The 144179-nt window shown below is 43.1% G+C and overlaps 5 protein-coding genes across 6 annotated transcripts; 2 read left to right on the top strand and 3 right to left on the bottom strand.

The window, feature by feature from the left end:
• Window positions 1–2724: 2724 nt before the first annotated feature.
• On the bottom strand, window positions 2725–6749 carry foxj1b (forkhead box J1b). The gene is made up of 3 exons (XM_029764899.1): window positions 6469–6749; window positions 5627–6288; window positions 2725–4813 (listed from the first exon to the last, which is right to left on the bottom strand). The coding sequence occupies exons 2-3, from the start codon at window positions 6215–6217 to the stop codon at window positions 3962–3964; spliced, it is 1443 nt and encodes a 480-aa protein (XP_029620759.1). The 5' UTR covers window positions 6218–6288; window positions 6469–6749; the 3' UTR covers window positions 2725–3961.
• A 20039-nt stretch (window positions 6750–26788) lies between these two features.
• ubald1a (UBA-like domain containing 1a) lies at window positions 26789–58730 on the top strand. The gene is made up of 3 exons (XM_029764898.1): window positions 26789–27061; window positions 27705–27764; window positions 56727–58730. The coding sequence occupies exons 1-3, from the start codon at window positions 26954–26956 to the stop codon at window positions 57051–57053; spliced, it is 495 nt and encodes a 164-aa protein (XP_029620758.1). The 5' UTR covers window positions 26789–26953; the 3' UTR covers window positions 57054–58730.
• Window positions 58731–73618: 14888 nt separating this feature from the next.
• LOC115200813 (cell death-inducing p53-target protein 1 homolog) lies at window positions 73619–79969 on the top strand. Its single transcript, XM_029763941.1, has 5 exons — window positions 73619–73977; window positions 78535–78684; window positions 78922–79032; window positions 79193–79334; window positions 79861–79969. The coding sequence occupies exons 1-5, from the start codon at window positions 73686–73688 to the stop codon at window positions 79967–79969; spliced, it is 804 nt and encodes a 267-aa protein (XP_029619801.1). The 5' UTR covers window positions 73619–73685.
• A 5083-nt stretch (window positions 79970–85052) lies between these two features.
• On the bottom strand, window positions 85053–132224 carry mrtfba (myocardin related transcription factor Ba). Of its 2 annotated transcripts, none has more exons than XM_029764896.1 (14): window positions 131987–132224; window positions 115852–116072; window positions 109237–109470; window positions 100501–100566; window positions 100345–100400; window positions 100008–100245; window positions 99594–99778; window positions 98429–98569; window positions 95131–95381; window positions 91296–92409; window positions 90957–91115; window positions 90661–90783; window positions 85875–85935; window positions 85053–85676 (listed from the first exon to the last, which is right to left on the bottom strand). In XM_029764896.1, exons 3-14 carry the CDS (start codon window positions 109388–109390, stop codon window positions 85177–85179), a joined length of 3048 nt encoding a protein of 1015 aa, XP_029620756.1. In that variant the 5' UTR covers window positions 109391–109470; window positions 115852–116072; window positions 131987–132224; the 3' UTR covers window positions 85053–85176. The 2 variants fall into 2 exon arrangements, with proteins under 2 accessions (XP_029620756.1, XP_029620755.1); XM_029764895.1 differs by having other exon boundaries at window positions 115987–116072.
• A 3237-nt stretch (window positions 132225–135461) lies between these two features.
• ercc4 (excision repair cross-complementation group 4) lies at window positions 135462–142081 on the bottom strand. The gene is made up of 11 exons (XM_029764894.1): window positions 141596–142081; window positions 141133–141313; window positions 140683–140878; window positions 140339–140546; window positions 138373–138553; window positions 138069–138194; window positions 137761–137865; window positions 137038–137614; window positions 136837–136929; window positions 136623–136735; window positions 135462–136494 (listed from the first exon to the last, which is right to left on the bottom strand). Exons 1-11 carry the CDS (start codon window positions 141770–141772, stop codon window positions 135761–135763), a joined length of 2691 nt encoding a protein of 896 aa, XP_029620754.1. The 5' UTR covers window positions 141773–142081; the 3' UTR covers window positions 135462–135760.
• Window positions 142082–144179: the final 2098 nt, after the last annotated feature.

The raw sequence follows: 144179 nt of genomic DNA, 5'->3' as shown, positions 1-144179 counted from the left end.
AGTTTTGTAATGCAGAGTTCATTCCATGAATAGATTGAGAATCTGAATTCCAGAGGGACAGAGAGAGAGAAAACCTCCCAGGAGATGTATGTCTGAGGAGTGGAGAACGAAGAAACTATACAGCAGACACAATGCTGGATTTGGACAGTCTGGGCACAGACTTGTTCTCTGCTCTGCTGCTTGGCATGGGGCAGTGTGTGTGTTTGGCATGGGGCAGTGTGTGTGGCAGAGGTCCAGGAGGACTGAGTCCCTCTGGTCCCTCTTGTCCCCCACGTCTGTGCCCAGTTTACCCACCCCAGACATGCTGGCCTCTGGCTGGCCTCCTCTCTAAAGCCAGCAGCCTGTAGTCTCATAGGCCCCCCTCCCTTCTCTCCCCTGAGCAGCCAGTTTAGTCCCATAGTACCCAAAGATCATAGTGACCACAGGGAACAGAGAGGAATGCCTTTCACTGACATGGGCAGTAGCAACACACACCAATACCCTCTGGAAAACAGTCCGGGGGACTCCCTGGAAAATACTGGCAATTTTTCCTGAGTGAACACCAGTTCACACACACAAACAACACAAACCATCAATACACACATCACTATGGCACATACCAACTCCATCATACACCACAGTCCATTGCACTGCCTCATCAGACTAGAGGCCAGTTATGAGACCTGACTGGACTGATACTTTACACAAAAAGAGGATCTTCTACAATGAGCGAGCACTATAAGCTATTTATGAGATTCATGAAAATAAATGTAATGTCTCTGTTTCCCATTTCAAGCTCTCGGTTCTGCAGCATATAGATAACCCCATAACTACTACTATACAGTGGTTCAATGGTGGTACCCAATTCCAAATCGATCCCCAGTCTCTAACTGCTAGGCACTTGAGTAGACCTGAAAGTATTTCATAGGTATATTCATAATATGTTAATAGTTTCACCTTGACCCCTATTATACTAATTGGTGTTTTTTTCACCATTTTGCTTCCATCATCTATATCCTATAGTTCAGCTGCCTAGAACAGCTCAGGGTCGATTTAGAATGGGTGGTTGTCATCTTTGATCGAAGAAGAAGTTATAAGACACAGCCCTTGTTAATCATAGTCACATAGACAGAATGGTTAATTGCCTCAGGAAAGCTTTTGGGTTTAGCTTAACAATAACATCCCTAAACCCCATTCAACACATGCTGCTGAGAGCTTTTACATGTAATGTGTTCTGGACAGACACACATGGACACATGTAGACATGTAGGCACACACACACACACACACACACACACAAACACAAACATACACTGACTACAATTTTGGACACAACGACGTTGTAAGTGCACAGTCTTTCATAATGTAAATCATTGCATCACAGGAACACAGCAAAGCACATGGATGAAAAGAGCAAATATTGTCAAATGGAACAAATGGAACCTAATTTACATCATACATAAACATCAACCTATTAGAAAGATCATTGAGGTGTATTTCCTATCTTAGCCACTCCCCTCCACTTCTCAAAGTCCCTCCTCCTGTCCTGTATGTGTTAGGGGGGTCTGTATGCAGCCCGCTAATCAGGGTTTGTCCATGGGGTGCCAGGGGGGGCTATAAAACACACACACACACATTGCCAGAGAAGCTATAAAGTAGCGTAGCATTAGCCCACTGTGACAGGCGAGTCTTGTTCCTGGTCTTGCAGTCATAGTGTCCGCGTGCTGGGCAGCGCTGGTCTCAGAGCCAGGGTGAATAGAGCTGCAAAATCCTGCCTCCATAGAGATAAGGTTATCTATTCAAACATGGGGGCCAATATTTAAACTTCACACACACATTTACAACCCCCCCCCCCACAACCATCATCATTATCATTAGAATAAGCAGGACTCCTGGGAGACTGGAACATATTAACTGGTACAGGCTGGTATGGAACTGATATAGCATAGTTATCAGCTCTCAGGAAATGGTGAAATCACGTAACCTCACGATTCTGTCTCCTTGCACAGTCCCTGCTGTTTCTAGGAATCTGAGTTATTTGGCTGATCCCAAAAGATCTTTACTCCTGACCTCCAACTACAGGGAGGGAGAACCAATGGGATTGGATAATCCACATTTTTCTCCCCTTTTTTGGCTTTTTCAATTAAAAAGAGATTTGAAGGGAGAAACCATGTGTGTATGGCACAGACACAATATCCTTGAAAACTGTTGCTCTTAGTTCAAACCAACCTGGTTTGAGAGAATGTTTTCTGGATATTGATCGGATATTGATCGACATAACTGCTGAGAGACATTAATCTTTCAAATGAAAGAATACAGCAAAATTAGACAACTGGAAATAGAAAATAACCTATATGCCGTTCTTCATGCTCCAACTGCAAGAGATTTCTTTGTTTAGCATCTGAACTGAGAGGGCAAGGTTTCCTTTCACATTATATTCTATAAACTTTCCACCTGTACATAATGCTCCTGTACAACCTCTATTCACCAGCTCATCACCTAACCTAGCACTGATCCTGGCCAGATCACATCGACCAACGATACTGGCAGACACCCAACAGAGTAATAGGTATTTGTTCAATGTGATGTTGCAATTCTGAGAGACCAGGCTAGTCTGGGCCTGACCAAGAATGAGGTATTCTGTATCTTCTCATCTGTGAACAAGCTGTTCTTCACCCTTACTGACCAATGGATTGCATCTTTGACTTTCACATGCAATATGGCAAACGAATGAGATAAAACATCTAAATTGTCAACATTTATTGCATTGAGGCATGATTGCATTTTTAACAACTTCTAAGAGTAGAAATAAAAACAACAGAATGACATTGAAGACATTGTATAAAGGTTGATCTGATCTTCACAATTGACTCAAGAAATTCAAACCTTTCACGAGCACAAGCCTTTTCATTGGTTCATCCGTTCTCCCAAACAACATACCATTTTAAATGAATCGTCCTTTCAAAAACAGTCCATTGTCGTTCATTTGTATATTTATCGTAGTTTGACGTAATCAATCAAAAATCAGTAATAATTTTTCACAAAATGGAAGCCAATCACCCAGTGAGAGAATTCAGATTTCCTCAGTATATCCTGAACAGACTCATTAACAGAGTTCAATCAAATGCAAGATTGGCAGAATAATGGAAAACTTGACCAAAACCGTCAGTGCCTACTAAGGCTGTGGTGTTGCTGTCAAATGATGGTGTGTGCACGCTGAATCTGTGTCATTGCATGTTTTATGGAACAAGGGCAAATAGCATTCTGATGCACAGCAGAAATATTTTCTATCCTCAAACATACATGTTGTCACTCAAAGTGCATATGCTTGGGTATTCTGATTGAGGCATTTCAGTTCATTTCTGCTTTGCCATAGCCCATGACTCAAGACACACGGCCATCTAGGCTCTTATCATAGACTCTAATCGATATATATATATATATATATTAAATTGATTACTTGAAAAACACATTGAAATTGGATCAATAGGTTTGACTATGACACAACACTAAGTACTGCATTTGACTTCATTGACTTCTCTAGTCAGCGATCAAACCAGAAACATAGATATTCATAAAGTCATAAACATACAGCATAGATCTCTCAAAAACATAATGCAAAAACAAACAAGAAAAAAATACATTTTATGTATATAAGATTTCATTATGCTAATGTAGAAAAATAGTGGTCTGTATGTAGGTCTGCCCCACAAGCCAATAGAGTGCATATTTGTTTGGAGTGTGGAGCACATAGCAGAGGGTAAGACCAATAGTGTTTCATTGTCAAGTGAAACAAATACAACATGCTCCTTCAAACCACAACAACACAGTCTTTAACCATAGTCTGAAGGAACTGCATGGACAGGACACGAATGACCAGCAGTCTCCTGAATCCCCTGTCCCAGCATTTACTGTAAGGAAGTCGTGGCTAGGGCCTTGGTTAAGGGCTGGCGTAAGCAGTGGTTCAACAGTGGTTGGTCTGTCACAGGTAGGCCTCAGCCCTGTCCCAGGGTTGTATCTCTGAGAAGAATCCTTCACACAGCCCAAAGCCCTGATCCAGAGTCTGAGGGATGGCCTGCACTTCCTCCTTCATCTCCTCCCAGGGGTGCACCTCCTGCTGCTCTGGGAACAGAGTCACCTCCTCAAACTGGTGCAGGTGGGTCTGTAACAACTGATCCTGGTTCAGCTGCTGCTGTTGAATGTAAAGGTTCCCTATGTTACTACTATTACATCCCACTGAGCCACTCAGCTCCATGTAACCGTAAGAGTCATGGGTCTGGTTCTGGGTTTGGTTGTCCCCCTCTCCACACCACCTCCCCAGCCCGACAGAGTGCCTCTCCTGCAGGGTCAGATCCAGCTCGCAACCCAGGGAGCTCAGAGCAGTGTTGATGTCCAGATCTTCGAATGTACTGCAGTTTCCACTGAGGACATCGTCAAACACAGATGCAAGGTCAAAGTCTCCCCTCAGAACTACATCTGCGCTGTGTGCCTCCATGGCTAACAGTGGGGATTTGGGTGTCCGCTCCATCTTGCTGTTTTGCCTTGGAGAAGGTTGTTTACGCTTGTTGCCGGCTCCAGCTCCTTGGTAGTGGTAGCCATCTTGGTCCCGCTGAGTGGCTCTGTGGTAGCCAGTTTCCTGGTTGTGTAGGAGTTTGCTCTGCCTGTGGGTGTTGTAGTGGCTGGAGGACATTCTCCTTCTCTTGAAGACTCCGTTGACGAACATGTCAGCGTACTGAGGGTCGATCTGCCAGAAGCCTCCTTTCCCTGGTTCATCCTTCTGCCGCGGAACTTTCATGAAGCACTTGTTGAGCGAGAGGTTATGGCGGATAGAGTTCTGAGAGGGTGAGGGGAGAAGAAACAAATGTGTTAAATCCATGTTAAATGTGTATCTAATTTAATATAACGTATGAATGGTGTGCGTGTCAAACAGAGAGAGGGAGAAAGAGATAGAGAAAGGCATTTAAGGGAGAGGCGGAGGAGGTATTGTTGTTGTTTGTGTAGGAAAGCAAATGCACCTAATGAGGCTTTCTAGTGTAGAGTTCTGTGCATTTCAAACATGATCGGCCGTGCTTGGCTGCTAAGGGAGCTCTCACAGGGATCCACACACACACACACACACACACACACACACACACACACACACACACACACACACACACACACACACACACACACACACACACACACACACACACACACACACACACACACACACACACACACACACACACACACACACACACACACACACACACACACACACACACACACCTCCCTGGAGCAGTATAGCACTTGTGCCTGGCCCCCTGAGAAAGAAGCCTGACAGAGATTTCTTGGAGGGTAGAAATTGCAGAGATGTTCTGTGATTTGAAATGTAAATCAAAATGAACATGACTAGGCTAGTCAAGCTGTCATACATAATAGAATACAGTATAACTTACTGTTAGACTGGATGATTATGAGAAATAATAGTATAAATGTGTTTTAAATGTATGTTGTATAAGTGCATTCATATTCTTACAACAAAACAACAGGTTTAATATGCATGTTGCAAACCATTCTGCTCCCCCTTCTCCCTCTCTCTTCTCTCCCTGTCACCATTTAGCTAATCAATAATAGAGAGACAGAGGAGAGCCGGGTCATTTACCTGCCAGCTGGGCTCAGCATGTCTGTAGTAGCAGAAGTTGTCTGTGATCCAGTTATAGATGGTGGAAAGAGTCACCTTGGGCTTCTTGCTGGCCTGCATGGCCATACAGATGAGAGAGGCATAGGAATAAGGCGGTTTGACTTTGGGGTTCGTTTTAAAGTCAATCTCCTCTGGTGGGATGATCTGCGTGATGTGGTGGTTGAGGTGAGGGTAGGTTGTGGTTTGGTGGTGTGGATAATTCACCAAACGCGCGTCGTTGGAGTTACTGCCAGAGGTAACAGGGCTCCCGAGGCAGAGAGGCATCCCGGTAGCGGCCGTGTCCCCGGCTGGAGGGCTAGACGGGGAGTCGGTGCCAGGGGGGTACAGGCGCTGGTGGTAGGAGACCAGGTGCTGTGAGGGGCAACCGGAGCCGGTGCCGGTGGATCTTTCCGAGTTAGTGCCGAGGATGGAGAAGTTCTGAAGCCAGTGGAGGCTGGTCAGGCTGTCGTCCAGGTGCACTGACCCGGCTGCGGTGTCCTGGTTCTCCGGCTGTAATTCCAGCCATTTCTCCTTAAACTTGGAGGCGATCTCCGGACTCATCAGGACAGGCATTCTGAGCGTGACGCACGAGACGGTCACCCGCAAAAATGTGACAATTTTGTAGGACTGTTCAATGAGATGTCCTGCACAAAACAAATATTGAAAAACATATACAAATTCGAATTTGATCCACTACCCCCATTACAGTATTAAAAACACACCATAAAAAATGGACTATTTGGCTCAACATGCCAACGTGTCAAAATGTGATTCGAAAATGTAATAAAAACGATCATAGTACAGCAGATAGCCTGTATCCTTACCTCAGTGACAGGTCAGCGATGATGCTCGGGAACAGTTTGCACCTGTTGCAACCGTCTGTCGATCTGTCCCTGTGCTCTATTCTCAAAGGACTCCAGCGAAGCACTATCCTCTGCGCAACAAGAGTAGAGGGGGAAGGCTCACCAAAGTAGCATCCAGCCGTTCATTTAAAAATCCATCAGATTATTTCATCCATTTCAGTCGTTTTTGCCTAATCCTAATTATTTAATTCCCGGCCAGTTGCTTTACGGAATGACACATGAAAAAGACTGGGTGCTGGAAGGTTTTTGGACGCTCATAATAAAGGTGGAGAGACTGCCCACAAGCCCTTTAAACGTCTTGGAAGTCTCTGATTGGTTGGTTCCTTTCTCTCCAGGTTTCACTTGGCTTGTCAGACACGGCTGTTCATGGGGATATGAGGAGCGCGCTGAACTGCATATTCAACCTCGGAATTAATGTAGCATACGCATAATTATATCCACAGTAGGCTAGCCTATGTTAAAGGGGGGAATCTGAAGTTGCTATATCAATTTCTGGACTTATAAATGATATATAGGCCTACCCATGGATTCTTAAAGTATATAATTTATACATGCCTCGTGAGTTCAGTTCAACTGTAGTAGCCCCTCAGAACCAAAAATATAAGCTTGTTTTACTCCAATGTTGGTAAACAAAGTAAATGTTAACAAACACTATATAGCCTCAAAACGTGGTTAAAAGAGAGTGGTTTCATTTCTCAGCCCAAGCTTTTTACCGAAACAGAGGCGGGGATAACGCTTTCTTGTAGTTTAAATTGATTATTGCCCCTTTAAGGTTAAATATCGGAATACAAAAATATCCACAAAATCAACAACACTTGGCCATCTCGTTCGTCTTTCCTAAAGGCTGTTGTTGTTCCGACCCCAAACGTAATCCATAACCTGTTGAGAGCGATTTGGCGCGACAGTCCTCCCATGGAGCGCTGAAACATCGCGCCAAAAGTCCCGCGCTTGTGCTACACTTTACCCTCAGCATTCCATACATTTTGTCCACATTTAACTAACCCATTATTTACTGTAAGCTATCAAATAGCTCCATTCAACTGCAGAGGGAAATATGAGAAGAAATTCCTAGTGCATCAAACTATAATAACGTATAGGAATCTGAATTGTTTTTGTTTAGTTTAATTTACATGCCATATATATTAGTCTTCAAACAACATATTGGTTTTGAAATAAAATCTGAAATGACTCAAGTTGTACAAATCACATTTTATTTGTCACATGCTTTGTAAACAACAAGTAAACTAAAGGGAAATGCTTAGCCTACTTATGGCCCTTCCCAACAATGCAGAGAGAAAGAAAAATAAATAATAGAAAAACAAGGCAACAGTAAACATGTAATCCCCAACGAATGATGTAGCGCCCCCCTTGGGCGAATTGAGATAACTGAAATGTGTTAGTGTGTGACTACAGATTATCCTTGACATTGACCAGATACTCAAGTGGCCTCTCTAACAATGAAAATAAATGCCTTCAAAAATGGAAGGCAGTTACCCTGGGTACCAGTCTCTTTAGTTAATCCACCCCCTGTACTCCATGTCAGTCATGAGACTGGCCTTTTTGCCATCTTCAAATATGAACATGTTCATGAATGAGCTCGATGAGAACAGAGGATTTGATTAAGCAATAAAGCTTGAGGGGTTGTTATATATGGCCAGTATACCACGGCTAAGGGCTGTTCTTATGCACAGCGCAACGCGGAGTGCCTGAATACAGCCCTTAGATGTGATATATTGGCTATATACCACAAACCATAAGGTGCCTTATTGTAGACTGGTTACCAACATAATTAGAGCAGTAAAAATAAATGTTTTTTCACACCCATGGCCTGATATACCACGGCTGTCAGCCAATCAGCATTCAGGGTTCGAACTACCCAGTTTATAATCAATTGACTGAAATCTGTGGTATATCAGACCGTATATGGGTATACATCAAGGACCATTTCCATTTGAATTGGTCTTGTAAAGGTTTGGGGTTGAAGGTAGATATACACACAATATCTGTCTTGGAACAATTGGCTTTGTAATCAGATAGTTTACCAAACTCTTCAAGCAATGACAGGAGGACTGGATTTAGTATGAGGGGTCTTGGAGATATAGCAAGACATCATTAGCATTCTTTTCCAATTGTAATTCCTTTAATTTGGTCATGTGCTCTAAACATGGCGTCAAGGGGTTCTATGACCATAGCAAAAAGACCTGCACTGGCCAGACAGCCTTGCCTTGTCCCTCGAGACAACAGGAAGGGGGTTGAATATTGGGTGTTGTTTTTAACTACAGTACTGCCATTGGTGAATTATAAAGATTTTGAATCCATGAGATAAATATTGGATCAAAATGAAACCTTGACAATACAGACATAAGGTAATTCCATTCCACTCTCAAATGCTTTTTCAGCATCAAGGGACACTACAACATTTGGGGTCTTAAGATCATTAGCATGAAAAAGAAAGACTTAACTTAAAATAGACTGAAATTATCCGAGGAGAGATGACCCTGCAGAAAACCAGTTTGGTCTGTGTGGATGTGACGGTAGGCGCAGAGTTCATATTTTAGCAATCAATTTATAATCAACATAAAAGTGACTGGTCTATGGGAGGAGCACAATGTATGATCTTAATCTTTATTTTTTCAGTAAAGTTATAGCTGCAAAATGTAAAGTATGAGGAAGCTGTTTTTTTACCCCAGACAGACCTTGATCATAGGGAGAAAAAGAGGCATCAACCACTCAGATAATTGCCTATAGAATTCTATAGGTAATCAATCTAATCCCAATGCTTTTCCATTTTGGAGGGAACCCATAGCATCTGATTGCTCCTCAGTAGTAATGTCATGATCTAAATTTAGCCTTGCTTCTTTAGGGCTAGGCCCCTTTTTTCTCCACTTCCTGTCTGAATGACATGCCCAAAGTAAACTGCCTGTAGCTCAGGCCCTGAAGCCAGGATATGCATATAATTGGTACCATTGGAAAGAAAACACTTTGAAGTTTGTAGAAATGTTAAAATAATGTAGGAGAATATAACACAATAGATATGGTAGGAGAAAATCCAAAGAAAAACCAACCTGAATTCTTTTTTTTGAGACCAACCTCTTATAAATTCAAAAGAAAGGGCATATTGAAAATTATTCCTATTGCTTCCACGGGGTGTCAGCAGTCTATGTTCAAGTTTTTAGGCTTGTAACTTCAAAAACAAATAAGAAATATCAGTTTTAGCAGAAGGACACAGTCTTGGAAATTCGTGTTTGCGCGCGCCATGAAGACAGGACGCACCTGCTAAAATCAGTTTCCTATTGAACATACTTCTTTCCATAAGAAATATTCTAGTTTGATTACATTTTAGGGTATCTGAGGAGCAACTGGAAATGTATTTTGACTTGTTGAAACAAAGTTTAGGGGTAGATGTTCGGATTCCTTTCTCTGCAAGTTGAACGAGTGGATTACTCAAATTGATGGCGCCAACTAAACTGACTTTTTGGGATATAAAGGATTTTATATAACAAAACGACACAACATGTTATAGCTGGGACCCTGTGGATGAACAATCTGAGGAAGATTTTCAAAAAGTAAGTGAATATTTAATTGTTATTTGTGAATGTATGAAACCTGTGCTAGTGGAAAAATATTTTGATTTGGGGCGCCGTCCTCAAACAATCACATGGCATGTTTTCGCTGTAATAGCTACTGTAAATCGGTCAGTGCAGTTAGATTAACAAGAATGTAAGCTTTCAACCAATATAAGACACATATGTACATAAATGTTTAAAATCCATATTATTTATGATTATTTGTATGAATTTGTAAAGGCCCACAGGAGGAGGCAGGTAGCTGGGTCCGGGGGCAGGCAGAAGGTCATACAGTCATGGCGAAAAGTTTTGAGAATAACACAAATATTAATTTCCACAAAGTTTGCTGCTTCAGTGTCTTTAGATATTTGTATCAGATGTTACTATGGAATACTGAAGTATAATTACAAGCATTTCATAAGTGTCAAAGGCTTTTATTGACAATTACATGAAGTTGATGCAAAGAGTCAATATTTGCAGTGTTGACCCTTCTTTTTCAAGACCTCTGCAATCTGCCCTGGCATGCTGTCAATTAACTTCTGGGCCACATCCTGACTGATGGCAGCCCATTCTTGCATAATCAATGCTTGGAGTTTGTCAGAATTTGTGGGTTTTTGTTTGTCCACCCGCCTCTTGAGGATTGACCACAAGTTCTCAATGGGATTAAGGTCTGGGGAGTTTCCTGGCCATGGACCCAAAATATCGATGTTTTGTTCCCCGAGCCACTTAGTTATCACTTTTTGCCTTATGGCAAGGTGCTCCATCATGCTGGAAAAGGCATTGTCTGTCACCAAACTGTTCCTGGATGGTTGGGAGAAGTTGCTCTCAGAGGATGTGTTGGTACCATTCTTTATTCATGGCTGTGTTCTTAGGCAAAATTGTGAGTGAGCCCATTCCTTTGGCTGAGAAGCAACCCCACACATGAATGGTCTCAGGATGCTTTACTGTTGGCATGAGACAGGACTGATGGTAGAGCTCACCTTGTCTTCTCCGGACAAGCTTTTTTCCGGATGCCCCAAACAATCGGAAAGGGGATTCATCAGAGAAAATGACTTTACCCCAGTCCTCAGCAGTCCAATCCCTGTACCTTTTGCAGAATATCAGTCTGTCCCTGATGTTTTTCCTGGAGAGAAGTGGGTTCTTTGCTGCCCTTCTTGACACCAGGCCATCCTCCAAAAGTCTTCGCCTCACTGTGCGTGCAGATGCACTCACACCTGCCTGCTGCCATTCTTGAGCAAGCTCTGTACTGGTGGTGACCCAATCCTGCAGCTGAATCAATTTTAGGAGATGGTCCTGGCGCTTGCTGGACTTTATTGGGCGCCCTGAAGCCTTCTTCACAACAATTGAACCGCTCTCCTTGAAGTTCTTGATGATCCGATAAATTATTGATTTAGGTGCAATCTCACTGGCAGCAATATCCTTGCCTGTGAAGCCCTTTTTGTGCAAAGCAATGATGACGGCACGTGTTCCCTTGCAGGTAACCATGGTTAACAGAGGAAGAACAATGATTCCAAGCACCACCCTCGTTTTGAAGCTTCCAGTCTGTTATTCAAAGTCAATCAGCATGACAGAGTGATCTCCAGCCTTGTCCTCGTCAGCACTCACACCTGTGTTAACGAGAGAATCACTGACATGATGTCAGCTGGTCCTTTTGTGGCAGGGCTGAAATGCAGTGGAAATGTTTTTTGGGGATTCAGTTCATTTGCATGGCAAAGAGGGACTTTGAAATTAATTGCAATTCATCTGATCACTCTTCACAACATTCTGGAGTATATGCAAATTGCCATCATACAAACTGAGGCAGCAGACTTTGTGAAAATTAATATTTGTGTCATTCTCAAAACTTTTGGCCACAACTGTACACAGGGGGTGCAAAAAGGCAAGAGTACAGGCAGGGAAAAGGCTAGTAACGTCATCCGGGAGATCAAATCAAATCAAATCAAATCTATTTATATAGCCCTTCGTACATCAGCTGAAATCTCAAAGTGCTGTACAGAAACCCAGCCTAAAACCCCAAACAGCAAGCAATGCATGTGAAAGAAGCACGGTGGCTGGGAAAAACTCCCTAGGAAAAACTCCTGAGAAAGGCCAAAAACCTAGGAAGAAACCTAGAGAGGAACCAGGCTATGAGGGGTGGCCAGTCCTCTTCTGGCTGTGCCGGGTGGATATTATAACAGAACATGGTCAAGATGTTAAAATGTTCGTAAATGACCAGCATGGTCAAATAATAATAATCATAGTAATTGTCGAGGGTGCAACAAGCACGTCCGGTGAACAGGTCAGGGTTCCGTAGCCGCAGGCAGAACAGTTGAAACTGGAGCAGCAGCATGGCCAGGTGGACTGGGGACAGCAAGGAGTCATCATGCCAGGTAGTCCTGAGGCATGGTCCTAGGGCTCAGGTCCTCCGAGAGAAAGAAAGAAAGAGAGAAAGAGAGAATTAGAGAGAGCATATTTACATTCACACAGGACACCGGATAAGACAAGAGAATACTCCAGATGTAACAGACTGACCCTAGCCCCCCGACACATAAACTACTGCAGCATAAATACTGGAGGCTGAGACAGGAGGGATCAGAAGACACTGTGGCCCCATCCGATGATACCCCCGGACAGGGCCAAACAGGCAGGATATAACCCCACCCACTTTGCCAAAGCACAGCCCCCACACCACTAGAGGGATATCTACAACCACCAACTTACCGTCCGAAGACAAGGCCGAGTATAGCCCACAAAGATGTCCGCCACGGCACAACCCAAGGGGGGGGCGCCAACCCAGACAGGAAGACCACGTCAGTGGCTCAACCTACTCAAGTGACGCACCCCTCCCATGGACGGCATGGAAGAACACCAGTAAGTCAGTGACTCAGCCCCTGTAAAAGGGTTAGAGGCTGAGAATCCCAGTGGGAAGAGGGGAACCGACAAGGCAGAGACAGCAAGGGCGGTTCGTTGCTCCAGCCTTTCCGTTCACCTTCACACTCCTGGGCCAGACTATACTTAATCATAGGACCTACTGAAGAGATAAGTCTTCAGTAAAGACTTAAAGGTTGAGACTGAGTCTGCGTCTCTCACATGGGTAGGCAGACCATTCCATAAAAATGGAGCTCTATAGGAGAAAGCCCTACCTCCAGCCGTTTGCTTAGAAATTCTAGGGACAATTAGGAGGCCTGCGTCTTGTGACCGTAGCGTACGTGTAGGTATGTACGGCAGGACCAAATCGGAAAGATAGGTAGGAGCAAGCCCATGTAATGCTTTGTAGGTTAGCAGTAAAACCTTGAAATCAGCCCTTGCCTTAACAGGAAGCCAGTGTAGGGAGGCTAGCACTGGAGTAATATGATCAAATTTTTTGGTTCTAGTCAGGATTCTAGCAGCCGTATTTAGCACTAACTGAAGCTTGTTTAGTGCTTTATCCGGGTAGCCGGAAAGTAGAGCATTGCAGTAGTCGAGCCTAGAAGTAACAAAAGCATGGATTAATTTTTCTGCGTCATTTTTGGACAGAAAGTTTCTGATTTTTGCAATGTTACGTAGATGGAAAAAAGCTGTCCTTGAAGCAGTCTTGATATAGATCAGGCAATAGGTTGATAACAGGAAATCCGATAGGCTAAAGTACAGGCAGGGAATAGGCAAAAGGCGTCGTTAGTGAGGCAGGCCAAAACTATCATTCACGGGAGGATTAAATTACAGTTAAAAAAAAAACTGAGCTCTGAATAGAAGTGTGTCACAAAACAAACAATACCTCACAATGATGGGATGCAAAGAACTGAACTAAATAGTGTGTGATAATGACATACAGGGGATCTACGTGATTGAGAGTGTGAGTTGGAAGCAGACGTTACAGCCATCCTTTCTTCTGTTTCTCTCTTTCTTTATTTGCCAAGCCAGTAACTTGCCAGCCATTTCACCTTGTTCTACATATCTTTGTTTTGTTTTTAAAATAGATAGTTCTGTAGAGTGAGTATTTCAAGGTGTTGTATCTCATATTTTAATTCTCTAGTTGGCGAAGTGTGATAGATTCTTTAGTAACTGAATGCAGATTCTCCAAGTGTTTTATCTCCTTTTCAATATATTTCAATTCATCTTTTGTTTTCCTTTTTAGAGAAGAAGCAAATGCTATGTTGTTCACTTTAAAGTACGCTTTCATGGTATCCCAGACCTTTCAAGGCATACTGCTGTGTTCCTGTGCACTTCAAATGAACATAATCAATAAATTCATGATTTACTAGTAGTGATATTTTGAATCTCCAAGACTTTGGTGTCACAGGAGGTCCGTCAAATTCAATTGTAAAAAACAGGACAGAGTGGTCAGATAGAATTCTAGGATAATAAACAAAATTTGAAATCTCGGAGAAAATGTTTTATGGAACAAAGAACAAATGCATTGTTGAATAGGATTTGTGTACATTAGAATAAAAAATACCCTTTCATTAGGATGTTGTGCTCCATACTTCTTGAAGTCCCAAATCTTGAGTGTTATGGACAAGTACAATAGACATATTGGACAATGATTGGATATTAGTCGATGATTTATCAAATTTGGCATCCAAAATACAAATAAAATCCCCCCCCACACACTTGGGGTCATCATGATTAGGGAAGTAGCAGTTTAGTAAGATGACCTCAGACTTAATTTATTCTGAGGAAAAAATACATATTTTGTCTAATCAGGATGGCAACTCCTCTAGTGTCGGATGTAAAAGAGGAATAGAAAACTTTGTCACTTTGTCAACCCATCCAGATCAAAGTTGCTCATGAGCAGGTGGTAAGAGATGAGTCTCTTGTAGAAAAGCTATGTCTACTCTTTTTTTATTCAAATAACACCATATGTTTGTATTTTTCAAAGTGCTATCCAAACCATTGACATTATGGCTCACAAAGCTGTATTTGAGCATTTCATTTTCAAATTCATAATCATCTTAGGAGTGACTTTATAAAAACAGGAAAGACAAACCAAATAACAACACAAGACAACATAACACAATAAGCACATATAACAAGCAAGACATGAGGGGAAAAAGTGTCCCCCCCCACTCACAATTGCAGGTGCTTAGCATCCGTCTCCTAATGTAAAACATGAATTAGTAAAGAAATTAGCAGACTAAATAAAAACATTTTTATTTTATTTAAGTGCTATATTATTAGCGAATACAAAAACATTATGCACAAATGCTGATCTTAGGCTGCCTGCTTGAGATGTTCATTCATGTCAGTGTTCTTACGAAGCGTCCCAATGAGAAGCGCCTTAATTAAATATTTTTTTAAACTCGCCAAGGGAAAATTGTCAATTTACTTTCCCAGTTCACTCCCTCCCCATTTGTATAACGGCCAATTAGCAAAAGTGAAACGCTACTAGATATTGTATAGGCCTAGATTATTTCAATTGTTATAACCATATACTTAACAGGGCTCCAAACAAAACAAAATGATTTCACTCTTGGCAGATCATCCGTTCAAACACAACAAGTCTCAATTATTAGACCAAATCTCAGTCAATTAGAACAAGTCGGAGTGGTCTGCTCTGCTTGATTCCACAGAGCGGCACAATGTCCATAACCAATGTCCATAACCAGAGAATTGATTGTCCATTATGGCCCCCAAAAATGATAATAATAGCAACCAAAAATAGAAATAGCTTGTTGATCATTTGGCCCTGGCAAGAGACAGTCGGCTCAGATTGAATCTACAGAATAATTAGATCTATCGTCTGATAGGTCATTAGCCTAATTAGCTAATACAACAAAAGAAAAAGCATCTGTGAAGCATTTCGGCCGAACAGCCAGTGGCGATTTTAGCACGTAAATCTTGGTTGGGCAAACAATTTTTTTTTAGCTGTATGACAGCAAAGCCACTACACAACACAACACAACACAACACTAAACAATACATGAATTGCACTATAATGTGATAAATGGTGCCCACAAACTGTTAGGGCCTACATAAAGCTGTCCCAACAGCAGAGCTTTCTTTTTAACACCTTGGAGTGAATCCTTACCACCGCTACACCTGCCTAACAGCGCAGCTAAGACTAACATAGTCAACATAACTATTTGTTCAGCACTTTTGAAATGTACGGCGACAGAATTCAGAACATGGACTGTTCTTACAGTATTCTCCCTGTACACCAAGTCAGAACTGTAGGACATATAAAGGAGGCATATAAGCAGACAATGAAAGCTCTTACAATATTCGATGATTGCAATTTCTCTAAACAGGCTATATGCTACATGTGCACCACCAAGTTAGAACAGTAGGCTAAGTTATGAGGGGGAAAGGGACCAAATTATTAGGGTGAGGCACATGGGCTACTAACAGCATACTACACAACATATAGTTAGTATTACTTTCTTAGCTACAGTATACATATCTTCCTGGCATATTACATAATTTATGCAGCAGCATACAAGACATTTTTGGACTCACCATTGTGCTGTACTCACTAGTACAGGAAGGTGGTGCAGCATTCCTTCTTGTGGCCAAATTTTGTCATGAAACTTGATCATCTAAGTCTGGCATTCTCTGGATTTATGGGGCTTTCAAGAGAACTGGGAACTCTGTAAAAAACAAGGTCGAATCACGACATCAGTGATCTTCAGGTCGGAGCTCTAGAAAGACGCCCGAGTTCCCGACTAGGAAATCCGAGTTGGATGATCGTTCAAAATGTATATTCCCAGTCGGAGCACATTTCTTCCCAAGTTCCCAGCTGTCTTGGACTCCCTGAAGTCTGAGATTTCCCTGTTCTGAGTTTCCAGTTGTTGTGAACACCCAAGAAGGCATGCTGGATTGACAGCATGGCCAATGTTTTCAACCTTTTCTGGCCCATGGGGTTGCGTGTGAATGTTTATCCTTTTAAACGTGGAAAATAGACCAATTAAACACAGACTTGGACCACACACCCTCTCCACTGAATAGCAGGGGAAGCAAAACAGTGATTGCTTTGCAATGCTTGCAGTTAGCCACAGATTCCTTCCAAACCACTCATTGTTGAATTTGCGATTTCGTACTTGTTGTGTTATGTTTATGTCCAAATGGCCGATGAGCACCGATACGTTAGTTTTATCTGTGGCCAATGACCTTGGGCCTTCTTGGGTGGACACTTCTAAATGTAAATCTATGGCAGCACCCAAGGGGGCTTAAACTTTATAGCTCTCCCTGTAGATTTTGTGGTGAGGCAATGTCCCCATGAGTGACAGAACACTGAGCCAATCACGGTGCAACTAGAGATGGTCTGTATTTTGGTCTGTATTTTCCGCTGACTGCCCCTCCACCACAGAAAGCACAGAGCTAGGCTGTTTGTATGCAGCTTTATTAACTCAATCTTTTTTTTTACATTATTTGCAAACTGATATGTGGCACGTATTAATTCCAAAATAACATGCAATAACAGGCTCAGCCCATTCTGCCCTGAATGACGGGTCGCCACTGGCTGTAGCCTAGGCCTACTTGAATCTTAAGAGGCTGCATAACCCACAAATGAGAGCACCCAAAAATAAAATACATATTTCCATTAGACTGGAAGTGGAGCTAGGCTACTGTCCAAATTATCAGATGGGAGATGGACGGAGCTGTTGCTAATTGGGCCAAGAATTGGTTTGAATACCATAGTGATTCTTGGTGTCTCTGGAGTCTCTGAAAGATAGTGTGATGTCCCGGAAAGTCACAATCAGCCTGCAGGGAAATAGCAGCCCATAATCTCACTTTTGTATCCCGCAGGTGGGTACGCACTTTGTTGAACGATGCCCGGTTTTTCATCAGTTCAGCAGAGACATCCGCATAGATGTGCACTCTCTGGCCCTGGTACTTCAGATTGCCAGCAGCCTCACCAGCCAGCCGCACAATGGTCCGCATTGTCTGACGATTTCCTCTGAGAATTTAGCATGTTTAGAGTAAATAGAATGTCATCACGTGATCAAAAAGTGGTCCACACACACCAACACAGTCGTGAAGAAGGCACAACAACGCCTCTTCCCCCTCCCCCTCAGGAGGCAAAAAAGATTTGGCATTGGCCCTCAGATCCTCAAAAAGCTCTACAGCTGCACCAGTGACAGCATCTTGACTGGCTGCATCACCGCTAGGTATGGCAACTGCTTGGCATTCGAGCACAAGGTGCTACAGAGGGTAGTGCGTACGGCCCAGTACATCACTGGGGTCGAGCTCCGTGCCATCCAGGACCTCTATACCAGGCGGTGTCAATGGAAGACCCTAAAAATTGTCAGAGACTCCAGCCACCCAACTCATAGAATGTTCTCTCTGCTACCGCACGGCAATTGCTATCATGCACCAAGTCTGGAACCAACAGGACCTTGAACAGTTTCTACCCCTAATCCATAAGACTGCTAAGTAGTTAACCAAATAGCTACCCTGATTATCTGCATTGACCCTTTTTTAACTAACTCTATTGACTCACCACATACGCTGCTGCTACTGTTTAATATCTATTATGTTGCCTAGTCACACATACAAGTGAAGTCGGAAGTTAACATACACTTAGGTTGGAGTCATTAAAACTTGTTTTTCAACCACTCCACAAATTTCTTGTTAAAAACTATAGTTTTGGCAAGTCGGTTAGGATATCTACTTTGTGCATGACGCAAGTCATTTTTCCAACAACTGTATCACAATTCCAGTGGGTCAGAAGTTTACATACACTAAATTGACTGTGCCTTTAAATAGCTTGGATAATTCCAGAAAATGATGTCATGGCTTTAGAAGCTTCTGATAGGCTAATTGACATAATTTGAGTCAATTGGATGTGCACCTGTGGATGTATTTCAAGGCCTACCTTCAAACTCAGTGCTTCTTTGCTTGACATCATGGGGAAAACAAAAGAAATCAGCCAACACCTCAGAAAAAAATTGTAGACCTCCACAAATCTGGTTCATCATTGGGAGAAATTTCCAAACACCTGAAGGTACCACGTTCATCTATACAAACAATAGTACGCAAGTATAAACACCATGGGAACACGCAGCCGTCATACCGCTCAGGAAGGACACGTGTTCTGTCTCCTAGAGATTAATGTACTTTGGTGCAAAGAGTGCAAATCAATCCCAGAACAACAGCAAAGGACCTTGTGAAGATGCTGGAGGAAACTGGTACAAAAGTATATATATCCACAGTAAAACGAGTCCTATATCGACATAACCTGAAAGGCCACTCAACAAGGAAGATGCCACTGCTCCAAAACCGCCATAAAAAAAGCCAGACTACGGTTTGCAACTACACATGGGGACAAAGATCGTACTTTTTGGAGAAATGTCCTCTGGTCTGATGAAACAAAAATAGAACTGTTTAGCCATAATGACCATTGTTATGTTTGGAGGAAAAAGGGGGATGCTTGCAAGCCGAAGAACACCATCCCAACCGTGAAGCACGAGGGTGGCAGCATCATGTTGTGGGGGTGCTTTGCTGCAGGGGGGACTGGTGCACTTCACAATATAGATGGCATCATGAGGAGGAAGGAACATTATCTGGATATATTGAAGCAACATCTCAAGACATCAGTCAGGAAGTTAAAGCTTGATCGCAAATGGGTCTTCCAAATGGACATTGACCCCAAGAAAACTTCCAAAGTTGTGGCAAAATGGCTTAAGGACAACAAAGTCAAGGTATTGGAGTGGCCATCACAAAGCCCTGACCTCTATCCTATAGAACATTTGTGGGCAGAACTGAAAAAGCGAGTGTGCGCTAGGAGGCCTACAAACCTGACTCAGTTACACCAGCTCTGTCAGGAAGAATGGGCCAAAATTCACCCTACTTATTGTGGGAAGCTTGTGGAAGGCTACCCGAAACGTTTGACCCAAGTTAAACAATTTAAAGGCAATGCTGCCAAATACTAATTGAGTGTATGTAAACTTCTGACCCACTGGGAATGTGATGAAAGAAATAAAAGCTGAAATAACTCATTCTCTCTACTATTATTCTGACACTTCACATTCTTAAAATAAAGTGACGATACTAACTGACCTAAGACAAGGAATTTTTACTAGGATTAAATGTCAGGAATTGTAAAAAACTGAGTTTAAATGTATTTGGCTAAGGTGTATGTAAACTTCTGACTTCAACTGTATCTACCTCAATTACCTAGCACCCTTGCACATGGACTCGGTACTGGTACCTAATGTATATAGTTACTCATTGTGTATTTATTCCTCTTGTTATTATTGTTCCCCATGATGAAATCGGTGAGGGAACTGTGGATCAGTCTCTGTCTGTCAGTTCGTACATTAGTCACACACGATTTCTCAGACAGCACTGGCCCAATTTTGAACAAACTTGGGGAAATGATGCGTCTTGCCATAGAGATCCGGCATTTACAAAGTTACACTGATTGGCCCAAGGTGAGAGCTATAGTAAATCATTTATTTGTCACACCAGACACGAAGCAAGAGGGATAACTGGGCCCAACATCTGTCTTCTGCAGCATGTGGCGTTTTTTCATTTTTTTTTCGCTCACCAAGCGAGAGTACCGAATATGGTAAACAAAAATTTGTGGCTTATTTGATGGAATAGAAGTTTTGTAGTGCTTAGGTTGTTATGAATGTAGTGATACTGATAAGTTTACAATTTACAAAAAACTGAGGAAAAAACCCTGTTTCCATCTGTTGCCTATTGAAAACTACCTCAGCTCCTCTCATAGAGATGCACTGCTACTCTGTGGAAATAAAGTGTACTGCAGCTGAGACTCACTTCCAGTTGGCCTACCTACAGATTATTTTAATTTGAGCCAGTTAGCAGGAAAATAATCCTGCAGAGACAGGAAATGTGAATTATTATGAGGATTATAATTAATGTACATTTTTGTAGGGCTTGATACATTTTTCGTAAGGGAAGATTAAGTCTAAAATTTCAAAGTGGAAATTACAAACTTCAGAAACCTTTTTAAACCTCAAATAAACTTAAAGTATTATATTTCCTGCATTGCAAGACAGTTCTCCTGCAACAGGGGGATCAAATTAGGATCCTGCACCTCTACCCAGAGAGCTGAATCTATCTGTATTGATATGAAAGAACTGGACAGGTGAAAGAAAATTCCTGGCTTGTACAGTGCATTCGGAAAGTATTCAGACCCCTTGACTTTTTCCAAATTTTGTTATGTTCAGTGGTGGAAAAAGTACCCACATGTAATTCTTGAGTAAAAGTTAAGATACCTTAATAGAAAATTACTAAAGCAAAAGTGAAAGTCACCCAGTAAAATACTACTTGAGTAAAAGTCTAAAAGTATTTGGTTTTAAATATACTGCTCAAAAAAATAAAGGGAACACTTAAACAACACAATGTAACTCCAAGTCAATCACACTTCTGTGAAATCAAACTGTCCACTTAGGAAGCAACACTGATTGACAATAAATGTCACATGCTGTTATGCAAATGGTATAGACAACAGGTGGAAATTATAGGCAATAAGCAAGACACCCCCAATAAAGGAGTGGTTCAGCAGGTGGTGACCACAGACCACTTCTCAATTCCTATGCTTCCTGGATGATGTTTTGGTCACTTTTGAATGCTGGCGGTGCTTTCACTCTAGTGATAGCATGAGACGGAGTCTACAACCCACACAAGTGGCTCAGGTAGTGCAGCTCATCCAGGATGGCACATCAATGCGAGCTGTGGCAAGAAGGTTTGCTGTGTCTGTCAGCGTAGTGTCCAGAGCATGGAGGCGTTACCAGGAGACAGGCCAGTACATCGGGAGACGTGGAGGAGGCCGTAGGAGGGCAACAACCCAGCAGCAGGACCGCTACCTCCGCCTTTGTGCAAGGAGGAGCAGGAGGAGCACTGCCAGAGCCCTGCAAAATGACCTCCAGCAGGCCACAAATGTGCATGTGTCTGCTCAAACGGTCAGAAACAGACTCCATGAGGGTGGTATGAGGGCCCGACGTCCACAGGTGGGGGTTGTGCTTACAGCCCAACACCGTGCAGGACGTTTGGCATTTGCCAGAGAACACCAAGATTGGCAAATTCGCCACTGGCGCCCTGTGCTCTTCACAGATGAAAGCAGGTTCACACTGAGCACGTGACAGACGTGACAGAGTCTGGAGACGCCGTGGAGAACGTTCTGCTGCCTGCAACATCCTCCAGCATGACCGGTTTGGCGGTGGGTCAGTCATGGTGTGGGGTGGCATTTCTTTGGGGGGCCGCACAGCCCTCCATGTGCTCGCCAGAGGTAGCCTGACTGCCATTAGGTACCGAGATGAGATCCTCAGACCCCTTGTGAGACCATATGCTGGTGCGGTTGGCCCTGGGTTCCTCCTAATGCAAGACAATGCTAGACCTCATGTGGCTGGAGTGTGTCAGCAGTTCCTGCAAGAGGAAGGCATTGATGCTATGGACTGGCCCGCCCGTTCCCCAGACCTGAATCCAATTGAGCACATCTGGGACATCATGTCTCGCTCCATCCACCAACGCCACGTTGCACCACAGACTGTCCAGGAGTTGGAGGATGCTTTAGTCCAGGTCTGGGAGGAGATCCCTCAGGAGACCATCCGCCACCTCATCAGGAGCATGCCCAGGCGTTGTAGGGAGGTCATACAGGCACGTGGAGGCCTCACACACTAATGAGCCTCATTTTGACTTGTTTTAAGGACATTACATCAAAGTTGGATGAGCCTGTAGTGTGGTTTTCCACTTTAATTTTGAGTGTGACTCCAAATCCAGACCTCCATGGGTTGATAAAGTGGATTTCCATTGATTATTTTTGTGTGAATTTGTTGTCAGCACATTCAACTATGTAAAGAAAAAAGTATTTAATAAGATTATTTCTTTCATTCAGATCTAGGATGTGTTGTTTAAGTGTTCCCTCTATTTTTTTGAGCAGTGTATATTTAAGTATCAAAAGTAAATGTAATTGCTAAAATATACTTAGGTATAAATAATTTCAAATTCCTTATATTAAGCAAACCAGACGGCACCATTTTGTTGTTGTTTTTTAATTTACGGATAGCCAGGTGCATACTACATTCAAAATGTAACTAGTACTTTTGGGTGTCAGGGAAAATGAATGGAGTAAAAAGTACATTATTTTCTTTAGGAATGTAGTGAAGTAAAAGTAAAAGCAGTCAAAAATATAAATAGCAAAGTAAAGTACAGATACCCCCAAAAACTACTTATGTAGTATTTATACTGAAATACTTTACACCACTGGTTACGTTACAGCCTTATTTTAAAATTGATTAAATTGTTTTTCCCCCTCATCAAGCTACACACAATACCCCAAACTGGTTTTTAGAACATTTTTCAAATGTATAAAAAAAATATATATCTGAAATATCACATTTACATAAGTATTCAGACCCTTTACTCAGTACTTTGTTGAAGCACCTTTGGCAGCGATTACAGCCTCAAGTCTAATTGGGTATGACGCTACAAGCTTGGCACACCTGTATTTGGGGAGTTTCCCCCATTCTTCTCTGCAAATCCTCTAAAGCTCTGCAAATCCTCTAAAGCTCTGTCATCAGGTTGGATGGGGAGTGTCACTGCACAGCTATTTTCAGGTCTCTCCAGAGATGTTCGATTGGGTTCAAGTCTGGGGTCTGGCTGGGCCACTCAGGGACATTCAGAGACTTGTCTCAAAGCCACTCCTACATTGTCTTGGCTGTGTGCTTAGGGTCGTTGTCCTGTTGGAAGGTAAACCTTCACCCCAGTCTGGGGTCCTGAGCTCTCTGGAGCAGGTTTTCATCAAGGATCTCCCTGCACTTTGCTCCGTTCATCTTTCCCTCGATCCTGACTAGTCTCCCAGTCCCTGGTGCTGAATAACATCCCCACAGCATGATGCTGGCACCACCATGATTCAATGTAGGGATGGTACCAGGTTTCCTCATGACATGACGCTTGGCATTCAGGCCAAAGAGTTCCATCTTTTGGCAAATTCCAAGCAGGTTGTCATGTGCCTTTTACTGAGGAGTGGCTTCTGTCTGTCCACTCTAACATAAAGACCTGATTGGTGGAGTGCTGCAGAGATGGTTGTCCTTCTGGAAGGTTCTCCCATTTCCACATAGGAACTCTGGAACTCTGTCAGAGTGACCATCAGGTTCTTGGTGACCTCCCTCACCAAGGCCCTTCTCCCCCAATTGCTCAGGTTGGCAGGGCGGCCAGCTCTAGTAAGACTCTTCGTGTTTCTAAAGGTATGTCTGTTTTTATTTTTATTAAATTGGCAAACATTTAAAAAAAATCTGTTTTTGCTTTGTCATTATGGGGTATTGTGTGTAGATTGATGAGGAAAAAAATGTATTTAATCCATTTTAGAATAAGGCTGTAACGTAACAAAATGTGGAAAAAGGAAATAGGTTTGAATACTTTCCAAATGCACTGTACGTGCATGTAGATCAATGCAAATGAAGTATAGGGCATGAGCAGAGGAAACCACGTTAGACTATTGAGATGCTCCCTATGGTGGTTTCAGCACCTTCAAACAGATGGCCCTAGACCTGAGCCAGCGATAGATCAGGCATTTTCTAGAGGTTCACACAGATTACGGATCATAACCTGACCTGACCCAACTCTCCCTCATGCACTTGACGGCTTTACAGTGACCTGTCCTGTAACCCTGTGACCCTGCTGCTCAACCCTGGACCATGTGTACACTCTATGGCAGTTTCCTTTTCTTAATCCCTGGACTGGTTACACAACATACACAATCTTTGCACTTTCACAGACCTAATTTAGCCTCTGATGTAGTTTCTCTGAATCTCTGTATGTTGGCCTTAGAATCCTATACTAATGCCTCTCCCAAGACACAGAACAGGGGGTTGGTGGTTGGAACCCCGCGCTGGCTGTTCCCCCTCATTTGTTACATTGGTGGCAGTGGTGGGATAATACTACAGTCTCTTAATCATTACACTATTAATAGTGGACATTCATGTACTAAGGAGCCTTTGGTCCATGCACCATCCAGGACTGTATAAGACTGGATAGCAGAGGGGGTTCACAATCAGTAGGCCTAGCTGCCTGTACAAATCTGGCGCAAAGTAGAGCTCTGAATGCTGGGTCAAAGGAGAAGTGGGTCGCATCACTGCATGTAAAAACTGAGATAAGCCAATCCAGCTGTCACATGCTGCTGTCTGTCACGGAAGGAAGGAGGCATCACATGGTTTCAAAATGCTTCCAGGTTCGTTTCAGTTTATTCACAAAGGGCCCTGGTGAAATAGGGTAAATGTTTGACCAGCTGTTCTTACTGTTGTGAAAGGCAGCAGCAGTGTTTCTCAAGAGAGGCCTATGGCATTCAGCACATGTACAGTGTACAGACAGGGGTCTATTGTAATAGGGGATGTCTTATAATCTATCATTATGCACCTAGTCCTGCATGACGTCTAGCCCACTTTCTTTCAAGAAACTGAAATCATGCCAGGGTGTTTGGTCTAATTATGATGTCATCAAAGGGTCTTCATAAAGGTAAGCAGATCAAACAAAAAGGGAATTACAGTACTAAAAGAGGCAACATTTTCCATATTCATAGAGAGTCCAAAACTATAATTTTGGGGTTTAGCTGTGCTCTAAGGATGGCTATACAGTAATAGGAATCTATTTTATTTTGAGCTCTGACCTAATGCACTGCTCAAAAGGACCATTTCACCAGCAGGTGTCTCCATTTCCAAAGCCTAACGTGTGGGCGCGAGCACACACACACACACACACACACACACACACACACACACACACACACACACACACACACACACACACACACACACATATACACTTCTGTTTTAAAGTCCCCACAGAGAGACTGCCCATAAGCACAAGGCCAATAACAGGATGTTTACAGTGTCCGGTTTCCCACAATCCTTGGCAGTTTATTGATGGTATTGAGGATTCTATTTACACACAGTCTACTCCCTGTGGCTGCAGTGCTATTTTCCTTTCACCCTGCATCCCCATCAATGCAATTTTAAGTACAGGCAACAGGGCCTGTTGTTATTGGGTATTCTTATGAGAGCTAAAGGGGTCAGCCAACTAGAGGCTCAATGCATAGAGTTGCATGGTGGATGGACAGAGAGAAAAAAAAACAGTAGGCCAGTGGAAACATATACACATATTATAAACACAAATTATTCATAGCACAAAACACTGAGAGATTAATTTCAAATGACAGCAGGATATTAAACACATTGTTTATAAACATGCCATAAATTATTTGGTGAATGTATATTGGTAATACAGCTTGTGCTGTGTGGTTTTGACTGCAATATTGACCTCACTGCGCAGACATGACGCGTCTGAATGTACTTTAAATACACCCGCCGGAGACTGTCGTTAATGTAACTCCATGCAATGTAATTGGTGGTGGAAGATTTGTTTACCATATTTGGCAAGATAGCGACACAGAGCGTATGGGAATTGGACAGGAGTGGCCGTCATTCACAAAATTCAGTCCCCCAGGACCACTGTATGTGCTAGAAATTTACAAACAAAGCGTTGGCTCACGGGACTTGTAGTCCAAAACAAACAAAAATTAGACATCCTTATTTTGGGGGGACATGGTAATCCTCTCATATTTGATATTACTTAACCTAATTAGTCTAGATTATATTGCCATTAACATGTGAACTGTCTAAATTCCAAGCTTTTCCATATTGTTTTTGCACTGTACTGACCATCTTGTCTTGTGATTTGAGAGAATGGAATAATTTCATCAGCGGTGCTCGTATGGTGGCAGGACTTTTGTGGCATACATATCCCATTTGCACTGCTCTGTCTTCATTGGCTACCGGCTGGTGTCACTCAAGGCGGCGCTACTTACACTCTGATCAGCGCTCTTACAGTAAATATTTGTGTTTGCTCAACCGGCTGTAATGGTGGATGACTGAGACAGAGAAGAGAGGAATAAAGCCACGAATATCGAAGTCCAGACACAACACTACGAGCCGTGAGTAGGAATAAAGCTTCGTCGCAAAATGGAGGAACTCAAACACCAAGTAATGATAAACCAGTTTGTCTTGACAGCAGGTTGTGCGGCAGATCAGGCGAAGCAGCTTTTGCAAGCGGCACATTGGCAATTTGAGGTAAGGGGTTTACGATCAGTAGCGAGATGGCTAGCTAATGTTTATGTCTGACTGCCATTGTGGCAGACAGTACTTTTAGTTTTGACTGGCCTGCGATGTTCGTTTTTATCATGGCTGATATTTGACGTTGCATAAGAACATTAAGAAAAGAGATCAGTATCAACACTTTTAAACTCAACTTCTAGCGTCTATTTATTGTTGTTATATATAATTGTTGTGTTGTATTTATGTATGTTATAAATATCCATAGTATCCACGAAGTGAGGCTGGACTGGGAAAAGTTTACCGTTAGATTTTACTCTAGAGATTAAATATACTAGCTATTGCTAATCCTGTTCCCATGCAGCGGCTAGGTGAGGCTAGAAAATGCTATTATGCAATGAAGATAAATGTTCGTTTGTATTGACTGCACGTGATTGTTTAGTCTGAACATAACACCGGAATATATTTTTCACCTCAAATTTGATTCAGCTCCATTGTTTATGTGCTGAATGTTTTGTAAACACAAACTGTTGTATTACATATATTACATCATTCTCTACACAATTTGTATTTATATATATTTATTTTTGAAATACATGTTGTATGTAGTAACGGCTAAATATAATTGATCAAATTATATTTGATTTTGTGTTTGTTTTAGACTGCCCTCAGTGCCTTTTTTCAAGAAACGAATATTCCGTACGGTCACCATCATCAAATGGTGAGTATGGGCTCCCTATTAGAATGCACCCTAATTAATCCTTTTTAATATGATGGTGTTATTACAATATTATTACTAACTGTGTCAATAGTACCGATACGACTTCTCTTAGTTCATTAATTACTTAGAAAACGATGCGTAAAGACCCATAATTATGATGATGTAGTAACAATAACAAAGCACACGTCGGCCATGTTGTGGAGTCGGGGTTTCCATAAATAAACACATGAGGCATGCGTTTAGCAGCAGCGGCCACGTTGGTTCGGTCAGCACAGCCTGCGTTCGGTTAGAAGGTTGATGATTTTTGGAATGGAAAGAGGGATGTTGAAGATGGATTGGAAGAAGATGTCAGTGATATGTGTACTGCATAGTGGTGGATACACGTGAACGGATTCCACATTCTGTGTGCCCCAAACACCATGTCCTTATGTTTCTGGGGGAAATGTATATTTCCCGTTAAACGAAGGCTGATGTTGTATTCCATTTGTCTGCCTATTTTATTACATCATTAGGAGTTGTTCTAACGGTATTACATACATAATGTAGTGCAGCTGTGATGTTTTAGGAATAGTGTAAACAAAATATCAAGCATAAAATTGTCAGTCAGTCAGTCTGTCAACAGTGCCTGAATATTATAGAACACTTGTTATGGTTTTGCACGCCCTGCACTGCCTACGCAGTGGCACATAAGCCTTTGTGTTGAGCTGCATGGCATGGCAGCATCTAGCAACAGCTGCATTCTGGAACACATATATAGGCTAAATAAAGGATTTGGGGGAATGTTGATCAGTTTGGAGTTGAGTGGAAACCCATTCATGTGTCTGTCCAGATTCTCTGGTGTCAGGTGGCCTCACCATACTAGTGGACATTTTAATGTTCATGCTGGTCTGTGAATGCAATGATTGGTTTCAGATATGTTTTATGTGGGTGCGTGTCGCTCACAGTACAGTGTATTCATACAACAATGTTCAAGCTGGAGAATATAGTGTTTTACCTGCAGCTTTTGTGGTTGAAAATAAAACACTGTAGGAGCGATAAAACCAAGACCTGATAACATCTATTAGCTGTGCAGAAACAATATGTCTACCCTCCAACCTTTATTTAGCCTATATGTGTGTCACCTGAAATGACTTTCATTTAGGAAGTCAACATAGGCTCAGATATGGGTGAACCTGGCTTGTACACGTCTTTGTGTACAGTAGCCTGTATCATATCAGTGGAGGGTATTTCATATCGCTGTATCCATAGAGACAGAATAATGAACTTTTCAATTTCAATAGAAAACAGCTTGCTCTCTGTCTCTGTGTTTCCATATGTAGGCCTGTGTAAGACTGCTAAACAAGACTGCTATATAGCCAATGAAATGGCTACCCGGACTACCTGCATTGACCCTTTTTTGCATTAACTCTCTTGCACTGACTCTATGCACACACACTGGACTCTACCCACACACTCACACATACTTACACTGACACCCCAACACACACACACACACACACACACACACACACACACACACACACACACTACACACACTAGTGCTGACTGATTAGTGCTTTTTGAGGTTGGTTTGGTTTTGGTTTGATTATTTTTTTAAATAAGAATGTTTTTCAATTTTGGTTTCAAATCTTTTTTGGGAACATTAAATGCATTATGAAATAATGACTTTAAAGGATTTTAGAGATGTTTTATTAGGGATGCACGATATATCGGTAAGCATATCAGAATCGGACGATATTAGCTAAAAATGCCAACATCGGCATTGGCCCGATGTCTAGTTTAACGCTGATGTGCAAAACCGATGTCAAAGCTGACGTGCATACCTGTATAACGTAGGTAGATGATGCAATGACGCCACAAAAAATACAGCGCTACAAGTGCAACACAGCATTCCTAACCTAGCCCACAATGTCTGCTGTGTGGATCTATTTTGAAGTTTCAAAGGAAGATAACAAAAAGGCCATATGCAACATTTGTGCTGCTATTATTTACTGAGGGGAGAAAGTGAAATCTTTCAATACCACAAACCTAATTACTCATTTGAAAGTGCATCACCCCCAGACGTTCAGCCACTAAAATTAAGCTCACACTTCCAACAACTAAACAAGTTCAAGTCGAGCAGTCATTTGAAAGAGTAAGAACATTTCAGCAAGACAACTCAAAGGCGAAATCCATTAACGCCAAGATAATGGAATTCATTGCCCTTGACAATCAACCGTTCTCTATCGTGGATGATGTTGGCTTTCGCCGACTGGTCGAGCACCTCGAGCCCTGGTACACACTACCAAGTAGGCGCTATTTTTCGGAGTTACACAGTATTGTTGAAACCACATCCATGAGCTACTTGCTATGGGCTTCACTGCTATTAGCTTCACGACTGACATTTGGACCAGCGATGTCAGCCCCATGAGCATTCTGAGTCTGACAGCATAGTGGTTCAACGAGGATTTCGTACTGAGGAAAGCCGTATTGCATGCTTAAAAATGTGCTGGTTCACATACAGCTGCTGCTATTTCAATGGCATTTGAGAACGTGTTTGAAACTTGGAAACATGAACACGCTCCATTCGATCAACTGACTCCAGAAATAAGCTCATCAACTGCGTCTGCAGAAGACGTGATACCCTCTGTCATGTCATTGAAACGCCTGCTCAACAAAACTGCCCACAGACTGTGGGGTTAACTTGCAAAAGTACTCTACTAGAGGCTGTGAACAAGCGATTCAGTGGCATTTCCTCTGAGCCTCTTTACTGTGTCGCCACCATGCTCGATGCTAGGTACAAGGACCGCTACTTCGATGCAGACAAGAAACAGGGTTACGTGAAATCTTACAGACACAGCTGGACAATATGGAAACAGACACAGTGACCGTGCGCACCGAGGAGGACACGACAGAAGAAGTCACGGACAGACAGAGCTGAAACTTCACTGTTTGACATGTATCATGAAATCCTGGTTGAGAATGAAACAACTGAGCAAAAACCACTAAGCAAACAAAACAGCACAGCAAGTAAGTGAAATAAATGTTTTGATTATGTTTTACTGGTAATGGGGACATACGTACTGTAAATGTCAACAAAATAATTTTTGGGTCAGTGTGTGTGTATGTGTGTGTCTGTGTGTGTTTCAACTATGTAACTGTACTAGAATGCTTGAAAGGACTCAAGAATTTTAAATATCGGTTATTGGTATCAGGTTTTTTGGCAAGGAAAATATTGGATATCGGTATCGGCCAAAAATATCGACATCCCTATTTTTTATGAAAATTCCAAAGCCAAAAATAGTGAACATTCAATTGTCAAAACATTGAATATATTCCATTGTCTCTGTCATTTGTTAGATGTCAATAGGAAATAACTATATTGTATTTGATGACTTTAATATTTTTCATTCCTTAAAGTCCTCATCTCTGCTCAGGCAGTAGCAGCCAGCCAGACAGCATTATCTCTGTGCTCCCCATACAGTCTTAGGCTAACCTAGTTCTTCAAAGTAGACAAGGCATACTTTCACAAACTGTCTCTATTCCCTCTCTCCTTGTTGTGTTGTGTACATTCCCCTCTCATGCGGTCTATGCGATCTGTGTTTATCTAACCTAATGTAGCTGGCATAAAAGTGTATCCTATTTTGTTAGAGCCGGAAAGAACAGGCGCAATGGATTATGGTCATTGTGGTACCATGTTTCTGCGCTAAACTAGGTTGAATATTTGCTCAGTAAAAATGACAACTCCCTTCAGCCCAGCGTCCCACATAGTTTTTGACTTTCTCTCGTGAATTATTTGATTTCTCTCTAGAGAAACGGTACATTGAGCTCACAAAAAAATAACATTTTGGTTCATCGCACAGCACTAACCCACACACACATAACATGCACACACATGCATACTGATGCCACACACTCACACACACTCACACACACTCACAATCACAGGCTGCTGCTTCTTTCGATTATCTATCGTGTTGCCTACTTTACTGCTACCTATATGTACATAGCTACCTGTTCCATCATTCCCCAGCACATCAACTTGGTACTGGTACTCCATGTATATAGCCATGTTATTTTTACTCGTTGTTGTTGTTCGTTATTCACTGTGTATTACATCCTCGTGTCACTATTTCTGTACACATATTTTATTTTTAACTCTGCATCGTTGGAAAAGGACCATTATGTAAGCATTTCACTGTTAATCTACACCTGCTGTTTACGAAGCATGGATCAAAAAGGGGCTTAGGTGTTGGGCATGGCAAGGTGAGCGGTCGGCCCACCTGCGCAGCTGAATGTTAGAGATCATTTTAGAGGCCCCCATCTTGGCAGTGTAGAGACATTTTTCAATTTTTAAGCCAATTTCCTGCAATTATACATATTTCTCCATGGAGCTGAGAGAAATTTTTGCAGTTTTAATGCAAATTTCCTGCAATTCCACACATTATGGAATTGCATGCAGTTGAGAGAAAATGTTGTCGTTTTAAAGCTAATTTTCTTAAATTCTATGCATTTTCCATGGCTAATTGCTGTGTTCTAGATATACTGCTAAATTCATTACTTTTGGAATTTACAATTGTACATTCTCAAAGATTATATTCTAAAAAATAAATAGGTCCATTATCTTTTCTACATACTTTTTATCTGGTTTTAGTAATTTAAGTTTACACTGAAAGCTTTTTTCCATCCCAAAAATGAATTTCACTGTTTGGACTTAGGTGACTTGGAAAAAAACGCCCACACAAGGATTTCAATGGCAGAAAAATCCCTGTGTGTGTGTTAGTCGACTTCATGGCAGGCTGCAGCCATTGCCAATGCCAACTCCCTGGAGCTTATCAGCGTAGCTTGGCTATAGAGACTTAATCCACTTTGCTCCAGTATTTCCTCCGACTGGCACATTTTATTGTGATTGACAGACCTGATGGATGCAGGAAAAGCTCAGCGCCATATATTTCTTTAGTCTATGCTCATGAATTCCCATAAAATGTTCATCCTCAGTATGATGAGATGATAACTGTTCCAGACTATACTATAAAATATTCTCCTTATTAAGTCTAAATTGTATTATGATTTACCCTAGAATCAACACATTCTACCCATGAGTTTTTTTCAGCCAGAGATGACCAATTAAATATCAACCGGCTCCACTAGCAGAATGCAGCTCCCCCCTCTTTCTCCTTGCATTATGTTGTGAAACATGGTAGATTTAGCCTAGCAAAGAATAAAGAAAGCCAGAGGAGTGCCCTGCCTCCCCTGCCACAACATAAACAAACGTTCATCTTTGCACAGACACGTATTTGAGGTGTGTGTGAGAGAGAGGGAAAGGGATGGTATGTGGGAGTATGTGCGCTTGTGTTTGTACACAATATTTTTTTTCGAGAACATGACAGGCTTCAAATGAGTCGTGTGGCTATGGGTAGAATACTAATGAAGCATCCTCTAATTGACAACACAAAGACTAAAGGCCGTGAAGCAGACCCTTTAATGTGGACTTTCTCTTCTCTGAGCCTGTTCATATTGATATAAAGGGCCTAGGGACAAGCATTGTGTCTGTCATTAAAGTGAGAGTTAGCCTAGCCATGGTGAAGTTAGGAGACAACTACTCAGTGAGGAGCTTGCATGAGTAATGGGTCTAAGTAGGATCAGCTTTCCCTCCCTAAATCCTAACCTTAACCATTAGGAGAACTACAGGCCTTCCAGATCAGTGGCGAGGGGAAACTTACTCCTAAACTTGCCATACTCTTGTCTGGGTAGTCCCCCTGCCCTCCATGCTGCCCTTCCTACCCTCCTTCCTGCTCCCCCCTGCCTCACCTTGGCTGTCTCTTCCCCCTGGCCCAGTGTTCATTTCATCAACAATAACTATGACCATGCAGAATATTTCATGCAGTCTCCTCATTGGCAGGGTTTTACATCTCAGTTGCGCGGTCTAATTGAGCTGATCTGCCGCACCCCCCCCCCCCCCCCCCCCGCACAGCTCCCATTCAATCTTTTGAACTGATGCGAAGCCTGGGCACTTGTAACTAACCTCAACTAGAAACAATGTTTACTCCCTTTTACTTTCATGTAGGCTATTTTTGCTTTGATCACATTAGAAGCTCTATATAACTTAAATTTAAGAAGGATGAAATGACAAAAATGAGATTAAAACTAAAAAGTTATTTTAAGATTAAAACAAAATCTAAAATAGCTGCCAAAATGAACACTACCCCCGCCCCTCCTTGCCCCTCCTGACGCCGGTCCTAAGCAGCCGGCCTGTGCTCGGCCATGTTTAGATTTGCCTCTTTGTTGTGTCTCGTCAGCTCTCCCCTCAGTGGTTTCCCTCTCCACACACTCTCTGCCCATACAAACAGTGCCACCGCAACACATTCCAACAGGAAGCCAGGCTCCGGCTTCCCCAAAATGGACGCTTTCAGAGCAGCAGGGGCCAGTTAGTTAGGCTGTGGACACAGAGCTAACTATCTGGCTGTGTTTTGGTAGAGCCTCGACAGAGGCCATAGTGTCGGTCTCTGGGGGTATGAGCTGGGAGACTTTCTGAATGGGAGATGGTGAAACCACTGACTCAGTGAAGTGTGTGTACGTATGTGCGCGTGCGCATTAATGTGTCTGCTATTCAGAGCAAACGCTATTTGTATTCGCACGAGAAACAAAATCACATGCATATAGTTACCAGAAACTACTCCTCATTCATCCATCCCTCTCTCCCTCCCCCATCCCTCCATCTCCTCCCTCACAACCTCAGAGTATGCATAGTGCCAGGAAATAATCTTTCAACTACTCTTAACATGCTCTGCTGTCCAATCCTTTCTTGACTACGTCACTGTATCCAGACGATAGTTAGCCAACGACTGTGAATGCCAGCATTGTAGAGAGTGGTTCATTTGACCTCAAAATGACATATGGAGCCTATTGGTTTGTTCATTGATCATCTAGACCTGCCTTAGACCTACAATATCACACCAGACATGAATGAACAATGACATCCATGTCTGTACACTGTATATTTGTGTTTGAGTGAGTAATTTCCCCTGGTAGTCAAATCCACAGGCTTATGTTATGTTGTATTAGTATTAGCCTTTATAAACTGTATTTCCTGGTTGTTAGTGTAGCTGGTTATCTAGGTTAGTTATCGGTCACATGTGCTGTAGTGGAAGTCAATCCACTTCCTCTTCCCAGGTCACATGATGCTTCATTCACATTACTACAGTTGTAAGGCCCAGATAGAGGTATAGATCAGAGATGTTGCTTTCAGTACCCCTCTCCAGCAAAGCAGACAGTCAATAACTAACACACACACACGCACTTGTTTTTCTATCTTTGTGGGGACAATTGATTTCCATTCAAAATCCTATTTTCCTTAACCTCTAAACCTAACACTAACCCTTACCCTAACCTTAACCCGTAACCCTAACCCCAAACAAAGATAAATGATATAAAGAATGATAGTTAAAAACTCTGGAGCACCTTAAATTAAATTCTAGGCAAAATAAGATGAACAAAACTGATAAAAGAACACCTTACGGCACAACAGGGACTGTGAAGAGACAGGCATTTTTACATATTTTGCATTGTATTTTTCATTTATGTAGTGTTATGTATATTATATTTTATTTGTTGTGTTTTGTTTCCTGTTTGGACCCCAGGTAGAGTAGTAGCTGCCTTGGCAGCAGCTAATTGGGGACCCTAATAAAATACAAAAATACCCGAACTGTAATTTTAACCCTAAATTCAAATGTAGCCCTAAACCTAAACCCTAATCTTAAAATAGCCTTTGTCCTCGTGGGGACGTGGGAAATGTCCCCACGAGGTAGAATTTTCTTGTTTTACTATCCTTATGGAGCAGGGTTTCCGTTAGCCGGTAATAGCAGCGTTTTGCCGATATTTTATTTTTGAGAAGCCGATAAATAAAACTGGCGCCAGCCAATTGTCCGGAGAAGAAGAAAAAATCCCATTGCAAAATAATACTTTAATTAATGTAAATAATAGTCAATGTAAATACATTTGACTGGTCATGCTTATCGGACAATAGGTTCATTCATTCACATTTAGTGGAATTAAAAGAAAATATATACTTAATTATTTGAAACCTGAACGTGTGTACAGTATATTTGTTATGTATCTTATTTATCACACACGTACAGCATACAGATACAGAGCCTTCGAGTGGAAAATCTGTCAGACAGCGTGAGAGCTGCTGCTACAGCATCTCAAACAGCAAACGCACAGGCAACGGAAGACAGCCTTCATCAGCGCATCACACACCACTTTGCAATGAGCTGGAGGCAGTTTGCATTTTGAAAAGATATACTTAATTATTTGAAACCAGAACGTTTTACAACATATTATGAGGCGTGTCTTACCTTGCTTCAAAGTAGCCCAGCCTATCCGTGGAGGCAATTATTTTATATAAACTTTCATTGTCCAGTAGCCAAAGGCACAATCCTAGTCATATAAGCAGCCCATGCTAGCGCTTTCTACATTTCTAACCGCTCGCATGTGCTTTTGACAACAGTGTTTTCCCGCTAATTGCAATATGGAATGAACAGTCGCGAGTTGCCTACTGCCTTGTGTGTATTGCTGCGATTTATAATGTGAAGAAATAATAGTTTATCAACATTTTAAGCTGAACTTTCTGATCTGTTACATCAGACTCATTGCTTTTAACTTTTTTTTAATGTAATCTAGGCCTACTGGTTGTATGATATTGGGACCTATCGTCCCCCAACTGTCCCAGAGTCTGTTTGGAATAGGCTATTTCTTTCTTGACAAGCTGACCAATAGAATAGGTAAACATTTCTACTATGTTGAATAGTAGATTGACATAGGCTTGTGATTTTGCTGTTAGTTACTCGTCTTGTTGGCTGAAGAAAAGTAAATGTGGACAGTTATTTTTACATCAAAGTGTGCATCAGAATTAGGTAAGAAGGACCGCACATTGCATGTTCTGTTAATATGAATTTACTATAATCTAAATGTGATTTCTGTCATTCTGATCACCGTGGGTGGACGCCCTAATCAGGTTACGCACCCAATGCATATGGGTCCGGTAAATTTCTAAAAAGTCCGGTAAATTAAAATGCTGCTGGTCAAATGTCCTGCGCCACATTTTCCTAACAGAAACCCTGTAGTGGGGACTTTGGGGGATTTTAGGTCCCCACGAGGATAGAAGAACAGGAGCACACACACGTAACTGTATTTTGAAGTCTCCATTACGCTATAACTGGTTGTGTGTCAGATGGTAAGAGATGCGCAATCACAGTCATAAATCATCACAACATCAACGACTGTACTGTTGCAATGGCTGCAGGGAGAGAAATTGTCCTATCCCTTTCTGTCTGCCTGGCCCTGGACCATGGTCAGTTTATCACCAGGGAAGAAGGGAGAGAAAAGCAAGTCAAGAGATGGAATGGAGGAAAGAAGTGAGGTAGCAACAGTGGGAAGAAATAAGGAAAGGAGAAAAGGGGGAAGAGAAAGGGGGAGCACTTAGTTTTCCAGCAGGGTAGGGTAGGGTAATAACAGGGTAATGATGATGAATTATTTGGAGAAGAGAGATCATTCTTTTCAGTTGGTAACACAGATCAGTTTTGTGTCTATGGCAGTCTGTTTGGCTGGTGAAACAAGTTATACTTTTTCATTGGAATGAACTGAAATCCAATTTATTTTTCCCGTATTGAGAATGTGCAGTGTGCCCCAGGTTTGTGTGAGTGTATGACTGTGTGTATCTGTGTGTGTGTTCTTGCTCATAGTTCCAAAGCCTAGGCCTACATCTGTTTAAATGAAATAAAATGTTGTTGGTCGTGTACACATATTTTTCAGATGTTATTGCGGGTGTTCCTAACTCCAACAGTACAGTAATACCTTACTATACATGCAAACCCCCCCCATGCTTATCAGTTTCCCGTGCGTATCAAGAATGGTCCACCACCCAATGGGCATCCAACCAACTTGACACAACCACTGGGAAGTATTGGAGTCAACATGGGCCAGCATCCCTGTGGAATGCTTTTCAGACACCTTGTAGAGTCCATGCCCTGATGAATTGAGGCTGTTCTGAGGGGGAAAAAGGGGTTGTGCAACTCAATATTAGGAAGGTGTTGCTAATGTACACTCAGTGTAAATGTATATTATGGTGTGTGTATAGACATTATGGACAGTATATGAATAGAAAAGGTGTACAGCATTAGTTATATAGGATGAGCCTTAACTAGAATACAGTATATACATATAAAGTGGGTAAAACAGTATGTAAACATTATTAAAGTGACCAGTGTTCAATGACTATGTACATAGGGCAGCAGTCTCTAAGGTGCAGGGTAGAGTACCGGCTGGTAGCCGGCTAGTAACAGTGACTAAAGCTCAGGGCAGGGTACTGGGCGGAGGCCGGCCAGTGGTGACTATTTCACAGTCTGATGGCCTGGGAATATAAGCTGTTTTCTAGGTCCAAGTTTTGATGCACCTCTAATGTCTCCACCTTCTAGATGGAGAACAGCCCATGGCTCGGGTGGCTGAGGTCTTTGATCTTTTTGGCCTTCCTGTGATACTGAGGGCTGTAGACCCCTGCGGTTGCGCACGGTGCACATGCCGTACCAGGCAGTGATTCAGCCCGACAGGATGCTCTCAATGGTGCATCTGTTGAAGTTTTTTAAGGTCTTAGGGGCCAAGACACATTTCTTCAACCTCCTGAGGTTAAAGAGGCGCTGTTGCTCCTTCTTCAATGCACTGTTTGTGTGGATGGACCATTTCAGGTTGTCAGTGATGTGCACGCCGAGGAACTTGGAAGCTTTTCACCCTCTCCACAGCTGCCCTATTAATGTGGATGGGTGCGTGCTCCCTCTGCTGTCTCCTAAAGTCGACAATCAGCTTCTTCATTTTGTTGACATTGAGGGAGAGGTTATTTTCCTGGCACCACTCCGCCAGGGCCCTCACCTCCTCCCTCTAGGCTGTCTCGTCGTTATTGGTAATCAGGCCTACCACTGTTGTGTTGTCTGCAAACATGATGATGGGGATGTGCATGGCCACGCAGTCATGGGTGAACAGGGAGCACAGGAGGGGGCTGAGCACACATCCTTGTGGGGGGCCCTTGTTGAGGACCAGCGTAGTGGAGGTTTTGTTGCCTACCTTCATCACCTGGAGCTTAGTGATGAGCTTGGATAGTGCTATGGTGTTGAAGGCTGAGCTGTAGTCGATGAACAGCATTCTTACATAGGTATTCCTCTTGTCCAGATGAGATAGGGCAGTTTGCAGTGCGATGGCAATTGCATCATCAATTGTGAATCTGTTGTTGTGGTATGCAAATTGTAGTGGGTCTAAGGTGTCGGTAAGGTGTAGGTGATGTGATCCTTAACTAGCCTCAAAGCACTTCATGATGACAGAAGTGAGTGCTACAGGGCGATAGTCATGTAGTTCAGTTACCTTCGCTTTCTTGGGTACAGGAACAGTAGTGGACATCTTGAAGCAAGTGGGGACAACAGACTGGGATATTGGGAGATTAAAAATGTCTGTGAACACTCCAGCCAGCTGGTCTGCACATGTTCTGAGGATGCGGCTAGGGATACCGTCTGGGCCTGCAGCCTTGCGAGGGTTAACACGCTTAAATGTCTTACTCACATTGGAGAACAAAAGGACATGAGTTCCTGTACGTTACCACAATCACACCATGTGTAGTTAATCATAAAACATACACCTCCACCTTTTTCCCGGAGAGTTCTTTCTTCCTGTCCCGCTGGCTGTATGAACGAGGACAATATATCCAGGGAGAGCCATGATTCCGTGAAACAGAGTATGTTACAGTTCCTGATGTCTCTCTGGAAGGGGATCCTCGCCCTGAGCTCGTCTACTTTATTGTCCAGGGACTGAGCATTCACAAGTTATAATTTCGGAAGCAGTGGATGGTATGCACGCCTCCGGAGTCGGACTATAAGCCCATTCCGTAGCCCCAGGGATGAGTGGAAATGCCTCGGGGCTTGGGTAAGAACATAGGACCCAATTCAGGAAAGTCACATTTCTGGTCAAAATGCTGGTGAGTGACCGGCGATCTGATATCCAAAAGTTATTTAGGACTGTAGGTAATAATGCGAGAAACGTTATTACCTACACATACACACACGGCGCCATCTTGTGATTCAGGCCAAGCAGTGTGTGTATAGTATTTCCTTGTGCCTTTCTCTGTGTGTGTCACAGTGCCAGGCAGTCAGCCACATCAGAAGAGCCTTGGCCTGAGCTCAGCATGTTCCAGCGTGCTGCCCTGCGTGTTTCCAAGAGCACCGCTTCCGAGAACACTGGGCCTGGCTGGCCTGGCTAACCACACCTACACACACACACACACACACACACACACACACACACACACACAGGCACACACAGGCACACACACACACGCTGGTTGGCTCAGGCGACACAGCGAGTGAGGACACGTGGGGGAGTGCGAGGAGCAGATGTGTTCATGAGCAGTGGTGTTCACCTTGGTTTCACACACACACACACACACACAAACACACTCTACTTTTCCCAACCTGTAACTGTAAGTGTTCATTGGGTCAGCTGACAGTGTCTGTGAATGATCATGGAAAATCCCAGACTGTGTCGCTGAATATCAGTTCTACAGGTCTGACTGACTGACTTACCAGGGGATTTAGGCTAACTAGCAATGAATCTATAGGCCATTTCTCATGTTGAATCAGGTTCTCATTAGGGGTGTGAACGTTTAACCTCTATGGGACCGGCGGGACGAATTCGTCCCACCTACGTAACAGCCAGTTGAATCCTGTGGCGCGATTTTTAAAACATTAGAAATGCTATTACTTCAATTTCTCAAACATATGACTATTTTACAGCTATTTAAAGACAAGACTCGTTAATCTAACCACACTGTCCGATTTCAAAAAGGCTTTACAACGAAAGCAAAACATTAGATTATGTCAGCAGAGTACCCAGCCAGAAATAATCAGACACCCATTTTTCAAGCTAGCATATAATGTCACAAAAACCCAAACCACAGCTAAATGCAGCACTAACCTTTTATGATCTTCATCAGATGACACACCTAGGGCATTATGTTATACAATACATGCATGTCTGTTCAATCAAGTTCATATTTATATCAAAAACTAGCTTTTTACATTAGCATGTGACGTTCAGAAAAAGCATACCCCCCGCAAACTTCCGGGGAATTTACTAACAATTTACTAAATTACTCACGATAAACGTTCACAAAAAGCATAACAATTATTTTAAGAATTATAGATACATTACTCCTCTATGCACTCGATATGTCCGATTTTAAAATAGCTTTTCGGATGAAGCACATTTTGCAATATTCTAAGTACATAGCCCAGCCATCACGGGCTAGCTATTTAGACACCCACCCAGTTTAGCCTTCACCAAAATCACATTTCCTATAAGAAAAATGGTCTTACCTTTCCTGTTCTTCGTCAGAATGCACTCCCAGGACTTCTACTTCAATAACAAATGTAGGTTTGGTCCCAAATAATCCATCGTTATGTTCCATCAGCGGCGTTTTGTTCGTGCTTTCTAGACACTATCAGAATGGTAAATCACGGTCGTGCGCATGGCGCAGAACGTGACAAAAAAATTCGAAATATTCCATTACCGTACTTCGAAGCATGTCAACCGCTGTTTAAAATCAATTTTTATGCCATTATTCTCGTAAAAAAGCGATAATATTCCGACCGGGAATCTGCAAATAGCTAAACAGCCGAAGGAAAATACTGCACAGGGTCAAATCGCGCACGCGCCTAATTCCATTGTCCTCTGATGGGCCACTTGGAAAAGGGGATTCTGTGTTTCAGCCTGAGGCTTCCTCGTCATCGTTCAGGTTTTTCCCGGGCTCTGAGAGCCTATTGGAGCCCTAGGAATTGTCACGTTACAGCTAAGATCCTGACTCTTCAATAAACAGAAGCAAGAACAACAACACCTTGTCAGACAGGGTACTTCCTGCATGAAACCTTCTCAGGTTTTTGCCTGCCATAGGAGTTCTGTTATACTCACAGACACCATTCAAACAGTTGTAGAAACTTTAGGGTGTTTTCTATCCAAACCTGAACAATAATATGCATATTCTAGCTTCTGAGTTGGTGTAGGAGGCAGTTAAAAATGGGCACATATTTTTTCCAAAATTCTCAATATTGCCCCCTAGCCCGTAGAGGTTAAACCAGCATTTCCCAAACTCGGTCCTCGGGACCCTAAGTGGTGCACGTTTAGTTTTTTGCCCTAACACTACACAGCTGGTTCATATGATCAAAGCTTGATGATAAGTTGATTATTTGAATCATCTGTGTAGTGCTAGGGCAGAAACCTTGATTGGAGTCCACCTGTGGCAAATTCAATTGATTGGACATGATTTGGAAAGGCACACAGCTGCCTATATAAGGTCCCACAGTTGACAGTGCATATCAGAGCAAAAACCAAGCCATGAGGTCAAAATAATTGTCCGTAGAGATCTGAGACAAGATTGTGTCGAGGATCTGGGGAAGGGTACTAAAAAAGGTCCCCAAGAACACAGTGGCCTCCATCATTCTTAAGTGGAATAAGTTTGAAACCACCAAGACTCTTCCAAGAGCTGGCCGCCCAGCCTAACTGAGCAATCGGGGGAGAAGGGCCTTGGTCAGGGAGGTGACCAAGAACCCGATGGTCACTCTGACAGAGCTCCAGGGTTCCTCTGTGGAGATGGGAGAACCTTCCAGAAGCACAACTATCTCTGCAGCACTCCACCAATCAGGCCTTTATGGTAGAGTGACCAGACGGAAGCCACTCTTCAGTAAAAGGCACATGACAGACCGCTTGGTGTTTGCCAAAATGCACCTAAAGGACTCTCAGACCATGAGAAACAAGATTCTCTGGTCTGATGAAACCAAGATGGAGCTCTTTGGCCTGAATGCCAAGCTTCACGTCTGGGGGAAACCTGGCACCATTCCTACGGTGAAGCATGGTGGTGGCAGCATCATGCTGTTGGGATGTTTTTCAGCGGTAGGGACTGGGAGGCTAGTCAGGATCGAGGGAAAGATGAACAGAGCAAAGTACAGAGAGATCCTTGATGAAAACCTGCTCCAGAGCGCTCAGGACCTCAGACTGGGGCGAAGGTTCACCTTCCAACAGGACAACGACCCTAAGCACACAGCCAAGAAAACGCAGGAGTAGCTTTGGGACAAGTCTCTGAATGTCCCTGAGTGGCCCAGCCAGAGCCCAGACTAGAACCCGATCGAACATCTCTGGAGAGACCTGAAAATAGCTGTGCAGCGATGCTCCCAATCCAACCTGACAGAGCTTGAGAGGATCTGCAGAGAAGAATGGGAGAAACTCCCCAAATACAGGTGTGCCAAGCTTGTAGCGTCATACCCAAGAAGACTCAAGGCTGTAATTGCTGCCAAATGTGCATCAACAAAGTACTGAGTAAAGGGTATGAATACTTATGTAAATGTGATATTTCAGTTTTTTTATTTAATACATTTGCTCCAATTTCCATAAAACAGTATTTGCTTTGTCATTATGGGGTATTGTGTGTAGATTGATGAGGGGAAAAAAACAATTTAATACATTTTAGAATAAGGCTTTAACGTAACAAAATGTCTGAATACTTCCCCTCCTCTCTCTACCTTGCACTGGCTTGCCATTCTATTTATCTTCGCTAATAATGTGAGTGTGTGTTCGTTCGTCGGTTTGTTGCGTGTAGAATATCCTAGCTTTTTTATTGATGATCGGCCCAGCTTTACTGAAGTTGCGAGACATTGCAAGCCAAGAAATTGTGAGATACAGCTTTTGATTACCAATAGATAGGCGTAGGTGCTGACTCTGTCTGCCTGGTGGCTGACCTGCCTATACTGTGCCCCTAGTTAGCTCGCAATGGAAGATGTGAGTGTTTCTGTTCTCTGAATTATGGCAACTAATCAATCTCCTCTCTTCCAAAAATACAGAATCTTAGGAGTCCTAAGATTTATTGACACTCAGAAATGGGAGTCGACACCGGGAGTTGATGTGTAAGGAGTCGAGGAATCAATTATTTTGGAGTTGACTCTCCACCACTACGTCATTGTCATTAACAGTTGGAAAAATGGCAGAGAAAGAACAGCAGCAGTAGCAAAGTCAATACTTTGAGAAGTTAAAGGAGAAGGTAGTTGTTTAGGTGCAATGCTGAAAGGGACGCACCGTAAGTCCCAAAACGTTGCTGGCAGCAGCACAGCTGCATTGTGAATTGATGTGGAATTTTATACATTTTTTGTATTGTTTGAACAGAAAACCAAGAGAAAAAAATACAGTTTAACTTCTTCGGGCAAGGGGCAGTATTTGGAAGTTTGGATGAATGAGGTGCCCAAAGTAAACTGCCTGTTACTGCGGCCCAGAAGCTAGGCTATGCATATAATTGGTAGTATTGGATAGAAAACACTAAAGGTTCTAAAACTGTTAAAATAATGTCTGTGAGTATAACAGAACTGATATGGCAGGCGAAAACCCGAGGACAATCTATCCAGAATAATTTTTTTTCAGCTCACCCTTGATTACTATGGCTGTCAATGGGAATATAAAAGGAATACCTCCCAGAGTGCAGTTCCTAGGGCTTCCACTAGATGTCAACAGTCTTTAGAAAGAGTTTCAGGCTTGGTTTTTGAAAAATTAGCTACAATTTGTAGTTTTAGTAAGTGGCTCCCATTTTGGCTGTAGTGTTTGTTGCGCGTTCCGGTGAGGGCGCGTACTTTGTTATTTATCTCCGGTAATGGTCTCCGGTATTATCCGTCTTAAATTTGATCGTTTATTTACATATTAGGGTACCTGAGGATTGATTAGGAACGTTGTTTGATATGTTTGGAAGAGGTTTATTAGTAACTTACGGGATTCATTTGTATGCATTTTGAACGAGGGAAACCGGTGGATTCCTGAGTCAAGCGCGCCAATGAAACTGACGTTTTTGGGATATAAAGAAGGACTTTATCGAACAAAAGGACCATTTGTTATGTAGCTGGGACCCTTGTGATTGCAACCAGATGAAGATCTTCAAAGGTAAGTGATTTATTTTATTGCTATTTCTGACTTTCGTGACGCATCTGCTTGGTTGGAAATGTATGTAATGCTTTTGTGTGCGGGACGCTGTCCTCAGATAATTGCATGGTGTGCTTTCGCCGTAAAGCCTTTTTGAAATTTGACAAAGTGGCTGGATTAACAAGAAGTTAAGCTTTTAAATGATGTATGACACTTGTATTTTCATGAATGTTTAATATTACGATTTTTGTAATTTGAATTTCGCGCTCTGCAATTTCACCAGATGTTGTCGAGGTGAGACGCTAGCGTCCCAATGATCCGTAAGAAGTTTTAAACATTAAGAAAAATCTGCCATTTGTCCCATCCCTAGTTTTCATAGTGTCTGGTATTGTCGTTTTCACAAGTAATGTGCTCTCCCGTTTCTAGATATGACTACTGTATATTCATCACCCATTGTTGATCTGCTGTCTCTTGTTAGGCCGGGAATATGGTGCCCATTGTCATGCACACTTGAAATAAGAAATACACCCCGCTTGGGATGTTACTAGGAAGTTTAATCAACAGCCATGTTGAGTCCAGCGATCATTCAGCCATCACATAGGGAGGAGAGGTGGGGGCAGCAGAAGACCGATCCACTCCTGCATATGATCATAAGCAGTATGATTGTCAGAGCACAGTGAGAGCTGCAGTGTGTGAACAAAGAACACTGCAAATGTGCTGCATAGTAGAACTGAGCACTCATACTTTAAACATTTAACAGATATATTACTCTCCCCCTCCCCTCTCTTTTCTCTCTCTCATTCCGACCATTCAGACACTGTTGCCAGTCTGTGCATCATCATGTCTTATCAGGTTGTCTGTCGTTTTACGGTGGTACACAGAGACTCATCAATTATTCCATTACCTACCATATAATTACATTAACTACCATAATATTATATGAACTACAGGACGTCCTAGTCACCTAGCCCTAAGGGTTCCTGATAGACTATTGGGATGCTTCCTCTGACTAAAGTTAATTCTATTGCTTATCTCCGTTCCTGTAATTGCACTGACCTGAAAGGACTGGACAGGTGAAAGCAGTGCTGATGAAGGAGAGGAGACAAGAAGCAGAAGCTACTCTGTTGAGAAGATGCATCACCCACTCAAACAGACCATCCTGCTTCAGTCAATGTCTCTGTCACAACTAGAGGTCGACTGATTAATCGGAATGGCCGATTAATTAGGGCCGATTTCAAGTTTTCATAACAATCGGTAATTGGCATTTTTGGACATCGATCTTGGTGGATTACATTGTACTCCACGAGGAGACTGCGTGGCAGGCTGACTACATGTTATGCGAGTACTGCGTGGCAGGCTGACTACCTGTTATGCGAGTGCAGCAAGGAGCCAAGGTAAGGTGCTAGCTAGCACTAAACGTATCTTATAAAAAACAATCAATCTTAACATAATCACTAGTTAACTGCACACGGTTGATGATATTACTAGTTTATCAAGCTTGTCCTGCGTTGCATATAATCAATGTGGTGCCTGTTAATTTATCATCAAATCACAGCCTACTTTGCCAAACAGGTGATTTAACAAGCGCATTCGCGAAAAAAGCACTGTCGTTGCACCAATGTGTACCTAACCAGAAACATCAACGCCTTTCTTAAAATCAATACACAAGTATATATTTTTAAACCTGCATATTTAGTTAATATTGCCTGCTAACATGAATTTATTTTAACTAGGGAAATTGTGACACTTCTCTTGCGTTCTGTTCAACAGAGTCAGGGTATATGCAGCGGTTTGTGAAGACCATTTCTTCCTAACAAAGACAGCCATATTGACCATATTAATGATCTAAGGCTCGTATTTCTGTGTGTTATTATATTATAGTTAAGTCTATGATTTGATAGAGCAGTCTGACAGAGCGGTAGTAGGCAGCAGCAGGCTCGTAAGCATTCATTCAAACAGCACTTTACTGCGTTTGCCAGCAGCTCTTCGCAGTGCTTCAAGCATTGCGCTGTTTATGACTTCAAGCCTATCAACTCCCGAGATTAGGCTGGCAATACTAAAGTACCTATTAGAACATCCAATAGTCAAAGGTATATGAAATACAAATGGTATAGAGAGAAATAGTCCTATAATATCTACAACCTAAAACTTCTTAACTGGGAATATTGAAGACTCATGTTAAAAGGAACCACCAGCTTTCATATGTTCTCATGTTCTGAGCAAGGAACTTAAACATTAGTTTTTTTACATGGCACATATTGCACTTTTACTTTCTTCTCCAAAACTTTGTTTTTGCATTATTTAAACCAAATTGAACGTTTCATTATTTATTTGAGACTAAATTGATTTTATTGATGTATTAAGTTAAAATAAAAGTGTTCATTGTTCATTCAGTATTGTTGTAATTGTCATTATTACAAATATATATATATATATATATATATATATATATATATATATATATATATATATATATATATATATAAAAATCGTCCGATTAATCGGTATCGGCGTTGAAAAATCATAATCGGTCGACCTCTAGTCACAACACAGGGAAATGACTTTGGAACATAACTCTTTATTGGACAGAATGGAATTTGAAAACAATCCTGCACCATTCTCCATTATGCTGCTACACATTCCACCGCTTATTGCAAGGCTCTCGCAAAATGTTTGAATATTTGTTTAATTGTTTATTGAGCGAGGGACGTCATTGGACAGGGATTCATGCCGTGTTACAGTGCTAATCGGAACTACGAAACTCAGAAATGTCCTAATTGATAACTGATTGAACGTTGCAAGTGTAAAACTACAACCAATTGAAAGTGGCACGTCTAAAAGTACAACCAGTTAGCCAGTTGGAAATGTCAGAGATTCCTAGTTCCAACTAGCATGTGAACACGGCATTGCTCCCGAGTGGCGCAGCGCTCTAAGGCACTGCATCTCAGTGCTAGAGGCGTCACTACAGACCCTGGTTCGACAAAGCTCTCCCTCGCCCTCCATTTGTTACGTTCGTCGATGGAAGGTGTGGACCAAGGTGCAGCGTGGTACGCGTACATCTTTCTTTATTAGACGAACACCTAAACAAAACCAAAATAAATACAAAACCAAAATGTAACGTTCAGTAGGGCATACAGCACAGTACCAAAAACAAGATCCCACAAACAATGTTGGGAAAAAAGGCTGCCTAAGTATGATCCCCAATCAGAGACAACGATAGACAGCTCCTCTGATTGAGAACCATTACCGGCCAACAAAGAAATAGATAACATAGATTTCCCACCCTAGTCACACTCTGACCTAACCAAATAGAGAATAAAAGGGATCTCTAAGGTCAGGGCGTGACAGTACCCCCCCCCCACCCCCAAAGGTGCAGACTCCGGCTGCAAAACCTGACTCTATAGGGGAGGGTCTGGGTGGGCATCTAGCCTCGGTGGCGGCTCCGGTGCGGGACGTACACCCCGCTCCGCTCGCGGATCCGCCATCTTCGGTGGCGACTCTGGTGCGGGGATCGTCGCCGGAAGCGCCGGACCGTGGATCGTCGCCGGAGGAACCGGACCGTGGATTGTCGCCGGAGGAACCGGACCGTGGATCGTCGCCGGAGACTCCTGACCGTAGATTGTCGCCGGGAACTCCGGACCGTAGATTGTCGCAGAAGGTTCCAGACTGGGAACCCCCGCTGGAGGCTCTGGACCGCCGACCATCGCTGGAGGCTCTGGACCGCCGACCGTCGCTGGAGGCTCCAGACCCCCGACCGTCGCTGGAGGCTCCGGGCCATGGATCTTCACTGGAGGTTCCGGACTGTGGGCCGTCTCAGGAGGTTCCGGACTGTGGGCCGTCTCAGGAGGTTCCGGACTGTGGGCCGTCTCAGGAGGTTCCGGACTGTGGGCCGTCTCAGGAGGTTCCGGACTGTGGGCCGTCTCAGGAGGTTCCGGACTGGGGGCCGTTGCCGGAAGCTCCGGACTGGGAACCGTCGCCGGAAGTTCCGGACTGGGAACCGTCGCCGGAAGCTCTGGACTGGGAAGTCGCACTGGAGGCCTGGTGCGTGGAGCCGGGACAGGTGGCACCAGACTGGTGACACGCACCTCAGGTCGAGTGCGGGGAGCAGGCACAGGACGTACCTGACTGGGGACACGCACTTCAGGAAGAGTGCGAGGAGCAGGCACAGGACATACTGGGCTGTGGTGGCGCACTGGAGACCTGGTGCGTAGAACCGGTGCAGGATATACTGGACCATGGAGGCGCACTGGAGGTCTGGAGCGTAGACTTGGCACAACCTGTCCTGGCTGGATACTCACTTTAGCCCGGCAATTGCGGGGCGCTGGCACAGGACGCACTGGGCTGTGAAGGCGCACTGGCGACACAGTGCATAGAGCTAGCGCAGGATATCCTGGACCGAGGAGGCGCACTGGCGACCAGGAGCGCTGAGCCGGCACAGCCCGTCCTGGCTGAATGCTCACTTTCGCACGGCAAGTGCGAGGAGCTGGCACAGAACGCACCAGGCTGTGGATGCGCACTAGAGACACATTGCGTATCTCCGCAAAACATGGTGCCTGACTGGTCCCACGCTCCTCACGGCGACTGTCTTGCTCCAGACACCAATGCATCCACTTTACCTCATCACCCCCCTCAACTATCTCACAATACTCCTCGCTCAGTCTATCCCAATATTCCTCCTCGCTCTCAGACTTGCCTCTCGGCTTCGCCGACCAACCCGGCTGCCTCTCGGGCTTCCGTCATGGTCGTGAACTTCGGAGTCGCCGCTGATCCTCCTTCGCTGCCTCCGCCTGCATCCATGGCAGGGTCTTGTCCCCTGCCATAACTTCCTCCCATGTCCATGATGTCCTCCACTCCCTTTTCTCCCGGGCCCAGGATCCCAGGCCACGCTGCTTGGTCCTTTGGTGGTGGGATCTTCTGTTACGTTCGTCGATGGAAGGAGTGGACCAAGGTGCAACGTGGTAAGCATACATCTTTCTTTATTATATGAACACCTAAACAAATAGAAAACGTAACGTTCAGTAGGGCAAACAGCACAGTACCAAAAACAAGATCCCACAAACAATGGTGGGAAAAAAGGCTGCCTAAGTATGATCCCCAATCAGAGACAACAATAGACAGCTGCCTCTGATTGAGAACCATACCCAGCCAACAAAGGAATAAAAAACATAGATTTCCCACCCTAGTCACACCCTGACCTAACCAAATAGAGAATAAAAGGGTCTCTAAGGTCAGGGTGTGACACCATTTGGCAAATCTGACCATAATTCTATCCTCCTAATTTCGGCTTAAAAGCAAAAACTAAAGCAGGAAGCACCAGTGACTCGGTCAATAAAAAAGTGGTCAGATGAAGCAGATGCTAAGCTACAGGACTGTTTTGCTAGCACAGATTGGAATATGTTACGGGATTCTTCCGATGGCATTGAGGAGTACACCACATCAGTCACTGGCTTCATCAATAAGTGCATCGATGACGTCGTCCCCACTGTGACCGTACGTACATACAGTTGAAGTCAGAAGTTTACATACACTAATGTTTCAGTCATTAAAACTCGTTTTTCAACCACTCCACAAATATCTTGTTAACAAACTATAGTTTTGGCAAGTCGGTTAGGACATCTACTTTGTGCATGACTCAAGTAATTTTTCCAACAATTGTTTACAGACAGATTATTTCACTTATAATTCACTGTATCACAATGCCAGTGGGTCAGAAGTTTACATACACTAAGTTGAATGTGCCTTTAAATAGCTTGGAAAATTCCAGAAAATGATGTCATGGCTTTAGAAGCTTCTGATAGGCTAATTGACATCATTTGAGTCAATTGGAGGTGTACCTGTAGATGTATTTCAAGGCCTAACTTCAAACTCAGTGCCTCTTTGCTTGACATCATGAGAAAATCAAAAGAAATCAGCCAAGAACTCAGAAAAAAATTGTAGACCTCCACAAGTCTGGTTCATTCTTGTGTAACATTTCAGCTTCCGTCCCTCTCCTCGCCCCAACCTGGGCTTGAACCAGGGACCCTCTGCTCACATTAACAACTAACACCCACAAAGCATCGTTACCCATCGCACCACAGAAGCCACAGCCCATGCAGAGCAAGGGGAACAACTACTTCAGGTCTCAGAGCGGGTGACGTCACCCGATTGGAACGCTATTAGCGCGCACCACCGCTAACTAACTAGCCATTTCACATCAGTTGCACTTGGGAGCAATTTCCAAACGCCTGAAGGTACCACGTTCATCTGTACAAAGAATAGTACGCAAGTATAAACACCATGGGACCACGCAGCCGTCATACCGCTCAGGAAGGAGACGCGTTCTGTCTCCTAGTGATGAACGTACTTTGGTGTGAAAAGTGCAAATTAATCCCAGAACAACAGCAAAGGACCTTGTGAAGATGCTGGAAGAAACAGGTACAAAAGTATCTATATCCACAGTAAAACGAGTTCTATATCGACATAACCTGGAAGACCGCTCAGCAAGGATGAAGCTACTGCTCCAAAACCGCCATTAAAAATCCAGACTACGGTTTGCAACTGCACATGGGGACAAAGATCGTACTTTTTGGAGAAATGTCCTCTGGTCTGATGAAACAAAAATAGAACTGTTTGGCCATAATGACCATCGTTATGTTTGGAGGAAAAAGGGGAGGCTTGCAAGCTGAAAAACACCATCCCAACCGTGAAGCACGGGGGTGGCAGCATCATGTTGTGGGGGTGCTTTGCTGCAGGAGGGACTGGTTCACTTTACAAAATAGATGGCATCATCAGGAGGAAGGAAAATGATGTGGATATATTGAAGCAACATCTCAAGACATCAGTCAGGAAGTTAAAGCTTGGTCGCAAATGGGTCTTCCAAATGGACAATGACCCCAAGCATACTTCCAAAGTTGGCAAAAATGGCTTAAGGACAACAAAGTCAACAATGGCCAGTGTAGGTCGTCATTGTAAATAGGAATTTGTTCTTAACTGACTTGCCTAGTTAAATAAAGGTTAAATAAAATAAAAAATAAATAGTGGGAATGCGGGTGGAGGGAAATATAATGATGGTGAAAGGTGAAGTTACTCCTAGACACTGATCTATGGTCAGTTTGATGTTTTCCCCCTAACGATTGGCATTAGGATTCGGGGAGGGTAAACTGATCCTAGGTCTGTGCCTAAGGGCAACTTCTACCCAGAGCTTTTTGGTTATCTAGTTACACTCTAATGGATCTGCCTGCAGGTGGTGACATGAAACAGCTACCGGAAGGAGAGACTGACCGTTGTAACATGTGGTTGAATCAGCAGGGCTACATCATTCGTGTGACGTTTCAAGGCAGTGGGGTAACGTTTGAACCCCTCCAGTCTGTGAATGCAGGCTGGATAGTTATAGGGAGGAATATCTGCTTCTCCTTACAAATTCAATACAAATTGCTCCCTGTAAACAGGGTTTTACTCAGGAATGTCGTCTGTCAGACTGGAAATGACTGCTCATCAGTCTTGCAAGGAGAAGCACAGAGAGAGCAGTGAGGAGTGAGCGACTGAGGCTTAAGCTTCACCAAAGTGGAGGGCTGGTTGGACAGACAGACGGGCATGTCTGGAGCGGTGCAGGGTGAAACTTCAGATAGGAGTCCACAGTAAACTGCACTCAGTAAACAGATCTGTAGAAAGTTAATTACAGATGTGTCTAAGCTTGCTCTAGTCCTATCCATCACCACCAGGTCTGTCTTCCTCATAGCAACGGACCGTCTCCAAGGCAACGCCTCAGTGTTTGCAGTGTTTAGAACACACTCCTTCTAGAACAAATATTCACCAGTTCTCTAAATAATGAATGCTGCGGTCGGTAACATGCATTTCTCTTAGTTTAGGTAACATACATTTCCCCCTGATTCCCCTTACCGAAAAAACTGGCTTCTGAGGGGTTGGGTTAAATGTGGAAGACACATTTCTGTTGAATGCATTGTTATGCAGCTGACTAGGTATGGCCTTTCCCTTCCCCAAACGCGCATACATGCATGCATGTATGTGCTTTTCTCATTTTAAATGCACATGCCCCCAGTCGCCTCAGCCAATCGGATTTGATGCTTTGCCCGCACGCACTGTCCCAGCAGCCTTTGAAGTATTACCTGACTGTGTCCTTCACAGACAGACACCTCCTAGTTTTAATCTGCTGCCAGCCTAATCAAGCTACTGTGGCTTTACAGCAGGCCCTAATGCTGCAGTCTGCACAGCCCTAGCCTGTGTGTGCTGCCTGGCTACCAGTGATATGTGGGAATAAACTGTACATATAGTTTCTCTGAGCATGTGCTTCATCTTAGGCTATATTGACATTGTTTGGGACTGCACCGAAAACATCTAGGCTAAGCCTGCTTCGTTTTTCATTGGATAAACAACAGCAGCACCTAGACAATGACTGCTAGGTTGAGGGCACAGAGGCTAGACCTCTACAGTGTGCTGTCTACACTGAGAACAGATCATTTTCCCAATGGAGCAATACATAATCACTGTTTGTCCTGTTGTTTGCGTGCGTTAGAGCTGGGCGATATGGACAAAAATCCATATTGCGATAAATTGTCTGAATTGATGTGATAACGATAAATAGAATGATACGTTTATAACATTAATGTGCATCACAGTTTTTTTCTAGTAATTTGATGGTTGTAGCAATCAATTGTCCCATTAACAATCATCCATGTTAGCAAACTTGTTTCATTTCAAACTTCACATTTCTAGTATAGGCTACGTATTGTAATAAAAAATATCAACAAAAGTAATCGGTATGGCTGGTGTCGTACATTTTTCGGTTCATCGTCCCAGCTCTAGTGTGTGTGTGTGTGTGTGTGTGTGTGTGTGTGTGTGTAGGACATTGGTGAGTGTATGTGAGTGAGAAGGGCATATGTGAGCTCAGCAGTAAAACAATCTGGGGTGGTCCGTTTAACGGTCGCTGTGTTAGATATCTGAGTAGAGTAAATAAGGAGGAAGTAGAGGGGGTAACCATGAAGGACAGGAAGTTACCTCTCGCTGCAGGGTGTCTCTTTACACATAGGACAGGAAATAGACCGGAGACATGACACAGCACTTCCTGTTAGAGGGCAACAGAGACATGCTCACCCTTCATATCATGCCGCTTATCGGGGCTAAATCTGGATGCATACATGACACATTCTCAAAATGAGCGTTCATCACGCGTTGGGCTTTTTTTACACTAGTTTTGTTCTTTGGACCTTGTTTACCTGCTGTTGGGAGTTAAAGGCTGTATAATAATGGCTTGTTGTAGTTCCAGGCCTTTAGACTAACTTTTTCAGTTGATGGCACCAGCACATGATTTGGTCGCACCAATTTTTCACCGCTACTTGGCAATAATAACTGTCTCATAATGTACCTGCATTCCATACAGAACCAAGCTAATAATGACTAGCCATCTTTTAAATTAGCATGCCCTTGCAGGGCTTGACATTCAGGTAAATTTGGCAGTGGCACCCAGGGCCAGTGCCATCTGAAAGCTACTGGACCAAATGAAAATAATACTTGCCCGGGAAAGCGGATGATGCGTGCATAATTTAAATGTTATCTTTAATCTGAGTGCTGAGCAAGTAGCCTATAATGACCTACCTTCCATACACAAATAATTACATTTTAACTTGACAATATCATAATTACATTGATTGCACAATCTGAAAAAGGGTGTTATTGTTAGCGTTTTTAAACAGACACTCTACAGTTGTAGAGCCATTAAAATGTGTTTGATCTTTTCATAAATTCAGTTTTTGTAGTAACATTTTTCTAGATTTATGAGGTATTCTGTCTCAAAATCACACTTTTTTTAATAGAAAAACTACAAAATCTGGATGTTCTAAATCCAAACAATGCTTAAGGAGACCACTTTTAAGGTTGGGAAACATTACAAAAGAAATGTGGAGTGTGTTGTTGCCCTTTAATTCAATTGTGCGCTTAGCTAGAGACCTTGTGTTTAGCTAGCGGTGTTTTCGTACTGTACAATGTGTGATGGCAGAGTTAGCAAAACAAATGCCCTGCGATTGATACAAATCATCATGATATCATTCTGCCAGGTAAGCAGGCCTACCTTGCCATCAAAATGTACTGTAATAGGGACGTTTTTTTGAGAAAGCATTTCAAAATGTTAATTCAAACAGCGCATGATGACTGAATTGAGCGTCACAAAGATTTAACCAAGACTTCGGACTAAACTTTTTGAAAACCTGGTCTGCATGCCCAATGTTGCGTACCCATTGTTGCGTACCCATTGTTGCGTACCCATTGCTGTTTGAATAAATCTGCATAAAAAAAAAAATTGTGAACCAAAAACAAACTTTACCAACAAAAAATATTTCACTTGCACCCCAGTTTTGAGCCCTCCTTCAGAAGTAGACAGTAGGTCTATGGGGCTGCCTGTGTAACAGCTTGTTGTTGTGGCCAGCTATAAACAGTAGGTCTATAATAATAGGCCTATCTATGTGGAGTAAAGGAAACTGGCCCTGGACCAACCAGGCCTCTTGGAGTGAGATCCTTTTTGTTTTTGCCTCAACACTTTGAGGAGTGTGTTCTGAAAAAAGTGTTTACGTCTACCTGACCTGGCTTCTGACCTGCAGGGAGGTGCTGGTTGGCTGCTCCATGTTGTTTTTGGCTGGATAGGGGGTTGTACTGTATATGGGGGAGTTCTTTCTGACATTGTTGTCCTCACCCACACCACCATCGTCGTCACTGAAGGAGCTACTACCACAGATGGGACCGTGACAATCAGGTGATCTGCTAACATGATGTGAGGTCATGGAGGGTCACCTTGTTAATAGGGACATATAACACTGAATGAGTTTCCAATACCTTTCAGAGAGTATATTTATGTGATCAAAGCCATTCCCAGTGGTCTAACTGCACTAATGAAAAATAATATTAGCTTTGATGATGATGATCACAGAGATTATCCAGAACTCAGCCTGGAAGGCATGGGCTTACTTGAGAAATCTTGTAACAAATACATAAGACACGTTTCCATTCAAAGAACCAATTTATGCCTAGAGGTAAAACAAAATATTGGAACATGTTGGTTGATGCCTTACAAATACTGTATACCAAACAAACTTAAGGAAGTGCTCTTTTAAGATTTTACATAAGATATCAAGTATCCATGTAATTCCATGTTGTCCAAATTTGTTGATGTTGATATGTGTTTTCTGTAAAAAGGAAGGTGAAAATCTGACACACTACGTTCTACTGTATGAGTGTAAGTCTGAGATAAATTTCTGGGTAAACCTTGCAGAATACATATTTAGCTTTTAGAAAACTACCCATGTTTTTGACATGAAGATTATACTATGCTACTATTGTGATGATAAGACCATTGAAATTGTGATTTTAGTTTTTTTATTCTTGTTGCCAAATACATAATCAATACACAAATGCACAATCAAAAATTCCAGAATTCTATACCAAAATGACAAATATTTGATTTAATTGAATCATCTAGTTAAGACATTATCCGTACTTAATAACAAAAATAATGACATCTTCTTCAATCATTATGAGATCATGTATTTAAAGTGTGTTGTTTTTGCCTATGTGTTTTGTTTTGTGTTAGAAATGTTTGATTTAGTGATGTAAGTTGTTGATTGCTGATAATTTGTAGAATTAATATTTGTGCCGGATATTTGTAATGTGTACAGAAAAACAACACAAAAAATGTTGTTAGGAACAGAACAAAGAGGAGGAACAGAGAGGAGGAGAGGAATGTCTTCAGGATCCTCAGGGAGAGAGAGGACGGGATCCCCCTATATTCCCCTCTCTGTTTTGGACTGACCTTATACAGGCTTCGATATACAGGCATCCTCATCCTGGATGTAGTGATGGTGTGAAACAAACTGGATGCACGGCAGTGATAGTGTGAAACGTATAGTGATAAGTCTGATAATGATAGTTATATCACAGTGTGTGATGTATATGGATGTGCTCCTCCATACGTCTTCTCTCCCCCTAACATCTCTCTCCATCTCTCTCCTCCAGATGTGCACCCCAGCCAACACACCGGCCACCCCGCCCAACTTCCCTGATGCCCTCACCATGTTCTCCCGACTCAAGGCCTCGGAGAGCTTCAACAGCAGCAGCCCCATGGCCTCCATGGCCACCTCTCCCCCTCCTCCACACGGTTGCTGGGGCGTGCCCCCACTCCCCATGAGCGGCCCACAGGGTCAGGGACTCTGGACTCAGGGGCAGCCCCCTTCGCAGCCCCCCTCCAACCCCGCAGTCTGGCCCACGGGGGTCACCGTTAACCCCCACCAACACCCAGCCACCGAACAGAAGGCGAGTGTGGCCATGGAGGCTGAGAGATGAGGGGCCAGGACTAGACGTCCCTGGAGGGAGGGGAGAGGGGAGAGTGATGAGGAGAGGAAAGTGAAGGTGTGTCTCTTTCCAATTGAGGATGGTAGGGTGGAGATAGAGACAGCTACACAAACCAAGAAAAACCAAGCAAGTACTAAACGTGGACAATTCAAGAAGTGGAAACAATGCAAATAAGAAATCAAACGTTTTTTTTTGTTTTTTAACAAGCGCACACACTTAGTAATAAGAAAGAGAGCAACTGAAATCTTTGTTTAGAAAAAAATATTCTCTCAGTAAATGCATAGATAAGAGAAATGTATGGAACAAAAAATCTTCAAGCCCAAGGATTATACTTCTGATGTTTTCTGAGACAAGGACTTAAAAGGCAGCAACTGTTTCTGCTCTTTCTTTTCTTCTCTTCTTTTCATCTGTCCAAGTGTTTTTTCTGTACTGGGAACATGTTATAAAGTGTGTACTGCATGGAGAGAGAGGATCTGGCAGTGCAGTGTTTATACTCTACTCATCAAGAACGTGTTTGTGTGCAGTGTGTAACCATCTCTCTCACACACACACACACACACAGCAGAGCAGAAGAAACAGCGACCTAGTTTTCATTACCCATCGTAAGGTGGGACTCTTACCTCACCTAGTCGTCACCTGACTCCTTTCAGCCTATCAGGGATTCTCAACTGTTTGACAGTGCAGGACATTTTTTTTAAACCAATTGTGATTTTTCAGCTCTGGTATTTGCTCATGTTGACGATGATATTGTTCACTGCTATAGCTTTTCTTTCCAACGAGGGGGGATGTTTTGCTATTAACCTGGTCTGGAAGATACAACTGTCCACTGCAAGGTTTCTGCAGATTTGGGTATTATATAAAAATCATGGTTTGATATATTATAGTTGAATATGTTTTTTTTCTTGGTGGGAGGATTTACGAGTGGGCGGGATTTGTTTAGGTTGTGTTTAGGAAGAGCTGATCGGTGAGGGGAAAAAAAAATATCTACAGAAAAAAAACAGACTACTATACTATCTGTAAAGCAGAACTTGCCACTTTGCATGATGTGCTCATAATGTATACTGTCTTTTGTAGCAAACATGAAACCGAGATGTGTTTCTGGCTGTGGGGACAGGGGATACTACATTTGAACCTTTATTTTACTAGGCACGTCAGTTAAGAACAAATTGTTATTCACAATGACGGTCTACATGGTTGTATCCATTCCCTCTGGTATATCATTTGTATTGCAGCATTAAACAACTGGTTATCCCCTGTACTGTGATCTTGCCTATAGCAGGCTATGAAAGCCATTGATTCAAGGCAATATTCACATGCAGGGTCGGCCCCATTCAGTTCTGTTGTCATTGGGTTATTTAAATTGAATAAAGAATATAAAATAAAACCTAGCTAGAAATATTTTTTTCTTTTTTTAGGAAGAAAGAAAGAAACTAGGAATAACTTCTTTGGACAATATAATAATGATTATGAGTAAGCCATCTTTAAATTGAATAAAATAATGTTTCAGTTCATCCCTTATCCACCATTTTGTTTGAATCCGGGAGTCTCGGGATGGTTTCCCCCTGTATGACTGTATTGATATACCATTTCCACAATATTTGTGGACTACCTGATAATTAACTTATCATTTTTTGTGTTCCTAAATAAATATCGTATGTTGACCTTCAAGGTATGATGTATGTCTCTTTAGTTGTGACTGAATTTACTCTAGCCGTTAGCTGGTAGGTGAAAGAGAGATGGAGATATAGAGAAGAGAGGGGTAGAGAGAGATTGATATATACAGAGCAACAATTTCAAGGTTTTACTGAGTTATAGTTCATATAAGGAAATCAGTCAATTGAAATAAATTCATTAGGTCCTAATCTATGGATTTCACATAACTGGGCAGTGGCGCAGCCATGGGTGGGCCTGGGAGGGCATATGCCCACCCACCGGGGAGTCAGGCCCAGCCAATCAGAATGAGTTTTTCCCCACAAAGAGGGATTTATTACAGACAGAAATACTCCTCAGTTTCATCAGCTGTTCGGGTGGCTGGTCTCAGACGATCCCACAGGTGAAGAAGCCGGATGTGGCGGTCCTGGGCTGGAGTGGTTACACATGGTCTGCGGTATTTAGTTCAGTTGGACGTACTGCCAAATTCTCTAAAACAACATTAGAGGCGGGTTATGGTAGAGAAATGAACATTCAATTATCTGGCAACAACTCTGGTAAACATTCCTGCAGTCAGCATGCCAATTGCACATTCTCTCAAAACTTGAGACATCTGTAGAATTGTGTTGGGTGACAAAAATGCACATTTTAGAGTGGCCTTTTATTGACCCCAGTACAAGGTGCACCTGTGTAATGATCATGTTGTTTAATCAGATTCTTGATATGCCACAGCTGTCAGGTGGATGGATTATCTTGGCAAAGGAGAAATGCTCACCAATGCATCACCGGGGGCAAACTACCTGCCCTCCAGGACACCTACACCACCCGATGTCACAGAAAGGCCAAAAAGATCATCAAGGACATCAACCACCCAAGCCACTGCCTGTTCACCCCGCTATCATCCAGAAGGCGAGGTCAGTACAGGTGCATCAAAGCTGGGACCGAGAGACTGAAAAACAGCTTCTATCTCAAGGCCATCAGACTGCTAAACAGCCATCACTAACTCAGAGAGGCTGCTGTCAACATCGAGACCCAATCACTGGCCACTTTAATAAGTGGATCACTAGTCACTTTATACAATACACTTTAAATAATGCCACTTTAATTTGTAAGTCGCTCTGGATAAGAGCGTCTGCTAAATGACGTAAATGTAATAATGTTTACATATCTTACATTACTCATATCACATGTATATATTGTATTTTATACCATCTATTGCACCTTTGCCATCGCTCATCCATATACTTACATGTACATATTCTCATTCACCTCTTTAGATTTGTGTGTATTAGGTAGTTGTTGGGGATTGTTTGATTACTTGTTAGATATTACTGCACTGTCGGAACTAGAAGCACAAGCATTTCGCTACACTCGCGTTAACATCTGCTAACCATGTGTATGTGACAAATAACATTTGATTTGATACAAATTTGTGCACAGAATTTGAGAGAAATACCCTTTTTGTGCTTATGGGATCTTTTATTTCAGCTCATTAAACATGGGACCAACACTTTACGTGTTGCGTTTATCATTTTGTTCCGTATAGATAGAGAAAAGAGTTGAAGGAGAAAGAAAGGCAGAGTCAGCTTGGGTGAACTGAAATGTGTTAACAGTGACACAGAGAAGATGGATGAATCCTAATTATCACGCCTGGCTACTCAAGCGAGGAAAAGGAATTTAATCCACCAGACCAGTGTCAGACAGAAAGACTCCTAACTCCCGTTTAACCAGTAGGCTACCGTCGGTCTGCTTGTCCCTCAATACTGGTCTGACAACTATGCTGACTGGGCACTGATGACTATGTTTAGGCTCTCCTGCATGTGAGGTCATCAGGGCTGTGTGGAGGGGGAGGGGATGTGTGTGGACATGTGTAGACTCTCTTGACAGACTGGTAACGTGCAAGATTTTCTTCCTCACTACCACCTTATTAGAAAGAGCCACAGACACACCTACTGTAGCAACGCTGAGCTGTAAGTATTGGATGAGATACAACTGATCCAACAGATGGAAAGAATGACACATAAAAAAGGGAAGGTGTGGAGTTCGACAGAGAATAGATTAAAGAGTAGGAGAGAGAGCGTCATTTGATTTGATAGAGGGTTTGATCAAGGCAGCCATCCCTCCTTTTACCTCCCAGAATAAAAGAGTTGTACATGTAAACACAAACAACAGCTGTTTCCAACACACACACACGCGAGACGCACACTCATAAGCAGACACACACAAACACATCCGTCCTATCGTCATAGTAACGGTGAGGTCACTGAGTTTTGAGTTTGTCCTCAGCTCACCGCTGCCTGCTTCACACTCCTCAGCAGGAAATGAGAGAGAGCGCCTTTGATTCCTGTGTGCCCTGCCCTTCCCAACCCAGCGTTGTGTGTGTGTGATTCAAAGCACTGCCAACTTGGCACTGGGCTGCGGCTCTGAGCCTGTGGGAGCAGGCATGGGACCCAGCCTGACTAACAGTACCCAGAGTATTCTGTCTCACACACACACACACACACACACACACACACACACACACACACACACACACACACACACACACACACACACACACACACACACACACACACACACACACACACACACACAGAGTTGTGTTTAGAGCACCACAGAACAGCACAGCCTGGTACAGTATGGTGCAGTGGACCAAAATACACTCACATGACAATGAGACCTGAAGACTTACATCAAGGCTTTAGCTCAGCGTGCTAACACAGTTCTGAGTAACCCAGACCAGATCACCCAGGTTGGATACCTGTTTAGTTGGTTGCTATAGAAGAGTAGGCTATGGTGTAGATTTTACACAGCACAGTAGTACTGCTCACAGAAACTCAATACAGCATATCCAATGTTGGACTAAAACCTTATAGCAACGCTTACAGGAACATTGCATATAATCTAATAATGACAAAGTCAGTTTCATACATAGGCTTCTCTTATTCAGCGGGCAAACCATTTGCAAAGCCACCAATATTAGAAAGCAGCCTTTGAGTCCAACCACTCTAGTCAGGAATGCTGGACTTTAGTGTATGCTTTCACTGGTGCTGGCACTGGACCACACTGAGATAGCCGTTTCAGGCGCAAATTGCCCTTCACCACAGATCTAGGATCAGCCTACCCACCCCTAATCCTAGGGTGGGAAACGCAAAACTGACCTTGGTGTCTACGGGTAATTTCATCATATGCTGAGTAGGCCAGCCAGGCAGGAGAGATAAAGGGAGACAAGAGGAGAGCAGGGGAGAGTATCAATCAAATCTATTTTATAAAGCCCTTTTTATATCAGCAGTTGTCACAAAGTGTTTAGACAGATACCCAGCCTAAAACCCCCAAAAGGCAAGCAATGCAAATCTAGAAGCACAGTGGCTAGAAAAAAACCTGGAGAGGAACCAGACTAGAAGGGGTGGTCAGTGCTCTTCTGGCTATGCCGGGTGGAGATTGTAAGAGTCCATGGCTATTAAGGCCAGGTCATTCTTCAAGATGATCAAATGTTCATAGATGACCAGCAGGGTCAAATAATAAATCAGTGTGTTTCTAGAGGGTGCAACCAGTCAGCCCCTGAGGAGTAAATGTCAGTTGTTTTTTCTTAACTGAGCATTCAGAGGTTCAGACAACAAGTGTGAGAGAGAGAGAAAGAGATAAAATCTAGCAGAGGAGAGTAAAGGAGAGCAGGGGAGAGTAGAGGGCATGGTGGTAACCTGAGTCTCTCCGGGTGAGGCTGAGGACGGTTGGTTCCTTAATAAATGTCCATGAGTTAGCAGGAAATGGGACAAAGGTTGCAGCATGCTGGAAGGGAGGGGCAGGAGGGAAAGAGAGAAAGAGAGAAATAAGACAAAAGAAAGATTGTGAGTGTGTAAATAAGAGAGAAATTGACTGCACGAGAGAGCGAGAGAGGGAGAGATTAATATAGATGGATCCATAGAAATCTATTACAACTCTCCGCTGGTCCATTCTAGTGTTTTATAGTGTTGAAACTCAGCCAGAGAGAAGACTACAGGGAGACATCTCTACTCACCTCACTGCCCTCACACTTATATACTCTCATGAACAGATATATAACTCATACACATTATAAGATAGTACAATAGGTACAGTGCTTTATTATCCATGTTTGTTAGAGAGATGGACCTGTACATTTCACAGTGCAATGGCTATGTGCAATGTACTGTATGTAGCCTACCATGTGAATGAGATGCTCCATTTATTCTATACAGCAGCAGTATCAGTAGCTACAGTCAGCAGTAGCCTGTACTAACTGGCCTTGACATGCACCCTGTGAACCTACAGTAGCATGACAATGCCCCATGCAGCTTCAGCCCTTCCATGGTCCACTTCCTAAGTGGGGCACAAAAGGCTGGTTTATTGTGGCTCTGTTCTGTGGCATGTCAGTACTGCCTGAGTAAACACATTTGCACACCTCTTAACACTGCAGATATAGGCTGGACACGGACACGGACACACACACACACACACACACACACACACACACACACACACACACACACACACACACACACACACACACACACACACACAGTGAAGGCCTAGACCTATCTGAAGAAAATCAACTTGGCTCCTAAGACCGTCACGAACTTCCACATATGCACCATCGAGAGCATTCTGTTAAGCTGTATCACCGCCTGGTACAGCAACTGCATCACCCGCAGCCGCAGGGCTCCCCAGAGGATGGTGCGGTCAGTCCAACGCATCATCGGAGGCACAGTGCCTGCCCTCCAGGACATCTACAGCACCCGGTGACAGAGGAAGGCCAAGAAGATCATCAATGACCTTAGCCAGCCGACCAACGGCCTGTTCAGCTTGCTACAATCTAGAAGGCGGAGACAGTAAAGGTGCATCAAAGCTGGGACCGAGAGACTGAGAAACAGCTTCTATCTCCTGACATTGCTCATTCTGATAATGCTCGTTCTGACATCTAATTTATTGATATTTATTTGTGTGTGTGTGTGTGTGTGTGGTGCAATGGACCAGTCCAACACCAAGTATGTCCTACTGTGATGATGTGTCGTAGGGGAGACAGCTGCTCTTCTGTGTCCTAAATATGCTGCAGCAGGAGAGAGGTGGAGAGAGGGGAATAGGAAGAGGAGACAGGGGGAGGAAGAGATTAAGAAAGAAAGAAAGAAAGAAAGAAAGAAAGAAAGAAAGAAAGAAAGAAAGAAAGAAAGAAAGAAAGAAAGAAAGACTAGTGGCTGTGAGTCTCTTATGTTATGCGTCAGTTCTTTCATTCTCATGGCATTACTCACCTCCAGAGGCCAGCTGCTTAGTGCTACATGGGAGGTAACACACACACACACACACACACACACACACACACACACACACACACACACACACACACACACACACACACACACACACACACACACACACACAGAGTACAGAGGAGTTTATTGATGAGAACTCAGAGGCTGAATAGGAACAGAATTCTGTGGCGTAATCCGGCCATGATGCAATCTTCCAGATCAGTGGTTCCCAAACTTTTTCTAGTCCCGTACCCCTTCAAACATTCAACCTCCAGCTGCGTACCCCCTCTAGCACCAGGGTCAGCACACCCTCAAATGTTGTTTTTTGCCATCATTGTAAGCCTGCCACACACACACACTATACGATACATTTATTAAACATAAGAATGAGTAAGAGTTTGTGTCACAACCCGACTCGTGGGAAGTGACGAAGAGCTCTTATAGGACCAGGTCACAAATAATAATAATCAATAATTTTGCTCTTAATTTTACCATTTTACATTGATTGAATTCAATTTTCACAGAATCGCTTGTTGCAATTTCGATGAGGCTCTCTTGTTCAGATATCAGTAAGTGGACTGGAGGCAGGGCATGAAAGGGATAACAAATCCAGGTGTTTGTGTCGTCCGGTTCGGGAAAGTACCTGCATAATTGGCACCCAGCTCACTCAGGTGCTTCGCTGTATCACATTTGACCATGTCTGTAAGCTTGAGTTCATTTGCACACAAAAAAATCATAGAATGATGGAAATACCTGTGTGTTGTCCTTGTTAATGCAGACAGAAGAGCTCCAACTTCTTAATCATAGCCTCAATTTTGTCCCGCACATTGAATATAGTTGCAGAGAGTCCCTGTAATCCTAGATTCAGATCATTCAGGTGAGAAAAAATATCACCCAGATAGGAGTTGTGTGAGAAACTCGTCATCATGCAAGCGGTCAGACAAGTGAAAATGATGGTCAGTAAAGAAAACTTGAATAAGCTTGTCTCTCGATTCAAAAAAATGTGTCAATACTTTGCCCCTTGATAACCAGCGCACTTCTGTATGTTGTAAAAGCGTTACATGGTTGCTGCCCATGTCATTGCTTAATGCAGAAAATACACGAGAGTTCAGGGGACAGCATCCAAAACATCGTTCAAGCTTTCAGGCATTCCTTTGGCAGCAAGAGCCTCTCGGTGGATGCTGCAGTGTACCCAAGTGGCGTCGGGAGCAACTGCTTGCACGTGTGTTACCACTCCTATGTCTCCCTGTCATGGCTTTTGCACCATCAGTACAGATACCAACACATCTTGACCACCAAAGTCCATTTGATGTCACAAAGCTGTCCAGTACTTTAAAAATATTCTCTCATGTTGTCCTGAATGCCAGTTGTTTGCAGAAGAGGATGTGTTCTTTAATTGACCCCACATAAACGTAACGGACATATACCAGGAGCTGTGCCAGGCCCGCCACGTCTGTTGACTCATCCAGCTGTAACGCATAGATTTCACTGCCTTGTAGACGAAGCAGTAATTGTTTTAAAACATCTAATGCCATGTCACTGATGCATCGTGAAACAGTGTTAAAGGCATTGTCTGTAGAGTGTTTTTGGCCTTTTCCCCCAGCATTGTCCCAGCCATATCCACGGCAGCAGGAAGAATTAAGTCCTCCATAATAGTATGGGGCTTAGCTGTCCTAGCCACTCGGTGGCTATATAAGACGCTTCTAGCTCCTTTTTATTCATGGTATCTGTTGCTTTTATACATTTCTCAAAAAACTCCCGTGGCTTATTTTTCAAATTGTCATGTTTCGTTTCTAAATGTCTGCGCAAGAGTTAAGGTTTCCTGCGAGAGAGTAACGGTTAATGTGATTGGATGTTAATAACTTGACGAAGCTACCTGTATTTGACATTGTGTTCTTATTTCGCTGAACACTAGATGGTTTAGTTTTATTTTTGGCAGTGAAACGAGGCTACACAGGCCAGAAAAAAACCTTAACCAAATGTATAGCCCCGTTGGAAAATATAAATGTACTGTTTGAACAACAACAACAAAAAGCGAATCACATTTTTATTTGGCGTACCCCCGACGGCGTTGTGCATACCCAAGTTTGGGAATACCTGTTCCAGATGAGTGTATCACATCAATTCCAATCTCCTTTGAGAGGGAAAGACCCAATGCAACATCTACAGTCTAATGGGTTAGGGTAAGGGTTATTAGTCTAGTCCTAACCCTAGCTTCAGGTCCACATCCTAGCCCCAACCCTAACCCTAGCTTCTGTTCCACATCCTAGCCTCAACCCTAAACCTTGCTTCATGTCTACATCAGTCTCAACCTTAACCCTAGCTTCATGTCCACATCCTAGCCTCAATCCTAACCCTAGCTTCATGTCCCCATCCTAGCCTCAACCCTAACCCTAGCTTCATGTCCCCATCCTAGCCTCAACCCTAACCCTAGCTTCATGTACACATCCTAGCTCAAGACTAACCCTCCCCTCAACCCTAGTTTCTTGTCCACATCCTAGCCTCAACCCTAACCCTAGCCTCAACCCTAACCATATCATATTTGTGTACCTTTTCTCCATGTGTTTTATGTGTTCCTCCCTGGTGCGTCAGTAAAATATGAAAATAGTCTGGGTAGCCATTTGATTAGAGGTTCAGGAGTCTTATGTCTTGGGGGGTAGAAGCTGTATAGAAGTATCTTGGACCTGGACTTGGCGCTCTGGTACCGCTTGCCGTGCGGTAGCAGAGAGAACAGTCTATGCTAGGATGATATGGCATACAATAAGCCCATGACAACAAAAAGACAACAGTCACATAGTGGCGGAATAAATTCAACTACACACATTTGTTTCATCACAAAACTGGAAAGCAACATCTGTCCAGTGAAGTCCACTAAGTAAATATTGCATGTAACAAACATCTATCACCTGCAGCATGGTCAAGCAAGTTAATGTTTGACAGTTTACTAAACAACTACTGTTTTTGAACCCCAGAGTTACCGCAAATCATCACAAAGACAACAGGAACACTGCCTCTGCTAATCCAGCACCATTTCAATTGAAAAATGTATATATCATCAAATAAACAAAGCTACAGTGCCTAAGGAAAGTATTCAGACCCCTTGACTTTTTCCACATTTTGTTACGTTACAGCCTTACTCTAAAATGGATTAAATAAATAAAAATCCTCAGCAATCTACACACAAAACCCCATAATGACAAAGCGAAAACAGGTTTCTAGAAATATTTGCAAATGTATCAAAAACTACAAAAAAACCTTATTTACAGAAGTATTCAGACCCTTTGCTATGAGTTTCGAAATTGAGCTCAGGTGCATCGTGTTTCCATTGATCATCCTTGAGATGTTTTTACAACTTGGAGTCCACCTGTGGTCAATTCAATTGATTGGACATGTTTGGAAAGGCACACACCTGTCTATATAAAAAGGTCCCACAGTTGACAGTGCATGTCAGAGCAAAAACCAAGCCATGAGGTAGAAGAAATTGTCCACAGAGCTCCGAGGCAGGATTGTGTCGAGGCACAGATATTTCTGCAGCATTGAAGGTCCCCAAGAACACAGTGGCCTCCATCATTCTTAAATGGAAGAAGTTTGGAACCACCAAGGCTCTTCCTGGAGCTGGCCACCTGGCCAAACTGAGCAATCGGGGGAGAAGGGCCTTGGTCAGGGAGGTGACCAAGAACCCGATGGTCACTCTGACAGAGCTCCTCTGTCAGAGTTTGGAGTTTGCCAAAAGGTACCTAAAGACTCTCAGACCATCAGAATCTTGTTTATCTGGTCTGATGAAACCAAGATTGAACTCTTTGGCCTGAATGCCAAGCATCACATCTGGAGGAAACCTACAGTAAAGCATGGTGTTGGCAGCATTATGCTGTGGGGATGGTTTTTTAGCGGCAGGGACTGGGAGACTAGTCAGGATTGAGGCAAAGGTGAACGGAACAAAGTACAGAGAGATTCTTGATGAAAACCTGCTCCAGACTGCTCAGGACCTCAGATTGGGGGCGAAGATTCATCTTCCAACAGGACAACAACCCTAAGCACACAGCCAAGACAACACAGGAGTGGCTTCGGGACAATGTCCTTGAGTGGCCCAGCCAAAGCCCGTACTTGAACCCGATCGAATATCTCTGGAGAGACCTGAAAATAGCTGTGCAGCAACCCTTCCAATCCAACCTGACAGAGCTTGAGAGGATCTGCAGAGAAGAATGGGAGAAACTCCCCAAATACAGGTGTGCGAAGTTTATAGCGTGATGCCCAACAAGACTCGAGAGTGTAATCGCTGCCAAAGGTGCTTCAACAAAGTTCTGAGATAAGGGTCTGAATACTTATGTCAATGTGATATTTCAGTAGTTTATTTTTAATACATTTGCAACAAAAAATGTACTTGTTTTTGCTTTGTCATTATGGGGTAACTGGGATAACTTTAGATTGATGAGGGGAAAAAACAATTTAATGCATTTTAGAAATGTTTTTTTTTACCTTTATTTAACTAGGCAAGTCAGTTAAGAACAAATTCTTATTTACAATGACGGCCTAGCAACAGTTAACTGCCTTGTTCAAGGACAGAAAGATAGATGTTTACCTTGTCAGCCCAGGGATTTGATCTAGCAACCTTTCGGTTACTGGCCCAACGCTCTAACCACTAGACTACCTGCCACCCCACAATAAGGCTGTCACATAACAAAATGTGGAAAACGTCAAGGGGTCTGAATACTTTCCGAATGCACTGTATATATTCTTAGTTTACTACACTGAAAACAGACTTAAAAGATACCAAAAACAATTTAGTCCAATCAATGTTGCTAAATATCATGTGGCTGTCCATGGAACTGTTTTCTGTCTGTGTGTACGTGGAAGTAAAAATAATTTTGGGGACTCACCCTACTTGTAGACTTGTTGAACACCAATGCCGTCCTCCTCTCTTCCATGTTGGCAAAATGGTCTGTGTCTCTGTACGCTTTTAGTTTTTATTTTATTTGGCTACCTAGCTAAAATGCTTGCTAGCCTAAATTCCTCGCATGAGCAACAATGAACCAGCTAAGTTAGCTAGCTAATTAACGTGAGTCTAGTAGGCAACATCTACGCTACATATTGAACTTCAATCATCTCAGTCCAGTGGCTCAAAATATGAATTTATGGTTAGATCAGAATCGCCGTCATAATCATTGGGCCTGTACAGAGAAATAAGTCAGTCAAACCCACAAGTCTCAAATCCCCATCTCCATCCATGGGTTAGTAAAAGGCCGATTTAGCAAGATAGCTACCGCAGGACATTGACCAGAAACAGACATGTTTATCTGACAATTATGTTTTGCTCAGGATGTGATTTGATTGGTGTGAAGCCGAATCCAAACTGACCTCCCTTAGGGGGCGTTTTCCTGCACCAGGACAACCCACAGTTGAGCTCAATCCGATGCTGATTGGCTAATTATTTTATTGAAAAAATGATCAAGGGAGGCCAAAAACTTTCTGGCATCAATCAAATGATACAGCAGCAACATGTCATACTCTTTTGGTCCAGACAGCATCAGATACATGGGCTACACATAATGAGACAGAGGGGCGCTGTTTCCTTCGCTCGGATGATTTCTCCGGAGATTCAGCCACTTGCGAATTGAAGGAAAATTATGAAAACGAGACGAAAGACTAATTATGTTGAAATTGTATTTTTTTATTGGTAAAATATTTAGGGAAGCCCTGGCTTCCTTTGACATCCATGAATATACGCCACTGTCCATGGGAGGTAACACAAACAGCTGGCATCACTGACATGGATGCTCTTTCCCTGTCACTCGATCTGTGTCACATCTCACAGGAGGGTATAGGGAGCAGCAGGACAGATCACCCATGAAGATAGGTTTTGTGTGTGTCTGTGTGTGCGCGTGCGTGTGTAATTGTTGGTAATGAATGGCGATTAGCAGACACCCTGTGGGAGGATACCTGAACTAGGATCCCTCATGTCACCTGGGAGAGAGAAAGAGAATGGAGAGAGAGAATGAAGTCAGAGGAGGAGAGAGAATCAAGGAAGAGTTGGAATGAGAGGGAGACGGAGTGAGAGAAAGAGAGGAGGATTGGTAGAGAGTGGGTGTGGGGAAAGAGTGGAAAGGAGGAAGTAGAGAAGAGGGGGCAGACTTCTTTGTCTGGTAGTTAATATTCCATCTCTGTATGATGCAGCAAGGCAGAGGGAGAGAGGCATGTAACACAGATAGCTGTTCTACTTAAGACATACCAGAGAACTCTTCAATATGACATGCCGCAGGCCGCATTGGCATCTATGAGAGGCTGCCCTCTAGTGGTGGTAAAAACCACAGCATATACAGTATCTTAAGGCACCCACTCTATACAACTAGAAAAGAGGTTTCAATACAAATAAATAAGGCCAACACGATAAGGCTACAGCAACTGATATTCTTATCTGCATAAACTGATTACAGTTACAATGATTTATGATTAAAGCAGCTGGTGATTGTGTTGCAATATGAATGGGAAGTTGTGTACAGCAGTTATTATTGGGAATATAGGTCAGGATGGAATGAGCTCATTTCCTGTTCTATTCTGATGAAGTGGCTGCATGTTTTATTGACTTGATTATGATTATGGTGGCTGGCTGGGTTCAAACAGAGCCAGTCTCACTGGGTACAGTATGATGTTTATTGTTTACTCTACATTAGGCGTATTTGAGACCTAGGTTCAAATACATATGCATTTGAATATTTGTTATTTAAAATACTTTTTCTGTGTATTTGAGTATTTTCAAATACACAGCCCAAAACAAGTACTTTAATTTTAGTATTTGAATGGTTATTTGTAAAAACTAAATAGTATTTGAAAGTATTTTCAAACAGTTTAAAATACAATTTTCAAATACCTAGGCTAAAAGGTATGGGAGTCTACACTGAGTATACAAAACATTAGGAACACCTGCACCTTTCATGACAGACTGACCAGGTGAATCCAGTTGAAAGCTACGATCCCTTGATGTCACCTGTTAAATCCACTTAAAATCAGTGTAGATGAAGGTGAGGAGACAGGTAAAAAAAGAAAGTTAAGCATGGATTGTGTATGTGTGCCATTCAGAGGGTGAATGGGCAAGACAAAACATTTAAGTGCCTTTGAACAGGGTATGGTGTAGGAGCCAGGCGCACCGGTTTGAGTGTGTCAAGAACTGCAATGCTGCTAGGGTTCACGCACTCAACAGTTTCCCATGTGTCTCAACAATGGTCCACCACCTAAAGGACATCCAGCCAACTTGACACAACTGTGAGAAGCGTTGGAGTCAACATGGGCAAGCACCCATGTGAAATGCTTTCGACACCTTGGCCTGACAAATTGAGGCTGTTCCGAAGGCAAAAGGGGGTGCAACTCAATATTAGGAAAGTGTTCCTAATGTTTTGTACACTCAGTGTATAACACATTTTATAGATCTTAGATACACACACACAATATACACAGTTGAAGTCAGAAGTTTACATACACCTTAGACAAATACATTTAAACTCACAATTCCTGACATTTAATCATAGTAAAAATTCCCTATCTTAGGTCAGTTAGGATCACCACTTTATTTTAAGAATGTGAAATGTCAGAATAATAGTAGAGAGAATGATTTCTTTCTTTCATCACATTCCCAGTGGGTCAGAAGTTTACATACACTCAATTAGTATTTGGTAGCATTGCCTTAAATTTTTTTAACCTGTGTCAAACGTTTCGGGTAGCCTTCCACAAGCTTCCCACAATAAGTTGGGTGAATTGTGGCCCATTGTTCCTGACAGAGCTGGTGTAACTGAGTCAGGTTTGTAGGCCTCCTAAGCGCACAATCGATTTTTCAGTTCTGCCCACAAATGTTCTATAGGATAGAGGTCAGGGCTTTGTGATGGCCACTCCAATACCTTGACTTTGTTGTCCTTAAGCCATTTTGCCACAACTTTGGAAGTTTGCTTGGGGTCAATGTCAATTTGGAAGACCCATTTGCGATCAAGCTTTAACTTCCTGACTGATGTCTTGAGATGTTGCTTCAATATATCCAGATAATGTTCCTTCCTCATGATGCCATCTATATTGTGAAGTGCACCAGTCCCCCCTGCAGCAAAGCACCACCACAACACGATGCTGCCACCCTCGTGCTTCACGGTTGGGATGGTGTTCTTCGGCTTGCAAGCGTCCCCCTTTTTCTTCCAAACATAACAATGGTCATTATGGCTAAACAGTTCTATTTTTATTTAATCAGACCAGATGACATTTCTCCAAAAAGTACGATCTTTGTCCCCATGTGCAGTTGCAAACCGTAGTCTGGCTTTTTTTATGGCGGTTTTGGAGCAGTGGCTTCTTCCTTGTTGAGTGGCCTTTCAGGTTATGACGATATAGGACTCGTTTTACTGTGGAAATATATAAATTTGTACCGGTTTCCTCCAGCATCTTCACAAGGTCCTTTGCTGTTGTTCTGGGATTGATTTGCACTTTTCGCACCAAAGTATGTTCATCTCTAGGACACAGAACGCGTCTCCTTCCTGAGCGGTATGACAGCTGCATGGTCCCATGGTGTTTATACTTGCGTACTATTGTTTGTACAGATGAACGTGGTACCTTCAGGCATTTGGAAATTGCTCCAAAGGATGAACCAGACTTGTGGAGGTCTACAATTTTTTTACTGAGGTCTTGGCTGATTTCTTTTGATTTCCCATGATGTCAAGCAAAGAGGCACTGAGTTTGAAGGTAGGCCTTGAAATACATCCACAGGTACACCTCCAATTGACTCAAATTATGTCAATTAGCCTATCAGAAGCTTCTAATACCATGACATCATTTTCTGGAATTTTCCAAGATGTTTAAAGGCACAGCCAACTTAGTGTATGTGAACTTCTGACCCACTGGAATTGTGATACAGTGAATTATAAGTGAAATAATCTGTCTGTAAACAATTGTTGGAAAAATGACTTGTGTCATGCACAAAGTAGATGTCCTAACCGACTTGCCAAAACTATAGTTTGGTTAACAATACATTTGTGGAGTGGTTGAAAAACGAGTTTTAATGACTCCAACCTAAGTGAATGTAAACTTCCGACTTCAACTGTACCTACATATATTCACACACACACACAAAAGTATGTGGACACTCCAAATTATTGGATTCGGCTATTTCAGCCATGCCGTTGCTGAGAGGTGTATAAAATCGAGCACACAACCATGCAATCGCCGTAGACAAACATTGTCAGTGGCCTTACTTAATGGCCTTACTGTAGAGCGCAGTGACTTTCAATGTGGCACCGTCATAGGATGCCACCTTTTCAACAAGTCAGTTCGTCGAATTTCCGCCCAATTCAGTTGGAGTGACTTAATAAATGTAAATGAGACAGATGAAATTGTAAGTTCAGCAAGACTGTCACCCCCCCAAAAATGTGGTGACAAAGTGGTTTCTGTGCCAACGCTAGTCTCATTTGCTTGTGTGCATGCGGCTATTCAAAACAGGTGCCCATCCACCATCTTCACTGGAATGGTTTGTGTCATCATGAGTAATAAAACATGTAAATGCATGAAAGCCTATGTTTTGCCCTTCATAAGCTGATAGCTGGTTATTTTTTCCCCACTGGGTGGCATCTAACAGAGGTCAGTTCAACATGTTAGCTAGGAGAACCTTAGGTCTTTTTCCATCTTGAAGCTTCCAAGCATTCTCTTCTTAAATCAATGGAGCAAAACTGAAACTACTGAAACTAAAATGGAAATGGAGGAGAGTTTTTCTGCTCAGGACCCAGAGTTCCTTTCATCAGCTGGATCAGGGGTAGACTGGCAGCCTGACACACAGCAGGTAGAGACAATCTCTGAAGACTCAGAGCAGCTCTCCAAAGAGGCTGAGAGCGTCTCCTCCGAGCCCAACCAGGTCTCCGCAGACCTGGGTAGGATGTCCTCTCAGCTGGCCTTCATCACCTTCCGGAGGCAGCTCCTCCACAACCGGCGGATCATGCTGCTGAAGATGCAGCAGTTCAGAAATAAGAGAAAAGACAGGGAAGGTGAGTGGTCTGGTCAAGGCAATCATAATAGTGGGGCTATGGGGGAATCAAACTCAGACCGACAGCACACACACACACACACACACACACGTGTGCATACACTAACATAATAACCATACAAGGAAACCAGGGTTGGTTGTCACTTTTTACTCATGCGTATTTCTCAGGACCAGTATATCTTACAAGACAATTTTCAATATTAGGAGAAAGATCAAGGTATTGGGTTGAAATGCATCATCTATGCATAGCCACTTTAATATATGCTACCTCAAATAACCGGTGCCCCCACACATTGACTCTGTATCGGTACCCCCCTGAATAAAGTCTCGCTATTGTTATTTCACTGCTGCTCTTTAATTACTTCTTACTTTTATCTCTTATTCTTATCTGTATTTTTTGAAACTGCATTGTTGGTTAGGGGCTCGTAAGTAAGCGTTTCACTGCAAGGTACCTATTGTATTCGGCGCACGTGACTAATAATAAAATTTGATTCAATTTGAAATGGGGGACCTGTTTTATCCTCCTATCTTAATCCAACATGGACTGAGCTCAACTGTCCTTTTGCTCAGTTGTGCACCACTCCTCTTTCTATTCTGGTTAGGGCCAGTTTGCGCTGTTCTGTGAAGGGAGTAGTACACAGCGTTGTACGAGATTTTCAGTTTATTGGCAATTTCTCACATGGAATAGCATTCATTTCTCAGAACAAGAATAGACTGACAAGTTTCACAAGAAAGTCTTTGTTTCAGGCCATTTTCAGCCTGTAATTGAATCCACAAATGCTGATGCTCCTGATACTCAACTAGTCTAAAGAAGGCCAGTTTTATTGCTTCTTTCATCAGCACAACAGTTTTCAGCTGTGCTAACATAATTGCAAAAGGGTTTTCTAATGATCAATATGGCTTTTAAAATGATAAACTTGGATTAGCTAACACAACGTGCCATTGGAACACAGGAGTGATGCTTGCTGATAATGGGCCTCTGTACGCCTATGCAGATATTCCATAAAAAAATATTAAAAAAGCAGTTTCCAGCTACAATAGTCATTTACAACATTAACAATGTCTACACTGTGTTTATGATAAATGTTATGTTATTTTAAAAAGGACAAAAAAATGTGCTTTTCTTTCAAAAACAAGGATATTTCTAAGTGACCCCAAACTTTAGAATGGTAGTGTGTGTGTGTATATTATATATAAATATATATACACTGCTCAAAAAAATAAAGGGAACACTTAAACAACACAATGTAACTCCAAGTCAATCACACTTCTGTGAAATCAAACTGTCCACTTAAGAAGCAACACTGATTGACAATACATTTCACATGCTGTTGTGCAAATGGAATAAACAACAGGTGGAAATTATAGGCAATAAGCAAGACACCCCCAATAAAGGAGTGGTTCTGCAGGTGGAGACCACAGACCACTTCTCAGTTCCTATGCTTCCTGGCTGATGTTTTGGTCACTTTTGAAACAGACTCCATGAGGGTGGTATGAGGGCCCGACGTCCACAGGTGGGGGTTGTGCTTACAGCCCAACACCGTGCAGGACGTTTGGCATTTGCCAGAGAACACCAAGATTGGCAAATTCGCCACTGGCGCCCTGTGCTCTTCACAGATGAAAGCAGGTTCACACTGAGCACATGACAGACGTGACAGAGTCTGGAGACGCCGTGGAGAACGTTCTGCTGCCTGCAACATCCTCCAGCATGACCGGTTTGGCGGTGGGTCAGTCATGGTGTAGGGTGGCATTTCTTTGGGGGGCCGCACAGCCCTCCATGTGCTCGCCAGAGGTAGCCTGACTGCCATTAGGTACCGAGATGAGATCCTCAGACCCCTTGTGAGACCATATGCTGGTGCGGTTGGCCCTGGGTTCCTCCTAATGCAAGACAATGCTAGACCTCATGTGGCTGGAGTGTGTCAGCAGTTCCTGCAAGAGGAAGGCATTGATGCTATGGACTGGCCCGCCCGTTCCCCAGACCTGAATCCAATTGAGCACATCTGGGACATCATGTCTCGCTCCATCCACCAACGCCACGTTGCACCACAGACTGTCCAGGAGTTGGCGGACGCTTTAGTCCAGGTCTGGGAGGAGATCCCTCAGGAGACCATCCGCCACCTCATCAGGAGCATGCCCAGGCGTTGTAGGGAGGTCATACAGGCACGTGGAGTCCACACACACTACTGAGCCTCATTTTGACTTGTTTTAAGGACATTACATCAAAGTTGGATCAGCTTGTAGTGTGGTTTTCCACTTTTATTTTGAGTGTGACTCCAAATCCAGACCTCCATGGGTTGATAAATTGGATTTCCATTGATTATTTTTGTGTGATTTTGTTGTCAGCACATTCAACTATGTAAAGAAAATATGTATTTAATAAGATTATTTCTTTCATTCAGATCTAGGATGTGTTGTTTAAGTGTTCCCTTTATTTTTTTGAGCAGTATATGTTATATAGATTATATAGTGTGTGTGTGATATATCACACAAATATACACACACGACCAAAAGCATGTGGACACCTGCTTGTCGAACATCTCATTCCAAAATCATGGGCATTAATATGTAGTTGGTCCCCCCTTTGGTGCTATAACAGCCTCCACTCTTATGGGAAGGCTTTCCACTAGATGTTGGAACATTGCTGCGGGGACTTACTACCATTCAGCCACAAGAGCATTAATGAGGTCGGGCACTGATGTTGGGCGATAAGGCCTGGTTCGCAGTCGGCGTTCCAATTCATCCCAAAGGTGTTCGATGGGGTTGAGGTCAGGGCTCTGTGCAGGCTAGTCAAGTTCTTCCACACCGATCTCGACAAACCATTTCTGTATGGACCTCACTTTGTGCACGGGGGCATTGCAATGCTGAAACAGGAAAGAGCTTTCCCCAAATTTTTGCCACAAAGTTGGAAGCACAGAATTGCCTAGAATGTCATTGTATGCTGTAGCGTTAAGACTTCCCTTCACTGGAACTAAGGGGCCCAGCCCAAACCATGAAAAACAGCCCCAGACCATTATTCCTCCTCCACCAAACTTTACAGTTGGCACTATGCATTGGGGCAGGTAGCGTTCTCCTGACATCTGCCAAACCCAGATTCATCCGTCGGACTGCTAGATGGAGAAGCGCGATTCATCACCCCAGAGAACGCATTTCCACTGCACCAGAAACCAATGGTAGCGAGCTATTCACCAGTCCAGCCAACGCTTGGCATTGCGCATGGTGATCTTACGTTTGTGTGCGGCTGCTCGGCCATGGAAACCCACTTCATGAAGCTCCCAACAAACAGTTCTTGTGCTGATACTGCTTCCAGAGGCAGTTTGGAACTCGGTAGTGAGTGTTGCAACCGAGGACACGCGATTGTTACGCGCTAAGCGCTTCATCACTCGGCGGTCCCGTTCTGTGAGCTTGTGTGGCCTACCACTTCGCGGCTGAGCCGTTGTTGCTCCTAGACGTTTCCATGTTTTCACAATAAACCGGGGCAGCTCTAGCAGGGCAGAAATTTGACAAACTGATTTGTTGGAAAGGTGACATCCTATGACAGTGCCGTGTTGAAAGTCTCTGAGCTCTTCAGTAAGGCCATTCTACTGCTAATGTTTGTCTAGGAAGATTGCATGGCTGTGTGCTCGATTGTATACACCTGTCAGCAACGGGTTTGGCTTAAATAGCCTAATCCACTCATTTGAAGGGGTGTATACATACTTTTGTGTATATATAGTGTACTGCGTGTGTGTGTGGCACGCACGCACACACATTACTTTAACCTATGAGAAACACATACATTCTCCTCAATTCATGCTGACATGAATTGACCAAGTGGATGAGTTCTTTCAAAGAATTCACACATTAACTTTCAAAATAGTTGGCCTGGTCTCAGACTAGACGTAACATAGTAAACATCAATCCGGGGCAATCAAATCAGTATGATATGTTACATTTGGTATGGTTACATAAGACAAGGTACTTTAGGCAAATATGAAAGCAGGGTGGTTGGCTGGTTAGAACATCTAGCAACCCAAAGGTTGCATGTTTGAATCTCATCACGGACAGCTTTAGCTAATTTTCAACTTTGCATATAAGCTAACCCTTCCCCTAAACTTATCCGCTAGCCTACCTAACATCAGCCACCTCGCTAACATTAGCGTTTGCCACCTAGTTAACGTTAGCGACAACATATTGGAATTCATAACATATGTTACACATTTGCTAAACCTATTTGTAGGAATTGCAATTCTTAACATGTTGCACGAATTGTAATTTGTAACATATACAAAATGGATGGACATCCACGTAATTAATACATACCATATGAAACATAACATATACTAATTGGAGTCTCCCAGACATTTACTAAGTTGTGTACCCGAGTCCAGGTTGAAATCTAAATTAGACAGTGCCATTTAGATTGTGAGTAACTAGCACTGTGAACACTAACCCAGGGAGACAACCAACCCCGGTCTCTCCTACTTATTGAGGAACTGAAAAGCAGTGTTGGTTTCTTGTGTTCTGAAGCTATCCCAAAGCTTTTCAACCACATCTTCCTCTGTCTCCCTCCATCGCCCAGCTCTGTCCCCTACAGTCTCTTTCCCAGAGGAGTCCGAGCCTACAGAGCTGCAGGCCATAGAACAGGAGCTACAGGATCTGGTGGATAGAGAACAGGAGCTACTACAGATACAGACAGACAACATTGGACCTGATCACACCCCACTGTCAGGTACACACCTGCTCACTATACCAGTCCTGTACACAGCAAATACATTTTGAAACAAGCTGCCTTACCCAAGATATTTTAAGCTTGATTGTTTGCTTGAGCCTAAAGTGCAGCAGGGATCTTTGTCCTGTCTGTAAAAACGAATGATTGATTTATGCTTTCCATTCATGTTTGGATAGATGTCAATAGGATGTTTCATAACTTTATTTCCTTATGACTGACCACACATTTTCTTTATAGACTATACAGAGAAACTCATGGCCCCCTATCAAGGAGTGTATGTCCTACCGAGTAACACACCAGAGAACATGAAACAATATACACAACAGGCTACACCTCCTGCTGCGCCAGGTATGTGTGTGTGAGCATTGCTAGGATGAACAATTAGGTAGAGTAGACACATGAGACAAGCTCTGACATAAGCTCTACAGTACTTGTAATTTGTCCATCTATAGTATGTCCAGGTGAGCATAGATGGCAACTACAATGCCTGTTTTCTCCTCTCCTCCAGAGGACATAGTGGAGGTGGAGAAACTCAACAGTGACCCAGCGATCGTCCAATGCCCTATCTGCGAGCAGGTCGTCACCACGGAAACGTATCGCAAAATAGGCGGGGCAGCCTGGATGCTATGCCTCGTGTCAGGCATGTTAGGGTGAGTCTAGGGTGAGTCTAGTTCTAGTATCAAATGTAACAGAGTAGGAGTGATGATTTAGGAGCTGCTCCCCCATGTTCATGTGGTCTTACTCATTGTTATATAAAAAGCAAAACTGACCATAGGTCAGCACTCCTCTAAAACATCTGACCTTAGATCAAAGTCTAGGGGCAACTTTATCCTACAACCAAATAAGCAGAAACCAGATGTGCGCTCACTTTGGTCTGTCTTAATTAAGCAATAAGGCCCGGGGGGGTGTGGTATATGGCCAATATACCAGGGCTAAGGGCTGTTCTTATGCACAAAAATGCAGAGTAAATAGATACAGCCCTTAGCCGTGGTATATTGCACCCCCTCGAGATGCCTTATTGCTATTATAAACTGGTTACCAACATAATTAGAACAGTAAAAAGACATGTTTTGTCATACCCGTGGTATAAGGTCTGATATACCATGGCTTTCAGCCAATCAGCATTCAGACCTCGAGCCACCCAGTTTATAATACTGTATAAACCCCCTCTGCCAGGTGTGTGGCTGGGTGCTGTCTCATCCCCTTCTGCTTGGACAACCTAAAGGACGTCAGACATCGATGCCCTGAGTGTCACGGCAACATCTACACCGCAGAACGGATGTGAAGACAGAATGGTACTTCTACAGATACTATATCACTGGCTACTGTTTCTCTGGTGTTGGATGGAGAGGGACAGTGAATGGAGTGGTTGGATGGGCGTTATGCCCTCTGACCTGTGGGACATTAGAAGGCGAGAGACTGGACACAGCTCTTATGACACCTGGTGGCTGATGCTGTACAGTACTGTGTTACGATCACAGTTTGGGGGGGATGGAGATTGACTGTTGTTGGGGTGATAGTTTCTTTCTTGAAAAAGTTGGGAGGATGATCCGAAAAAGCACTGGGAATCTCGAGCCGTGTCCAGCTGTGACAGCATTTGGTTCTATCAACGGTGCAGATACCAACAGAACCTGAGAAGACTTTCTGACCAAAATTATGGACTGGAATAACACATACTGAAAGAATATAGCATTCCTTGCTTCATTATCTTTAGAACATATGTTTGTATATTCTTAAGAGAGAAAATGTTTCTACTCACCAGAGACCGTATGAGAACATGATCATTGAAGTCTAATCAACGCATTGGTCATGCAAATGTCAAAGGGAAAGCAGGTGATGCACTGACAGTAAGCCATTTACCACACAACCACCTAGGATTTATGAAAATGAAGACAAACATATACCAGCAAGCAACAATAGCCTTTATATTCTACTTCCCTCTTTCTTTACAGTGACAAAGGTCAACGTAAGTGAATTAACCTGGCAAATGTTTTGGACCAGGTTAGGACTATTTTCCTTTCAAGTGTTTTGATTAATCTTGTGGAACTACATAACATCAAATCTGATAATGCCTCAAATGCTTACTACTTTTATATAGTACAATTATACAACGGAGTATGATGCTGTGTTTGTTTTGACAGCTTAACATAATTTCAAAAGATATTCACAATAAAACTTTACTTTAACAATAATCTCAGCAGCCCAGGACTAAACTTCACGTGAGCGCTGACCTCCAGCCACAGATGTTAGGAGAGACTTTCACAATTCACCACATTTTATTGACACAAAAAGGCATTCAGTACATATACATATTTTTTCATATTATTTACAAAATAGATATAATGGATGTGCTACACATGTATAAAAATATGCATGACATTAATGTGTACACAATGTGCAAAACGTATGTATGGCGTACAGATGATGACAGAGACTTGACAGTGTGGGAGGGGGGGGGGGTTAGATGTCTTACTACACTGAACAAAGATATAAAAACGCAACATATAAAATGTTGGTCCCATGTTTCATGAGCTGAAATAAAATATCCCAGAAATGTTCCATACGCACAAAAAGCTTATTTCTTTCACATGTTGTGTTGGTGAGCATTTCTCCTTTGCCAAGATAATCCATCCACCTGACAGGTGTGGCATATCAAGAAGCTGATTAAACAGCATGATCATTACAAAGGTGCATCTTGTGCTGGGGACAATAAAAGTCCACTCTGAAATTTGCAGTCAAGTTTTGAGGGACTGTGCAATTAGCATGCTGACTGCTGGAATGTCCACCAGGGCTGTTGTCAGAGAATGGAACATTCATTTCTCTACCATAAGCAGCCTAAACGTCGTTTTAGAGAATTTGGCAGTATGTCCAACCGGCCTCACAAGCACAGACCAGGTGTTACCACGTCGGCCCACGACCTCCACATCCGGCTTCTTCACCTGCGTAACCGTCTGAGACCAGCCAACCGGACAGCTGAAGAAATTGTGGGTCTGAACAACCGAATAATTTATGAACAAACGGTCATAAATCGTCTCAGGGATGCTCATCGGCGTGCTCGTTGTCTTCACCAGAGTCTTGTTCGGGCATCGTAAAAAGACTGCAGTGGGCAAATGCGCACCCTCGATGGCCACTGGCACGCTGGAAAAGTGTGCTATTCATGGTTAAATCACGGTTTCAACTGTACCGGGTAGATGGCAGATGTCAACGTTGTGAACAGAGTGCCCCATGGTGGCGGTGGGGTTATGGTATGGGCAGGCATAAGCTATGGACAACGAACACAATTGGATTTTATTGATTGCAATTTGAATGCACAGAGATCCTGCGGCTCATTGTCGTGCCATACACAGCCCGTCAGAAAGATCTGTACACAATGGAAACTGAACATGTCCCAGTTCCTCCATGGCCTACAGAGCTGCAGGCCATAGAACAGGAGCTACAGGATCTGGTGGATACTCAGACAGGTCACCCATTGAGCATGTTTGGGATGCTCTGGATCGATGTGTATGACAGCATGTTCCAGTTCCCACCAATATCCAAAGGAGTGGGACAAGAGGATTGGGACAACATGCCACAATCAACAACCTGATCAACTCTATGTGAAGGAAATGTGTCGCGCTGCCCGGGGCGGCAGGGTAGCCTAGTGGTTAGAGCGTTGGACTAGTAACCGAAAGGTTGCAAGTTCAAATCCCCGAGCTGACAAGGTACAAATCTGTCTTTCTGCCCCTGAACAGGCAGTTAACCCACTGTTCCTAGGCCGTCATTGAAAATAAGAATTTGTTCTTAACTGATTTGCCTAGTTAAATTAAGGTTGAAATAAAAGAAAATGGTGGTCACACCAGATACTGACTGGTTTTCTGATCCACGCCAGTACTTCTTTTTTTTAAAGGTATCTATGACCAACAGATGCATATCTGTATTCCCAGTCATGTGAAATCCATAGATTAGGGCCAAATTAATTAATTTCAATTGGCTGATTTCCTTATATGAACTATAACTTTTATACTTTTGTTCAGTGTAGTTACGTTTCAGACTAAGAACCAGGGTTGAACAGGAGACCGTACCATACAGAAGCCACAGAATTAGGTAAGGCCCAAATCAATATTTGCTTGCAATGATCAACATGATGACATCTTGTTATAAGATAGTGACAACACAAATGCACCAGTACTGTAAGTGTAAGGCTATGGCCCTATTGCTTCACTAACATCCTATTAACAGTAGTAGTACACAGGTTTGACATGATTCAGAATGTTTTAGAATCCAACTATGATATTTTACAGCATACCCATGTATAGAGATGCATTTGGCCATATATTTCTGGTATGGGTGGTAAAAAAACATTTACAGTAATCTTCCTCTTGCATATATACAGAAAAAAACGATTGATTTTATAAACACAAAAATGTGATAAATACAATTTTAAAAAAGTGCCAACAATAGATATTCACCAATGTTTCACTGCCTTATTAGGCAACAATTGAAAAACAAATAATTCCTTGATAGCCCTAAAGTTAAAAGCATCTGGTTCCTAATGGTTACAGACAGTGTGTACAGTATTTGGCATTATTACCTGCCTATAGGTTTTCCTTAGTGTTTGACTTGTTGGATAAGAATGATTGTTCAAACATAAAAATAAAGCCATGATATTCCAAAGTGCTGTACAGTACAACCGTATTAGTTCTATACAATATTGATCAGAATAATATTTGGATTGAGATGCTGAATACTACTAAACTCGTTTGACATGATATGCCAGGTAGAACTACACAATGCAAATTTAAAAAGGCATTATACGTATAAACATCATCAAATTCAGCCACAAAATGGTAGCTATACCAGAAGCTTAATGTCGTCCCTTTTAGTTTAACTCTGTCACACCACTGTGGGTGTTTACTATGCGTTTTACCACATAACACAAACCAAACAGGACATATGGAACAGTCATACAAAGCTGTTCTGTGAGACAAACCTTTTTAAAACTCAGCCTATAAAAGTTGTTCATTTGTCTTATGAACATCCAACTTCATCAAAATAAAGACGACTCAAGTGAGTTGCAGCCAACTCAGTGACAGAGACAAATATAGCCCGATATCAGACATTGTTTAAAACGTGCATTCAACAACACAGAGACTTACAGAAAGGGCACACAGAGACACACATGCAGACAGACACATGCATCATTTCTCAGACAGAACCACAGACACACAGTGAGAGACAGAGACAAATGCAGAGATTTGACAGACAGAGAAGATTACAGTATAGCACCTCTTTCTGCCAGAGGTCATGCAGCCACATTAAAACATGTCACAAACACTTGTAGCATACAAAACAACTGGCACTTAGACTATCATGCCAACTTATTGTCACTCATTGTCATGTCAAACATGCTTGGCAATGAGCAATGGAGTTGGCAAGAGCACAGACAGACGTGGGACCAGGCTAGCATACAGTAAGTATACACACATTAACCTCTATGTAGTGTACCTGTGTGATAGCATAATTGTTCCCTTGCCACTGATACATCAGTTGTCTTTCAGAAGATAAAGCTGCCAACAATGTAAAGTCTCCATTTTCATTCAGACAGATCAACTTGGAATCTTTGAATTGAAAGTACACAAAGATAACCAACACGTGGATCGTCATTTTGTCAAGAAACGGTTCATTAAAATCTTTATCTGTGATTCAGATTTCCTTGTGTGAGGTGCAGGTGTAAGGCCCGCCTCCTTAGTGCATAGCTCATAGTGGGAGGAGTCCACTCCTCCTCATCCAATAGGAGTGAGTCTTTGTTCTCAGTGTCAGTTCATTGCTTAAATAGTCCACCTGACCATAGCGTCTGTTTAGTTCAGGAAAAAAACAGTCTCATCCAATACAATATGTAGCTATGTCGCAATACCAAATATAGGTATGTCGCAAAAAAAAGACCAGTGTAAAACAGCCCTGTACTCTGTCAGTTTTACTTGTGTCAGTTATGCTGTTTGTCGTGGCTTGTGCACAACAGATCTGTAATAAACAAACCACATTCTCAGACTGACTGTATGGCACAGCAGCATGCTTCCACAGAGCAGTGGCTGTAGATCCAGACCCTGTAGCATGACCGATGTGAAACGCATGCTAAGTTCACAGCAAGGAAAGCTGAACAGCGTTAGGCTGACTGCCATGTGTCGTGTAGTGAAGGCTTTGCCCAACTCAATAAAAACTCCCGCAGTGCTGAGGGAACATCTAACCTTGTTCTGGTTCAAATAACTCTCATTTACAGGATATTTACATACCGTCTGCCTCCTTGTTCATTTGGCTCTGGTCCCAGTACTCCTATGAAACATCAAATGCCCCGATCACCAGCTGGCTAATCTTATTATATGGCATAATTATTTTATTTTTTTAACGTTTTAAATACACAAGGAGGACTAACCTCACCAGGTCTGCATTTGTTACCTTGACTCCCTCTATCCCTACACCACTCCTCCCCTTCCTTCCTCACTCCATCCATCTCCTTCAGTCCCAGTGCAGCTGCAGGTCGTGTGTATCCAGGAAGTCTGAAGGAATCCCAAGGGGTGTGAGCCCCCCCGCGGGGTCGGACGGCATGGTTAGATCCAGCCACTCCATGTTGTCCAGGGCTGTGTCGGAGAGGCCCATGTTGAGGGAGGAAGGGGGAGACGTGGAGTCGCAGAAGGACAGCTCTGAGGTGTCCATGGGGGAGTAAGGTTGATCCAGGAGCTGGGACTGCAACTCCTCAATCAGACCCAGGGTGCGGGGGTCCGTGGTTGGGGACGGGTTGTTCAGAGTCCCCTCCAGGAAGGCCTCCAGCTGGTTGTCGGAGGCCAGGCTGGGGAGGGGCAGGGAGTCGAAGGGAGGGGTGGGAGGGGGAGCTACCTGGATCTGTGGAGGGGTTCTGGACAGGGCGGTGTTGACAGGGAGGGTAGTGATGTTGGCTGTCACAGGGACAGTCTTAGTGCTTATAGAAGGCAGGTCCTGCTGGATGAATGGAGTGATCTCTGAAGGAGAGAAGAGACAGGAATAGGATAGCAAAGATTATCCACCTGTATTATAACACAGGCTGAAATCTAAAAAGAAACTCCAACCTTATCACTGTTTGCAGACATGAAAAGACCAGATCGTTGTAACTTAGTAACTTCAGGGTTAGGACAAGGAGCTAAAAGGTGTAAATGTTTCTTCAAGCTGTAAGTTCTCACCTCCACTCTGAATCAGGATGTCAAACAGGTCGTCCATCTGCTGGCTGGTTGCCGTGGAAACCTGAGAAAGAGCCAATAAGGTAAGGGGGTGGAGATGCATGACCAATAACATGACTCTCTCGGGTGTGACCAATTGCATTACAGAGCACACATGATACATTAGTGAATGTGTTGGTGTGTGTGTGTCTGTCTTACTGTACGAGCGTGTGTGTTCACTAGGGTTGAATACTTTCCCAGTGTTCTACAAAATGTTTCATCCAGAGAATAAAATCACCTTTCTCCCATGTAACCCGGTATTTCCCGCCAAAATCAGAAGTGTCATTCAAAAGCATTAGAAAAGATATACATAGGCCTAGGTCTGGAATTGATTAGAGCTTTGAATGAAAATTCAAACCTGAAGCAACCTGAGCCCGTTTAAATACATTTATGAGCCCTACACTAAAAAGACATTTAATGAGCCCAAGCCCAAAAAAACTCAAATGATTGTGCCGTTACCCAATACATAGCCTATATGATATAGGCTACTCCACATTATACACGACAGAAAAACATAAAAGCACAGATGTAGCTAGCTATATGCTCTCTTGGGTAAATAAATTAAACTAGCTCCAGTAGGCTAATCTTTTTGAGTGTAGACTATCACTGTATTGTATTATATGGCCTGGAATTACACACCTCGTTCAAACCACGATAAAGCAGAGTGAGAACATTGAATTCTGGTGCAGCACAAGAGGCCTATAAAGTCACAAGTACAGGCTAGCGAGTTGGATTTACATTTCTCATAATATTTCCACGAACGTTATTAGCCTACCCCCTCTCTCTCTTTAGTGTTCTTTCATTCCTTCCTCGCTTTCAACAGTGAAATTAAATATGTTTTGTTGTCCTCATCTTCATCATTCTAATGACATGCTTGAATAATGTATGACTAGAATTAGATGCAGACGGCTTTCACTTCTCTTCACGGGCATTGAATGGTTATGGGTCTGAATAAATAACTGCTATAGTCTACCGCCATCGAGAGTTCGCGCTTCTTTCAAACTACCTGGGAGTTCTATTGGCTGCTGTATTTAACATTCAGAAAAAAAGACCTTCCGTCCCTCTTCAAATAGACTATACGTATAAGAGATGCTAAAAGCATAATGTCCAGCAAACTATTCTAGTCTAGCTTTTTTTGCATGGGACTCCAAGAGCTAAGGAGCCTTTTTTACAGAGAGGCCAACGGAGCACAGATGCTTGCGTATTGCGCAAGAGACAAGGCTATAAGTTAGAAGCTTATTATGCATAACCCATCATTAATTACCTAAATATAAGGCATTGATTGTATTACCTGGCCTCTGTAAAATGGTGAAGAATCAGCTTGATCACCCTCTGTCTAAGACACTTGGACCTTATTTTTCGATATTGTAAGTGATTTTGTTAACAAAACTCCCCCATAAGGAAAATTAGAATTAAAACAGGTTCAGCCCCTGGTTCGATCGTGATCTTGCAGAGTTACTCCACCACGAGAATTGCATTTGGCGAATGGCTCGGCACACGCATACTCAGGCATACTCTTGTTCAGGAAAATGAGAAATAAGTGCACTCAGGCTATCTGGAAGGCCAAAGTTAGTTACTTTAAGGAGCAGTTCTCCCTCTGTGGGCCTAACCCCAAGAAGTTCTGGAAAACGGTTAAAAGACCTGGAGAATAAACCCTCCGCCTCACAGCTGCCCATGTCCCTTAAAGTTGATGGTTTGGTTGTTACTGACAAGAAGCACATGGCTGAGCTCTTTAATCACCACTTCATTAAGTCAGGATTCCTATTTGACTCAGCCATGCCTCCTTGCCCGGCCAACATTTCCTCATCTCCCACCCCTTATAATGTGACTAGCCCCGATGCTCCTCCCTCTTTTTCCCCTGCCCCGTTACAAAGTTTCTCCCTGCAGGCAGTCACTGAGTCTGAGGTGCTAAAGGAGCTCCTTAAACTTGACCCCCAAAAAACATCTGGGTCACATGGTTTAGACCCTTTCTTCTTTAAGGTTGCTGCCCCTATAATCGCCAAGCCTATCTCTGACCTTTTAACCTGTCTCTCCTGTCTGGTGAGGTTCCCATTGCTTGGAAGGCAGCCACGGTTCGTCCTTTATTTAAAAGGGGAGATCAAACTGTTATAGGCCTATTTCTATTTTGCCTTGTTTATCAAAAGTGTTGGAAAAACTTGTCAATCAACTGACTGGCTTTCTTGATGTCTATAGTATTCTCTCTGGTATGTAATCTGGTTTCTGCTCAGGTTATGGATGTGTCACTGCAACCTTAAAAGGTCCTCAATGATGTCACCATTGCCCTTGATTCTAAGCAATGTTGTGCTGCTATTTTTATTGACTTGGCCAAAGCTTTTGATACGGTAGACCATTCCATTCTTGTGGGCCGGCTAAGGAGTATTGGTGTCACTAAGGGGTCTTTGGCCTGGTTTGCCAACTACCTCTCTCAAAGAGTGTAGTGTATAAAGTCAGAACATCTGCTGTCTCAGCTACTGTCTGTCACCAAGGATGTACCCCAAGGCTCGATCCTAGGCCCCACGCTCTTCTCCATTTACATCAAAATAGCTCAGGCAGTAGGAAGCTCTCTCATCCATTTATATGCCGATGATACAGTCTTATACTCAGCTGGCCCCTCCCTGGATTTTGTGGTAAATGCTCTACAACAAAGCTTTCTTAGTGTCCAACAAGCTTTCTCTGCACTTAACCTTGTTCTGAACACCTCCAAAACAAAGGTTATGTGGTTTGGTAAGAAGAATGCCTCTCTCCCCACAGGTGTGATTACTACCTCTGAGGATTCAAAGCTTGAGGTAGTCACCTCATACAAGTACTTGGGAGTATGGATAGACGGTACACTGTACTTCTCTCAGCACATATCAAAGCTGCAGGCTAAAGTTAAATCTAGATTTGGTTTCCTCTATCGTAATCACCCAGCTGCCAAACTGACCCTGATTCAGATGACCATCCGACCATCCTACCCTCTTAGGCCTCACTCCCCCCTATCTGAGATATCTACTGCAGCCCTCATCCTCCACATACAACACCCGTTCTGCCAGTCACATTTTGTTAAAGATCCCCAAAGCACACACATCCCTGGGTCGCTCGTCTTTTCAGTTCGCTGCAGCTAGCGACTGGATCGAGCTGCAACAAAACACTCAAACTGGACAGTTTTATCTCAATCTCTTAATTCAAAGACTCAGTCATGGACACTCTTACTGACAGTTGTGGCTGCTTTGAGTGATGTATCGTTGTCTCTACCTTCTTGCCCTTTGTGCTGTTGTCTGTGCCCAATAATGTTTGTACCCTGTTTTGTGCTGTAACCATGTTGTGTTGCTACCATGTTGTCGTCATGTGTTGCTGCCATGCTGTGTTGTCTTAGGTCTCGCTCTATGTAGTGATGTGTGTTTTGTCCTATATTTGTATTTCATTTATTTATATTTTTAATCCCAGCCCCCGTCCCGGCAGGAGGCCTTTTGACTTTTGGTAGGCCGTCATTGTAAATAAGAATGTGTTCTTAACCGACTTGCCTAGCTAAATAAAAATAAAACCTGAAAGAAGTAGGCTAGGATATCTATATATCAATCTTGAACAGGATGATCTGTTTTGGATGCAATTTCAATGGAGTTGGAGAGATAAAGACTGCAAGAGAGTATTTGCATGTGCACTGACTTAAAGCAATAATATTTCTATTTAATTTAACCTTTATTGAACTAGGCAAGTCAGTTAAGAACAAATTCTTATTTACAATGACGGCCTACCCCGGCCAAACCATAATCCGGACAACGCTGGGCCAATTGTGCGCCGCCCTATGGGACTCCCAATCACAGCCGGTTGTGATAGAGCCTGATATCCATTTGTTTTATTTAACCCTTATTTTACCAGCTAAGTTGACTGAGAACACATTGCCATTTACAGCAACAACCTGGGGAATAGTTACAGGGGAGATGAATGAGCCAATTATAAACTGGGGATGATTAAGTGAGCATGATGGTATGCCAGGACACCGGGGTTAACACCCCTACAATAAGTGCCATGGGATCTTTAATGACCACAGAGAGTCAGGACACCCGTTTAACGTCCCATCCCGAAAGACGGCACCCTACACAGGGCAATGTCCCCAATCACTGCCCTGGGGTATTGGGATAAAAAAAAAAGGGTGCCTCCTACTGGCCCTCCAACATCACTTCCAGCAGCATCTGGTCTCCCATCTAGGGACCTACCAGGACCAACCCTGCTTAGCTTCAGAAGCAAGCCAGCAGTGGAATGCAGGGTGGTATGCTGCTGGCATGAACCAGGGTCTGTAGTGACGCCTCTAGCACTGAGATGCAGTGCCTTAGACCTGTTTTAAAACTCTGCAGCTGCAATAAAATAAAAAATAATAATCTTCGATACAATTAAAAAATAAGTTGATCCCCGAAAGCCAGATGGAGATGTGTAAATGAGATGCTCATTCGGTCTTTATATTACTGTAGCATAGGCTACGCTGCAGCAAATGTAGGACTACCGGTCACAATAAAATGTTACCATGATGAGATGATAGGTCTTTATGTAGATGGGCTGTCTGTCCCCGACCTAAGCTTTGATGATTCATCCTGCATTGACCAGAGAGAGGGCCATAGAGAACTCAGATGTAGACATTGCATATCATTTAACTTCATGCTGTTCATACAAATTTGATTATAATTTACCGGTTTCTTGCAGTTATTTATGCCGGGAAAAGGGCGTGGTTTTGGGCAGTAAATCTTGGTAAATGCCATTCAACCCTAGTGTTCACCTGTGTGAGGTTGTTGGCCTGCTGCAGGTTGCGGGTCTGTTTAACTGCATCCTCGTAGCGGGGGGGCTCCCTGGTCTTGGGGGGCTGGTGGAGGATGAAGGCGGGCTGGGATGGAGAGGGGGACTGGAGGAATTGAGAGAAGAGGAAAACATTTAATACAACCTACCTGGTCTGTAACAAAGACTCATATACCGAATATAAGATTTGAAAGAGAAAGGTAGGATTGCAATATGTATTTTGCATCACATTTAGGTTAGAGTATGATGTTTTCCTAATGATAAATAGAGAAAGCGTACCTTGTTAACAGGCCCATTGGAAAGGTTGTGGATGGGTGAAGCCCCACGGGAAGAGAGCCTGTTATCTGGGGAGCTGCTCAGGAAACACTGGGGAGGCATGTCGGGCCTAGTCTGGTTCTCCACCATCCCAGAGCCAGGGCTGTTACAAACTGTAACAGTCTGTAGAAAAGACAGAAGGTGGTAAAAATACAGGATCGTAGTGTTAAAGAAACCAATGAACTAGCCTGCTAATATCAACGCACTTGCTAAGTCTTACGCCTAGTTAACTGGTCTGTAACCTGATTTAAGATGTGCATCAATGTGAGAAATCAGTGTATGTGCACCGTGACTTGAAATCACCTGCAAAATGTGGTTGTGATTAGTTATCTGCTGAGTGGAGGCTGTCTCCATCTTGGTGGTATGCAGCTGGGAGATGGAGGCTTGCATCAGACCTGGGGCTTGATTTGACAACGTAGCCTGGAGGACAGGAAGGAGGATCTGAGTAGAGCCATCCTGGGCCGTGAGTAGGGTCTGGGAAACAGGCTGGCCTAGAACCTGGGACACTCTCCCCTGGTGGCTGATGAAGAACTGGGGCAGGCTGGGGGCCGGATTGGGCTGGGAATGGGGTCTGGAGTTACAAATGACATCCTCTACCTTCACCACAGTGGGGATAGTCTGGGGGGCCAGGGTTGAGTTAACCATGGCTGAGCAGTTAGGAAGGACTCTGCCTTCCATTTTGACTGCGTTGGAGGTCTGGATTATGGGGACAGGGTCTGCGGGTCCCTGGAGAGGCTGGGTCTTCTTCTCCACCCCCAGCTGCATCTTGAGCTCCTCCACCAGCCTCTGCTCCTGCTCCAGCTTCCTCATCAGCTCCTCGATCTGACGTTCCTTCTCATGGAGCCGCCGGTCCTTCTCCTCCGGGACAACACCCAGCCCAAGGTGGGACATCCCAGTGCCTGTCCGACAGAGGCTCACCCTCTGGGGGTCGCAAAGGAGTGTGGATACCCTGGGCATCCCTCCATCGTCTCTGAAGGTGGCGAGGTCTGTGGGGATTGGGGACACTGGGGGTGTGGCGCTCATGCTCTCTGGTGCCACCTGGTGGGCAGGTAAGAGAAGTGCAGGGGATGAGCCAACCTCTATGGGAACTGAGGAGGGGAGGATTTTAGGGCTGGGGGTTGGGACTGTGGTAGGGGCCGGGGTGCTGGGACTCTCCTGGTAGGGCTTCAGCCTCTCGATGAGATCAGTCTTGGTCCCCGAGACAGGGAGGCTTCGCAATTTCAGCTCCAGTTTCAACTCGGCCACCTTCATGTCCTCCAGGTTAGGAGGCAGGTGGCCAGGCTTGCGGTTGGACAGGCTGTTGTTGGGACGGACAGGGGTGGGAGGAGGGACAGTGACATGGGGGGCAGGAGGCAGGGACAGCACTATAGAGGTTGGCAGGCCGCTCACGCCGCTGTTCTGACCCTCAGCTACAGGCCTGGAGGAGGAGAGGGAGGTGAATGGAGAGAGAAACAAGAGGAAAAGGGAGTGTAAAGAGGGTGGAGTGAGATATGGCGAAGAAGGGAGCGGGGAAATGTGGGGGAAAGAGGGGTGGAGAGAGAGGGAGAAGGGAAATGTGTTAGCAATATGAAAGGAATAAGAAGCTTCCTCTGCCCTGCACCTTAGTACACAATCAGTCAACAGAACAATGCAGAGTTCCAACAATAACTGACATACACAGTTCTAATGGGCCTTGGATCAACTCCCACTAACAGGGAAAATATAGAAAAGGCCAAAACAACATCCTGCAGGTTATTAATATCATTACAGAGGATTTGTTATTGGAAACTAGCTAATTGTCAGTTTGCCATTCAGGCCATTGGAAACAACAACAGTTGGTTTGCTTTTTAGGTACTTTCCAGCTAACATAATGCTCTCTTGTAAACCTTTGTTTGAACAACAGGTAGACAGATTTCGTCATTACGTCAAAGAGGTTATTAACCGAGTAGGGGGAAATTAGAGGTCTTCACGGGTCCAAATAGTTGGACTCGTTCTGAAATGGATCCATGGCTTTCCCACCCGAACATGCTTAAATATATATATATATATATTTTTAACAAAGTACAGTCAGACGTGTTCCGAAAAGGCCCGTGGAAAAACAGACCTGTGGTTAAAAACAGACCTGTGGTTAAAAACAGACCTGTGGTTAAAAACAGACCTGTGGTTAAAAACAGACCTGTGGTTAAAAAGAGACCTGTGGTTAAAAACAGACCTGTGGTTAAAAACAGACCTGTGGTTAAAAACAGACCTGTGGTTAAAAACAGACCTGTGGTAAAAACAGACCTGTGGTAAAAACAGACCCTTGCTGGTTTGGATCCGAGAGCAGAAAGAGAGGGAGGAAGAAACCTCCGACTGGGTGCTGCCAGCGCAATCAATAAACAAGTGATATTGGGCAAATAATCCACAGTTACGTGTCCTTAACTGCCTAGGACTATTTTTTTTTTAACTATTCGTTGCATTTCAATGTGTAGCATATTCAAAACTTTATAGCCATAAATGTCCACCTCACATTGGCTACGCATTGGCCTGTCTGCAATGAACTTGAAACATTGTATCAACTGACACAGCTGTAAGCCATTTGTGCAAGGGATAAGAAGTAAATCAGGTATTTTATGATGTTTCCATTATTTTAAGTGAACTGGTGTAAATTCTTTTTAAAACAGCTGGTTTAGATTCGTAAATAGGCCGACAATAATAATAAACAACAATAATGATCAAACAAATGAATACATCAAAGTTAGAAAATTGCATGAAACCTGAATAGCGAGTTGCACACAGTCCACTTGGCCGCACCAACGTTCTCCTCATCTTTGTCCACTATAATATTAAAACTCGTCACTGAGGACATTCCCCCTTGGCGGCTTCTTTTCACTATACTCCTTCTCTAACTTTCGTTTTACTTCAATGAAAAAGGCCTCCATCTTCGCAATCAACAGTAGCCTAGGCCAGTGGTTCCCAAGCAGGACTCATGAGACCATAGGCTTACTGGTAAAATGCACATGAGAGGGTTACTTTAGGGGTACTCCGGGCAGAGCCAAATACAGTTGGTGGTACAGTAACTGAAAAATGATGGGAACCACTGGCCTAGACCAAGGCTCCTATCACTCACATTCCCTCTCTCCCCTCAGCAGCAGGGGCATGTGAGGTGAGCAGCCGGAACCAGTTTCAAATGGACCTGAGCTATACATTTGATTGAGTTGCAATTGGCTGACACAAATAACAAGCTTGCACAGTTCTAATCACTTCATACGCAATTATATCAGACCCGACCACAATACGAGACAAAAGTCTGAATTTAGGACCCAGACCTAGTGTTGGGCGGCATCCAGATTTTCATACTGTCATACCGTTTTTGTACCCTACTGGGGTATAAGGTATTACTAAATATGCACACAAGGGGCGGTATTTCAAAAAAATGTATGCCCAAAACAATTTAGGCAACCAGGATCTTGATCCAAGAGGGGAATGAATGTGTCTGCTGTAACCAAGGTTAATCTTGAAATCTAGCCGCTTCGCTAGCAATTTAGCAAACCAAATACATAGCTGGAGCCCTGAGCTGGATATAATTTCACAGATTTCTTATAGTTATACTTCATTTAAAGGAAAATTCCACCCAAAAACGATCTTTTAGTATTTGTTTCATTAGTCCATTGTAGACATACACACAAAATGTTTTGCTTGTCAGCAATCAAGTTTAAGATATGGTGATGATTTCTGTATTTTGAAAGTTACATACAGTATCTTGAAAACTTGATCGCTGACAAGCAAAACATTTTGTGACTATGTCAACAATGGACTAAAGAAACAAATACCAAAATATAGTTTTTAGGTGGAATTTTCCTTTAAGTTACAAGCAGTGGTGTTAGCACGCACACCAGCGAGGCGGGGGTGCCGCCAACCCCCCGGTATTGAAAATCATACCATCTGTATTTTTTTAAATATACTGTTTATACCGTAAAACCAGGGTATCGCCCAAGCCTACCCGGACCCGCTCGGATCTCGGAATTTCAGGTCTGTTGAGCCTCTGGGGCAAATGCTAACTTAAATCACATTTTCACTTAGTCTCCCATTGACAAAGTGTAGATTGGACTTAAGTAGAAGTTTCGATTTGACCCCAGGAGTGTTATTTTTTTGCCCTGATATGACAGTAATATCCTACTTTAAGGGTGCTGGGAGGATGGTGTGGTAGTTGTAGTGCTGCTGCTGCTGTTGGTTGAGGATCTGCAGCTGGAGGAAGAGTTGCTGCTGGTGGAGGATCTTGGCATAGGATGAGTCCATGGGGGCATCGCTGGCCTCCTGTTTCTGGTCTGGGGGGACATACTGGTGGTACTTTAACTTTTTTACCCGGGGCTTTGGCTCCTTGCCCTTCTTACTGCGATTCCTCTCTCCCGGCTGTTTGGGCTGGCTCTGCTGTGGGATGAGAGAGGAGAAACATCAAGATAAAGAAGATGCACATGATTGAAAACTAGTCAGTCTGCCTTTTGTTCACCTGACTTAGAATTCCTCACAATCAAATGCCGACCGCATTATCTACCAAGAGAATTCTCTTCGATCATAATCACAGTCGTGTATATCCCCCCCAAGCAGACACATCGACGGCCCTGAAAGAACTTCATTGGACTCTATGTAAACTGGAAACCACATATCCTGAGGCTGCATTTATTGTAGCTGGGGATTTTAACAAGGCTAATCTAAAAACAAGGCTCCCCAAATTCTATCAGCATATCGGTTGTGCTACCAGGGCTGGCAAAACCCTAGACCACTGTTATTCTAACTTACACGACGCATATAAGGCCCTCCCCCGCCCTCCCTTCGGAAAAGCTGACCACAACTCCATTTTGTTGCTCCCAGCCTATAGACAGAAACTAAAACAGGAAGCTCCCGCCCTCAGGTCTGTTCAACGCTGGTCCAACCAATCGGATTCCACGCGTCAAGATTGCTTCGTTCACGTGGACTGGGATATGTTCCGCATTGCGGCGAACAACAACATTGACGAATACACTGACTGTGTGTGCGAGTTCATTAACAAGTGCATCGGTGATGTTGTACCCACAGCGTCTATTAAAAAACATTCCCCAACCAGAAACCGTGGATTGATGGCAGCATTTGCGCAAAACTGAACGCACAAACCACTGCTTTTAAATCAGGGCAAAGTAAAAGTGTAAAAGTTTAAATCAGGGCAGACTTTTACATGACCGAATACAAACAGTGTAGCTATTCCCTCCGCAAGGCAATCAAACAAGCTAAGCGTCACTACAGAGACAAAGTGGAGTCGCAATTCAACGGCTCAGACACGAGAGGTATGTGGCAGGATCTACAGTCAATCACGGACTACAAAAGAAAAACCAGCCCCCTCGCGGATCATGATGCCTTGCTCCCAGACAGACTAAACAAGTTTTTTGCTCGCTTTGAGGACAATACAGTGCCACTAACACGGCCCGCTACCAAAGCCTGCGGGCTCTCCTTCATTGCAGCCAACGTGAGTAAAACATTTAAACATTATAAACCTCGCAAGGCTGCAGGCCCAGACGGCATCCCCGGCCGCGTACTCAGAGCATGCGCAGACCAGCTGGCTGGTGTGTTTACAGACATATTCAATCAAGCCTTATCCCAGTCTTCTCTCCCCACATGCTTCAAGATGGCCACCATTGTTCCTGTTCCCAAGAAAGCTAAGGTAACTTAACTAAATGACTACCGCCTCATAGCACTCACTTCTGTCATCATGAAGTGATTCGAAAGACTAGTCAAGGATCATATCACCTCCACCCTACCTGACACCCTAGACCCACTTCAGTTTGCATACCGCCCCAACAGGTCCACAGACGACGCCATCTCCAGCACACTGCACACTGCCCTATCCCATCTGGACAAGAGGAATACCTATGTAAGAATGCTGTTCATCGATTACAGCTCAGCATTTAACACCATAGTACCCTCCAAACTCGTCATTAAGCTCGAGACCCTGGGTCTTGACCCCGCCCTGTGCAACTGGGTCCCGGACTTCCTGACGGGCCGCCCCCAGGTGGTGAGGGTAGGTAACAAAATCTCCACCCCGCTGATCCTCAACACTGGGTCCCCACAAGGGTGCGTTCTCAGCCCTCTCCTGTACTCCCTGTTCACCCACGGCTGCGTGGCCATGCACGCCTCCAACTCAATCATCAAGTTTGCAGACGACACTACAGTGGCAGGCTTGATTACCAACAACGACGAGACAGCCTACAGGGAGGAGGTGAGGGCCCTCGGAGTGTGGTGTCAGGAAAATAACCTCACAGTCAATGTCAACAAAACAAAGGAGATGATCGTGGACTTCAGGAAACAGCAGAGGGAGCAGCCCCCCATCTACATTGACGGGACAGTAGTGGAGAGGGTGGAGAGTTTTAAGTTCCTCGGCGTACACATCACGGACAAACTGAAATGGTCCAACCACACAGACAGCGCCTCTTCAACCTCAGGAGGCTGAAGAAATTCGGCTTGTCACCAAAAACACTCTCAAACCTTTACAGATGCACAATCGAGAGCATCCTATCGGGCTGTATCACCGCCTGGTACGGCAACATAACCGTAAGGCTCTCCAGAGGGTAGTGAGGTCTGCATAACGCATCACCGGGGGCAAACTACCTGCCCTCCAGGACACCTACACCACCCGATGTCACAGGAAGGCCGAAAAGATCATCAAGGACAACAACCACCTGAGCCACTGCCTGTTCACCCCACTATCATCCAGAAGGCGAGGTCAGTACAGGTGCATCAAAGCTGGGACGGAGAGACTGAAAAACAGCTTCTATCTCAAGGCCATCAGACTGTTAAACAGCCATCACTAACATTGAGTGGCTGCTGCCAACATACTGACTCAAATCTAGCCACTAATAATGGGAAAATTGATGTAATCAATTTATCACTAGCCACTTTATATTATTTATATTATATAATGTTTACATAACCTACATTATTCATCTCATATGTATATACTGTACTCTATACCATCTACTGCATCTTGCCTATGGCGTTTGGCCATCACTCATTTATATATTTTTATGTACATATTCGTATTCATTCCTTTACACTTGTGTGTATAAGGTAGTTGTTGTGGAATTGTTAGGTTATATTACTTGTTAGATATTACTGCATGGTCGGAACTAGAAGCACAAGCATTTCGCTACACTTGCATTAACACCTGCTAACCATGTGTATGTGACAAATAAATTAGATTTTTACAGACTTGTTTTAATGAACAGGGTCTGACAATCTGTGTTTAGAAGTGACTCAAGTACTGTTTTTTTTTCAATGACTGAAAGATGACAATCCAGATTTTAGTACAGAAAGATATATTTACCTTTATTTATTCAGCGATTTGGATTCAATGCTAGTTCAAAGACTGAGCTTTTGTTTCAATGTGAAGTTTGATGTTTAGAAAGTATACTTTCCTAAACAGTAGCCAGAACAATGTGTCTGCTTACTTTCACTAGGGTGGGCCCTGGCTTTGAAGGAACGACAGTGACGATTGGCTGAGACGCGGGTGCTGGGCGACTGACTGGCAGCTCTTTGGTGGAGAGAGCTTTGAGGAAGTCTGCCGTTGTCTGGGTGACAACAGGAAAGGGCTGGGACAGAAGACAGAGGAACAGATTTCAGTCATAACTGTAAGCCTATAACTTACATAACTAAGTTTCTTGTTAATAATTTGCATTTCTCTGAACATTTACCTAAATTATTACAATCATTCAGGGGTAGACAAAGAAAGAGGTATGATTAGGGTTGCAAAGCTACTGGTAATTTACCAAAGTTACTTTGGTCATTTATACTTGGATAATAAAAAAATAAAAAATGTATTCATATACATACAAATTTTTTATACACGTGTGTCCATATTTTCCATGAGTTTCTAGTCCAGGTTTCCCTACTCCAGTCCTCAAGTACCCCCATCAGCACACATTTTTGTTGAAGCCCCAGACAAACTCGCCTGATTCAACTCATTGAGAGCTTGATGATTCACTGACAAGTTGAATCAGGTGTGCTTGTCTGCGGCTACAACATAAATGTGTACTTTTGGAGGGTACCTGAGGACTGGAGTTGGAAAACACTGCTCTAGTGGATAGACCATATTGTTCAAGAGAAAATAGCCTAAGTAATGAAAAAAAGCATCTAAAATCAACAACAGCATTATTTTCAATTAACTGAGTCTTTCAACTATTAACTTTTTTCACAACTGCCACCAGTTTGGTGGCAAAACATTGATAAAAGACAATGACATAGTAAAATAAATAACAAAAGAAATATACAATATATTTCATGCTGAAGCCCTCATATTAAAACACCAATGGTATTCACTAAGTTGATGGTTTATATATAAGCTGTTTTACAGCTTTGTCATTAAATTGATTATTTTTTTATATTTTACACAGAGGACCAGACCTGTGATAATCTGTAGTACCCAAAAAGGCCACTAGATGTCATCTTATAAAATTCCCCCCCAAACTTGAAAGCTACCAAAATTCTGGTAGTTTACTGGTAAACTCTGAAAGTTTCAAGTAATATACCCTCCCTTTGCAACTCTAGGTATGATGAAGCATATGTATTGTCCTTCAAAAGGAAATTCAAGTGGATAAAGAACCTCCCTAGTCCTACCTGTAGGATTGTGTGATTGTTGGTGATTGTGGGCAGCGGTGGTGGGCAGGGGGCCTCCAGGGCCCGAGGTTCCCCAGGGGAGGGTGTGGAGGCCTTGGACTCATGGCTGGCCGGCTGCTCTGGAGACAGGGCGTCCCCGCTGTCCTCCTCAAACCCGTACGCGTCCAGTGCTTTGGGGTAGTTTACTGAGGGACCAACACATTCAACATTAACACAGCACATTAACCAAAAGGTCCACATCAAGTTTAGAACGAGGTAAAGGTGAACAAACAGGCCTCAGAATTCTGTGATTTAGGCAGGTTCAGGCTGTCCATCTAATCGTATTTATTATGATCTAAAACACAAAAGTGATCCTAATTCAGCACTCCTACACTCAGACTCCTGATACGGCTCTCTCTCTCTCTCAGGCCTTACCAATGATGGCCTCCTTGACGCTGGGTTCTACAGGCAGAATGTTCTTTTCTACCAGTTCCATGGGGCCGGGGCGCTGGGCCAGCTTCTCATTCAGGTCGTCAGCCAGCCTGGCCCTCTTCAGCTTCATCTGGGTGGCCTGCAGGGAGGGCTCTGCCCCAGTCTCCTTGAGGATGTGCATTCTGACCAGTTCAGATCTCTCTGGTCGGCTGCGGATCTTGTGTTTCAGGAAGTTTTCAGTCTGGGAAAGGGAAAACGGGGACAGGGCATTTTCAAGAAATGTCCATATACAAGAATACTGAATATATTGGGGAATGTATTTGCAAGGCTGAGCTCTTACCCTGGCTCTCTCTAGGCTGCGTATCTGCTCATGAAATGCCGCTGGGCTCTTTAGAGCTGCATGGAGAGAAACACATTGTCAGCTTCTCAACAGACACCTCTAACTCTAACACATAACTCAATTATGACTACATGAAGTGGCAGTGCCCATACTCACGAGGCATGATGCCCTGGTCTACCAGCTGCTCACGGGTACGTCTCTGCTGTAGCCTCAGCTGAAGGACTGTTGGGGGGGGAGAGCGAGAAAGAAATGTAGACTCTTCAGTAAACACAACCAGAAACTGCCTGCATCTGCGGGTCTAAAGTCATCATGAGTAACTGAGGAATCTGAGGTTCTGTTAGAACGCTAGACACACAGACCAGCAGAGTTTGGACTCCCACGGCCACCACAATTCACTTCCTTTACCACCAGCAGTGTGACAACAATGGAATGTCCGTCAAATCATTAACAAGCCTGGTTGGTTTCACTTGAATCCCTTTTCTGAACAATAATTAAATTACTTAAAACTGTTTCATTCTTTGTTCCTTTTAGCTGCAGCCAAGCCTAATCAAATCCAGCCTAAACTAATTTCAATAATCAAAAGCATTGGAAAATTGTACAGGAACAGATATCAGGGGGAATTGTGAATGATCTCAAATAGCTAAACAGGCAAAACATGATTTCAAACAGAAAAATCAGCTAGCCTACATGTACTTCATTAATAGGCTTGGGCGGTATCTAGATTTTCATACCGTCCTTCTCTCATCCCAGGATTTATGGTATTACCGGCATAGCACACAAGAAAAGCCCATTGGGCCTCTAGTACCAGAAAGCTAACAAAATTAGCACAAACTAATAGCGAGATCACATAGACGCTATCAGCTAAATGCTAACGAGTGGAAACGAACATAAACTAATTGCAAAGAGAGCAAAATCCAGATCATAAAGTTATACAAGCATAGCCAATAGCTACCGAATGTCATTTTCGGTGAGTGTGGACATTTACATGCGAAAGTGAATGAGAGAAATTGTGCAAATGAACAAAGTTGTGATGTGCTACTCTTCAGAAAAGCATGCATGTACAAGGCACAGATGGGAGAAGAAAAAAAAACACTATTAGGAAGCACAGGGAAGAAATAACTCATCCAGAGCTTTTTGATTTCTGGCATGAAGACATACGCTATCTACATTTAGTAGTGAATTACATACAAGTGTAACATCACCTCATGTGCACCGTACAACAGAGATTCACCAATAGACAGAATGCTACGGACTCACCAGGTCGCTTTCTCCCGTTGTGCTATTTACAAACAAACATGTGACTGGCTCATCTGAGATAAGCTTCATAATGTAAAGTAATGTGACAGGTGGAATGAAGAACGCAGTATGCTCAATCTCCTAACGTATGCACAAGTTGACCTCAGGTATTAACTTAAAAAGTAGCTACGAATATGAATATTTATAGAAAAACTTCAAAGAAATCATTGACAGTATTTTTATATTTACTTTTATTTTGACAGGGTAGACAAAGATACCTAGGTCTCTTTTCCAAATGTACCCTCTAGAATAAAATATGAAAATACAGAAACAATATACTGTGCATTGGGGAAGAATTCAGACCCCTTGACTTTTTCATATTTTGTTAAAAATCTCATCAACCTACACACAATACCCCATAATGAAAAAGCAAAACAGGTTTAAGAAATTTTAGCAAATGTATACATTTTTTCAACAGAATTGCTTTATTTACAGAAGTACTCAGACCCTTTGCTATGAGACTCCACATTGAGCTCAGGTGAATCCCGTTTCCATTGATCATCCTTGAGATGTTTCTACAACGTCATTGGAGTCCACCTGTGGTGAATTCAATTGATTGGACATGATTTGGAAAGACACAAACCTGTCTATATAAGGTCCCACAGTTGACAGTGCATGTCAGAGCAAAAACCAAGCCATCACATTTACGTAAGTATTCAGACCCTTTACTCAGTACTTTGAAGCATCTTTGGCAGTGATTACAGCCTTGAGTCTTCTTGGGTATGACGCTACAAGCTTGGCACATCTGTATTTCGGGAGTTTCTCCCATTCTTCTCTGCAGATGCTCTCAAGCTCTTGTCAGATTGGATGGGGAGCGTTGCTGCACAGCTATTTTCAGGTCTCTCCAGAGATGATGTTCAAATCGGGTTCAAGTCCGGGCTCTGGCTGGGCCACTCAAAGACATTGAGACTTGTATCAATGTCTTGTTCCGTTCATCTTTCCCTTGCTCCTGACTAGTCTCCCAGTCCCTGCCACTGAGAAGTAGCTTCCGTCTTGCCACTCTACCATAAAGGTCTGATTGGTGGAGTGCTGCAGAGATGGTTGTCCTTCTGGAAGCTTCTCCCATCTCCACAGAGGAACTGGAGCTCTGTCAGAATGACCATTGGGTTCTTGGTCACCTCCCTGACCAAGGCCCTTCTCTCCCGATTGCTCAGTTTGGCCGGGCAGCCAGCTCCAGGAAGAGTCTTGGTGGTTCCAAACTTCTTCCATTAAAGAAGAATGGAGGCCACTGTGTTTTTGGGGACCTTCAATGCTGCAGAAATGTTTTGGTACCCTTCCCCAGATCTGTGGCTCGACACAATCCTGTCTCGGAGCTCTACGGACAATTCCTTCGAACTCATGGCTTGGTTTTGCTCCAACATGCACTGTCAATTGTGGGACCTTCTATAGATAGACAGGTGTGTTTTTCCAAATCATGTCCAATCAATTGAATTTACCACAGGCGGATTCCAAATCAAGTTGTAGAAACATCTCAAGAATGATCAATGGAAACAGGATGCACCTGAGCTAAATTTCAAGTCTCATAGCAAAAGGTCTGAATACTTATGTAAATAAGGTATTTTTTATTTATTTTTTATTTTTAATCAATTTTAGAATAAGGCTGTAATGTAACAAAATGTGGAAAATGGGAAGGGGTCTGAATACTTCCCAAATGCACTGTAGGGTGTGTCTATATATGGAAAAACATACGTTTTAGAATTTCGACCAATCGATTGTCTGAAAAACCAGACAACTATCGGTCAACCAAGATTATTATTTAAAACAAATTGGGGATAGCCCTTATATGAGTGAACACGTTCCACTGGATAACCATCTAATGAGTGAACATGTAATCCATCTGAAACATTCTTACGTGAGTTTAAAAACAACATTTCATTTTGTTTTGCCATTATTAAGTACAAGTTTTAAATCAGCAAAGGATTTCTGCATAGCTATGAAATCTGACTGTAGTTTTGAAAAAGCTTGATCAACAGTCGGGGCAATAGCATCATCCGCATATTGATGAATTTGACCATTTTTAGCAGATTGACCAATGGTGTTTGTATAAATAGTGAAGAGAACAGGTCCCAAAAACGACCCGTGGTACACATTTATGCACTTCAAGAAATTCAGACTTTAACCCATCAATCCCGATGGCCTGAATTCTGTCACTAAGATAATCAAGAAATGATGAAGAGGCGTCAGAGCTCAGGCCTATAGAGGACAACTTATTAAATAAAATAGCATGATGAACATTATCAAAAGCTTTTGACAGGTCCACGAACAAAGCAGCACATTTCATTGTAGTGTCTGAAGCATTGACAAGATCATTAACAACTAAAGTGGTTGCTGTATTATGCCCAGGCCTAAACCCTGATTGGTTAACATTCAACATACATTTCTCAGATAAAAAAAGAGCAAAGTTGTACATTTACCAACGATTCGAGAATCTTAGCTAGACAACGAAGCCTTGAAATGGGGCGATAATGATTAAGATTCCTACTATCCCCGCCCTTATGGAGTGGCAGAACAAGAGCTGATTACCAGACTTCTGGAATATTTCCTGACAACAATGTTAAATAAAACAAAAGTGGGTTATTGAGCCAACAATGATGGGCGCTACGCACTTAAGCAGACCAGGATCCAATTGGTTGGCCCGTGTGGAATTCCTGTTGTCTATTGCTAGCAAAGCATCCAGGACTTATTATTCTGCAAATAGCCTAAAAGAAAAGCTGAGAATGTCATTTCTCTGATCATTCAGCATGTTTCCTTTATCAGCATCCAGACCAATAACATTGTGAACAGGCGTAGAAGTTCTTTCAAAGAGATAGCCTGCCGAAATAAAACGCATCAATGATGGCATTTCTTTCCGTAATGAGGCCAGTATCTAAATTCATTTGTTCTGGTAGAGGAGGATGTAGAACCCTTCAGGTATTTGACAGTTTTACAGAATTTAGCCGGGTTCCTATTACAATTTGAAGGAGCGGTTACATAATAATCATTAGCTTTTCAGTTTTTTTTTTTTTTTTTTTGCACAATGATTTGATTCCTCAGTTTTTAAAATCTTGCCAGTCTGGACCTAAGCCTGTGTACCCGGCCTTGACACAAGCGTCATCTCTTTTATGAATGACTTCTGATAAATCCGGAGTGTACAAGGCATTCGATCTTCATTTTTTTGAACGGAGCATGATTATCCCCAATAGTATTGACGACTTCTGCAAAGAGGCTAAATGCTATATCAGTTTCAGGGATAGCTGAAATACAATCAAGGTCACTAAAATAAAGAGTGTAAAAAAGCCTGTTCACTGAATTCTTTTTAGTTCCTCTTTGTGATGACACAAGGCTTAGATTTTTGTATTCTCACATGTATGACACAAACAACTGGGCAATGGTCACTAATGTCTTGGGCGAAGACACTAGTAGAGACATATTTCTCTGGTGTATTCGTTAAAATAAGACCAATCAGAGTTGACTTTGAAGGATCTTTAGGGTTGGGCCGTGTAGACTTAGCCACCAGCTGAGTGAGGTTTAGCTCATTACACGTCTTTTAGATTGTCTGAAGCCTGCATTTCACAATCATAATAATTCAGGTCACCCAGAATAATAACTTCTGATTTAGTAAAAGAAGGCAAACTAGTTAACTCCGCGAGTGCACAAAAGGTTAGCGGAGGGAGGACAGACTCCTATAACAGTTATGGACACATTCTTCTCCAGACAAAGGCTTAAAGATAGTAGATACAATTTCTGGGCAAGGGAAATGGATTTCACCAAAAAATGGCCACTCCACCACCTCTACCCTGTCTGTCAGCTCTGAACACATGATAACCATTAATATCAGAGTCCAGAATGTCCCCAGATATCCAGGTTTCAGTCAATACCAGAACGTCCAGATTTTTCTGCATAGCCCAGATTTCTGAATGAAATCTAGTTTAGGAAGTAAGCTCCTAATGTTCAGATGCATCAACCCAAGTCCTTTATGATTTTTAAAGTCCCATGGAAACTCCAACAAGCTACGTTCAATAGGTGGTTGTGGGCCTTGTCGGATGGTTGATATTGATAAAGTTGGTATGGCTATAAGATTGCACAGAACTGCACCATTTGGTCTATCCCTATTAGTAAAAGGAAGAAGAAATTTGAATTACTTTTTGAATTAAGGTTAGCACCATTAGGTCCTAAGTCTGCAGCCAATGTCAATACGAGGAACTCAGAGTAACCAATGATGGAATATAGTCTGGGTTGCCATTTCATTAGATTTCCTTGACTTCATTAGATGTTCAGGAGTCTTACGGCTTGGGGGTAGAAGCTGTTTTGAATCACGTTGAGGGAGAGGTTGTCCTGGCACTACCCCCCCCCCCCCCCCCCCTAGACCGCTGCTACTTTTACCATCTATGCATAGTCACTTTAAAAACTACCTACATGTACATGCTACCTCAACTAACTGGCGCCCACGCACATTGACTCTGTATTGGTACCCCCGTCTATAGTCACACTATTGTTATTTTACTGCTGCTCTTTAATTACTTGCTTGTTACTTTTATATCTCTTATTCTTATCCATATTTTTTTGAAACTGCATTGTTAGTTAGTGGCTCGTAAGTAAGCATTTCACTGTAAGATCTACACCTGTTCTATTCGGAGCATGTGACTAATACAATTTGATTTGAAATCGTCATTTAACTGCACCTCAGATTGCAGCCCAAATAAACGCTTCACAAAGTTCAAGTAACAGACACATTTCAACTGTTCAGACGAGACAATGAATCAGGCCTTCATGGTCGAATTGCTCCAAAGAAACCACAACTAAAAAGGACGCCCATAAGAAGAAGAGACTTGCATGGGCCAAGAAACACGAGCAATGGACATTAGACCGGTGGAAGTCGGTCCTTTGGTCTAGAGTCCAAATTTGAGATTTTTGGTTCAAACCGCCTTGTCTTTGTGAGACGCAGAGTAGGTGAATGGATGATCTCCGCATGTGTGGTTCCCACTCTTAAGTGAAGCATGGAGGAGGTGGTGTGATGGTGCTTTGCTAGTGACACTGCCAGTGACTTATTTAGAATTCAAGGCACACTCACAGCAATACGCCATCGCATCTGGTTTGCGCTAAGTGGGACTACCATTTGTTTTTCAACAGAACAATGACCCAACACACCTCCAGGCTGTGTAAGGGCTATTTGACCAAGGAGGAGAGTGATGGAGTGCTGCATCAGATGACCTGGCCTCCACAATCACCCGACCTCAACCCAATTGAGATGGTTTGGGATGAGTTGGACCGCAGAGTGAAGGAGAAGCAGCCAACAAGTGCTCAGCATAAGTGGGAAGTCCTTCAAGACTGTTGGAAAAGCATTCCAGGTGAAGCTGATTGAGAGAATGCCAAGAGTGTGCAAAGCTGTCATCAAGGCAAAGGGTGGCTACTTTGAAGAATCTCAAATATATGTTGATTTGTTAACAGTTTTTTGGTTACTACATGACTCCATGTGTTATTTCATTGTTTTGAAGTCTTCACTATTATTCTACAATGTAGAAAATAGTAAAAATAAAGAAACCTTTGCATGAGTAGAGGTGTCCAAACTTTTGACTGCTACTGTAGGTGTGCACACATGCATACACCGGCAACAAGTTTACATGCAATGAAGAGGCGACTCCGGGATGCTGGCCTTCTAGGCAGAGTTGCAAAGAAAAAGCCATCTCTTAGACTGGCCAATAAAAGATTAAGATGGGCAACAACAAAAAACATACACTGGAACTATGGCTTAGAAAGCCAGCATCCCGAAGTAGCCTCTTCACTGTTGACGTTGAGACTGGCATTTTGCGGGTACTATTTAATGAAGCTGCCAGTTGAGGACTTGTGAGGCATCTGTTTCTCAAACGAGACACTAATGTACTTGTCCTCTTACTCAGTCGTGCACCGGGGCATCCCACTCCTCTTTCTATTCTGGTTAGAGCCAGTTTGCGCTGTTCTGTGAAGGGAGTAGTACACATCGTTGTGTCAGATCTTTAATAGCCTTAATTTCTCAGAACAAGAATATACTGACGTGTTTCAGAAGAAAGTTATTTGTTTCTAGCCATTTTGAGCCTGTAATCGAAATCACAAATGCTGATGCTCCAGTTGCTCAACTAGTCTAAAGGCCAGTTTTATTGCTTCTTTAATCAGCACAGCAGTTCTCAGCTGTGCTAACATAATTGCAAAAGGGTTTTATAATGCTCAATTAGCCTTTTAAAATGGTAAACTTAGATTAGCAAACACAACGTGCCATTGGAACACAGGAGTGATGGTTGCTGATAATGGGCCTCTGTACGCCTATGTAGATATTCCATTTAAATTATATATATATATATATATATATATATATATATATATATATATATATATATATATATATATAATTATTTTTTTAAATCAGCCGTTTCGAGCTACAATAGTCATTTACAACATTAACAATGTCTACAGTATTTCTGATCAATTTGATGTTATTTTAATGGACAAACATTTTTTTTGCTTTTCTTTCAATAACAAGGAAATCTCTAAGTGACCCCAAACTTTTGAACAGTAGTGTAAGTATCGTAATATCGTATTCCTGCAGTTCCTGGAAATTCCCAGCCCGAACACACACACACAAAAACAGAGAGACAGAGAGAGAGAGAGACAGAGACACACTAAGCAGTGGTTCCTAAGCTGTGGGTCGGCTCAGTGACCACAGTTCAGGTCAGCTCAGAGGGTGAGAGATTCTGACTAGGATTCCAAGGAGGCTGACATGCTTGACACTTTCACCACTCCCCTGTGATTAAACTTTCAACAGTACAACGTCTGAAGTGCATGGGATGTATTGTTGGTGAATCAGAATCTGGGTTTACAGGAGACCTTGAATATGGAGATTCTGCTTTAAGCCTAGGAAGCAGCCATTAAATCTACCATTCACCAGCATTTCAAGCTAAATAATGTCAAAACCCATACAACGCTGTGAAGTGCAGAGCCTGAGCTATGACGTAATATATCGCATGTTACTGAGCTGGAGGGTTCCAATTTATACGCTTTTATCAGTACCCACATCTGCTATTTTCAACCCATATACGAGTGTTAAGGGTTAAAAGACCATCACAGTTGTAAACAAAGACACTATAAACATGATTATAGCAGGTTCACTGGAGTTCCATCTTCCAGGCTTTGAGTAGGAAGGTCTTCTCAAGCATAGCACTGCTCAAGTGACCAACCAATCAACCACATCTATCACAGTGGAGCAAAACAAAATGATCATTATGTATGAGAAACAGACTTCCTGTGTAGGGTGACCAATATAAAATCAGTCGGGCTGATATCCTTAAGCCATCTAAGCTGTCATTAGGAACTGGCAAACAGAATGGCGTTTCTAAAGCCCCATTCAAACCAGTAATCATGTGTTCATTCATCAGTGCCATAGCCATACGCATAGAGCTGCCAGAACAACAACTGTGCAATGTGAGTAGATTGCCTGCATGCTAGAAAGCTGATTACTTATTATTACCAGTCTGTTTCACTGTGAGTCAGCTGAGAACATCCAGTGAGTACAGATGGTCACAACTCAAAAGCAACAATCAATTTGACGATCACCATAGTGTGTGCTTGTTTCTCCTCCCCACTCACCGTTCTTGCGTTCGTTGAGGGGGGGCAGGTTGCTGCTGGGCTGCAGGGTCAGCTCCTCCAGCTCATGGGTGACCGCCTCACTCTGGGGACTGGGCACCAGCAGACCCAACATCTCATAATCCCCCTCTGCTCTGGGCAGCCCCTGGGGCTCCATCTCCACAGGGGAGGAAATCAGGGGGCTCCCTAGTAACCAGCAGGGGCAGTTACCGTCCCGGTGTGATGTCACGATGATCTCTGCATGGGAAGAGAGAATAGGATATTTTTTTCCCCCCCATGTTTTTTTTTTATACAAGACACAAAGAACAGTACAGGGATGTGTTCAAAGGCTAAATCAACTTTTACACTTATAAATGAGTAAAGAATGTTACAACATGCCCTGGGATAAGAGTGTTCTTCTAAACTCAACATGATTTCCAGGTTGACATCAATGGCATGACTCCTCAACCTACTGGGAGTGATGGTGTGGAATGTCTAATATAGAACCAACCACCTGGAAGAGTTCTAACCATATTATTCATTTAGGAGGTATTGATGTGTGTGTGAGTAAAATACCCGTTTTAACCAACAGTTATAAGAAAGAAGCTCAGTCACTAAGATGAATGAATCGTGTCCAGAGTTGCCTAACTGATGGTGGTTTGAAACAGTGGGAATGGAAAGACTTAACACTAGAACTGCCATTGGCCACTGAAAAACAACATCTGCCAAAACAAAATAAGCTGTCCTGCTCCTTCCATGACTTTTCCTAAATGTTTGTATTTTACACTGCTCATTTGTCTGAATTTTGAAATCACAAACAGAAAAGCATTTAGAGCCTTTTTACCAGTTTTCACACCTATTCCGAACTTAACCCCCCCATGACAATGTGTTATAGAACATTGGTACCCAGCCAGGCGCTAATGAGTCTCTCTCTCTCCTCACTGAATGACAAAACGGATGAATGGACGATAATTGTGCACCTTAATTCAGAATTACATTTAAATTTGGCCTAACTGAATGATGAGGGTAAAGGTTGATTTCATTTAGAAAGACACTAGTGTAATGAGGAGTTTGTGTATGCCTATTCATCAGCAAATCATTTGTCCACGCGCCTTACGGGTTCATACCATTCTCTTATGTTTTACTTTGTAAAAAGAAGCTGTTATGGAAGTGTTATATTTACTATAAATATTACTAATCAAATGTATTGTAAGGGAAACTAAAACACGCTGTGTTGCAGTAGGCCTTTAGAATAATGCAAAACATATCCTTTAACAAGTTGATGAGCGGGAAGAAAACGATGCCAGTCAGCCTGCACAGCCGGCTCATCAAAACTACACAGTTTCACACACAAGAGTTAGCCTATAGACTAGATTAAAGTGACAATCTGATGAGTGACTATTAGGCCTATCAGTTATCAAATTGTACATGAATAGATGGGTGCATCTTGTAATTGAGAGATGCAGGGAAAGGAGCATAACTTTATGAAATCCTCATTCCGATTCACATGCAGGTAAAACATTTTGATTTCTATATAGTATCACAAAGAGCTCAAAATTAAAGTGGCCCAGCTCGATTTCCAAATGTCACTTTTTCCAAGAATATCCATGCATTCAGCACATGACCACTCACGCAGCAGCATTGATCTGGCTACTACGCAAACACTAGTAACAAACTTAAAATGTAAATATGCTATTCTGTCGTCAATGGCTGAACAGGCGATAGAAACGCAATGGTGCATGTTACTTCAATGAACGGAATGATGAGGGTGATTGCTGGATTTGAATGATGAGAGTGAAAAGGATGATTGAATTTAGAACAATAGTGTAATGGTCTAATTATTTTATTATGAAAGGCTGGAAATGGTATATAATTTCCCCTTGGAGAGGCAAATCAGACACTGAGTACAACATACAATTATATATTTGCACAAATATTTCTTCATGCAATTCATTATTTCTAATAGTTTATGCACTATTTATCAAGTGTTGGTGCTTATGTTTGCACACCTTGCAGGTTGATATGCATCTGATGCAGTGGTGGATAAAGTACCCAATTGTTATACTTGAGTAATGACTCAAGTAAAAGTCACCCAGTAAAATACTACTTGAGTAAAAGTCTGAAAGTATTTGGTTTTAAATATACTTAAGAATCAAAATTAAATGTAACTGCTCAAATATACAGGATCAGTGTCCCTATACCGGGACAGTTGAGCTAATGTGCGCTAATGTGATTAGTATGACAGTTGTAACAGCAAACTTTCCAGGACATAGACATGTATTATATGGGCAGAAAGCTGAAATTCTTGCTAATTTAACTGCACTCTCCAATTTACAGTAGGTATTACAGTGAAATAATGCCATGCTATTGTTTGACGAGAGTGCACAGTTATGTACTTGAAAATATATAAATAAACCAAATTAGGCACATTTGGGCAGACTTGATACAACATTTTGAACAGTAATGCAATGGTTCATTGGATCAGTCTAAAATGTTGCACACACACATACACTGCTGCCATCTATTGGCCAAAATATAAATTGTGGCTAGACTCCTAAGTCATATAATGGCCTCTCTTTTGCATTTCAAAGAAGGAACAAAAAATAAATAGAAAAGTCACGTTTTTTTCTTTGTATTATCTTTTACCAGATTTAATGTGTTATATTCTCCTACATTCATTTCACATTTCCACAAACTTCAAACTGTTTCCTTTCAAACGGTATCAACAATATGCATATCCTTGCTTCAGGTCCTGAGTAACAGGCAGTTAGATTTGGCTATGTCATTTTAGGTGAAACGATAAAAAAAAGGGGGATACGATCCTTAAGAGGTTTTAAAGTAAAAGTATAAATTATTTCAAATTCCTTAAATTTAGCAAACTTGATGGCATAATTTTCTTGTTTTTGTATTTAGGATAGCCAGGGGCACACTCCAACACTCAGACATAATTTACAAACAAAACGTAGGGATGACCAGGAATGTTCTCTTGATAAGTGCATGAATTGGACCATTTTCCTGTCCTGCTAAGCATTAAAAATGTAACAAGTAATGTTGGGTGTCCGGGAAAATGTATGGAGTAAAAAGTACAGGATTATTTTTTGGAATGAAGTAAAAGTTGTCAAAAATATAAAATAGTAAAGTACAGATACCCCCAAAAACTACTTAAGTAGTACTTTATAGTATTTTTACTGAAGTACTTTACACTACTGATCTGATGCATATGCTAAATGGGTGGCCCAGCAACGTTCTCTAGCGGGTACTTATAGGCTGAAAGGCCAGGCGGTTCTAGTGTTAAGGGAGCAAAACAAACAGTTTGGCAACTATAGTTCCTAATAACCGGTTTATTATGATGGTTCCGGGTCCCACCATCAGCTCCATTCAGCCATTCAAACCACATCCATCTAGGGCTAAGGGGCACAATCCTGACATGTTGGTATTGGCATGGCACCATGCAGCTACGTTCTTACTTTGCCTCGCCTCTGGACTCAAGACGCAGCACCAACATTCCAACCAATGTACCAACTTAAAGGTCAAAGATTTTAAAAGCTTCTAGGTACATGGCCTCACACACACACACTTCATAACTTTTGTTCACAACCACATTTTTTTAAATGATCTGTAACCAACTTCAGAATACAATACTTGAGACCATATCTGGGATTTTCTGTGAATCCCTTGAGGATTGTTGATTCTCTACATGGAAACATTCCTCTCTTCGTTCATTACTGTTGCCATTCCGTTGCTGTAGTCCAATCCTTTCAATAACTTAATTGTTACATCTGTTGGATAATAAACATTATCTTAGTGATTTGAGCGCAGCCACTCCTTAAATGGCCACTGTTACTAAGAGACCCAGCAGTCTCACACACACACACACACACACACACAAATATACAAGAGTCACTGTGTACAGATACAGAAGACACAACCACTGTTCTGCCATGTTTGACTTTAGTGTGCCTCATGAGACAAATATCCATTATCAGTATCTACGGTTATGATTTCTTTTCCAAGAAGAAAAACTGGTGACAGTGGGGACACTAGATACTACAGACGTCGATGAGTAACCAAGCAGCTATCAACCAATTTATGCCTTATCCATTGGTTTACATGACCGCCAATCTACAGCAGTCTTTATTTCAGATCATATGTACTGGACCAAAGTGTCCCCGCAAGTACATCTAAACACACAAATATTCACATTTCAAGAGGTAAGAGCAGCAACTTATTTAATCTGGTCAGTCAGCACTCGCCTTCCACCTCTCCTCAGCCAAACAGAGGAAGTCGAGCCCACCACATGAGCCAGTTAAAATACAGTTCAGTTCAAATTAAATATTACTTTATCTTGAGGCTCTGGGTATTCAACGTATTATGTCACTGGAGACTGGACCCAGGTTAGAACAATAAAGTCAGTCTGTCTGGTGCAGGAAAGATGGGCTGGAGACTGACTGTGATATTAGGGTTGCTCTGAAGAGGGTGCAAGGTTCTGAACGTAGCAGAAAACCCATTAGAGATTCAATGAATAGAGCTGACACGATCCCCAACTCCACACCACACGATCCCCAACTCCACTCCACACGATCCCCAACTCCACTCCACACGATCCCCAACTCCACACCACACGATCCCCAACTCCACACCACACGATCCCCAACTCCACACCACACGATCCCCAACTCCACACCACACGATCCCCAACTCCACTCCACACGATCCCCAACTCCACTCCACACGATCCCCAACTCCACTCCACACGATCCCCAACTCCACTCCACACGATCCCCAACTCCACACCACACGATCCCCAACTCCACACGATCCCCAACTCCACACGATCCCCAACTCCACACCACATGATCCCCAACTAAGTTGTGTGTGTTCTAGGGTTGTGGTGGTCATGACTTTGTCAGCCGGCCAGTCATGCAAAAGACAATTGTTTTAGACGGTTATACCATGGATCATTTAGCTATTGGATTTAGAATTTTAGGACCCTTTCAGGTATCTGTTTCTAATTTGTAATACATTTGTAAAAACCTTTTTTTGCTTTGTCATTATGAGGTATTGTGTGTAGATTGATGAGGAAAACTCATTTAATCAATTTTAGAATAAGGTTGTTACACAACAAAATGTGGAAAAGTCAAAGGGTCTGAATACTTCCCGAATGCAAATAAAATGTTATTAGTGACATGTGCCGCATACAACAGGTGTAGACCTTACAGTGAAATGCTTATTTACGAGCCCCTAACCCGTTTCAAAAAATACAGATAAGAATAAGAAATAAAAGTAACTAGTAATTAAAGGAGGAGCAGTAAGAAATAACATGTACAGGAGGGTGCCGGTACAGAGTCAGTGTGCACCGGTTAGTTGAGGTACTATGTACATGTAGGAAGTGTTATTAAAGTGACTATGCATAGATGACAACAGAGAGTGGCAGTGGTGTGTAGAGGGGAGGGGGGGGGGCAATGTGAATAGTCTGGGTAGCCATTTGACTAGATGTTCAGGAGTCTTATGGCTTGGTGGTAGAAGCTGTTTAGAAGCCTCTTGGACCTAGGCTTGGCGCTCAGGTACCGCTTGCCGTGTGGTAGCAGAGAGAACAGTCTATGACTAGGGTGGCTGGAGTCTGCACTGTATAGGACTATGCGTATTAGAGCTTATGTGTCTGGGTCTTTCGAATGAATCATCACCTTAGAGAGCAGGGTCCATTTCATTGTGTTAGGCTTTGAAACAACATCCACAACGACCATGTTGCCTTACCTCCCTACTCTTCCACACACTGTACATAGATTTTCTATTGTGTTATTGACTGTACGTTTGTTTATGTGTAACTCTGTGTTGTTGTTTTGTCGCAGTGCTTTGCTTTATCTTGGCCAGGTCGCAGTTGTAAATGAGAACTTGTTCTGAACTGGCCTACCTGGTTAAATAAAGGTTAAATAAAAATACAAAATGTTGTTGAACTTCTTCAAATTGATCAATCACAGTGAGGTGAGTGTTAAAAACCTGATATTGTTTTGCAGTTAAATGCAATGAAAAATCACATCAAACACTTACATTGATGTCAGAGTGGTTAGAGGGACAATAGAGCCCTGAGTACCAGGCCATTAGCGACCTGATGGTCGTTAGCAAGTTGGCTACTATCTACGCATGTCCAGAGTGTAGAAGAGATTACCGTGACTCAACGGTCATGTGGAACTTTACTGTGGTCATGACTGCTGGTGTGGCGGTAATACGGTCACTGCAACAGCTCTGGTCTGTTCTACACAACATGAGTCTGAAAGTTCCAGCGTTGTGCCCTAGTGAGGGGAGTGCAGCCCGTCACAGCCGGTTCTGAGTTTCTAAAAGAGGACATTTCAAAAGAGGCTGTTGAGTCTCAGATTCAGCTCCTAAATTTTACCCGAACTCCCGTTTCTTCCAGATGTAAGTAGTTGCCCTTAATATCAGACTTAGGCCTAATATCATTGGAACCAACTCACTGTTCCTAGGCAGTCATTGAAAATAAGAATTTGTTCTTAACTGACTTGCCTAGTTAAATAAAAGGTAAAATAAATTTAAATGTAGGTTGATGTAGCCTAATCCTTCTGTTTGAATGGTGTAGGTACCTTTTCTACCATGGATTGTTAATTTTATTAGTAAAATGCCTACCTGTTACTATTGCTAGACAACTGAATGTTGGCCAAAATGTGTTTATATAGCATAATAGGAGTAATAATTAAAAAAAAAGTTGTTGATTTAGTAACATTCAGTATGGAAACGTTCTCTCATAATGCCATTCCTTACCACCGCTGGAAGAAGGGGTGAAGGAGAACGAGGAAGAGAGACTTCTGCCTGGGTCCAGCTGCTACAGCACACTAAGCCATGGCGACCTGGGAACAGAAGACAGAGACTATTTAAAATTACATTCTGCTACAAACCACAATTAATGCTCTACCAGAATTAACAAAGCATTTTGTGCAAATTTGAATGTCGATGACCTTGACCACCAACCTTTGTAAGATGTGTATCAGATCAGAAAATCATGAACGCATATGAACACAGTGGTCCCTGCAGTGTAGACTCAAACCGGTGTGATTAGAACGTGTAGTCACAACAGTCAGCATTTGAGCTGGCCACACTTTTTTTCCACAAAGTCTTTACAATGTTATGTCCTCAATGTGAGCAGTTTATTATGGATGCAATGCTCAGACAGTCACAGAAGTAGCATAACACAATTCTCATCCAAATCTGAAAATGTAGGCTACAATAATCCTAATGCTAACTGAGTAAAGAGTGAGCTAACACTAGCGGTCATATATAGCCAACTATCGGCTGAGAAACCATAAGTGAGTAGTTTCCCACGGTGAGTAGTTTGTGCGTGCCGCCATGTTCGTTTTTCTGCGTCAACCAAACATGAGGTGACAAGATGAGTTGGGTCTGTTTGCAGTATGCCTGTTGAAGGGAGTGCGTCATCTACCATCATTCACTTACGGAAGTTTACTTGAAAGACGAGTGAACCATCCCTTCTCGTTTTGCTATAAACATTGTTTGTCTGAGACATTTACGTGACACACAGAACGCATTGAATGATGTCAACAAACAAGGCTCCACACAGACAGCAAATGGCTTAGCATTAGCTCATCATAATCAGTACAACCTTCAAAAAATGACAAACAAAAATAGATACAACATGTAAAGTGTTGGTCCCATGTTTCATGAGCTGAAATAAGATATCCCAGAAATGTTCCATACGCACAAAAGCTTATTTCTCTTAAAATGTTGTGTTAGTGAGCATTTCTCCTTTGCCAAGATAATCCATCCACCTGACAGGTGTGGCATATCAAGAAGCTGGTTAAATAGCGTGATCATTACACAGGTGCACCTTGTGCTGGGGACAATAAAAGGCCACTAAAATGCACATCACACAACACCACAGATGTCTCAAGTTGAGGGAGCGTGCAATTGGTATGCTGACTGCAGGAATGTCCACCAGAGCTGTTGACAGACAAGTGAATATTAATTTCTCTACCATAAGCCACCTCCATCAATTTAGAGAATTTGGCAGTATGTCCAACCAGCCTCACAGACCACATGTAACCACTCCAGCCCAGGACCTCCACATCCGGCTTCTTCACCTGCAGGATCGTCTGAGACCAGCCACACTGACAGCTGATGAAACGGTTTGCAAAACCGAAGAATTTCTGCACAAACTGTCAGAAACCATCTCAGGGAAACTCATCTGCGTGCTCGTCGTCCTCACAAGGACCTGACCACAGTTCGGCGTCGTGACCGACTTCAGTGGGCAAATGCTCACCTTCTATGGCCACTGGCATGCTGGAGAAGTGTGCTCTTCACAGATGAATCCCAGTTTCAACTGTAGGCAGACGGCAGACAGCGTTTGGCGTCATGAGGGCGAATGTTTTGCTGATGTCAATGTTGTGAACAGAGAGTCCCATGGTGGCGGTGGGGTTAAGGTATGGGTAGGCATAAGTTACAGATAATGAACACAATTGCATTTTATTGATGGCAATTTGAACGCACAGAGATAACGGGGGGCCCATTGTCGCGCCAATCACCTGCCATCAGCTCATGTTTCAGCATGATAATGCATGGCTCCATGTCGCAAGGATCTGTACACAATTCCATGAAGCTGAAAAAGTCCCAGTTCTTCCATGGCCTTCATACTCACCAGACATGCCACCCATTGAGCTTGTTTGGGATGCTCTGTATCGACGTGTACGACACCGTGTCCCAGTTACATTTTACATTTTAGGCGTCATTTAGCAGACGCTCTTATCCAGAGCGACTTACAGTAGTGAATGCATACATTTCATATTTGTTTCTTTTTTTCCCCTCTGTACTGGTCCCCCGTGGGAATCGAACCCACAACCCTGGCGTTGCAAACACCATGCTCTACCAACTGAGCCACATGGGACCAGTTCCCGCCAATAGCCAGCAACTTCGCACAGCCTTTGAAGGGGAATGGCCAAATTCCACAGGCAACAATCAACAGCCTGATCAACTCTATGCGAAGGAGATGTGTCGTGCTGCATGAGGCAAATGGTGGTCACACCAGATACGGACTGGTTTTCTGATCCACGCCCATACCTTTTTTTTTCAAGGTATCTGTGACCAACAGATGCATACCTGTATTCCCAGTCATGTTAAATCCACAGATTATGGCCTAATTTATTCATTTCAATTGACTGACTTCGTTATATGAACTGTAACTCATTAAAATCTTTGAAGTTGTTACATGTTGCGTTTATATTTTTGTTCAGTGTATTTTAAAAACACCCGTCCATTACAATCTACGCAAGAATCGGAATGAAAGATTTATCACCACTACTTGAAAACGTAAATAAAACATTAAAAAAATGAAATGACTACCACACAAACCATTTTCTGATAGTGATTTATTGATACAAGTGGCGGTGATACTGATGATTTGTCACCACAGATGGTTTGTTTACATTTCTACCGTTGTGGCTAGATGGAGTAGCTAGTCCTACAACAGCACTATCTAGTGGTGGCAACTGTAGCACTATAGCTAAGCCCAACCCTTTTTGTAACCTTAACATCCTACATTAATTCACCTAACCTGCTTTGTTAGTTCTCCTAACCTGCCACGTTAATTATCCTAACCTGCTACGTAAACAAACATCTGTCGAGACAAATCATCAGTATAACCACACCGGTAGCCAATCACCCCTGATACTCACTTGGAGCCATTCAGTGGTTGTTGTTTATGTATGTAGCTAGCGGGCTAAGTTGTAGCATTAGCAATGTCTTTCAAAAGGAGATGACTCACAAATGATACAATTCTGGAGACTTTTGCAAATTCTGACAATGAATCCGAGTATGACAGTGAGGAATCAGGCTGAGAGAAAGATAAAACCAGACTATGTGCTTGACTATAATCACAAAATGGGGACTCAGAAAACCACCAAGTGGTATAAGAATACATTTTCTTCATCTGATCAACACTGCAGTGGTTTCTGAAAGTACAGAATAAAGAGGAATTATTAGTAATTAGAAAATAAATCAGGATATAGAAATAAAACAATATTACAAGTAACATAACTGAAGAGCTCCACAAGCAGGCAGGGCAGAGATACGCAGGCCAAATTAATACACAGGTCAATGCAATGGTCATGATACGACCAGGACATTTTCAAAGGATACAACAAAAGCTAATACTTATTTGATGCCATTAGCATTGTTTTACAGAACTATTAGAAAAATGTATGAAGGTTATGAAATCAGTTCCTTATGTGAAATAAGTTCCTTGTAAAACTAAACCATCTAGTGTTCAGCGAAATAACAACAATGCCAAATACTGGTAGGCTAGTCAAATCATGTACATCCGATCACATTAACCATTACTCTCTCGCGGGAATTTCACTAATGGTCCGTATGTAGCCAAACGTAGCTGCTGCTCATTCTGTTTGCTCGAAAATTGATAAAATGGTTAAAAATAAAAAAATAAAAAACGTATTTATTTATTTTATAAAAGGCCCATGTCCATAGAGACACATACCAGCTCTACTGGTAGTACTGCTACTACCAGCAGTACTACACCTGCACCTGTCGACAACACAAGTTGTTCTGCTTCCACGAGCACATCCAATGCTAACATTGAAAACACCCTAAAGTTTCTAAAACTGTTTGAATGGTGTCTGTGAGTATAACAGAACTAATTTGGCAGGCCAAAAAATGAGAAGATTCCAAACAGGAAGCGCTCTCTCTGACTATTTCTTGATCATCTCTAACCAAAACAGGGGATCTCTGGCATAACGTGACATTTTCTAACGCTCCCATAGGCTCTCAGAAGGCGCCAGAACGATGAATGGTGGCTTTGCAGGCCATGGCTGAAAAACATTAGCACATTTGGATAGTGGTCGATCTGAGGACAATGAGACTGAGGCGCGTGCACGAGCCAACACCATGTTTACTTTCTCTCTCTTTGAACGAAAACAACAACTCCCGGTCGGAATATTATCGCTTTTTTAAGAGAAAAAAATTGCATAAAAATTGATTTTAAACAGCGTTTGACATGCTTCGAAGTACGGTAATGGAACATTTTGAAATTTTTTGTCACGAAACGCGTCGGGCGCGTCACCCTTCGGATAGTGTCTTGAACGCACGAACAAAACGCCGCTATTTGGATATAACTATGGATTATTTTGAACCAAACCAACATTTGTTATTGAAGTAGAAGTCCTGGGAGTGCATTCTGATGAAGAACAGCAAAGGTAATCAAACTTTTCTAATAGTAAATCGGAGTTTGGTGAGTACCACACTTGGTGGGTGTCAAAATAGCTAGCCTGTGATGGCCGGGCTATCTACTCAGAATATTGCAAAATGTGCTTTCACCGAAAAGCTATTTTAAAATCGGACATAGCGAGTGCATAAAGGAGTTCTGTATCTATAATTCTTAAAATAATTGTTATGTTTTTTGTGAACGTTTATCATGAGTAATTTAGTAAATTCACCGGAAGTGTTCGGTGGGAATGCTAGTCACATGCTAATGTAAAAAGCTGGTTTTTGATATAAATATGAACTTGATGGAACAAAACATGCATGTATTGTATAACATAATGTCCTAGGATTGTCATCTGATGAAGATCATCAAAGGTTAGTGCTGCATTTAGCTGTGGTTTGGGTTTATGTGACATTATATGCTAGATTGAAAAATGGGTGTCTGGCTGGGTACTCTGCTGACAATCTAATGTTTTGCTTTCGTTGTAAAGCCTTTTTGAAATCGGACAGTGTGGTTAGATTAACGAGTCTTGTCTTTAAAATGGTGTAAAATAGTCATATGTTTGAGAAATTGAAGTAATAGCATTTCTAAGGTATTTGAATATCACGCCACGGGATTACACTGGCTGTTGAGTCCCACCTAGCCCATAGAGGTTAAGTGTTCCCTTTATTTTTTTGAGCAGTGTATATTCAATGTGCGGGACAAAATTGAGGCTATGATTAAGTTGGGGCTCTCTATGATTAAGTTGGAACACACAGGTATTCCCATCATTCTATGATTTTCTGTGTGCAATTGAACTCAAATTTACGGACAATGTCAAATGTGAGATTGCGAAGCATCCGAGTGAGTTGGGTACGCAATTATGCAGGTACTTTCCCGAAACGGCCGACACAAACAACTGGATTCGTTATCCCTTCATGCCCTACCTCCAGTCCACTTACCGATATCTGTACAAGAGAGCCTCATCGAAATTGCAACAAGCGGTTCTGTGAAAATTGAATTTAAATCAGAAGCCACTGCCAGATTTCTGGATTGAGCTGCTCTGAGCATGTCCTTCCTTGGCAAATCACACTGTTAGGACCCTGATAACCTTTGCAACCATGTACCTATGTGAGAGTGGATTCTCGGCCCTCACTAGCATGAAAACTAAATACAGGCACAGACTGTGTGTGGAAAATGATTTAAGACAGACTCTCCAATACAACCCAACACTGCAGAGTTATGTGCATCCTTTCAAGCACACCCTTCAAATTAACCTGTGGTGAGTTATTCAAAATTTTCGATGAACAAATAAGGTTTTATATGTAAGATGGTTAAATAAAGAGCAAGATTATTATTATTATTTGTGCCCTGGTCCTATAAGAGCTCTTTGTCACTTCCCAAAAGCTGGGTTGTGACAAAAACTTACACTCATTCTTATGTTTAATAAATGTATCGTATAGTGTGTGTGTGGCAGGCTTATAATTATGGCAAAAAAAATACATTTGTGAGTGCGATGACCCTGGTGCTAGAGGGGGTACGCAGCTGGAGGTTGAATGTTTGAAAGGGTACGGGATTCTAAAAAGTTTTGGAACCACTGTTCTGTGAATTAATGAGGCGGAACGTACCTCATTTCAAACTATAAAATTGAGAAGTTGAAACACACATTATTGATAATTAGCAGGCAGCGTGTCTCGGTTTGAGGGCAGTTGTCCTGTTGCGTCACAATCACATTTAGGAACAGTGAGTAAATTCTGACAACACTCGCATAACAAAACTCACGCTGGGGGGACCGTTAAGTGATATTTGAAACTCACAAGTAAGAAGGACAAAGGGATTCTCTGGTACAGCCATGTGCACCACATCATTGCGCTCTGGCTCTGTTGTATGTGATTCTTGCTAGCGGTCACTCAAATGGCGAGGGGCTGAATCTGATTGGCTGGAACTTGAATTGCTAGGGTGCTGGCCAATGTGGGGGGAAAATGAAGGAAAAAAATGGCACAGCACAGCTTACTGAAAACAGACGCTTCAAACTAGGGATTTCGTGACTAATTGAGGTAACTGTAATTCTGCATGTACAAACTAGACATTGACACACCCAGCCCAAAGTGGGGGGGGTTTAAAAAAAATACTTACTAGTCGCCAAAGTACCAAAGCATACAGGCTACCTGAGACAAAAACAGAGGTATTGCAAAAAAACACTGGGACTGCAGGGGCAAGCGACAGTTGCTATAGCAACAGCATGCTTCAGTCTTTGTGGCGATGGGATGAAGGGGTGTTCTGGAGGAGGGGGGAGAGAGAGAGAGAGAGAGCCTGAGAGCTTTGTGAGCGTAATGTTTACTGATCATTTTTATTGTTTATTATCTCCTTCACTTGCTTTGGCAATGACAACATATGTTTCCCATGCCAATAAAGGACTTACATTGAAATTGAGAGTCAGAGAACCAGGGAGAGAGACAGGGAGCCAGAGTTTGAGTGTAACGTTTACTATTAATGTTTGTTGTTTATTATCTATTTCACTTGCTTTTGCAATGTAAACATATGTTTCCCATGCCAACAAAGCCCCTTAAATTGAAAGAGACAGAAAGGAGACACACTAGCGGGACAAGCTCTCACCTACACGAGGGGCTCTTTACTGAAAGGCAAACTGTGACAGTAGCACCAACCAGTTCAAACAAGATACACAACACCTCAGAACTCAGTTTCTAAGCTACAGAGGATCTAGTGCACTCTCCTCAGGTCCTGGGCTGCCAATGGCCACAATCAATGCACCCAGGACAGATAGTGCGCGCACGTCATGTTAAAACACCTGATTCAACTCATCAAGGTATTGGTGATCGTTGAATCAGGAGGAGTTTTTATTGTTGGGCTGGAGCAAAATAGTGAGCATGCACAAAACTTGTTGCTCTCCAGGAGCGCAGTTGGTGACTGACCACTGAAGATCGAGGTCAACAGGTTTGTTTACATTCAAACAGAGGGAAGTACCTGGTCCCCTCAGAGGGAGAGCAAACATCATGCATGACTAGACAATGTGTTGTAAATATCAACCGTGCTCCTACCCAACTGCTCTGTCCTGCTATAGGCATTAGCAACGAGTACCATGTGTTCATCCAAAGGAAACCCACAGAAGGGACAAGGTGGTGCCCAGCTAGGCTTAATGGTAGATGGCTTTGGAGATTATAGGTGTACGTAAATGTGCTGGTGTTTACAATTCAGCTATAAAATACTGTTGTTTTGCGTTTTCATAAAACTGAAGGTTGTTGGGTGCAAAGTCTACAAGGGTCTAAGTGTGCTGTGCATGATAATGCACGAGGGTGTGTATGACAGATCGATGACCTTCTGCTCCTGCCTAGTAGTATTGTACTGATCCAGTATGTGGTGACCCAGCAGTCTTAAAGGAACGATACAAGGTCCATATCACCAACTATGGGCATACAGACACAGGATGGAAACATACACCTAACAGCAAACATAACTTTGCAATTAATATATCGTAATATTGCTTAATAGCAGTCAACAGCCTGGGATAACATAGTTCCCCAGAATATCAAAGAAACAATAAGTCAGCTTGGCCTGTATATCAAGAGCACAGATGAACTAAACACTTTCTCCCCACAGGTTCTGGGGGACTGCCCCTTCCTCATCATCACAAAGAAGAGGTCATAGGTCAGCTAAGTATCTATACACAACACAAGCCCCTCTCCAGTCTGTAAAGGGGTTATGCTACTCCAGGCTACTGCAGTGGTAACATGCTTCATATTCACTACAGGGAGGAACTCCTCCTCACACCGTCTTTAGGTAAATACCCACCCAGTATTCTCCTCTCTGTTCAGTCAGGGTGGTCTAGTCTCTCCTGGCAGACTTAAACACAATCTCCTGGTGTGTGTGTGTGTGTGTGTCAGATATAAAACCAGTCCCTTTGCAGCAAGTCACAGCCCAGTAACAGTATCTTGTGCTGTGGACATTATTGCCCCTCAATCCTAGCGATTTGAAGTTGGTTTCTCAGAGACTGAAATAGCCCACAAGTCTGATCCAACAAAAATGACTGCTTTTTCTTGAGATAAGGCCAATGCTGATGTTATTATGGTTCATGTCACAACTTGCAGACTTGTTTACGTGCTGCTGTGCGTTTTTGTTGCCAACCTTACTTTGCTACCTGACAACTTTACGGTTTTTACTTTTTAATTACCGTTTATATTTTTAGTTTTTCCCTCACTCAACTTTTTTTCAATCAACTTTTTCACTCCGGACGTTTTATCTGGACATGGTTCATCAGGACTTCCAACAGCCGAAGCTAAGTAACATTAACATGATGCCTTCTAATTGCAGTCGCTGTACTCATAAAATACAGGAGAACGACCGCCTTACGGCGAGGATAGCTGTGCTACAAGCCCAGCTTCAGACGCAATCGTTAGGCAAGGGTAATTTCAGTGTAGGAAAGGATGAAACAGCGTCTGTGCCACCAGTAAGTACAGATAGTAACGTTAGTATTAATCCCCTCGCACAGTCCCCGCAGCCAGACAACTTTCTCATGGCTTCTGGAGGGAAATGCTGTAGGAATGCTCAACCGGTGTCGCTCATTCAGCCGACAGAAACTTTCAACCGGTTCTCCCCATTAAGCAGCGAGTCGGAGTCAGAGGCCGAGCCTTCTCTAGCTCTGGTCTCTACTCCTCCCGTTACGGGGTCTGAGACGCCGAAGCCTCCCACCATTAGCTCTGACAAATTGAAAACCCTAGTCATTGGCGACTCCATTACCTGCAGTATTAGACTTAAAACGAATCATCCAGCGATCATACACTGTTTACCAGGGGGCAGGGCTACCGACGTTAAGGCTAATCTGAAGATGGTGCTGGCTAAAGCTAAAACTGGCGAGTGTAGAGAGTATAGGGATATTGTTATCCACGTCGGCACCAACGATGTTAGGATGAAACAGTCAGAGGTCACCAAGCGCAACATAGCTTCAGCGTGTAAATCAGCTAGAAAGATGTGTCGGCATCGAGTAATTGTCTCTGGCCCCCTCCCAGTTAGGGGGAGTGATGAGCTCTACAGCAGAGTGTCACAACTCAATCGCTGGTTGAAAACTGTTTTCTGCCCCTCCCAAAAGATAATTGGAAAATTGGCCCTCTTTCTGGGACTCACCCACAAACAGGACCAAGCCTGGCCTGATGAGGAATGACGGACTCCATCCTAGCTGGAGGGGTGCCCTCATCTTATCTACGAACATAGACAGGGCTCTAACTCCTCTAGCTCCACAATGAAATAGGGTGCAGACCAGGCAGCAGGCTGTTAGCCAGCCTACCAGCTTAGTGGAGTCTGCCACTAGCACAGTCAGTGTAGTCAGCTCAGCTATCCCCATTGAGACCGTGTCTGTGCCTCGACCTAGGTTGGGCAAAACTAAACATGGTGGTGTTCGCCTTAGCAATCTCACTAGAATAAAGACCTCCTCCATTTCTGCCATTATTGAAAGAGATTGTGATACCTCACATCTCAAAATAGGGCTACTTCATGTTAGATCCCTCACTTCCAAGGCAGTTAGAGTCAATGAACTAATCACTGATCATAATCTTGATTTGATTGGCCTGACAAACATGGCTTAAGCCTGATGAATTTACTGTGTTAAATGAGGCCTCACCTCCTGGTTACACTAGTGACCATATCCCCCGTGCATCCCGCAAAGGCGGAGGTGTTGCTAACATTTACGACAGCAAATTTCAATTTACAAAAAAAAACCCGACGTTTTCGTCTTTTGAGCTTCTAGTCATGAAATCTACGCAGCCTACTCAATCACTTTTTATAGCTACTGTTTACAGGCCTCCAGGGCCATATACAGCGTTCCTCACTGAGTTCCCTGAATTCCTATCGGACATTGTAGTCACAGCAGATAATATTCTAATTTTTGGTGACTTTAATATTCACATGGAAAAATCCACAGACCCACTCCAAAAGGCTTTCGGAGCCATTATCGACTCAGTGGGTTTTGTCCAACATGTCTCTGGACCTACTCACTGCCACAGTCATACTCTGGACCTAGTTTTGTCCCGTGGAATAAATGTTGTGGATCTTAATGTTTTTCCTCATAATCCTGGACTATCAGACCACCATTTTATTACGTTTGCAATCGCAACAAATAATCTGCTCCGACCCCAACCAAGGAGCATCAAAAGTCGTGCTATAAATTCTCAGACAACCCAAAGATTCCTTGATGCCCTTCCAGACTCCCTCTGCCTACCCAAGGACATAAGAGGACAAATATATCAGTTAACCACCTAACTGAGGAACTCAATTTAACTTTGCGCAATACGCTAGATGCAGTTGCACCCCTAAAAACTAAAAACATTTGTCATAAGAAACTAGCAAGCTTCCAGAAAATTGGAATGGAAATTTCGCCACACCAAACTGGAAGTCTTCCGACTAGCTTGGAAAGACAGTACCGTGCAGTATCAAAGAGCCCTCACTGCTGCTCGATAATTCTATTTTTCCAACTTAATTGAGGAAAATAAGAATAATCCGAAATGTCTTTTTGATACTGTCGCAAAGCTAACTAAAAAGCAGCATTCCCCAAGAGAGGATGGCTTTCACTTCAGCAGTAATACATTCATGAACTTCTTTGAGGAAAAGATCATGATCATTAGAAAGCAAATTACGGACTCCTCTTTAAATCTGCGTATTCCTCCAAAGCTCCGTTGTCCTGAGTCTGCACAACTCTGCCAGGACCTAGTATCAAGGGAGACACTAAAGTGTTTTAGTACTATATCTCTTGACACAATGATGGAAATAATCATGGCCTCTAAACCTTCAAGCTGCATACTGGACCCTATTCCAACTAAACTACTGAAAGAGCTGCTTTCTGTGCTTGGCCCTCCTATGTTGAACATAATAAACGGCTCTCTATCCACCGGATGTGTACCAAACTCACTAAAAGTGGCAGTAATAAAGCATCTCTTGAAAAAGCCAAACCTTGACCCAGAAAATATATTTTTTTAAACTATCGGCCTATATCGAATCTTCCATTCCTCTCAAAAATTATAGAAAAACCTGCTGCGCAGCAACTCACTGCCTTCCTGAAGACAAACAATGTATACGAAACGCTTCAGTCTGGATTTAGACCCCATCATAGCACTGAGACTGCACTTGTGAAGGTGGTGAATGACCTTTTAATGGTGTCAGACCAAGGCTCTGCATCTGTCCTCGTGCTCCTAGATCTTAGTGCTGCTTTTGATACCATCGATCACCACATTCTTTTGGAGAGATTGGAAACCCAAATTGGTCTACACGGACAAGTTCTGGCCTGGTTTAGATCTTACCTGTCGGAAAGATATCAGTTTGTCTCTGTGAATGGTTTGTCCTCTGACAAATCAACTGTAAATTGCGGTGTTCCTCAAGGTTCTGTTTTAGGACCACTATTGTTTTCACTTGATATTTTACCTCTTGGGGATGTCAGTCGAAAACATAATGTTAAATTTCACTGCTATGCGGATGACACACAGCTGTACATTTCAATGAAACATGGTGAAGCCCCAAAATTGCCCTCACTAGAAGCCTGTGTTTCAGACATAAGGAAGTGGATGGCTGCAAACGTTCTACTTTTAAACTCGGACAAAACAGAGATGCTTGTTCTAGGTCCCAAGAAACAAAGAGATCTTCTGTTAAATCTGACAATTAATCTTGATGGTTGTACAGTTGTCTCAAATAAAACTGAAGGACCTCGGCGTTACTCTGGACCCTGATCTCTCTTTTGAAGAACATATCAAGACTGTTTCAAGGACAGCTTTTTTCCATCTACGTAACATTGCAAAAATCAGAAACTTTCTGTCCAAAAATGACACAGAAAAATGTATCCATGCTTTTGTTACTTCTAGGTTGGACTACTGCAATGCTCTACCTTCCGGCTACCCGGAGAAAGCACTAAATAAACTTCAGTTAGTGCTAAATACGGCTGCTAGAATCCTGACTAGAACCAAAAAATGTGATCATATTACTCCAGTGCTAGCCTCCCTACACTGGCTTCCTGTTAAGGCAAGGGCTGATTTCAAGGTTTTACTGCAAACCTACAAAGCATTACATGGGCTTGCTCCTACCCATCTTTCCGATTTGGTCCTGCCGTACATACCTACATGTACGCTACGGTCACAAGACGCAGGCCTCCTAATTGACCCTAGAATTTCTAAGCAAACAGCTGGAGGCAGGGCTTTCTCCTATAGAGCTCCATTTTTATGGAATGGTCTGCCTACCCATGTGAGAGATGCAGACTCGGTCTCAACCTTTAAGTCTTTACTGAAGACTCATCTCTTTAGTGGGTCCTATGATTGAGTGTAGTCAGGCCCAGGAGTGTGAAGGTGAACGGAAAGGCTCTGGAGCAACGAACCGCCCTTGCTGTCTCTGCCTGGCCGGTTCCCCTCTCTCCACTGGGATTCTCTGCCTCTAACCCCATTACAGGGGCTGAGTCACTGGCTTATTGGTGTTCTTCCATGCCGTCCCTAGGAGGGGTGCGTCACTTGAGTGGGTTGAGTCACTGACGTGATCTTCCTGTCTGGGTTGGCGCCCCCCCATGGGTTGTGCCGTGGTGGAGATCTTTGTGGGCTATACCCGGCCTTGTCTCAGGATGGTAAGTTGGTGGTTGAAGATATCCCTCCAGTGGTGTGGGGGCTGTGCTTTGGCAAAGTGGGTGGGGTTATATCCTTCCTGTTTGGCCCTGTACGGGGGTATCATCAGATGGGGCCACAGTGTCTCCTGACCCCTCCTGTCTCAGCCTCCAGTATTTATGCTGCGGTAGTTTATGTGTCGGGGGGCTAGGGTCAGTCTGTTATATCTGGAGTATTTCTCCTGTCTTATCCGGTGTCCTGTGTGAATTTAAGTATGCTCTCTCTAATTCTCTTTCTTTCTCTCTCTCTCGGAGGACCTGAGCCAGCCCTAGGACCATGCCTCAGGACTACCTGACATGATGACTCCTTGCTGTCCCCAGTCCACCTGGCCGTGCTGCTGCTCCAGTTTCAACTGTTCTGCCTGCGGCTATGGAACCCTGACCTGTTCACCGGACATGCTACCTGTCCCAGACCTGCTGTTTTCAACTCTCTAGAGACAGCAGGAGCGGTAGAGATACTCTCAATGATCGGCTATGAAAAGCCAACTGACATTTACTCTTGAGGTGCTGACTTGTTGCACCCTCGACAACTACTGTGATTATTATTATTTGACCATGCTGGTCATTTATGAACATTTGAACATCTTGGCCATGTTCTGTTATAATCTCCACCCGGCACAGCCAGAAGAGGACTGGCCACCCCTCATAGCCTGGTTCCTCTCCAGGTTTCTTCCTAGGTTCTGGCCTTTCTAGGGAGTTTTTCCTAGCAACCGTGCTTCTACACCTGCATTGCTTGCTGTTTGGGGTTTTAGGCTGGGTTTCTGTACAGCACTTTGCGATATCAGCTGATGTAAGAAGGGCTATATAAATAAATTTGATGTCAGAGTCAGTGGTGTAAAGTACTTAAGTAAAAATAGTTTTCTGGGGCATCTTTACTGTCTTTTTGACAGTTTTTACTTCGATACATTCCTAAAGGAAATAATGTACTTTTTAAACCATACATTTCCTCTGACACCCAATAGTACTCATTACATTTTGCACGCTTGGCAGGCAAGGAAAATGGTCCAATTCACACATTTATCAAGAGAACATCCCTGGTAATCCCTACTGCCTCTGATCTGGTGGACTCACTAAACACAAATGCTTTGTTTGTAAATTATGTTAGAGTGTGCCCCTGACTACCCATAAATAAAAAATGTTAAAAGAATGGAGGGATCTGGTTTGCTTAATATTTATACTTATATTTAAAGTATATTTAAAATCCAAATACGTTAAGACTTTTTCTCAAGTAGTATTTTACTGCATAAAGTTCACTACAGTGGAAGTCTGCTCTATCACCTCAGCCAGCTGGACAGAGACCATTTCCTGCTAGACAGCTGCTTTCACCCCCCCACCAAATCAATACAGACAAGATAAAAGGTCCCATGTAGCTCAGTTGGTTGAGCATGGCACTTGCAACTCCAGGGTTGTGGGTTCGACTCCCACAATGGACTAGTACAACTCACTGCCGTAAGTCGCTCTGGATAAGATCATCTGCAAATAAGTAAAATGTCGAATGTAAATACCAAAGCACACTCACGTCCCGCATACTCCTTGAAGTAATTTTGTTTAGAGTAAAAAAGGTTATTGCGTGGAACGTGACAGTTGACTGTGACTCTTCTACCGACTTCTAGAGAGAGACAGGCACAACAAACCTAACCTAATCTGTGACCCATGAGGCCATATCACAACAAACAGAGAAAATAAGCAGAAGTCCAAGAGGAGAAGGCATATATTAATATATAGACCGAAGGTTACAGTTCATTGAGACATCATAAGAGGTTTAAATTGGGTGGATGGTTCAGGTTACTCTGGTGTGAAGGCTAGAACCGGATGAGATTTTTTTGTGTGCAGGAAAAACATAACCTAACTCTGGCAACCGATGAACCACCAAACAAGATGAGGAGAGGAGCTTTAAAAACTTGGCAACATCGGTTAGAAGTAAAACGTTTGGCAAGACAGATTATAATCACAATGTAGTATGCCAGAACAATTCACTATTGTTTTCCTCACCATCTGTTAGCTTCATAAGGCAGAGCCATATGTGGCTCTGACGAAGTCCGATGCCAAAATCTCAAATCTACCTTATCCCATTTCAAGCAAGACTGTTGTCAGGTGAGGTGTTTGTGTTGTGTGTGTCATCCAGTGATGTGTTGCAGGCAGCAACCACTTCACTCTCAGCCTCACTTTCATCTTTAGCTTCTTTGATCTGCCAGTCTCTCTCTTTGGTGCTAGTTATCTCAAGGACATATCCCAAGGGGCTGGCTCATCCTCACTCATCCATTTATGACTGAGACCCAAGTTGACCTCACCGAGTTACCTGTGTCTGTGTGTGCGCAGAGTCAAGCAATCCCAGTGCTAACAGTAGGCAAAAGATGTGGCAGCCCTTTAACAGATATACTTGCTGATGATGAAGCAAATGGGGTAGGATATCAAAGAGTTGACTTGCTAGCTGCTAACGTTACATTGTAACAGGTGGCATTACTGGGAGGTCTAGAGACAACACAGTATACACACAAAAAACATTGAGTTCAGTTCACTAGCGGTTACTGGTAGGCTGACTGATTAAAGGGAAGGCACTACAGTTAACTGCGAGACGTTGGTTTTAATTTGTGAGAAGTTAACGTTAGCTAGCTACCAACATCAGAGACAGCGTGTCAGTAGTGTTATCTGACTGGCAAGATAGCACGTAAACAGAAGAAACTGGGGGGGTGAAGGAAAAGACAAGAAACAATAGTCATCTTGTAATTTAAATCAGTTTACACATTGTCTACTGTGGCTTTAACTACTCGCACTGGTAGCTAACTAGCTCGCTGTGTTCTGCATGGCATGACTGCATCAACAACCTCTGCAGTCACCATCGTTACTCTGCTACTAGCCATGCTGCTAGTTCTGCTCGCACGTTAAAAACAAGACAGTCCTACCCAGTTCAAATGTCTTACCCAATTCCTTCGCATTGCCTTATGAAAAGGTTCACCATTCGATTCAACGACACACTGCAATTGATGTCGAGGAGAATCGCTAGTGTTTTTTAGGAAATCGAAGTTTCATTCCCGGAATAAAATGGCTCCTGCTGACATATTCCGATACATTTGGTGACGTAGTCAAGCCGAAGCTTTGCGTTACCTCACTTGCATTCAAGACACAGGGGGCGCTCAAGTCTTCAATTTACATGGCAAATCATTCTACACCCCCAAACCATACATAAATGTATAAATGAAGACTTATCGTTGGCATATAGCCTATAACTCTGACCAAACAAAGAATTAAAAATCATAAAGCACTTTCTGGTAAGTTTATTTTGGAAGAGATAAGACCAAACGATGAGACCGTATGTACAGCCAATGTTCAATGCCTGAATATTTTAATAGAGCCCTAGTTTAATAGAGCCCTAGTCTAGTTTTGACAAACAGTATAAAAATGTTTCAATACCAACATTATCAGACAATTCATTCATCATAACAAAACCTAGCATTTGAACACTGCATTGTTGAGTAAGAGCTTGTAACTAAGCATTTCCCCGGACAGTTGTAATACCTGTTGTATGCTGTAAACGCAACAAATAAACTTTAATTTGTTTTAAAACAGGGGTGTCAAACTCATTTTGCCCCGGGTGCCGCATTCGACCTTTAATGAGGTTCGGAGGGCCGCACTGAAAATGTGTTATATTTCCTTGCTGTCAAAACTGGAATTTTTGATGCTCCAGTTTCTATTTGGTTTTAGTAATTTGAAAGTATATTGACTTCGTTCCTCCCACACTAACCTCCAGACGAGCTTCAATGCCATACAACTCTCCTTCCGTGGCCTCCGTACCTGCCCGCCCGTCCAGCATCACTACTCTGGACGGTTCTGACTTAGAATATGTGGACAACAACAAATACCTAGGTGTCTGGTTAGACTGTAAGCTGTAAACTCTCCTTACAGACTCACATTAAGCATCTCCAATCCAAAATTAAATCTAGATTCGGTTTCCTATTTCGCAACAAAGCATCCTTCACTCATGCTGCCAAACATACCCTTGTAAAACTGACTACCCTACCGATCCGTGACTTTGGCGATGTCATTTACAAAATAGCCTCCAACACTCTACTCTGCTAACTGGATGCAGTCTATCACAGTGCCATCCATTTTGTCACCAAAGCCCCATATACTACCCACCACTGCGACCTGTACGCTCTCGTTGGCTGGCCCTCATGTCATACTCGTCGCCAAACCCACTGGCTCCAGGTCATCTATAAGTCTCTGCTAGGTAAAGCCCAGCCTTATCTCAGCTCATTGGTCACCATAGCAGCACCCACATGTAGCACACGCCCCAGCAGGTATATTTCACTAGTTACCACCAAAGCCAATTCCTCCTTTGGCCGCCTTTCCTTCCAGTTCTCTGCTTCCAATGACTGGAATGAACTGCAAAAAATCCCTGAAGCTGGAGACTCATATCTCCCTCACTGACTTTAAGCACCAGCTGTCAGAGCAGCTCACAGATCACTGCACCAGTACGTAGCCCATCTGTAAATAGCCCATCCAATTACCTCATCCCCATTCTGTATTTATTTTGCTCCTTTGCACCCCAGTATCTCTACTTGCGCATTCATCTTCTGCACATCTATCACTGCAGTGTTTAATTGCTATATTGTAATTACTTCACCACTATGGCCTATTTATTGCCTTAACTCCCTTATCGTATCTCATTTGCACACACTGTATATAGAGTCGTGGCCAAAAGATTTGAGGATGACACAAATATACATTTTCCCAAAGTCTGCTGCCTCAGTGTCTTTAGATATTTTTGTCAGATGTTACTATGGAATAGTGAAGTATAATACAAGCATTTCATAAGTGTCAAAGGCTTTTATTGACAATTACATGAAGTTGATGCAAAGAGTCAATATTTGCAGTGTTGACCCTTCTTTTTCAAGACCTCTGCAATCCGCCCTGGCATGCTGTCAATTAACTTCTGGGCCACATCCTGACTGATGGCAGCCCATTCTTGCATAATCAATGCTTGGAGTTTGTCAGAATTTGTGGGTTTTTGTTTGTCCACCCGCCTCTTGAGGATTGACCACAAGTTCTCAATGGGATTAAAGTCTGGGGAGTTTCCTGGCCATGGACCCAAAATTTCTATGTTTTGTTCCCCGAGCCACTTATCACTTTTGCCTTATGGCAAGGTGCTCCATCATGCTGGAAAAGGCATTGTTCGTCACCAAACTGTTCCTGGATGGTTGGGAGAAGTTGCTCTCGGAGGATGTGTTGGTACCATTCTTTATTCATGGCTGTGTTCTTAGGCAAAATTGTGAGTGAGCCCACTCCTTTGGCTGAGAAGCAACCCCACACATGGTCTCAGAATGCTTTACTGTTGGCATGACACAGGACTGATGGTAGCGCTCATCTTGTCTTCTCCAGACAAGCTTTTTTCCGGATGCCCCAAAACATCGGAAAGGGGATTCATCAGAGAAAATGACTTTACCCCAGTCCTCAGCAGTCCAATCCCTGTACCTTTTACAGAATATCAGTCTGTCCCTGATGTTTTTCCCAGAGGGAAGTGGCTTCTTTGCTGCCCTTCTTGACACCAGGCCATCCTCCAAAAGTCTTCCCCTCACTGTGCATGCAGATGCACTCACACCTGCTTGCTGCCATTCCTGAGCAAGCTCTGTACTGGTGGTGCTCCGATGCCGCAGCCGAATCAACTCTAGGAGACGTTGCTGGCGCTTGCTGGACTTTCTTGGGCGCCCTGAAGCCTTCTTCGCAACAATTGAACCGCTCTCCTTGAAGTTCTTGATGATCCGATAAATGGTTGATTTAGGTGCAATCTTACTGGCAGCAATATCCTTGCCTGTGAAGCCCTTTTTGTGCAAAGCAATAATGACGGCACGTTTCCTTGCAGGTAACCATGGTTGACAGAGGAAGAACAATGATTCCAAGCACCACCCTCCTTGTGAAGCTTCCAGTCTGTTATTGGAACTCAATCAGCATGACAGAGTGATCTCCAGCCTTGTCCTCGTCAACACTCACACCTGTGTTAACGAGAGAATCACTGACATGATGTCAGCTGGTTCTTTTGTGTGCAGGGCTGAAATGCAGTGGAAATGTTTTTTGGGGATTCAGTTCATTTGCATGGCAAAGAGGGACTTTTCAATTCATCTGATCACTCTTCATAACATTCTGGAGTATATGCAATTTGCCATCATACAAACTGAGGCAGCAGACTTTGTGAAAATTAATATTTGTGTCCTTCTCAAAACGTTTGGCCACGACTGTAGACTTTTTCTACTGTATTATTGACTGTATGTTTGTTTATTCCATGTGTAACTGTGTTGTTGTATGTGTCGAACTGCTTTGCTCTATCTTGGCCAGGTGCAGTTGTAAATGAGAACTTGTTCTCAACTAGCCTACCTGGTTAAATAAAGGTGAAATAGAAAATAAAATAAAAAAATATATTTTATTGTTTTTATTTTTATGAAACCACCCACAGACCGGATGTTTCACACCTGATTTAAAACACTTTCTGCTTACTGACTTCTCTGTATCAGCAGTTTTCCACTATAGTACTGCAAGTATCAAATCCAACAGCACAACAGAGCACAGCAGGATCCTAAATATAGCTCATGTAAGCAAAACATCTATTTACATATTCAAAGATTTACAAAGTCAAAGTTCGATAACAAAATTAGAAAATTCATGATATCACATATCAGCCTCTGATCCTTTTAAGTGTATGACTATTTACTTTTCTGTGCAGGGGCAGGGATGTCCACAGTATTATGCAGGAACTCATAGAGCGACTTCCCATTGCCAGCATGCCCCAGAATCTGTGCTAGCCTTTCCTGGCTCAGTTTGGCTAGGTGTGCCAGGCTATCTGCGTGTTTAACCAGAGCCCTGTAGTTCTTCGCATTAACCCCTGGCATCCGAAGAAGGAAGTCGTATGGCCCAGGGTTGAAGAGGTCAACTGACTCTGCCACCGTGTCCGACTCGGCCGTAATGGCCTGGGCGGCGGCGGCATCCGGCTCGGGTCGACCTTTCTTCAGCTCCTGGAAAAGTTCTGCGGTGGCGTGTGGGGAGGGGCACCAAAGAATCCTGAGGCGGGGGAAGTGCAGGGTGAGGAGGGTCAGCTTGGAGGTGACGTCGTTAGCTGAGATCTCCTGGCGGAAGTCGGTGCGGGCCACCAGGGAAAAGGGCTTGGCCGAGTCGAACTCGATCAGCAGGACGGGCTTCCGGTAATACCGCGTCATGGACAGGCACTGGGTGTAGAGGCGTCCGCTCTGAAGCGAGCCAATCAGGTCACTGACGCTCTTGCGCTCCACACAGGTGTCGGCAGTGAGGATGTAATCACCCACCTCCAGGGTGACAGGCTCGATGTCCAGGCCGCGCCGGTGGAGGAGGGACGGGAGCTCACTGCGGAACTCACGCATGTCCACAATCACACGGGATGGCTCCTTGGGCTGCTCCTGGCCCCCTGATTGTAGAAACATGACATAACTTTAAATTACATCAACCAATCAGACTCAGATAGATGATGTGGACTGTAAGACCTAAGCTGCCCACAGTGTAATGAATCAGATAAAATGTCATCACATCACTTACCTGCTTTGCGTGTGTTGGTGGTAGAGTAAGCAGGCTCCTGACTCCTGCTCAGATCCAGGTTGGTGTCTTCTCTTCCCTCTCTCTCCTCAGGAACCACCATAGTGGCCTTCTCCCTGCAATCACACAGACACCCAGTCAGTCAGCACAGCTCACAAACTAACACATGGTATGGAAACTGCAGGATGATCATAATATAATGCAGCAGATGTCTGACCTGATGAGGTGTTCAAAGGCTTGTTTCTCTTTAGCCAGACCAGTCAGGTACCTCTGCTCCTCTGTGGAGCCACCATAGATCAGGAAGTACACCCTGAGAGGAGGAGTAAATGCTTCATGAGTGACTTCATCTGGGAAAAAAACATGTAATTCACAAGATCTGTGTAAAATGAATAAGGGGATAAAGGTTTTGTTTGATTACCTCAGTGGTTTCCCCGGTCTGGAGGCTTTGTAAATCTCCAGCTGACGAACAAAGCTGAGCTCGGCGTCATAAAGCACCACGAAACTGGGCTCCACCTCGTGCAGTACCCGCGTCAGACTGTAGGGGTCAGTGCAACCCCTCAGAGGGTGGATAACCGTCAATGGCTCTTTCAGAACACCGTAGTAGGCGTCAGACGACAAGTCTAACTTTAGCTCCTCCTCCTCCTCCTTTTCCAACAGGCCTCCCTCATCCCCACTGCTGCCCATCACTTCTCCCTCATCCCCCTCTCTGTTGCCAACCATTTGAGTCAGGGTCAGAGACGGCCTCTTTTTACTCTTTGAGTTTGGCTTGGTTGCCACCTTCCCTTTGGCTTTTTTGCCTTTGGTCTCTTTCTCAGGCTGTTGTTTCCTGGACCAACCCTGGCCCTGTTGTTTGTGTGCGTCTGGGTCGAACAGGGCATCTCTTTTGCCAATGGTGCGAGCGTAGAGTCTATTGAGTAGGGAGTCTGAGCCACGACTGATGTACTCATGAAGCTGAGCACAGGTTCTGTCATCACTGGCACAGATCAAGATGTGGCCTGGGGAATCAGACAAAGAATAGTGAGATTGACCACCTAGGACTGAACAGTTTACCAACGCATGTCATAGCTTTGGTAGGAATATGTTACGCTTTCTGTGTCCATATACAATACTTTATCTAGATTGTAATCTGCTAGTGGCTGACCTGGTTTGAGTTCAGAGCTCTTGTTCTCCTTCTCTATCTCCTGCAGCACCTCTGTCAGAGCCTCCCACTTTGGGTTCTGCTCCAGCACCAGCACCCTCTTCACCTCTGGGGCAGACACACAAAAATAATTTTCCTCAGCTCCAGAAAGCATAAAATTAAATTGTATTGTTCGCATACACATTTTTTGCAGATGTTATCGCGGGTGTAGCGAAATGTTCATGAAGCTCTTCCTCTGAAAGAAATAGAATTACATATAATATAGCCATAGAGACTGTGCTTGAATGTATATTTTGAGAGCAGTTAGTTACCTGAAGTGCTTTGCTGTTTTTCTGTGTCAGCTCCCACCTTGAGTTTCTTCTTGGACTCAGGAATGCAGTACACCCGACTCCTGGCGTTAATAAACATGGAGGTGCTGGAGTCCAGGAACAACCAGCCTGTTGAAATGAACCACAGTCAAGTGACATTTTTCCTTGAATCAGCATCTAGGGCTACCAACATAATGGAAGGGGAAACACAGAGACCTTAATATGATAGCTCTCCAATGAAACTAAGCAATGCAGTTAGCTATTCATATTCTCTTACTCGCCAAGGACAGTTCTTACAACTTCTTACCAGAGTTGCTTCCAAAGTGTTTCTGGCTGGAGCGGAGTGACTCGAGGAGGTTGAGGAAGGTGACACAGTCATACTGGGTGAGGTAGAGCAGCAGAGTACGTAAGATTTTCAGGTCCTGGACCAGAGACTTGGTCTTGGCTCCCAGCTGGTGCCACAGAGGGTCCAGGTAGTGACGGATGGTCTGGGGGTCAAACAGGCACAACAAACAGGAATATGAGAGGAAATCTGCAAGTGGTCAATAGAGTACAGTGAATGCCTTGATTTAAGTAATGTCTGGAGTAGAGGTCGACCGATTAATCAGAATGGCCGATTAATTAGGGCCGATTTCAAGTTTTCATAACAATCGGTAATCGGCATTTTTGGACACCGATTATGGCCGATTACATTGCACTCCATGAGGAGACTGCATGGCAGGCTGACTACCTGTTACGCGAGTGCAGCAAGGAGCCAAGGTAAATTGCTAGCTAGCATTAAACTTATCTTATAAAAAACAATCAATCTTAACATAATCACTAGTTAAACTAGTAATATCATCAACCATGTGTAGTTATCTGGCTTGTCCTGCGTTGCATATAATCGATGCGGTGCCTGTTAATTTATAATCGAATCACAGCCTACTTCGCCAAACGGGTGATGATTTAACAAGCGCATTTGCGAAAAATAGCACTGTCGTTGCACCAATGTGTACCTAACCATAAACATCAATGCCTTTCTTAAAATCAATACACAAGTATATATTTTTAAACCTGCATATTTAGTTAATATTGCCTGCTAACGTGAATTTTTTTTAACTAGGGAAATTGTGTCACTTCTCTTGCGTTCTGTGCAAGCAGAGTCAGGGTATATGCAGCAGTTTGGGCTGCCTGGCTCGTTGCGAACTGTGTAAAGACCATTTCTTCCTAACAAAAACCGTAATTAATTTGCCAGAATTGTACATAATTATGACATAACATTAAAGGTTGTGCAATGTAACAGAAATATTTAGACTTAGGGATGCCACCCGTTAGATAAAATACGGAACGGTTCCGTATTTCACTGAAAGAATAAACGTTTTGTTTTCGAAATGATAGTTTCCGGATTTGACCATATTAATGACCTAAGGCTCGCATTTCTGTGTGTTATTATATTATAATTAAGTATATGATTTGATATTTGATAGAGCAGTCTGACTGAGCTGTGGTAGTTAGCAGCAGGCTCGTAAGCATTCATTCAAACAGCACTTTCCTGCATTTTCCAGCAGCTCTTCGCTGTGCTTAAAGCATTACGCTGTTTATGACTTCAAGCCTATCAACTCCCGATATTAGGCTGGCAATACTATAGTGCCTATAAGAACATCCAATAGTCAAATGTATATGAAATACAAATGGTATAGAGAGAAATAGTCCTATAATTCCTATAATAACTACAACCTAAAACTTCTTACCTGGGAATATTGAAGACTTATGTTAAAAGGAACCACCAGCTTTCATATGTTCTTATGTTCTGAGCAAGGAACTTAAACGTTAGCTTTTTTACATGGCAAATATTACACTTTTACTTTCTTCTCCAACACTTGTTTTTGCATTATTTAAACCAAATTGAACATGTTTCATTATTTATTTGAGACTAAATAGATTTTATTGATGTATTATATTAAGTTAAAATAAAAGTGTTCATTCAGTATTGTTGTAATTGTCATTATTACAAATATATACAAATCGGCCGACTAATCGGTATTGGCTTTTTTTTGGTCCTCCAATAATCGGTATAGGCGTTGAAAAATCAGAATCGGTCGACCTCTAGTCTGGAGACGAGCAGTGTGCAGTCATATTTTTATATCACTAACGCTAATATGAAGAACACTAAATGTACATTCACGTTGAGTTGTGTTATGTATACAATAGTTATTGCTGAACTGCAAGAAGTTGTAGTTAGTTTACTCCAGTGGGTATTGATGCTTAATTCCTATGTAGCCTACAAGTCTGACCTTTTCGAAGGCATTCCCAAGGGTATTCTCCAGGGAGAGGTCCTCTGCCTCCAGCGTGGGGTTGTAGCGCTTCAGCTCCTTCAGACAGGCGTTCATGATGTCCAGGACAGAGCTCTGGATGGCCCTCATGGCCGGGGTCAGAGACACATGCAGCTCCACCACCTCTGGCTTGTGTCTGTCCAAAACTGAGTTCACTGACGCCTGGAATCTGAGAGAGGCGGGGAGACAGAGAGAAAAAGAGAGAGGTGGAAGCAGAGAGAGAGAACTATCCATCATCATCAATAATCCAAGAAGTTACCACACAAAGGAGTAAAAAATGTCATAAAATGGGCTCCCCCACCTACCTGGGCCAGAGGAAAAGTTTCTTGACAAAGAGGTTCCTCATGACTCTCTCCACCTGACAGAAGCCTGAGGAGAAGGAGGTGGCCTTGTCTGTGAAGGCCTTGATGAAGCCTGTCTTATTCTTCTGTCTGAACAGTCTCAAGATGAAGGCCTCCTGGCAAGACTCAATTATCTTATGAGCCCGGTACACCAGTATACCTGGGGAAAACAGAGAAAGTTGTGGGTCGATGTAAACAAGGTAAATAAATAAAGTGAAGCAGCACAAACAGAGAAAGGATAGTGCTTAGACAGAGAGAGCAATACGAGTGTCCTTTTGAGCAACTCCATCGTAGGGCATTATTTTCACCCATCCCAGTCTGATTTGTATCCAGGACCGTTTGGTACCATTATCCATACTAATATAACATAACTGGTATGTCAAAACTCTAGTTTTGCCTACACTATATACTGACCCGAGATGAGGTGTGCAGGTATCCTGTCAGTGAGGAAGTCCACCACTAGGATACGGCTGGTGACGAACAGGACCCCTCCCTGTGTATAAACTTCGTAGCGCTCTGTACTCTGGACATCACTGGTCACTGTCTGGGGCAGGTGGCTCACTCCCTCAGCTCGCAGCTGCTCTGTGAAGAACTCCTAGCAGAGGAAATAGAAGCACAAATAGGAACATGGGTTATTGGTTACTGTTACAAACGTTCTACATAGAAAGACATGTAACGTTACTCAAACTTCACCTAGAGTTCGTTTCATGCAAGATCTGCAACCAAGATCTCCATCATAGCTGAAGCCCTCCTGATACAAGCTTGAAAGTCAAGCAGGTGATGACAAGTAGCCGCCTATGATCGTTGTGTAACGTTGCCCCCTCCTGAACTGGGCCCCTGACCATTCGTTCCCCTAGCACCGCTATTATTCACCCACCTGCTCGGGCGTGGTAGTGTTCAGCAGCAGCACCAGACTCCCCTCCTCGGAGTACACCCGCATGAACTGCAGCAGGATGCGGTCTATCCCCATGCCCTCCGCAGTCACCAGCAGCCCGTCCGAGCCAAACAAACTCAGGAACATCTCCGTCTCAAACTCAAGTAGTTGACCAGCCATCTCCCTCCGTGTACTGTGAGTTGTTGTCCGTAATAATGTTGCTCAGTCAGTCAGACAATATAGCTTGAATGCTATCTAGCTTGCTAGCTATACAACATGGAAGTATTATGCAAGAACGAGTCGGTAAAGAAAATACATTTAACTTGTTTGCTAACTAAACCTGCTTTCGGTATACCTGCATATCATCAGTTGTAAGAAAGTAACCACAGGTGCATAAATTAGGAGTTATTCGGAGCTTCATTGTATTAGCCTGCACATCCCACCAATGTTTTGGAAATCGCATATCCGGTCACCGTAACGGTGAAGCGGGAACAAGCTACAGGATCTTTAGCGCCATCTGCTGTAGTGGAATAGTAACTATATACAGTAGGAATGTGTACATTATCCATCATACATACTGGACATGTACCGCACAGGAGCCTAGTGAGAGGAGGACGGCTCATAAATGTCTTGGATGGAGTAAATAGATTGGTATCAAACTCATGAAAATCACGTGTTTGATGTGTTTGATACCATCCCATTCATTTCGTTCCAGCAATTACAATGAGCCTGTCCTCCATAATTAAGGTACCACCAGCCACCTGTGATGTACTGTACAACCCACCTTATTATCATGCATAGTGTCCACCTTCAGGGGATTTTGAGAGCCAGCAGGGAAATGCAATCAGCTGACAAAATCTACAATATTTACCAATAACAAAACACAAATGATTCCTCTGGTGAGGCATAGGGGAACACAGCAGTGAAAAGACAATGACAAGGTAGAGTGGTTGCATAAGTGTGTATGTTGTGCTGCTAAATTGTACCCAGTCGGGCTATGTTCTGTGCTATGTCCTGCCAACCCACGTTTCTCCATAATCAGTGAAGAGGCAGTGTGTAATCGTAGCTCAGAACAGGACAGGCTTGTAAATGGCACTGGAGGAGGAGGATAAGGAGTGGGGGAGGGTTCTGTCTGCTTCAGACAGCACAAACACCCCCCCCCCCCCCCCCCCCCCCCCACAAACACACACACACACACACACACACACACACACACAGCTCTTGCTCCTCCAACCCTGGCTCTCCTAGTCAGATGGAGATGTTGTTGACATGACTCACCTCAGTACTGTAGCTATTTAACACTGTGACCTGCATTTACATGCTTTAATATTTACATTCGTACCGGTATTCACATTTTGGTGCACGGTGAGACCTACAGAAAATGATTTATCCTCAGAATAGTCAGTTTGTTTCACCTCCACCATAAAATATGGGTAAATAGCTGTGAAGCACTTCCACTTAACAACACAGAAATAGATAGTTCCTTTCTCTTGTTTTTCTTAAAGTGAAGTGGCCACAGAGACGGAACTTAGGCAGGTGTGAGGCTTAAACCGTGCTTGTGGAATACCTCAATGGATCACAGGCATCAATGTTTCAATAGGTTAATCTCCGTGGTGCAGTCAAACATATGATCCTCCAGGGTAAACAAACTATCTGCTGCCTGACTGCCCTAAAAGTCTGTTACATCACTGTCATTGTGGGCCTCTTCTGGCAGGAGATCCTTCTCTCGCACGACATCATTGAACTTCAGTCAGCTTCAGTCAGCAGTTAACCTGGAAACTAAACTGAATATCACTCCATTTCATCACTATTCAGTGTTGATTCCAGGTCATACAGCAGCAGGCAATGTAAGCAATGTGTATAGAAAGCATACAGTATGTAAAGTAAGAGAAGTCATGCCCTGTTCCAGAATGGCCTTTAGAGAGCACTAGAGCACTGTTTTACTGTTGCTCAATCTCCATAGTTCTCTAGTCTACTGCTTTGTTCCACGATGTACTGTAGAACTCTAATGTTTACAGTCTGCACTTCTCTAAAAACCCTTTTCCTGTTCTGAGGATGTATTCAAGTGTGTAATGTCAAACATGACGAGACTTGATGAGGGTTTGATGAGAGCAAAAAGTGATTAGGATTAAAGAGACAGAAAGACTAGGGAAAACTAGGCAGCTGATCACATCTTGATTACATTTCCCTTCCTGTTTCATGAAGTGGGATCAAATGATCCATAAACATGCTACTTATGACTGTATAGGTCCCCAGGTCCCAGGGGATGTTATAGATGCAAATGGATGTGATAGATGCATCTATCACATCCATTTTCCACTCAAATTTATCTCCCTATAGGATGAGTAAAAAAAATACTATTTGTCAGCTCGTACCTTGCAGTTTCCTGACATCATTACTGATTGTGTGCCAGTGTAAATGACACGGGAACAGCTTAAAATGTAAGTCACGCAGGCTGGAGGGGGAAGTAAGAGGATATTTAATGATGACTAGAGAGAGAGGGAGAGAGAGACAGAGAGATGGAGTAAACAGCAGCAGCACTCCCCTCCAACCCTCATTAGGAAGGTCGCAGCTGTGGGAGATGGCT

This window comes from Salmo trutta, chromosome 10, assembly GCF_901001165.1.
Source record: "Salmo trutta chromosome 10, fSalTru1.1, whole genome shotgun sequence".
Taxonomy (NCBI): Eukaryota; Metazoa; Chordata; class Actinopteri; order Salmoniformes; family Salmonidae; genus Salmo; species Salmo trutta.
This window is presented reverse-complemented; position numbering and strand designations above follow the sequence as displayed.

Bases quoted from the DNA above. Each gene is read 5' to 3' on its own strand.
- ubald1a (XM_029764898.1), top strand. From the start codon at position 26,954: ATGGAGGAACTCAAACACCAAGTAATGATAAACCAGTTTGTCTTGACA. The intron at 27,062-27,704 runs GTAAGGGGTTTA...TGTTTGTTTTAG, and splicing joins CGGCACATTGGCAATTTGAG to ACTGCCCTCAGTGCCTTTTT. The intron at 27,765-56,726 runs GTGAGTATGGGC...TCTCTCCTCCAG, and splicing joins ACGGTCACCATCATCAAATG to ATGTGCACCCCAGCCAACAC.
- mrtfba (XM_029764896.1), bottom strand. From the start codon at position 109,390: ATGGAGCCCCAGGGGCTGCCCAGAGCAGAGGGGGATTATGAGATGTTG. The intron at 100,401-100,500 runs GTGAGTATGGGC...CTCTCCATGCAG, and splicing joins AGACCAGGGCATCATGCCTC to CTCTAAAGAGCCCAGCGGCA. The intron at 99,779-100,007 runs GTAAGGCCTGAG...TTGGTCCCTCAG, and splicing joins CGTCAAGGAGGCCATCATTG to TAAACTACCCCAAAGCACTG.
- LOC115200813 (XM_029763941.1), top strand. From the start codon at position 73,686: ATGGAAATGGAGGAGAGTTTTTCTGCTCAGGACCCAGAGTTCCTTTCA. The intron at 78,685-78,921 runs GTACACACCTGC...TTTTCTTTATAG, and splicing joins TGATCACACCCCACTGTCAG to ACTATACAGAGAAACTCATG. The intron at 79,033-79,192 runs GTATGTGTGTGT...CCTCTCCTCCAG, and splicing joins TACACCTCCTGCTGCGCCAG to AGGACATAGTGGAGGTGGAG.
- ercc4 (XM_029764894.1), bottom strand. From the start codon at position 141,772: ATGGCTGGTCAACTACTTGAGTTTGAGACGGAGATGTTCCTGAGTTTG. The intron at 137,866-138,068 runs GTAACTAACTGC...TGTCTGCCCCAG, and splicing joins AAAACAGCAAAGCACTTCAG to AGGTGAAGAGGGTGCTGGTG. The intron at 136,930-137,037 runs GTAATCAAACAA...TCCTCCTCTCAG, and splicing joins AGACCGGGGAAACCACTGAG to GGTGTACTTCCTGATCTATG.
- foxj1b (XM_029764899.1), bottom strand. From the start codon at position 6,217: ATGCCTGTCCTGATGAGTCCGGAGATCGCCTCCAAGTTTAAGGAGAAA. The intron at 4,814-5,626 runs GTAAATGACCCG...TCACCCTCTCAG, and splicing joins ATGCTGAGCCCAGCTGGCAG to AACTCTATCCGCCATAACCT.